The 144,179-nt window shown below is 44.2% G+C and overlaps 1 protein-coding gene across 1 annotated transcript; it reads right to left on the bottom strand.

Annotated features, from left to right (window-relative positions):
- Positions 1–27,668: 27,668 nt before the first annotated feature.
- On the bottom strand, positions 27,669–133,725 carry MTNR1B (melatonin receptor 1B). Its single transcript, XM_072134110.1, has 2 exons — positions 133,338–133,725; positions 27,669–34,782 (listed from the first exon to the last, which is right to left on the bottom strand). Exons 1-2 carry the CDS (start codon positions 133,498–133,500, stop codon positions 33,914–33,916), a joined length of 1,032 nt encoding a protein of 343 aa, XP_071990211.1. The 5' UTR covers positions 133,501–133,725; the 3' UTR covers positions 27,669–33,913.
- Between the last annotated feature and the right edge of the window lie 10,454 nt (positions 133,726–144,179).

The raw sequence follows: 144,179 nt of genomic DNA, 5'->3' as shown, positions 1-144,179 counted from the left end.
GCCACCTACCTGCTCCTCTGGTTTGAAAACTTTTTTGGACTGCCACATACAGGCACTCAATCTATTTCATTTTTCTGGAGGGCCACCTACCTGCTCCTCTGGTTTGAAAACTTTTTTGGACTGCCACATACAGGCACTCAATCTATTCCATTTTTCTGGAGGGCCACCTACCTGCTCCTCTGGTTTGAAAACTTTTTTGGACTGCCACATACAGGCACTCAATCTATTTCATTTTTCTGGAGGGCCACCTACCTGCTCCTCTGGTTTGAAAACTTTTTTGGACTGCCACATACAGGCACTCAATCTATTTCATTTTTCTGGAGGGCCACCTACCTGCTCCTCTGGTTTGAAAACTTTTTTGGACTGCCACATACAGGCACTATCCAAATTAAATTGTCTCCATAGCAGCCTCCACACGTTGTCTCCATTGCTACCTCCAAAAGTCGTCCATATAGCTGCCTCCATACATCGTCCCCTTATCAAACGAGGTGTGTCAGGCAGAAATTTGGGTTGTTTTCATGGATTCCACATCAAAGTTGTTAACTTTGTCGCCACCCTGCTGTGTTAGCCACAAAATATACTGGCAAACTTTTACCATTTAGGGATATTATTTCAGCGCTTCTTGCGCATCTGTTTACATTCCCCTCACCCGCCATATCCTAAACTTATAAGAACGCTACTACACTTGATCTTATACAAAAGGTTCTTAGAAGTGCTGTTTGGGGAGTAGCCTAGAGACAGGGGCTTGGATTGGCGAAAGCTCGCCTGGCAGCGGAGCGCCAGCTCCATGCGCATCATGCGCTTCTTGCGCATCTGTTTACATTCCCCTCACCCGCCATATCCCAAACTTATAAGAACGCTACTACACTTAACTTGGTGCAGGCTGGGACCGAGTCTGACCCTGGGGCTGGTCATATACTGCCGACGCAGAGGATTGCGGGGCCTACCTCGGTCCAGGTCTCAAAGGCCTACTATACCTCCTCCTCCTCCCACCCCTCCTCCACCTCCTCCTCCTCCGAATTACCATCCGTGGGCATGGTGCCATCAGTCGGTAGCTCTAGGCACAGCAGCAGTGCCGTCGCTAAGCGACAGCAGGCGGTGCTCAAACTGCTGAGCCTAGGCGATAAAAGGCACACCGCCCAAGAGCTATTACAGGGCATTCCACATCAAACTTGTTAACTTTCTCGCCACCCTGCTGTGTAATCCACAAAATATACTGGCAAACTTTTATCATTTACCGATATTATTTCTGCGCTTCTTGCGCATCTGTTTACATTCCCCTCACCCGCCATATCCCAAACTTATAAGAACGCTACTACACTTGATCTTATACAAAAGGTTCTTAGAAGTGCTGTTTGGGGAGTAGCCTAGAGACAGGGGCTTGGATTGGTGAAAGCTCGCCTGGCAGCGGAGCGCCAGCTCCATGCCAAGGTCCAACTAACATAGTTTTAACTGCAGCACCTTTAATCTACTACTAGTTCACTGCCTCCATAATAATAATAATAATCTTTATTTATATAGCGCCATCTTATTCCGTAGCGCTTTACAAATCATAGGAAACAAATACAAATGTAATGTAACAGAGCACAACATTTGTATGGAACAACAGGAGTGAGGTCCCTGCTCGCCAGAGCTTACGGTTTATGAAGATGATGGGGTAACACGAGGTAAAAGAATATTTAATGGTCAAGCCATTCTTCTTAGGGAATAGAACAAAATATAATAAATGGAATTGCTGTCGCTTGAACCACTCAGCCGTCATCTTATATACCAGGTCCAGGGTGAATGGGACTGCAGAGAAGTCTGGTGCCTGTTGGTTGCTGGATAACAGATGGGAGGACGACACAGGACGGGTTAGTAGAAGAGTTAAAACTTCATGCAGTTAATGAGTGTTATAGGCTTGCCTAAAGAAATGGGTTTTAAGAGCACGTTTGAAACTTTGGAGGTTAGGTATTAGTCTGATAGTCCGGGGCAGAGCATTCCATAGAATTGGTGCAGCTCTAGAGAAGTCTTGGAGACGCGAGTGGGAGGTCCGCACTAGGGTACAGGTTAATCTAAGATCACTGGCGGATCTAAGAGCACGGGTTGGGCGATAGACTGAGATAAGAGAGGAGAGGTAGGGGGGTGCAGCATTATACAGAGCTTTATGGATGAGGGTTATTATTTTAAACTGTATTCGAAAGGAGACTGGCAGCCAGTGCAGCGACTGGCATGAACTGTAGGCATACATGGTCCCCTTATCAAACGAGCTGTGTCAGGCAGAATTTTGGGTTGTTTTCATGGCTTCCACAACAAACTTGTTAACTTTGTCGCCACCCTGCTGTGTAATCCACAAAATATACTGGCAAACTTTTATCATTTACCAATATTATTTCAGCGCTTCTTGCGCATCTGTTTACATTCCCCTCACCCGCCATATCCTAAACTTATAAGAACGCTACTACACTTGATCTTATACAAAAGGTTCTTAGAAGTGCTGTTTGGGGAGTAGCCTAGAGACAGGGGCTTGGATTGGCGAAAGCTCGCCTGGCAGCGGAGCGCCAGCTCCATCCCAAGATCCAACTAACATAGTTTTAACTGCAGCACCTTTAATCTACTACTAGTTCACTGCCTCCATACATGGTCCCCTTATCAAACGAGCTGTGTCAGGCAGAATTTTGGGTTGTTTTCATGGCTTCCATGTTAACTTTGTCGCCACCCTGCTGTGTAATCTACAAAATATACTGGCAAACTTTTATCATGTACCGATATTATTTGAGCGCTTCTTGCTCACCTCCTTTGGTTCCTCTCTGCCACCCATTGGTTTGAAGCCTGAGTCCATTTAGGGTATGTCGCCATGCCACTCTCTAGCCTGCCGCTGCTGCCGCTGCCTCTGCATGCCGTCCCCTATAGTGTCAGGGTCAATTATTGGATGTTTTAGATGCTATCTAGCCTCATTCGGTCACTCTGTCATGGCCATGCTGTTGCCCATAATTTTGGCATAATGGTGCGATTATGCAGCCTCAGAGGCATCCATGCATGCTGCCCCTGCTGTTTCCTGTCCATTTCCGTGGTGTTTCCATCCTTTTCTGAGGTTTCCAGGTGTTTGGCCAAGCTTCCCTGTGCAGAGCCTTGGTCCCCTTGAAAAATGCTCGAGTCTCCCATTGACTTCAATGGGGCTCGTTATTCGAGACGAGCACTCGAGCATCGGGAAAAGTTCGTCTCGAATAACGAGTACCCGAGCATTTTAGTGCTCGCTCATCTCTATTGATCACCTATGCTGAGCAACTCAACATTTCTACATCAAAGATTCTATTACATGTTTTATTGTAAATATTTGTAAATAAATGAATACATCTATTTCTTCAAATCACAAGTTGTACTCTTTTTGACCATCCAAGTGAGCCAGACCCTCAATAATCCACAAAACAATAAGTGTCTGATAGCTGGGAATATTTTATGCAACATATTCTTAACTTGTAAACCTACTTGCTGACAGTCTTTGTCGGGCTTCAGGGGTAGTGGACCCACAGGACCACCGTGGACGATGACACAAGCCGACACCTGGGACCAGAGTCTAAGTGGCACCCGGTCTTCACCAGAGCCCGCCGCAAAGTGGGTTGGACTTGCTGCGGCGTGGTACCACCAGGTCGTCCCACGGGTGCAACTTGGTTCCGATGGCAGCCAAGGCGAGGTACAGAGTCGGAAGGCTAGTTTGTCGTCGGGGACAGCCAGGAGGTCAAGACAGTGGGCAGAAGTTCAGGGTCAGAGGCAGAGCAAAAGGCTGCCAGCGGAGGAGCGTAAACGGGAACAGGTCCCGGGTCACAACGGGAAATCAAATCACAGACACAAGGCAAAGGTAAAAGCTTTTTCTACGGAATAGAACACGAAGATCAGTTAGGGAATGCTGGGAGACTTCGGCTTTTAACTGTTTCCTGAAATGGGCCCGCGCCAATCAGCGGTGCGCTGGCCCTTTAAATCTTCTGAAGCCGGCACGCGCGCCCTAGGAGATGGGAACACAGCCACATGGCCGCCAGACGGGAGTCAGGAATGGGGACAGTTGAGTGAGTGTACCTGGGCGTTTGGGCACACAGAGGATTATGGGTGAGCACCCATTACAGTCTCCAGTCTTTGCACAGAGTAATTGCGGACAAAATATCAAAAAGTTATATCACAAAGATGCTATAGCTTGTATTTGTGGAATATAAAAGACACATGAGAGGCCCGGTTACAGAGTTTGGGCATGTGGAGCTGCAGGTTACATCTCTACATATGCTAATGAATATGTGTATGATAGTATAAAGGATCACAAAATGTAAAACAGAATAATTGATTGTTATAACTGTTAGATATGACATATTGCGGTTGCGGTCTTTCCTCTGGATGACTATGAGTCACGTAATCTTCTACCAGTCTCTGTCGGAGGGTCGATTATATACTCATAGAGAAGAGGGAGTCTCGCAGCCGTTTCTGATGTTTCTAGTGTCCCCACATCAAAGAAAAGCCAGTTTCTGGTTCCTTATGTGTGGAAAATCACAGAAGAAAAGTGCATCTCCGCTGCAGTTATTTTACAGAGGACATTTCCCTCTGATCAGCTATTTACATGGAGCTCGTAATCCTGTAGCCGAAACAGCAGATGAATCACATTTTATCTGTAAGACGGGGGCTTCAGAATACACAGAGGAAAGATAAGTTAAATGGATGATACCAAGGAAAATAAGTCATCTGTAAGGACTGCGGACCTCTTGATATTTCCCAAGAACACTTAAAAGGGCTTGGATGTAGTAATGAGCAGATCCGAACACCACTACGCGGGTCTGTACAGAGTAACATAAGTTCAGGACCCATAACGTGGACCTGGACTTCAGAAATAAGTTTGGGTCCGGATTTAGGTTAACTGCATGAAGATCCGACCACCCATGCACAGGGTTAGGAATAAGCTGAATGACGTCACTGAGAGAGGTGCCGCGGGGGCTTGTATCAGAAGAGCATTGGTGACTTTACGTGACCAGATGGTCCCATCATATCTACAACATATAGACCATGGATCTTCAGAAATACTACCTGTGTCCTCAAGAGAGGAGAAGAAGGAGTCCAATGCAGTGGCCTAACTAGAAGCTGATGGGCCCCAGTGCAAAGTCTGTGCCAGGCCCCTGACTATAATGTATGGTTTATAGTAATAGTCTTCTCATATGGGAAAGTGACACCATAAGGGCCCCCTAAGCCTCTTGGGCCCTGGTGCGACCGCAACCTCTGCACCCCCTCAAGTTACGCCCCTGGTCGAATGGATATGTGTTCATTATATACACCAGGATCTATGATGCCCATACTTGTTTGTTAAGGTTTTTAAACTCCTCAAATATAGAATAAATTCCCCTAAAATTTAAATTACCTAATTCTTTTCAAGGATCACTAACATGAAATCGGTCATTAAAGAGAATAGCAGGCACCGGATTAGAGATACATGAATTATAATTTATTCATTGAACCCGTCCTATATATCCGTCAGGTAATTTACCGTAATCATGTAGCATGTTGCGTGTTCTTCATATGACCCATCGACGTTCAATATCCAAGTGACCCCCAGCAGAATTTCCGCTGAGCATCCAATCATCTCGCTGAAATGAAATTCAGAACCCTGCCATGCCTTGGAGGAGAAATGAAGGTTTAATTACCCAGAGTCCCTCACAGATCCTAAATCTGCAATTACTGTGGCATCTTCTACATCATTTATGGTGTTTATTAGCTTTGTAAACAGCCGCTTGGCGTCTCATTATCAAGTGCAAAATAGGAAAAACATAGGGATTTGAGCTGGTAACTAGTCGCAGTGAGGAACATACAAATGAGGGAGCCTTCAGGTCTATGTGCTGAAAATATAATATATACAAAATGAAGCTTACCAGGAAGCCTACCAGGGGTGTACGGGGCAGGGATGGATTAAGACTGCTATGGGCTCTGGGCTGTATGACTATTATAGCCCCTACAACTCAGGAATCACTTCCTACATCTGGTACTAGATTCAGCTTCTTGGGGAATGGAGGATGTGTCCCTGCTGCCTGCTTTCTCTACGGTTTCAGGAACTTTGGACTACTCTTGGCTCTTGTGCACATGTTTATTAAGAGCAGAAACAGATGTACGAAGATTACATTGGTGAAAGTCCCTTTGAGTATAAAATTTGGTAGGTGGTTTGGATGACCATGGGCCCCCTAGAAGGCTTGGGCCTCGGGAAAATGCCAATACACAAACGAGCATCACTCATCTAAGCATCACTCATCTGTGTGTCTACGTATAATATATCAATAAATATATCGGTATATAATACAAACCCCGCTGACATAGGCTATCAAGGCTCTAGAATAATGAGGGCAGTATTATTACCTAGGGGCACTGTTCTAGTTTAGGAAAACTGTAGGGGCCTCATAAAAAAAAGGGAGATGACATGTCATACTAATGTAGGGTTTACCCAGAAAGCAAGCTAAGCAATTGCTTGGAGACTTAGAGATCCAAGGAGCCCCCACAGTGGTCAATTGTCCAAGTCCAGGTAGGATTCTGATACTCCATGTGCTGATCCCCCCTGACAGGTCCTTTTCTATCCATCGTGGCTCCGGCATCGGCTCTATGGCCCAGCTCTGTATATCGCAGGGATCGTGACGTCAGCCGCCCACTGACATCATAGTGTGTGCTGGTGCACATAGTGGAACATAAGCAAGCGACGTCACGATCCCTGCGATGGACAGCGCGGAGACACGGAGCCGATGCCGGAGCATCGCTGTATGCAAGAGGACCTGCTGGGGGGCGATGGAAGGTGAGTACACTGTTTGTTTGTTTTTCTTGCCTCGAGTATAAGCTTAGGTGAGGTTTTTCAGCACATTCTTTGTGCTGAAAAACTCGGCTCATACTCAAGTATATACGGTAATTAAGACTTCAAAATAATGGAAGCGTAAAAGGCTGGAAGGTTTGCCAGAGGTGCAACGATAAATTTAAAAAATTCGATATAATTTGATTTTCAATAATTTGGTATTTGAATGTTTTAGAAATTAAAAATTGTTCTCCACATTAAATGTTAAACCAGGTCAGTCCAAGCAGTGGGACACATTTTATTTACATAAGTGAAGTATAGAATTCATATATTAACCTGTATAAATAATGGTAAACATAAACATTTTGTGAGCACAGAAAATTGTATATGGGTAAGAGCTAATAATCAAAGCTAGATATTCTGTATTAATCTATGACCTAAATATTCAGGTATTTGTCATTAGTCCTGTGCCTAGGGTGTCCATCTTCAGAGGGGCGTCATCGGGCGCAATAATATATTTATTTTAAATTTTTAAAATTACATAATCTTTTCCCAGGGACTGCCACAGACAGAAAATGTTTCTTAAAAAATTGGTACAGGAAGTCATTGTATATAAGGGCAAAGTTATGGGGTTTGTAGTGTAAAAATAGTTTAATAAATGTTCACAACAAGACAATTCACAATTTTTCCAGTGGTCCCAGCAAATTACCCCAAGATAATTCCAAGCAACTCAGAAATCCGTACTCGACAACCTCTTAAAACCTACAAATCTTATTTTGTGTGTTAAATATTCAAGTTCATGGCAGTAAAATGGTTTTAAAAAAATCCAACAATTGGACAAATGGGGGATATCTATCAGGGATTCTGTGCCATGTCAGCTTATAGCACTTGCGATTATCTGCCACCTTCATGCTGCCACGGCTGCTCCTGCGACCCTTGTCCCGAGTCGCAGACGCAGCCGTGCCCATCTCCACGGCACCACCGTTGTCACTCACCTCTCCACGCTTCTGCTCCCGTTCCCAGCACGCCCGTCCCATAGGGTGCATGCGCAACGGCACTCGTAAATTTAAAGGGCCAGGGCACCACTAATTGGCGCTGGCCACTTCAGGTTATTGCTTAAGAGCCGACTTCTCCCATCATCCCCCGCCAAACCTTTGCGCTCAATGCCTAAGAGAAAGCTGTTTCCTGTCACCTTTTCCCATGTATTAACCTCCTGTTGTGACCCCGGACCTGTTCCCGATATCACTCTTCCCCTGCCAGCCCTGGCCTCCTGCTCTGTCTCAGACCCTGAACCTTTGCCGTCTGTCTTGACAATGCCTGTCTTCGACCACGAGATTGTCTGCTGACTTTGTACCTCGACTTTGGCTGCCACCGTGGACAAGTCGCACCTGTGGCACGACCTGGTGGTACCACGCAGCAGCAAGTCCAACCCGCTTTGCGGCGGGCTTTTGTGAAAACCAGGTGCCACTTAGATTCTGGTCCCAGGTGTCGGCTTGTGTCATCATCCGCGATGGTCCAGGGGGGTTCACTACCCCAGAAGCCTGACACACGCCAGGAGGGCATGAAGGGGGGCGCGCCCAGGCAGGGGTGAGTGTGGCCGGCAGGGAGTGAGCCGGCACCATCCTGTCCATGTAGCCTGCGTACTCGTTACAAACGGCAAATTTTAATATGTGAAAATTTGCTGGCTGTGTTGATTTCTACGCCAGGCAGGCTATGATACTAAAAAAAACATTGCATCATAATTTAAATTTGCATCTAAACAAAAGACTTCTGGTGGAAGGTCCAAGGCCAAAACTAAAATGTTGGTCCTTAATACACAGAGCAGCATCTGGTGAGGACAAACACTTCACGGCACCGGTCAAGCAAGAAGTTGAAGTGTGAATGATAAGGAAGGACATATCTGTATTTTATGACTATTTTTATGTATTTTTGCTGACATACATAGTCTCCATGCATTAGATGCACATTAAGTTTCCATAAAACTGCATATCTTCGATTTGCAGGTTCCAGCTATTCGCATACATTAACATTGGAAGTAATCTCATTTTCCACTAGTGTATCGCGAAGCCAGTGAACGGGAGCAAGTTGACTTCAAAGCAAATATACATTTTACATTAGTTACATGTACGTACTGTACCGCTTCTTAAATTCCGATGTATAACCACTTTCCATGGACATGAACCATTTCCCAGTTGCACATCAAACATTGATTGTATTGATCCCATGGAAAGACGTGAAGATTTTTAAGAAATAATTCCTTCTAGTCATCAGATTATTGCATCTCTCTGCACATCTTGCTTCTCAAAGATTCCACCGACAACAATGAACTAACTTGGCTGTTTCATTATTAATGGTTACATAAAACACGTAGGTTTGTTAAACTTACAGATTTTTAAAAAATTTTTATAATTGCAGTTTAATACTTTAACATAAAAATAATCAGAAAACATGAATGAGTAAATTTTTGCCTCGGAATTAATTACTTTTAAGTGTAATTTTCTTCAAGTTCAAAGGATTCTCTCTTTGATGACAACCGAGTCATTTAAATCCTAGTTAATGAATTTGTCTCTAAGCTGCCCCGAGGCTAAATCAGATTATTGACTCTTATAGGTAATTGGTTACTCAGAGACTTGCAGGACTCCCATTCGTTTCAGTCTAGAGTGGCCATACGTGAGCTCATTCATGTCTCTACCAGGGGTCTGAACTACGTCGTTCTTCGTCTCTGCCCCCACCAACAAGGGTATGAACATTTCTCCTTGACATAAACTGGCCTAAATATCTGATAGATATATTAGGCTATATACAGTACACATGGGGCAAAGGGGTTCCACAGGACAAAAAGTTGCCCAGAAAATTTCTGTATTGAGTACTATAACAGGCCAACAACCACCTTATGCCATAGTGTCTTCATATATGACCGAGGGCTTGATGCATATATGTGTTGGATGTTGGGTTTGCACCAGCAAGCCACTTTTATGTCTTCAGATGCAGAGAAGGGCCCGTGTACTGACCTTTTGCAGTGGTCAAAATGGAGTCAGAACTGCAAAACCTACAAGAACAGGACAATGCAGATATTTGTGTCCATATATTCCATTGAGCAGGGGCAGCAGATTTTAAAATGTTGAGTTGAGCTGGTTGCATGTGGGGACCAGTGTTTAAACCTGCTGGTTGTGTGTCGGACCCAGTACTGCTCCCTGCTGGTTGTCTACAGGGCCGAGTGCTGCTCCCTGCTGGTTGTATACACGCCCGATGCTGCTACCTGTTGGTTGTATACAAGCCCGGTGCTGCTACCTGCTGGTTGTGTGTGGTGCCCGGTGCTACTCTTTGCTGTTTGTGTGTAGGGATTGGTGTTGGTCCTGTTGGTTGTGTGTTGGGCCCGGTATTGCTTCTGCTGGTTGTATGATGGCCTCAGTGCTTCCTGGTGGTTGTGTAAGGGGGCCAGTGCTGCTACCTGCTGGTTATCTATGGGGCTACTGCCGGTTATTGGTATGGCCCAATGCTACTTCCTGCTGTTTGTGAGCAGGGCCTACTACTGCTCCCTGCTTGTTGTGTGCAGGACCTGGTGCTGCTACTTGTGTGCTGGGCTCGGTGCTGCTACCTGTTGGTTATGTATGGGGCTATTGCCGGTTACTGGTAGGGACCGATGCTACTTCCTGTTGGTTGTGAGCGGGCCCATCACTGCTGACTGCTTGTTGTGTGCAGGACCTGGTGCTGCTACTTGTGTGCTGGGCTCGGTGCTGCTACCTGTTGGTTATGTATGTGGCTATTGCCGGTTACTGGTAGGGACCGATGCTACTTCCTGTTGGTTGTGAGTGGGCCCATCACTGCTGACTGCTTGTTGTGTGCAGGACCTGGTGCCACTATTTGTGTGTGGGGCACTATGCTGCTCCCTGCTGATTGAGAGCGGGGCCTATCACTGCTCCCTGTTGGTTGAGCATGAGGTCTGGTGCTGCAACTTGCTGGGTGTGTGTGGAGCATGGTGCTACTACCTTCTGTGTACACCTTGTGTACAGGCCCGGGTGCTGCTACCCTCTGGTTGTGTACAGGACTGGGTGCTGCTACCTGCTGGTTGTGTACACCAGTGATTATCAACCTTTTTGGAGCCGTGGCACACTTTTTATACTTAGAAAATCCTGGGGCACACCACCAACTAAAATAGCACAAAATGACACTAAAACCGTCATATTATACATATAGTTAATAATATAGATTTAAGTTTATTTTACTCAGTGTGAAACCTGGGACTGTTTCGATAAACACAAAAGGGATATCCTGGCCGGAATGGTGGAAAGACACACACGAAGATCTTCCTCAACAGTTCTCAGTTTCTCCCAGGTTTTAGTATATGGTGCTGATTATTATGTGGCTCATATACTGCAAAATAAAGGGGTACAATGAGAAGTGCTATGGCCATGAGGCTCATATACTCAGCATATGAGCTGGTACTTGTAGTACTCCAGCCTCATGACTATAGTATTTCTCATTGTTATATGCCGTATACTGCTGGAGTACTAAAAGTACCAGCTCATATGCTGAATATTCTGCCAACAGTTCATATACTCAGGCAAAAGCTCATATAGTCAGCATTATTGGTGGGCATTACCTTGGCGGTGGGCAAATGCGGGAGTCTCTCCGCTCTCAGGATGATGCGCCGGCCTCGGTGACGTCATTGTGTCGTGCGAGGTTCAAAGCTTGCGCATGTGTTATTATACACAAGTCCTACATTGTAAGAAGCCGTGACTGCGCATCGTGAAACAAAACACAGGGGGCACCATAGTTTGGGGAACTTTCCCTGCGGCACAACAGACCATGTGTCGCGGCACACTAGTGTGCCACGGCACACTGGTTGAAAATCACTGGTGTACACGACCGGGTGCTGCTACCTGCTGGGTGTGTACAGGACTGGGTGCTGCTACCTGCCGGTTGTGTGTAGGGTGCTGTGCTGGTTGTGTTTGGTGCCCGGTGCTGCTATCTATTGGTTGTGTGTGAGGCTTCTACCTGCTGGGATCTTGATTTTCTTATGATACTACTGTTCACAAGTTCTCGGACAACAGAATCAGTACGTTGGGTGCAATCATATTAAGTCACCTGTGACTAGATCCCGCACCGGCCTCATGTCTGACCAGAACATTTTCCCATAAATTCAAGACCAATCCTCGTCCATGTGCAATATATATGGCTGAGGAGATGAGGAAACACTCCATGCTGCTTCTCAGTAAACATATATTGAACTTCTGGCAAGACATTACAGAAAACAGAGAGAAACATTTACCTCAGACTATATGTGTTTCCGCGGTGATACAAGCGCACGCAGCTCATTACCGGAAAACACCATATGGAGCTACTGATACGCGTCAGACTGAGACTGTCTATGCACATGTGCCGTATATTGTCCTACTTATAGGATGTGTCCACATAACAAATGTCTCATTACCGTATAAATATCGCTCTGTGACCGCACTCCCTTCTATCACACGTGTCCGGCAGCGCGGGGACCCTGCAATGTTAATGATACATGGCGGAGCAGTATTTGTATTGTCTTGCCAAGCTGTTATTCATAGACAGATGCTCCGAATGGAATCAATTTGCCGGAGACCTCTTTAGCGTTTAGGCGGGGAGCTCCTGCTAACAAGGGGCTGACATATGTTCCACATAATTCTGGAGTAGATGGGAAGACCGCAGCAGACTGGTTTATCTTACCGCATCTTCCTTTTGGCATCTTGGACCAACTGTGATGTGTGTTTGATACCCGTGTAAAACAATGAATATATTAAGATTGGTAACTAGTGATTTGTTCCAAGCCTTGAAGGCGGTAATTGAAAGAAATACCAGGGTATTACACAGGTTTTCCTTGCTCCAGGTGTTCATTGCAACGTCGAGCTCAGGGGACCTCATTATCCACCACAAAATCTGGGCCTTCAACTCTTGTAGGCACTTTACATATGGAGATGCGGTGATTGTGCATCTGTGGCCTCCTCTCTGATAATTGTTTTTTTGTTTGTTTCTTTTGTGTAGAAAGTTGTTTTTTTTCGCTGTTATCTGGTGAATCTCCAACTCGCTTCACTCGCTATGGGAGGACTCCGACATCTGATTACTTCCCGACTCTCGTCTTATCCGTCCTTTGTTTCCTTTTGCATTTGAGTTTTGTTTGCATTTATTATGCTGTGGCTTTGAATGAAGGCTAAGACAACAGATTTTCATTTTTGCTTAGTTAATTTCTTTTTTTGGCATGCTTAAAGGGGGAGCTGTCATCACTCTGGACTAGTGAATTACTTGTATTCATTTTCTTTCATCATATGTGCGAAAGTAATGGAAATAGCTAATACAAGGGCTACAACATCATGTTAAAGGAACACTCCGGTTAATTCATTGAGTAATACAAGGTGCAGGTCCTGCAGGGAGGAGCAGGACTCATTTTCATTGTATTCCTAGAACTTTGTTAGAACCTGGAAAGGTGATATAGGACAATTTGTGACTTTCAATCATAGGGGCAGATTTACTTACCCGGTCCATTCGCGATCCAGCGGCGCGTTCTCTGCGCTGGATTCGAGTCCGGACGGGATTTAATAAGGTAGTTCCTCCGCCGTCCACCAGGTGGCGCTGCTGCGCTGAAAAGCATCTGAATGCACTCGAGTTCACCGGGTCGGACCAAGTGAAGGTAAGCGCGACACATTTTCCGTTCTTAAATGCGGCGGTTTTTCCGAATCCGTCGGGTTTTTGTTCGGCCACGGCCCCCGATTTCCGTCGCATGCATGCCAGCACCGATGCGCCACAATCCGATCACGTGCGCCAAAATCCCGGGGCAATTCAGGTACAATCGGCGCAAATCTGAAATATTCGGGTAACACGTCGGGAAAACGCGAATCGGGCCCTTAGTAAATGACCCCCATAGTGTCCCAAATCAGCTTGAAAGGTCCCCTTTAAGGCTAATGGGAAGATGGCTGAGATGTAATGTTCTCAGCATCCCTGCTTAGGTGCTTGCACAGAGTTTGGCTTATCCACTGATCACACCTCTGCCTGTCCCCTTGGTGATATGACCCATTTGCATCAGCTGCCATTCAACTTTTGGGGTTCTGGTATTTCCCTGTTTTTAAAGGGGTTTTAAAAAGTTTTCATGTTATCCCAAGATGATCAATGAGGGAAATCTGGAGAACTAGGGTCCTGTTCTCCGTAATTAATGGTGCAGCCGGTTAACCATACATCCTACTGCAACATTTAATAGTAAGGGAGTGTTGGAAATTGCTGAGCACAGCTCTCCCATTTCCTGTCTGAAAAGCCAGAGATACCTGAGTGCTGTGTTCTGCAATTTCCGACACTCCCATGCAAATGAAACAAGCAGCGGGATTTTGCGTGAAAATGTGTACCCCATCATCTAGCTCGATAGGTGTCCATTATTGTGATGATTGAGTGTCCAACTGAGGGGGCCCCTTATCAATCAGATTCTGTGATTAGGGCATTACATGCAAACTTTTTACAAACCCTCAGGAGTAGCCCAAAGCCATATAAGTTCTGTGGGTTCCCACCTTTATTGTGCTTGTTCAGATGCAAACTCGACCACCTAGGGGAAGTTAGAGAAGTTGTAGCAGAAAATGTCCTCTCATTAATAAATAATATCAATACATCAGCATTGCCTAATAATTACCGAGTCCTGAGCCTAGATGGAGAACCCCCTGGAGGCCGCTATATAATCTGCATGGATGATTAATAGCTTATTATGCATTTCCGCCACGCCGAGGATTGCAGATCTCTCAAACACAAATATTCATTGACTGTCGGCTGCTAAGTGTTTCCCGAAGATCCCCAACAAACCAGCCGAGTCAATCAGAATACATATATTCTGCAGCGTAAGACCTAATGATCCGGCAAAATGAATAAAATGAGATCAGATGAAATGCTGTACATTCTTTGATGTTTGAGGTTGGCCTTTAAATAATTGTATCCTGAGGGGATTCCCAGCAAAAGAATCAATTTATCTCTTGATTTTCTTTCGGGTTCGAGAGTCTCTGGATTCTTATTAATTTAAGCTCCGACGTTACATTATCTCTTAAGTGTCCTCTGTGAGACATATATTATATAATGTGTTATGTAAGGCGATGCTGGGAGTCGGAAGAGGGGATCATAAGAGCCGGCCACTGCTGAGAAGTGTGACAGCTAGGAGGGATCCAATACATTCACACAGTGGTTGGGCCTACAGTCTAGTAGAAAAACATGCAATAAAAATGTATCACTAAGTCATATATTGCAAAATGGTACGGTTGGGAGCTACAACACATCTCAAATACAGCTCCAACACAAAAAATAATACATCTACACTAACTGTAAAGAAGATTAACAAAAGTTACAGCTGTGAATGTGCTATAAGAGTTTGCTGGCACGTAATCACAAGCAGCAAAAAAAAAACACATGGAAAACAGAATTTATATTATATTTTTTCACAAAAAAATGGTAAAAATACAAGATGCCCAGAAAAAAACAAGCCCTCAAACACAGTGGGGGTCATTTACTAAGGGCCCAATTCGCGGTTTCCCGACGTGTTACCCGAATATTTCCGATTTGTGCCGATTTCCCCTGAATTGGCCCGGGATTTTGGCGCATGCAATCGGATTGTGGCGCATCGGCGCTGGCATGCACGTGACGGAAATTGGGGGGCGTGGCCGAACGAAAATCCGACGGATTCGGAAAAACCGCCGCATTTAAAAAAAAATTAAAAAGTGTCGCGGGACTAGCTCTTACCTTCACTCGGTCCGGCTTGGTGAAGATCAGTGCATTCCGGGGAACTTCAGCGCAGCAGCGACACCTGGTGGACGTCGGAGGAACTACCTTAGTGAATCCCGGCCGGACCGGAATCCACCGCAGAGAACGCGCTGCTGGATCGCGAATGGACCAGGTAAGTAAATCTGCCCCACTAACTACAGAAACGGGAAACAAATTTGGTGACAAAAGCAAAAAAAAAACTTTTGTGCATCTTTGTCTTTTGTCTGATCACTAGTGTAGGTTGTCTACCCTGTGATGTAGAAGTGTCATGTACCAGTACATCTAGTAATGTGCCCTATGGTTTTGCCCTACATCGCGCTTCTTATTGGCTTGTGGCTCCTGATCCATGATGTTCAATGATTTGATGCTACTGGTCACCGATCTCCAGTGTTGTGCTCTCAGGTTGGTGACCATGTTGGTGCTACGCCTTTCCTCTAGGAGTAGAGTTTGTCCTTACTCATGGTTGCAAGCCCAGGTATAAAAAGAGCATTAGATAGATCTTTGTAATATCCGTCCATATATTTGTACATTGTATTTCGTTTACCCCTCCGCTAAACGAATAGGTGTATAAAGATCTAAATGGAAAACCCAAGGGGCTGAAGCCCACAATGGAACCTCGTATGAACAGTATGTCATGGAGCCTGCTGATCAGTGGCCACTGAAACCAATGTTCAAGCCTGGAGTTTCATCAATAAAGAAAAACACACTTCTGAGAACCGGGATGTTCATGACCTTGTTCCATTTAGACTGGACAAGTCCTTTCCCACCTCCAGTCACTTTAAACGATTTCACGACTATGTTCTAACGAGAACCGTGAAAGTTTAGACAGGGCCGGCGTCAGCACTGGGCATACCTGGGCAAGTGCTGGGCGGGGGGCAGGGCCGGCGCTATGGGTAGGCAAAGGTGGCAATTGCCCAGGGCCCCTGTGAGAAAGGGGGGAATCTCTTCTTTCAAATGAATCTTGAATTGTGTTTCTAGGTGCCATGGATCCAGAGATATTCAGGTTTAAATTGAGAATATCAGGTGCCATTTTTATATATAAAAATCACTTCCAACGGCAGTTTAACAGTTATTATCTCCGTTTTCCTAAATTTTAGAAACACACATTTAGATTCATATAAAAGATGAGACTCTCTTCTTTCATAGGAAAAAAGAAGTAAAGTTCTATGTGTCACAGAGCCAGAGATACAGCCCCCTGAAATTAACAACCCCCCCCCCCAATCCAGATTCTTAGCCATCAGCCTGCAGGGAGCATTTGCTGCACACAGGAGCTGCTGTACCTCACAGATAATGGAAATATTCACTTTATATGTTACTACATTTTGAGAAGAGATAATATCACCTAATATTCATGGTTTTAACCCTTCTCTATGCAGAAATATCTAAGAACACACTTTGGGCCACATGTATCAATCGTTTTTTTTCTGTTGTTTTTGCGCCTTTTCATTCAGGCGCACCGTTTTTTGCGGCTAAACGCCAAACTAGCTGCGCAGCAAAAATAACCAGCTTTCCCTCATTTATCCTAGCAATCCAGATGTTTTGCTGCGCCTAATGATATTCATCACTTGCGACTTTTCATTTAGGTGCAAAAACACTCCAGCCCGAAGGTGGCGTTAACTGAGAAGAAAGCACTGAGCCCCTGTGCAAAACAGCTAATTTCTATCAGCAAAGCTCAGCGGGAAACTCTGCAGACACTAGAACAGATCATACAGACATGAGATACTCTGCAGACAGGAGCTACAGACTCTATTTACAGTTCATCACCTTCTATTTACAAAACATTCTGCAGAATCCTGAGCTCAGAGCAAGAGAGAAGAGAACGTTACAGAATGTTGCACATAGTACTGACAAGTGTCCCCCATGTAATTCTGCACAGTGTCTGAGGAGGATACTGTGCAGAATTACAGGGGTGCAGCAGGAGACCAGCACTGGGGGATCCCCTCCAGAAGCCCCTGCTGAGGAGGTCACTGGGTGCAGGGTGTCACACACCTGGGTGCTGCTGTGAGTGTTATCTTCATTCTGGGCTGTGGGAGAAGCAGAGAGGAGCTTGTAGCAGGATCACATGTAAGTGCCAGGATCTAACATTGCGCCTAAACTGTGTTAAAGTAAAGTGATTAATAAGAGGCAGAAAATATACTTATCACAGATGGTTGTAGCTTGTGATAATTCTGGCAAAACAGTGCGCCAGAATTTAGGCGCAACTACTACACTTAGGCGCACAAAGTGATAAATGTGGCCCTTTCTCTCTTATTCCCTTTTATTTTGTGATAGTTTTTTTTGTTGGGAAAATTGACTGATACGATGAACATTCGATCCTCTTCGCCTAATGTGACTACACCATGACCAGAACATGTCCATAAAGTTATATGGAACACCAAAAACACACATGTCCTGGAATAAAGTTTTTATTTCCCATCATCCTCCATTATTTACACCCATGTTATGATGTTCTCACTCTCATTCTTATGAAGCGCAGAGGGTTCTGTTATTGTGCGGATAATACAATGGCGACATCTAAATGTGACTTATTATCTCATTAGCTTGGTTAATGGATATATAGTTATTTATTTGGGTTACCATTGTCTAAGGAACATACAATGATACATCTGTGTGAATTTTCTGCAGTTCCCTTTGCTGCATATTTTGGTGAATACACATGTGGGGTCTGTATGCTCTCCTCGCATCTTACTGTTTTAGGAAAGTAGATTTTCTTTATATAAGTATCTGGATTTGTACATATTTTAGAGGAAATTTTGAATGTTAATTGCCAAATGCATCGCCTGGTTGTCTGCTTTTAAAATTCTATAGGTTTTATGGCGCCTTTACTTTTTATTCTGTTTTATTGATATATTTTGCAGGTTGTGACTGTCTAAAAATGTCTAGCTGAAAAACAGATATCTAGTTATTACAGTTTTAGTGATATTATGTGGATTTATTTATGTGAACATATCAATAGGGCACATTTGTGAACTCTACAAATGTCCATGTATTACATTTAGGAGATGTGAAGGTAAACATTTTCTGTTTGGATCAAATTTTTTGCCATCAAAGTCAAATTTTAAGTATTTTTAATAAAATGTTTCAATTTGAATCAAAATAGCATGAAGGCGCCTATGTCTATAAAATCTTTGATGCAATTTTGAAAATGGGGCAAGTGTCTGCTTTCAGAAAATATTGGTCCCCCTCCCCAATGGGCCTCACAGTCTATTCAACCTACCAGTAATTTTTTGGAGTGTGGGAGGAAACCGGAGGACCCGGAGGAAACCCACGCAGACACAGAGAGAACATACAAAATCTGTTGACCAGCGCTGCAAGGCTGTAGTGTTAATCACGGAGCCACCATGCTGCCCATAAATCTCCCTATCATTTATCTATCTCCTATAAAATTCTCCCATATTACAGTTTGTTTTACCATACTAAAGGAGCCTCTTGCTGACTGTAACTGCTCATAAAATAGTTTTATTTTGGGGCCCCACCTTTAGTTTTGCCCAGGGCCCCACTTTGTCTAGAACCGGCCCTGGCGGGGGGGGGGGGGGGGCTACATAAGGCTGTACATAAGAAATCCATGGGGGTGAGGTGGACTGTATCAAATGAATCCATAGGGGGTGAGGGGGACTTTATATAAAATAACTATAAGGGGGCTGTATGGGATGATAAACTAGGGAATATTTTAGGGAACAGGAGACTGTTTTAGTTTCTGAATTTTTAATAAAGTGGCCTACTGAGGCTCTGTCGCCCAGGGGCCTACTGAAACCTGGAGTATAGACCATGCTCTTTTTCACACATATCAGGACATGGACCCATTTTCATGGTCCCCTGCAAATGAATGGGTTCGTACACAAAACATTTAGTAATTTCCATTCCTTAAATTACATCTTGTAGAACAGATCTCATCATTGTGTCTCAGGCAGAGGATAAACAACTAAAGACCCACCACGACTTTGTGATAGTCACCTGTCCATGGAATGTGATCAATCTAAGCCGTGATCCATCATCCTCGACGTCCCCCGCGCTCCTCTGCCTCATACAGCTGCCACTGTTTGATGTATTAAATTAGAAAGAAATTCATTTTCTTTGGAGGCTCACAATGTTTAGAGAGTAAATCAGCAGTTAACTAACCGTGCAGCTCGCTGAAGATCCGCTTTTTCTTTTTCAACATGTGCAACTAGAAAGGAAAACGTCTTTGCAGTCGCCTCGGAAAAAATTCTGTTTTATCATCGTAGGGCGAAAACACGACTGTCAGGAAACGGGGACGTGATGCTCAATGGTGAGGATTGTAAAGCGCGACGAGACCTGAAGGTAGCACTGCTATTATAGACATATATAGAGGTTTCTAGAAGTTTTAGGAACTGGAGAAATCTGGGATAACTTTGTGATTCTGTGAACTGGGATTTGGCAGTCATTAAATTAAAATTCTCTTCAGTACACATACTGGGGCACATTTACTTACCCGGTCCTGTTGCGATCCCCGGTCTGGACGGTCCGACGAAGATGAAGTCTGGCCTGATTCACGTAGCTCTTACGCCCGAGTTCCTGCATCTGTCGCTTCCCCGCCGAGGTCCGCCGGAATTCACCTGCTTCTTCCCGGTGCTTGTAAGTGTGTGTCTTGCGTCACAATTTGAAATGTTAAATCCTGCGGGTAGTCCAAATTCGTCGGGTCTGACGGCCACGCCCCTGATTTCTGTCACGTGCAAGCCGGCGTCGATGCACCAAAATCTGATCGCATGCACCAAGATCCCGTTAGATGCGGCGCAACTCGGAAATCGTCAATGAAAATGCGCTCCGCGGACCCTTAGTAAATGAGCCCCATTGACTGCTTAAGCAATTCTGTTCTCAGTACTTTGCATTGTCCGATTTCCCACTGTCAGTACTTACAGGACAGATACAGATGCAATTATGTTACAAAGCGACATCTACCATCAGATTTATTGCCCTGACGTACACGCTCGTCATCTGTTCAAGGGGATGGTACAGGAAAGGTACAAATCTTCTTAATACAACTTTATAAAATTTCAAAAATGAGACTAAGGTGCTCCGGCCTACGTCACCGGAGTGACTCTGCCGGCTTTTAATCTATGCACGCCCCCACTCCTCATCCTAGGATGGTCTCAGCTGTCAATCTTGCAGACAACCTGTGACATCACCGGCTTTCCGTGAGGTCAATGTTCCCATTGAGCGAACCATCAACCATCTTTTCACACCCACAGCTCACACCCGCGATCAGGGCTCACTAATTTTTACGTTATTATAATATCTGGTTAGTGTTTAAAAGGAAGATATTTGTCAAGTGTAATCACATACTTTAGTTAACTCCGCATTCCCTAAGGCTATTTCCACTTCTACCTCCATTCCTATAGACATTGACCCCTTTGTGCAAATTCATTAAGCCCCTGTGCCCCCACTCCTCTAGACTTCTCTATTTCACTTCTATAAACTATGACTAGTCTAGGCCCCCACTCCTACAGTTGAATCAAGAAGATTCTAAGATGTTTTTAGATCTTTTTATTCTTTTCTACAGATTATCGAATCAAGCAGTGCAGTTCCTAGGTACAGGCCGTCCCCTACTTACAGACGACCCCTAGTTACAAAGAGACCTCTGGTAATTGGTAATTTACTGTTCTTTAGCTTTAGGCTACAATAATCAGCTGTAACAGTTATCACAGGTGTCTGTAATGAAGCTTTATAGTTAATCCTGATTCTTATGACAATCCGACATTTTTAAAATCCAATTGTCACATAGACCATAAAAAATTGTCTGCAGTTACAATTATAAAATATATAGTTCCGACTTACATACAAATTCAACTTAAGAACAAACCTACAGAACCAATCTTGTACATAATCCGGGGACTGCCTTTACTTTGTTGTACAAGGCAAATCAAACAAAAATTCCCCCCCCCTCTTCTATGCAAGGTCATGAAAATTTGGACTTGCATCTATTTCCAGCCTTATATACTATGATACTGTGAAAATATATACAATGTGCCATGATTCGAGCATAAACAGCCCCCCACCAAAATGAAAAATATTAGAATATAAAAAACACAGTCTTAAGTGTGTTAGCCTAGACATTGCTCCCCCTGCCCCGAATTAAGTCCAACATATACAGTGTCTCCCTCTAAAAATTTACAGTGTCATTCAAATTCTAATATTGTGCCTGTCATGAATTATAATAGCGATTTACATATTTACTTTACTGTAATAAAGCTTAGTGTACAAATACAGCACCAGTATGAAGTTCATCACATAAGTACAGGCCTAGAACCAAGCTTTGTACTAAAACACAGCACCAGGACCTATTCCCGGTCCCTAAATACATATATACAGTATCCCAGATGATTTTACATATGTACAAAGCCCTTTAATTTACATGCTAGCAAACTGACCCCAGTACATAGGTAGCCCAGCACACTGCCACCCCATTTTTCAGACCCCTTTAAATTTTGCACTATTTGTTTCATTGCAGCAAATTGGTAAGATCTAAGAAATCTCAAAACCCATGAGAATCATGAGGTCTAAGGAACTGCCCAAGGAGCTCAGAGACAGAATTGGGGCAAGGCACAGATCTGGCTAAGGTTACATAATAATTTTTTCAGCATTCAAGATTCCTAAGAGCACAATGGCCTCCATAATCCTTAAATGGAAGATGTTAAGATGACCACAACTCTAACTTGACCTAGCCTTCTAGCCAAACTAAGCAATTGTGGGATTAGAGTCTTGGTGAAAGAGTTAAAGAAGAGCCCAAGATCACTGTGGCTGAGCTGCAGTAGGGAGATGGGAGAAAGTTCCACAAAATCAACTATCACTGTATCTTCTACAGTTGGGATCTTATGGCAGAGTCTGCCAACAGAAGCCTCTCCCCAGTGGAAGACAAGTGAAAACCTGCATATAGTTTGCAAAAAAACCCATGAAGGACTCCCAGAAGATTGAACTTTTTGGTCTTAATTCTAAGCAGTGGAGAAAACCAGGCGCTGCAATTACAATCCCAGCAGACAGGAACAGGACGATGCAATTGAAAGAAAGATGATTGCAGCCAAGAACAGAGATATCCTGAATGAAAACCTCTTCCGGAGTGCTCTGGACAAGAGGGCATGCAGCGTATACATTAATGACCAAAAAAAGAACTTTTTTGATCTTAACAATTTGCTGCAATGAAACAAAGAGTAAAACATTTAAAGAGGTCTGAATACTCTCTGTACTGTAGATAGCCATCACACAGCCCCCCCCATTATATAGGTATCCCAGCACACTGTCCCTCAGTATATAAGGAACCAGCACACTGCCCCCCAGTATATAGGTAGCCAGCACATTGCCCCCCAGTATAAAGGGAACCAGCACACTGTCCCTCAGTATATAGGGAAATAGCACAATGCCCCCCCCCCAGTATATAGGTAGCCAGCACATTGCCTCCAGTATGTAGGTAGCTCACCAGCACACTGCCCCACATTATATAGGTATCTAGCACACTGCCCCCCAATATAAGGGTAGCCGGCACACTACCCCCAGTATATAAGTAGCCAGCACACTACGTCATAGTATATAGGTAACCAGCACACTACCCCTCATTATATAGGTAGCCAGCACACTATGTTCTAGTATATAGGTAACCAGCACAATACCCCTCATTATATAGGTAGCCAGCACACCGCCCCCCAGTATATAGGTAGCCAGCACACTGCCCCCCAGTATATAGGTAGCCAGCACACTGCCCCCCAGTATATAGGTAGCCAGCACACTGCCCCCGAGTATAAAGGTAGCCAGCACACTGCCCCCCAGTATATAGGTAGCCAGCACACTACGTCCTATTACATAAGTAGCCAGCACACTGTGCCCAGTATATAGGTAGCCAGAACACTGGCCCACAATATATAGGTAGTATGGGTAGAGTGGCTAGCCCGCACTACTGCTGAGGAATCCCGGGGAGAAGAGGAGCTATGGGGAGCGCCAAAAGGTAAGTTCTGAGCACTTAACGTCCAAGCCAAAAAAAATGGCCTTCATTCAAGATCTGATTTGAAAAGTATTTGCTGAATTTTTGAAAAAAATTGGTTAGAGTGCGAATCTAAACTGATGTTGTCCTGGAAATTGTTAGTAATCCCATCTAGTCCTTTAAAACACTGATCTTCCGTAAACATCTTGTTTCGTTAATTTTCCCTTGCCCATACCTTCCTCCAAGTTCTGGGATGAAGGACAGTAGCTTTCTCTCTCTAAATGTTGTTTTTTACCAAATGTGGGTATAATTGAATTCTGTCCCTTCATTCATTTAGTTTTTTCTTGGCACCAGTACTTCGCCCCATTTGGCCCAATTAGCAGGAGGCGTCGTATAGAAGCCGCCCATCTGCTCTCAGCCAGTTTCTCAGACCACATGGAAAGGTGAGCATTCAAGACCTGTTCACATGGTGCAGTATTGCATGGAATCCACTCTGTGGAGCAGTGCTGGGGGGGATAGATTTGCATATCTCTAATTTTGTCTTTACATATGAAACCATAGAATTTTGAGTGGAGCGACTATTGTTTTTCACATTGCTCTAATTACTTGGGTAAAATGTTCTGGCTTCAGATTATTTTTAAATCGTTTTTGTCAGAAACCAGGAATAAGGATCCACCAGGTGCTAATATTATCCGGGAGGTTTCTGTCCTGTTCTGTATTGTGGGGGGAGACGCGGCCTCTGTGCAGTCTCGGCAGCCGGCGGCTTGGTTGGTACAGATGGTTCTTGTTCTGTTCAATGGATTTATAAAGGATTCTTTATCTGGAAATGTCTGTATTGTTCATAGATTTCAGAATCGCTTTAAACGAGTGAAACTGCTTGTTCCAGAAAAAAACTCTTTGCAAATGAAAATTTTACTATTTTCAAACTTTTCTATACCAGGTTGCAATGGTGCTAAAGGGGGGTTAATGAACTTTTTTTTAACATGAAAACTGCAGTGTTCTGTATTGTTCATGGAGAGATGTGTGATCAGACCTTTGTCTATGTTGTAAGTAGCAGCAGGACTGTGAAATATGGATTTATACACCAGGATTGTAGCTTCTCCAAGGCCACTGGGGGCCTTTCCTCACACTGCTGTGCTCTCAGCTCTACTGTTCCCCTTAGCTGCGAATAAAAGGTGTTTAAAGCTTCTGATTAAATGGAACCTGTCACCAGGAACCTCATTTTCACTAAAGACAGGTTACAGAAGCCCATTACAGCTGCCGTGCAAATATTTCTTTCTGCTTTCTCTAAGCATTTGCATTACAATATAATTGTGTGTTATAACTTACCTTGCGCCCTGACAGAATCCTCTGTGTAGTCCCAGGAGTTGGGCTTTGGTTTGGATGCATTTCAAAAAACAACATGTGACTTGTCTGTGCTGCAGACTCCTCCGCTCTCAGCCCCCAGCTTTGTGCTCCTATACAGCTAATCCCTCCTGCTCCTTCACAGAGCTCACAGCCTGGTGTGTTGACATCAGTGGGAGAGGGAGGAGCTGTACAGGAGCACAAAGGTGGGGGCTGAGAGGTGAGGAGTGGGCAGTTGTTGAAACTACACCATGTAGGATCTTCAATATTCACTTTGATTCCAATTTTGTCTATTTTGCTCTATAAAGGGGCTGTGGGACTCATTTACACCTTAATAATCCACCAACTCTGGATCATTATGCTTAATTGATGCAATGTTTGTATAATTGTCAGGTTTTTTTTGGTGGCAATGAGCCAGGTTTCTCTAGATATTTATCGTGAAAGACATACAGCAATTAGAATAATGAGTTGTTAGTGTTCAGGGAGACACGATGTAGATGAGCAGCGCTCCTCAGAGCTTTGTCCTTCTAGGTTAGAGGTCCCATATGGCTATAAATCCTTGTCGTGTCTGAGATGATGGTGGTGGAGGACATCATTGTCGAAAGCTAAATGAGTGAACCCAAGAGGGCGAGGATGGAAGCAGTGGAGTTGCTCCTGCTTATGAAAATGGGTAGTGTATCCATTCGTTAAATGTGTTAAGTTAAGCTTTTTTTGTCGAGTAGATTTAAAGTGATCCCCCACTCAAACAGAAAGACTTCACAACATTTTTACAAAAAAAAATTGCATAGTGGTGCACTCCATTCAGCTTTGGCTGCTTCCATTGCTATGTTATGGTTCCTCATTGGGTTTCTTCTTCTTGCAGTAAGTCATGGGCACAAGCTTTCGTCTGTGTTGGTACTACTGTCGGGTCAGCCATCACTTTAAAGGAACCCAATTGCAGAGGTGAATAAAGTAATGGAGACTCCCAGAGCTAAAAAGAGGGCACTGGGTGAAAGGTAATTTTGATGAACATCAAGATCCCATGTGGTCTAGCATAGTGTCAGTACAATGTTCTCTGTCGGCCAAGAACAATTTGTTCACAGAGCCTGCTGGTCTATTCTAGTGATAAATATCAGGTTTGTTGGTGGTCTGGTCTACTCTAGTGATAAATACTTGGGTCTCTGGTGGTCTAGTTTAGTGAGGAACATTTGGGTATCTGGTGGTCTAGTCTAGTAATGAATACCATGGTCCCTGGTGATCTAGTCAAGTGATGAGTACCATAGTACCTGTTGCCTGCTGGTCTATTCTAGTGATAAATATAGGGGTCACTCGTGGTATGGTCAAGTGATTATTATCAGGTTCCCTTGTCGTCTGGTCTTGTGATGAATTCTTGGGTCTCTGGTGTTCTAGTTTAGTGACGAACACTTGGGTCTCTGGTGGTCTAGTCTAGGGATGAATTCTTGGGTCTCTGGTGGTCTAGTTTGGTGATGAATACTTGGGTCTCTGGTGTTCTAGTTTAGTGATGAACACTTGGGTCTCTGGTGGTCTAGTCTAGGGATGAATTCTTGGGTCTCTGGTGGTCTAGTTTGGTGATGAACACTTGGGTCTCTGGTGGTCTAGTCTAGGGATAAATTATTGGGTCTCTGGTGGTCTAGTCTAGGGATGAATTCTTGGGTCTCTGGTGGTCTAGTTTGGTGATGAACACTTGGGTCTCTGGTGGTCTAGTCTAGGGATAAATTATTGGGGTGGTCTAGTCTAGGGATGAATTCTTGGGTCTCTGGTGGTCTAGTTTGGTGATGAACACTTGGGTCTCTGGTGGTCTAGTCTAGGGATGAATTATTGGGTCTCTGGTGGTCTAGTCTAGGGATGAATTATTGGGTCTCTGGTGGTTTAGTTTGGTGATGAACACTTGGGTCTCTGGTGGTTTAGTTTGGTGATGAACACTTGGGTCTCTGGTGGACTAGTCTAGGGATGAATTCTTGGGTCTCTGGTGGTTTAGTTTAGTGACGAACAATTGGGTCTCTGGTGGTCTAGTCTAAAAATGAATATAATGGTCCCTGGTGATCTATTCAAGTGATGAATACCATAGTACCTGGTGCCTGCTGGTCTATTATAGTGATATCTAGAAATTGATATCAGGTTCCCTTATAAAAGGGGACTATCCTAGGGCGGTAAGAGATCTGGGGCATGTGTGAACGCAGCCTTATAGTGTTACAGAGAAAGTCCTCCTGAACATACTAGTGCAACAAAAATAATGCTTCCTAGAATAACATCTTGTAAAAGCCATAAAACCTGGTGGTCTAGTTTAGAGAGGAATTCTTGGGTTCCTTGTGGTCTTGTCTTCTGATGAAATCCAGGTAATCTAGCTTAGTGTTGAATATTGGAACATTTGTGGACTGGTCTAGTGATTTATTAGCATGGTTCTTGGTGGTTCAGCATGTCTCTAAACTTTCCTGCCGCATATTTATTATTAAGATGGGAGGAAGTAGAGGACTTTGACCAGTCAGTCAGCTGTCAATATTATCAGGTAGTCCAAAAGGGGGCGGGACTTGTTAAAGTCAGCCCTAAAGAGAGCAGCCCTACTCAGATTGAAGGAGGAACCAATGGTCTATGGGTGGAGCCATGTCCAGCCCATTGGGCGGGGCTTAATAATACTTACTGTAAAATATACAGATGAAAAAGTAACCATACCTCACATGATAGAGGTTAACTAAGTTGTAAGGGGTGTGTGTGAGACAAGTTTGCTAACAGTTTCCAAAAACAAACAACAGACTGTGACTTTCTTTCATAGTTTCCTCATATTTATAAAAATGTCAACCCAATAAAGTAAACCAAATAAAAAAACAGCAGGAACATTGCATTCTTTAATGGGAAATCATCCTGTAGATAACATCATGGCATACAAAAATAGTGATACAATCCTTCTCCCCGGAATTATAAAACATGTATATTGTACAGTATTGTCGTCTTGTTTTACATAGAGCACCAAATCAATTTTCTGAAATATTTGTAAATTTTTTGTAAAGTCTTACGAGGATCCCCGCCCCCCTCAACAATAAAAACAACAGCGTTTTGTGAAAACCACATGCGGTGTACCTCTATATGATGTCCATGTACAGAGGGGGAGTGGCCTTTGTAAGTTACTGTACACAAATAACGCAAACGTTATCTCGACATTTGTTCTTGATGCTTTTTTATCTGATTTAGCATTCCCGTTTCTTACTCCCCTCCCCCCAAATGCCATAACTTTTAGTATTTTTACATTCACAGAGATGTATGAAGTCTGGGGGACAGATTACACCTCCCAGTGGCATCATTCAATATTCCATTTAAAGTAGTGGGAACCAAAAAAAAAAAAAAAGTTCCAAATGCCTTTTTACGACTTTTATAGTGCGGTTCAAAAATCACACATCCTATTTATTCTTTTGGTCAGTATCATCATAGAGATACCAAATTTGTTAATCTCTTTTGATACCTTTAACATTTTTTTAGAAAAATAAATTTGTGTTTTGTCATATTCTAACACCCCTTCCATTTTTATACTTTTCAGTACAGCGCTGTGTGAGGTGTCAATTTTTGTGGGACAAGCTGACCTTTTTATTCATACCAGTTGAGGAAATGTACGACCTGTTCATAGTTTATACGGCTGAAAAAAAAGATGCATGTCCATCAAGTTCAACCAAGGAAGGGAAGGGATTGGATGAGGAAGGGATTTATGGGAAAAAATTCTATATAAAATAACCATTAATGTTATTTAGATGTAAAAAGGCATCTAGACCCTTCTTGAAGCTCTCTGCTGTCCCTGCTGTGACCAGCGCCTGAGCTCGGCTATTCCACAGATTGACAGTACTCACAGTAAAAAAGCCCTGTCGCCTCTGGTGATTAAACCTTGTTTTCTCCAGACGGAGACCGTGCCCCCTCGTCTTTTGATTTGATTTAATCTATTGATAATTTTATTTAAATTATTTTATGTGTCCCAAAATTGCGAAAATAGGTAATTCAGATATGTGGATTTTTCACCATGTGGAATTATCATTTTTATATTTTGTTAGATCAGGAGGGATTTCGGGACGCAGGGATACTTAACATGTCTATGATTATATTTTTGTAATTGTTTTTAATTTGTATTTTAGGAAAAAGTGGTGATTTAAACGTTAACGTTTTTTATCATTTTGATAGGGTCTAATGCAGATGGTGTATGACACTGAAGCCTTGGAGTGGCCTGACATAGAATAGATAGGTGCCCCCCAGTGGAGACATGGGGGAAGGGGAGCCATGATCTCCATCAGGATGGCGTTGACCAACCGGCATTGGTAACAAATGGTATCAGTGGGTGTCTGCAGTTTAATACCTTATTGGACACCATTAATCTGAAGTTGAAGATCTATCCACAGGAAACCCCTTCAATGCATTACAGACAGTCCCTTTAATATGAATGGCACATAATACGTTAAATGTCAAGTTAAGGAAGGGGACATGCATTTATCGTGGGTTTGGGTATATTCATATATACGCTGGCCATGAGATGTCCATATGACAAGTAATTTTCATATTTCGGATGTCATGAAATGGACCCAAATCCCCCATATACAAAAAGGTGCCAGAACCCATGCAGGGAGGTGACAGAACGCCTGTATTCACACCTTGCAGTGCATCTATCTGAGGCCTATATTCACAGGACCGAAATATGGCCCCCTGTACACTCTATGGAGGACACACTGACAGCTTAATCTATACAGAATACTATGGCTTACTCTGAAGAAGTAGCAGAGCTGAGTTTGTCATTTGTTACAGCTCATCGGTTTCGGTATTCCATAAAACGGAAATCATAGCCCCGCTTATTACCAGGGGCTGGTAAACCTCTATGGAGGATTCTGGGAAAAAAAAAATTGATTGTACCCTCGCTCAACCCCCATATCTATAATCACTACTATATTAAAAAATATAATGAGATAAGTTAGTAGAAAAACAGAATAGTTTAGCAATATAAACATAATGGATGCATAATGCTACACAGTATACAAAAAGAATGCCCTAAAGTGCCTGAAAATACTGGCTCACATAGCACCCAAATAATACTATCAAAAGTGCCTACTAGTAATCATGTCATAAAGTATCCAAAGTGCTGTAAAGTGCCTGATAAAAATACTGCCATAAAGCACCCCTATCACAGCCCATGCCCAATAGGAACGCCCATAACAGTGCCATAAAGTACTAATAGTACTGTAATATAGTACCCACATAATAATATGGCCATACTATGCCCAGTAATAATACTGTTGTGTAGTACCCATGTAATAATATGCCCATACTAAGCCTAGTAATAATATTGCCATGTGGTACCTACATAATAATATGACCATACTATGCCCAGTAATAATACTGTCATGTAGTATCCATGTAATAATATGGCCATACTATGCCCAGTAATAATACTGTCATGTAGTATCCATGTAATAATATGGCCATACTATGCCCAGTAATAATACTGTCATGTAGTACCGATGTAATAATATGACCATACTAAGCCTAAAAATAATACTGCCATGTAGTACACACATAATAATATGGCAATACTATACTGTCATGTAGTATCCGTATAATAATATGGCCATACTATGCCAAATAATAATACTGTCAGATAGTACCCACATAATAATATGTCCAAACTAATCCTAGTAATAATGCGGCCATGTAGTACCCACATAATAATATAGCCATACTATACTGTCATGTAGTACCCATGCAATAATATGGCCATACTATGCCTAGTAATAATACTGTCATGTAATACCCACATAATAATATGGCAACAATATGCTCAGTAATAATACTGTCATGTAGTACCCACACAATAATATGGCCATCATATGTCCAGTAATAATGCTGTCATATAGTACCCACATCATAATATGGCCGTAATGAGGCCAGGAATAATGCTGTCATATAGTACCCACATAATAATATGGCCATACTATGCCCAGTAATAATACTGTCATACAGTACCCACGTAATAATATGGCCATGATACACCCAGTAATACTGTTATACTGTACCCACCTAATAATATGGCCGTAAAGTGCCAACTAGTGTTATAAGTGCTGTAAAGTGCTTCATGAAAACTTTCTCAAGTGCCCAGTAATAATACTGCTATATAGTGACCAAATTCACAATTACTGTCCCTTAGCATCTGGCACATCACAGCATAAATGCTAAAAGGTCCTGTTATATTTCCGTTGTGTTGGATAAAAACTCTCTTAGGTCTCGAAGTTTTCGCATAGTAAGGTCCAGATTATGCTGAGCTATGGGTTCTGGTCTTATCAATCACATGCAAAAGGGGTTGGTTAAGTGACAAATTCAGCACTGCTACATCCAAAATAAAACTATGCTTCATAGGGAAAATATCAGTTCATCGTACTCTAACATTCACATTGCTGAACATAAAAATTCTTGTTTTTCCATCGTAGCTCTGATTATTGCTTTTACAATTCATTAATGAAATAAAAGTACAATTTCTGCCCCAGTACAATCAAATTAAATACAATACATTGTAAATAACCTTGATTTAAAATATTGTAATACTGTCTATTAAAAATCATGTGTCTCCATGGTAACAGACTACAAAACAAACTTGTGTGTTGTCTGACCATGTAGTCCTATTTGAAAAGGGCCTCCAAATAGTTCCAGTGTATTGCCCCTTTATAAACCATGTATATACAGGGTGTAACAAAAAGGTCAGGACAGTGGAATATCTCGCGAAATACAAATACACTGAAAATATATGTGACAAATAGTTGTTTTAAAAATCTAATGATACCATACCCATTCCCATCTTCAGAGGGGAGGAGACTTAATTGAATTAATCTCCCTGATGTGTGAGAGGCGGGGACTCACATTACACCATCCCCTGATGTGTGAGAGGCAGGGACTCGCACAACACCAGCCCCTGATTTGTGAGAGGGAAGGAGTCACATTACACCCGCCCCTGATGTGTGAGAGGCGGAGACTTGCATTACACCAGCTCCCGATGTGTGAGAGGGAAGGAGTCACATTACACCCGCCCCTGATGTGTGAGAGGCGGAGACTTGCATTACACCAGCTCCCGATGTGTGAGAGGGAAGGAGTCACATTACACCCGCCCCTGATGTGTGAGAGGCGGAGACTCGCATTAAACCATCCCCTGATGTGTGAGAGGCAGGGACTCACATTAAACCATCCCCTGATGTGTGAGAGGCAGGGACTCGCATTAAACCATCCCCTGATGTGTGAGAGGCAGGGACTCGCATTACACCAGGCCCATAAGAGCACAGAAAAATATTTATTCTACTGGGCTCCTCTGAATGCAGTTTAAACATAAAATATTATATTGCCCCTACCTCACCCTCAGGGGCGAAAATACAAGGTCAACGTTAGTATCATTGTAACAAATATGTCTATACATATTTTTTTGTTTTTTGATCCGATGTGAATTTCTACAGATATCTCCATTTTTTAACAATTTGTTACCCATTTTGATTTGGTGGCGATTACAGCGCCATCTGTCAATGAAAATGACTTAGATTAGAATCATAGATTGAATCAATAGAATTTAGAATCAGCAATACAAAAAATGGAGGTTTCAATGCAAGATTCTAAAGTTGTGTCCCGCCCCCTAGGGGGAGGAGGTAGGAGGCGGAGTTTGGTATCATTGGATAGATTTTTGAAAAATATTTCACATGTATATTTTTAGTTTCTTGCTACAATGTGTATTTTGTGAGACATTCCACCAACTTAACCGTTTTGTTACTTCTGTATATATATGTAATGCATAGAAATGTTATAAAGATCCAAAAATATTTGATTTTTTACTGTTCATAACACATATTTGTAACAGTTTTCGCTTCTTTTTTGCTGTACTGTGCTCCACACCCCCTTTTTGCCATAACATCTTAAAACAAGTAATCTGTAACCAGCGAGTCACATTATAGCAATTTGTCGCTTAGGTTAAAGGGGTTGTCCACTTTCAGCAAATAATTGAATGATTTGTGTAATGAAAAGTTATACAATTTTCCAATACACTTTCTGTATCAATTCCTGTTTTCTAGATCTCCGCTTGCTGTCCTGCTATAGGAAGTTTCTATGTTTACTTCCACTGGATAGAAATCTGTCTCTGGTCATGTGATGTTACACGGGTGCACAAACCTTTATTATCATCTGTGGGGCTCTGCTAGATTGAGAAAATGGGGGCAGTTCGGTATTGTGTCTTCCCACTCCAATCTATACTTGGAGCATCGGAAATTGCCAAACACAAAGCTTGGGTCTCTCTGGAACCCCCATTTACTGTCTATATTAGGCAAGGTCGTAACTTGGAGAGGCTGGGGCCCATAGCATACTTCAGAATGGGGCCCCCAATGGCCAGTCTTCTTATCCCAGGGGGTTTGAGAGCACATATATGTCCTAGTTACTGCAGACCACATGGGGGAAGTAGACAGCAGGAGACTGGAGATGAAATATTCAGTGTCCTGCCATCCCCTCCCACAACACATCTTATATGAGTGATATACATTTAATGATGTACAATGTACAACAATATGGATACAGTTTAGTGTGTCGGGTTGAGTGTTGTGGCCCCCTGACACTGCGGGCCCCATAGCAGCCACTATGGTAGTTACGCTCCTGGTCCTATGGATAGCTAGTGCTGTGCTCAGCAATTTCGGACACACCTCTAACATTGAATTGAGTGGCAGGACACATGCTCGACCTGATGCCCCCCATTTTTCTGAACGAGATCTTAGCAGTTAGACCCCCACCGATCAGATCATCTCCTATCCCATGGATAGGAAATAGCATTCAAACTTGGTTCAACACGTGTCAGAAGACAAGTTTTCTGAAGATGTTCTTTGGGGCTGGGTAGGGGCCATTTGTAGCATCTGAGACAATACATTACCCTCTCCATACAATACATGCACAATCCAATAATCTTATAAGTTCATAATAAACAATCTATACATTTATATGATGTAAAAATAGCATTTTGAGGTCTGTTTTCCTTACGGAGACTTAAAAAAATTTGCAGCCAAAAAAATTCCATGTAAAACAAAGTGTATGTGTATGTTCAATGGCTCCCGGGTTATCTGTCCTTCACAGTGCACTCAGACGGTATCAGTTCTCATCTGATCATTGTTATTCAGGGCAGGAGAGGGTTTGCTCTTTGGGCACTCGGTCCCTCCTCTGGAGACTTCCTGAAAGAACAACCTTGGCATCCACAGTGACATTAAAATCCTTTTGTATTCTTTCCGAAAGTTTTGGTTTAGAAGTCCATAAATCACAGCGTTAAGGCAACTGTTAAAGTAAGCCATGAAGTAACTTAAGACGAACAACCACTCGGGAATTTTAGGCGCAACTTCCTTAGGGTTGATGGCCACAGCTAAGCCGATGAGGTTTAAAGGCGCCCAACAAAAAGCAAAAATGACAAACACGACAAACATTGTGAGAAAGTTCCTGAAGTCACTCTGCTTCATCCTTGGCTTTGTCTCCGATTTGACCTTCCTTCTTACTTGAATGACCAAAATCCATATTCGGAGATAGCAAAATGTGACCACAGTGATCGGAACAATGAAATGGATGACCACCACCGTGATGGTGTACGAAGAACTTACAGTCTGAGCAAAAGTACAGGAATAAACTCGGGGGTCGTACTCCAAAGAGCCAACGAAAAAGTTTGGGACGGTGGCAAGAACGGTAAGGACCCAGATAAGACAAACGTAGAGCATTGTATTCCATGCGCTGAAGAGCTTGTCGTAGACAAAGCTATGGCAGATGTAGCAGTATCGGTTGATGGCAATCCCTGTGATGTTGAAGATGGATCCGATGACGCTCAGACCCATGACGAAACCGCTCACTTTGCAGTGCATGTCTCCGAAGGCCCAACCATTTTTAAAAATAGCCATCAAGACTAATGGGTAAGGGTACAACGCTACCACCAGGTCTGCGAAGGCCAGGCTGACTACAAAGGCATTGCCTGCAAGACAAGACATCAGATTAGATTTTAGGAGAACATTTTTGTTCTAAAGGTTCTTTGAATAACTTAGAAAGAGTTATGCTTCCAAACATAGATGTCTTATGGGCCATTCATTGAGTTTTTTCTTTGTGAACTGGGATTGAATTCATCAAGGACAACTTTTTGAAATGTCAGGTTCTCACTTTTTGTTGGTATAGCAGAAGAATATTATGAGACACAGATGTTTTGGAAGTTGTAGAGATAAAAACGTTGTATCTAACCTACATAAATCCATCTTTGGTGCCTCATGTAGATGACATTTTTCCATTTTTACCCCTGCAGCTCCCCCTAGTGCTTTTTAAATACTGAAGCTTTAGCTACATACCCCTCCTCCCCCCTTTCACTTATCTTCTCTCCAGGTCTTCGGATGAGTTCATTGCTGCACTCCACTTCCTAGTATCTAAAATAGACATGAAACACCTAAAGACACCGACTCAGCCAATCAGTGCCTGTCACTAATGAGGCAATTGATTGACTAAGTGGGCATATCCACTCAAGGTTTTTAAAAAAAGTAAACTGTGTAATATACTTTATTAAAGGAAAGCGACCATCAAAATCAAGCATGATACATGAGAAACACTTTCTCATAAATCTAGGCATTGTGACTGTGGTAACCTTCTTATATTTGCTATCCATGGCCTCCCTTCTTTTAAAATCAAAATTTATGCAAATGAGCCAAAAGGGCTCTTGAGGGTGTTACCAGAGCCCCTCCATGCTGTAGGTTCACAGGCTATTACACTGTGCAGGAGCACTTCTCTCCTCCCATTGTTTGCTGAGGGATAGGGAAGTCCTGAGGGACTGGGGTAATGGTAATTGTAGTGCCCTGGATCAGAGGAACATTGAATTCTGTATAGGGGAAATATTCAAATGCCCATAAATGTTCAAAGTCAGCACTTCTTACTTTATTTTACATCAAGAGTTAACTTGCATTAATCGATGGTGTTTTGTTGTATACATCTCATTTATTAGTACTTGATCTGTATAGCCTGTAGAAGGGGTCAGTGAACACTATCTCTAAATATAGAGAAAGCTAGAATTTTATTTATTTTCCACAGCTGTAATAGTAATTGTTTTGCAGGTGAAACGCGGACATGTTTACCAGAAAAGTAAACTAGCCGCACAATTAAAATGACAGCTGCTGTTTGGAAAGTTGTTTACCACTTCAGAACCTTTCTGCCATAGAATATTATGGAGCCTCAATTTAAGTCTAGGGAATGCTTTGTCATGGTTCTGCCATAGGCTCCAGCCTGTGACCAAGGTACTAGCCTTCTGAGAGAGAGGGGGATAGCTAGCCCAGGCCTTTCCTCAGCATTAACCCTTCTTCTGCCAGGCAGGAGATTGGATAAGTCAGCCCTATGATTTACTTCTATTGCTTTGTACCTAAATTTCTTCAGTAAAGAAGGAAACTGTTTCCGGCAGACCCTGGCTTTCTGGACTGATTTCCCATTGGGGTGCACCACACCGTACCATCCCTTCCGGAGAGCAGCAACATGTGATAACACCTCAAAGGCAAATGTACATATGTCAAAACATGTTGTAATCCACACTATTTACACAACTCAAAGAGATGCTGAATGCACATGGCTGTGTGACATTTCGGAGTATGTCCCTTTGTCCCCAGACATGCGTGGTCAAGGCAAGGCTACATATTTATACTAATTCAATTACCAACAATACAAAACATATTAAAAACACATCCTAACACTTAAAGGACATCTACCACCAGGATGAAGGACTGTAGGACAGTCTTTCATCCGGGCGGTAGTCCTTAAACTTAAACTATAACCATTTTACAACATTAGGCTACATTCACACGAACGTATGGGGGACGTGTATATATATATATATATATATATATATATATATATATATATATATATATCCCCCATACACTTCTAAGGCCTCACGGCGCCATACGGTAGCGCATAGAAAAATAGGAAAAATGTCCTATCTTTCTAAAGAATACGGCACAGTGCGCGGTATATTCCTATGGAGAGGGGCGGGGGTGAGCAGCGCTCATCCCCTGCTCCTCTCAGCAGCGCCGATGTATGCCCGACGTACTACGGTACGTCGGGTAAACATCGTGTGAATGTAGCCCTAGGCTGACAGTTTTTACAAATATACATTATAGTTACACTGTTCACTGAGTCCATGCGGCTACAATGTATCTAATTTAGTAATCCAAAAACTTCACGCTGAAGCAGTCTCATTTTACAAGAAGACAAATCATCACATTGCACATGTTCCAGCACCAGCCAGCAGTCATATACTGTATGTCCCAATTATGCCTTTCTTATACACAAATTTAGGATTATCTTCCAAAAAATAATCTACCATATTTGGGATCAAGGGTCAATATAAGCAAATTCTTTCAAATAATTTTCTTAATCATCGGAGCAGGTTTATCACATCTTGAAATAAAAGTAAACTGCTCCTTAGACTTACCATATATACTCGAGTATAAGCCTAGTTTTTCAGCACAAAAAAATGTGCTGAAACCCCAAACTCGGCTTATACTCGAGTAAAAAAATTCGGTTTTGCCAGGTTTTTGTGGTAAAATTAGGGGTCTCGGCTTATATTTGGGTCGGCTTGTAATCGAGTATATACGGTATTTAATCTTATCTTTTTTTTTTCTTCCTTACATCTTCAATAGGTTGTTCTAGAACCTGAAGTCCAACCCTTTATACTTCTCTCCTAGGATATCCTATATCCACAGACTTCTGAACCAATTTTACCATCTGGGACTCATATTCTGCATCATTGTTACACATTCTGTCCCTACGGGAATCCCCCTATAGGTCTTTGGAGCACTAGGGCTATCAGACTGGTGCAAATTATTCCAGAGTCAGCTTAGAATGAATTGTAGTAACAAACTCCTTTTTCTGTGCATTTTTCCTCACTTCCACATCCAAATATTGAAATATTAAGTTTTCTTTCGAGAAAAGTACAGAAATAAGAAAATATCAATAATTATCAACTCATTTGTGTATATACTTGGGCAGAAGAAAGGAGTCATCTAGATGATACACAGATCTTTATTTCTGGTCCAGATATCTCCTCTCTTCTAGCCAGACTTCCTAAAACATTTTCTAACATGGACAAAACAGAACTCATGATCTTTCCTCCACCTAACACATACGCCCACCAGACCTAACAGTCACAATCCATGGCTCCACACTCTCCCGACACCTAAAGTCCGCTGCCTCCGAGTCATATTTGACTCTGCCTTATCCTTTAAACCTCACATTCGAGTCCTCACTACAACCTGCCGCCTCCATCTCATGACCATCTCTCACATCCAACCCTTCCTCAATCCAGCGTCTACAAAATTACTAGTCCGTGCCCTCATCTCCTGCTTGGACAACTGCAACATTCTCCTTTGTGGTCTCCCAGCTAACTTTCTAATGCCGCTTCAATCTAAGTCTGCTACCCAACTAATACATCTGTGTCCTCACTTCTCCTCTGCCTCTCCTCTCTGCCAGTCTCTCCACCGGTTACCCATTGCACAGCAAATTCAGTTTAAAATACTAACCATGACTTACAAAGTCATCCACAACCTGTCCCCTCCATATAGTTCTGAACTCATCAGCCAATACCACACCATGCGTAATATCCGTTCCTCACAGGACCTTCAGCTTTACTCTATTACAGTGATGGCAAACCTTTTAGACACTGAGTGCCCAAACTACAACCAAAAAACACATATTTTTCGCAAAGTGCAAATGCGACAATTTAAGCAGTAACTTATTACTCCCTGCTCTGTCACATGTTTAAATTGTACAGGCACCTGAGGACACCAATACAGTAGAAAGTAGGAGAAGAAGTTTGGATTATCATTGTAGCTTCCTTCTAGGGTCCTGGGCTGCCTGGGACTGCAAGAGGCATTGAGTCCTGTCTGGCAAACTCTGCCATGGGGTGATGTCAAGAGTGCCCATATAGAGGGCTCCGAGTGCCACCTCCGGCACCCGTGCCATAGGTTCGCCACCACTTCTCTATTACCATCCGCTCTTCTCATAACCACATCCAGGACTTCTCCCGTGCTTCCCCCATACTCTGGAACTCGCTACCCAAATGTGTAAGACTGTCTCCCACTTTCCAAACATAACCTGAAAATCTACATGTCCAGGATCTACAATACATAATAACTGTTCTGCTCCATCACCTTGTGTCTCCGCCTACTATCCCATATAGATTGTCCTCATGGGCAGTCTTCCTTTCTACTTGTCTCCTGGTCACTGTGATTTGTACTTGCATTTGTTCTCGTATTAATGTAATGTATGTGAGCCCCTTACTGATTGTACAGCGCCATGGTATTAATGGTGCTCTATAAATGAATAATAAATACTAGAATAAGGAAGAAGAATGTATACTTGAGTCAAAATGAAAGTGAATACACTGATATTGAGTCAAGAGATACTAAACATGCTACAAAGTATAGAAAAGCACAAAGGAGGTGCCACCTTTTTACCCACAGAGAAAGCAGGGTCATCAAACAAAACCAAATCGAAATCGAGCTGCGATACCAACATTTTTTTTAAGAAAAAGGGGGATATTTATCATACGCTGGCGCTCGTGCGCCAGCGTATGATAGCCCCGCCGCTGCAAATTCGCAGCCCGATACATGAAGAGGCTTCTGCCTCTTCATGTATCGGGCTGCCAGTTGCGCAGCGTTTATCCTACGCCAGGCCCTGCCTGGTGTAGAAAAAAACGCAACCGGCGACTTTTCACGTACGAAAAGTCGCCGGCAGCAGCGAGTGCGCAGGCGCGGGGACAGTAACGCCCCGCACCGGCCCACTCCCGTCCGGCCGCACCCCCCGCTCGGCCGGCCGCGCCCCCCCTTCACGCCCCTTCACGCCCCACTGGCGTGAAGGTGGCGGATTGGGGAAAATAATCGCAAAAGCTAGCAATAAGCTAGCATTTGCGATTATTTCAGGGCCTCTGCGCCAGTGGCGGTGCGCAGAGGTCCTGATAAATATGCCCCAAAGAGTTTTTTGACCCCAATGTGTCATCCATGTTTTTGGAAACAATTCCAAAGATGGTCATTGATGAAGTATCGAAGGAATGGAATTCCTGCTGTAGTTTTGAAAGAGATGATATGACATATCAATAATACAGGATAACTCGATTACTGTGAAGAAAGCCGATAAAGGCGGCACCACTGTCATCATGAATGCAACTGATTATTATCAAGAAACCCTGAACCAACTGAATAATTGCGAATGTTTATCGCAAACTGCCTGGAGATCCTACAAATAATTTAAAAAAAGATATAGATATTTCTGAAAGTATTAAGCAAGCACTTATTGTCCACCATCTAAAAGTGGTGCCTTCACTAATTTTATTCCCTAAAATCCATCAAGGGCTTGATAGCCCCCCTGGAAGACCGATTGTGTGTAGTGTTAATTCTTTTCTACAACCATTGTCCATCAATGTAGATTCAGTCCTTCAGAAGATAGTGGCGAGACTTCCGAATTGCCTTAAAGGAAACCTACCATTTGATTTGATGCATTATGAAGCAAACATGCCTTGAGAATGCTGTAGCTACACTGATGCAGGATCATATCTCGGTTGATCCCTGAGCTGAGTGATTTTGCTGATAAAACAGATATAACATTATGATAATGAAGCTCTGTCGCTTCTATGGCTGCTCCAGCACTTGGTTCAGCGCTTCTTCTAGCAGGAGAGTTTCTCTCTGCAGAGGATGGTGATGCAATCAGTTTTCTTCCGGCCAGCCAGAATAATCAATCGCTGCACCATCCCGTGTGTAATGTGTTACATGCTGACGCAGCTTTCCCAAGGTCCTGAATGTTATAATTGTTTTTTCACCAAAACCACTCAGCTCAGGGATTAGCCAAGATATGATCCTGCATCAGTGTGGCTACAGCCGTCTCAAGGTATGTTTGCTTCATAATGCATCAAATCAAATGGTAGGTGTCCTTTAAAGGACATCTACCATCAGGTTCCTGAGGAACATTGTTTCGAATTACTTCTTTTATCATAATTCTATATACTGTATCCTAGCCTTGACCGCGCATGTCTAAGGAATAAGGGACATCCTCCGAAATTTCACACAGTCTTGTGCGTTCGGCGTCTTGGTGAGCAGTATAAATAGTGTGAATTACAAGTTTCTATATATGGACATTTGTAGAAGAGTTGTATCATCATCAGAATTGTTACATATGGAATCCCTATGTGTTCTGATACTGCTCTAAAGTTTTACAAACTTGTGTGTTGAAAATGGAGGGATCTTAGTTTTTACAGATCTACACTATGGGGCACATTTACTAAGAACAGTGTGGTGAAAAAAAAAGTTCCCTTTGTCAAAGCAGTGCAGGGAGCGACAGATTCATGAAAAACGGGCAGCAGAATCTGGTGCCCCCTGCAAACTACACAAGTAACTGTACATAGCAAACAGTCCAATTGTGGAGCAGCACAATGAGTGTAATGGATCAAGTCCAATGGTGGGTGCACGCCTCCAACAAACCTGATCCTCCGGTTTGTAAGGTCAGATATAAAAAAAATGCAGTGAGGCAGCACTCCAGTAAGTATTAGGCTACATTCACACTGCCGTATGGGGGACGTATATACGGCTGACGTATATACGGCCGATATACGTCCCCCACAGACGGCAATGGGCGCACGGCGCCCTATGGGAGCGGTACGGTGCAGCACATGTGCGGCACCATACCGCTCCGTACCCGGGAAAAAGATAGGACCTGTCCTATCTTTACCAGTAATACGGCGCCGTGCGCCATTACTTCCTGTGGAGAGGGGCGGAGGTGAGCTGCGCTCACCTCCTCCTCCTCTCCCCATACACTGGTACGGTACGGGCGGGCAACGGCAGTGTGAATGTAGCCTAAGGGTGATCTTTATTCACCCATGGCAATATAAGGTGCAACGTTTCAGCTCATCCATAGAGCCATTATCAAGCATACAAACATGTGTTACAAGGTGGATATTTATGTCCACAGGAAATTACATCATAAGTGACATCATTACATTGGATATACATTAAGGGGGACATTAATCATAGTCTGTTAGAGTGGTTTGAGCGTTTTTTAGCGCAAAAATTTGGCGCATCTCGTTAATTTGGCGCATTTATGCGCACTTAGTGGTTTTGAGTCCCTGTGCCTTATCTGACATAGTGAGTGCCTCCTATACAGATGTTTGCACGGGATCTATCACAAATTTGCGCCTAAAAAGGCGCAAAATAGGCGCAAAAATGCACCTGCTCTGAGCAGCTGCACTTCCAAAAAAAAAAATCACTTTACATTACTAAAAAAATAAATTTTAGGTTCCAAAATGAAGAATCACCTCTATGCAACATGGAAAATACTTCGGAGCAGTTTTAAAATGTAAAATTTCTCCAGTAACGACTTCATCATTGTCTATGGGATCATCTCTGGGAGTGATTATTGTCTTATTGTACAGATCTGAGAATATTATCAGACTCCATTTACTGTAAATTATAATAAAAAAGGAAAAGACTCATTTCAGCAAGAATTTTTTTTTTTTTTACATCTCTGTCACATTTAGTCCCTGCAGTTACATCACAATGATAGGTTTTTTGTGCAGAGATGAAGCCCTGAACGTTCTGTCACATTTTCTCAGTCTCCTTTCATTATTGCTCACAAATGAGATCTAACAATTTGAGACAAATTTGGCACAAATTTAGGCGCAAATGAATCGGACATGAGACAAATCCAAAGTGCATTTACTAAGGCAGAACTAGATCCATCATAGATCAGGAGCCAAAAAGAAGAGCCAAACCAGGCGCAAAAATTGGCGAACCTGAGACCCACTATGATTAATGTCCCCCCAAATCTTATAAATGACTCCCAGGGGCTGATAATGCTTATGGACATATATAAACTTTGTTCAAAACTGTCATAGAGGATTTGGTTAGTTAGCACATGCACTTGTTCACTTTTTTTAAATGTTTTATATAGATAATTATAAGATTTGATGTATATCCAATGTAATGATGTCACTTATGATGTAATTTCCTGTGGACATAAATATCCACCTTGTAACACATGTTTGTATGCTTGATAATGGCTCTATGGATGAGCTGAAACGTTGCACCTTATATTGCCATGGGTGAATAAAGATCACCTTTATACTTACCGGAGTGCTTCCTCATTGCATTTTTTTGGGTAACTGTGCATAGTACACACTGCACTGTTCTTAGTAAATGTGCCCCAATGTCCCTGGTTTATCATGCAGAAGACATAAACATAGAAATAGACTGATATGAGATATATTTCTAGCAAATGTTTTAGGCTAGATTCCCAATGTGTCATTACATTTGGCACAGATGTATACCACTGCATACTTATATACATCGCTCTGTGCCTTCTCCTCCCCCTCTGAATGTGGTGATTGGCTGCCGGTGTCAGGGTGTTTCCCGATTGATCTCGCTGTCCTTATATGGACATTAACCTCACTGTGGTCTTCCCTCCTGCTCTGCGGTTTCATGGGGGAAAGCCAATACTACTGCAACCGCCCCTAATAGACTTCAACGGCCTCCACTGAGCGTAAGCATCACTCATCAGGATCCTGACAGAGGCAAAAAAAACGGTGCCTCCATCTGCCAACAGAAGCCTGTGGATACGCCAGGAGCTCTCATGGCCTTTAGGCTGAGCATATGGAAAAAAGACAGTGTGAATCTAGCCATAGGCAGGTGTGGAATAAATGCTGCAGCGGAAGAGCACCTGCCAAATGCTACGAGAGATAATAGTTTCTTTTTTTATCAATTAGCAAAATGCAAAGTGAATGAACTAATCAGAAACCCAAATCTCAGTAATAGTGGGTGTGACCAACCTTCTCTTTTAGAGCCGCCTCAATTCTTCCATAATATTCTGACAAAATCGAAGCAGAGGTTGTTCTAAACTTCTCGGAGAACTAAGCACAGATTTTGTGGGGATGTAGACTTCCTGAAGACAAGTGTCTTACATCTGCTACACTAAGTTCCTTTGGTCTTGTGTCTACAGACCGCAACATTACCCATTAATTTGTGCTTCTTCAAAAGAACTTCAGAACATATTGAAACAATGGGATGCTGTGAAATCCTGACCTGGGAGAGACCTCATGTCTTGCATTTGACCTGTGACATGAAACTGTATTCCTTGATTCTGCATATAAAAATGATGATTACTAAAAAATGATTATTAATCCTCCGAAAAGTGCACGTAAAGTGCACCCAATTTTGATTTATGATTTCTAATTACTAAATTCACTTTCCATTTTGTTAAAAGGAACCTGTCATCAGCAATTGGCCTAAAAAACCACTACCAGTATATTGTCAGGCACCGTGACACCTTCTAGTGTATGTTTCTTTCATGGTCCAGTGTGGTGGCATCATCCAGAAAATCAACTTTGAAGTGAGCCGTAAATTGGTTGTATAGAGTCAGGGAGGCGGAGAGTTTAACTCTGAAGTCAGGTTGAGCTCTGAATGCCTCCTCCTCTGTGATTGACAGCATGAGTCGGACTTTAGGAGATCTTTTTTGTGATGTCTCTGGATGCAGGACCATCAATGACACTGAAGGGGCTTTCTGAGGAAGAGAGAGCTTGACTTCAGTGTTAATATCTCCACCTCCTTGACTTTATACAACTAATTTACAGCTCACTTCAAAGTTGATTTTCTGGATGATGCCACCACACTGGGCCATGAAAGAAACATCATCTGGAAGCTGCTCAGCTGCTTGACAACATACTGCAAGTGGTTTATTAGGTCAATTCTGCTGACAGGTTCCCTTTAACTTATAAAATCAATTTTTAATGCTTCTATATTGAGAAGAATTCTTTTTTTTTCACACCTACCTAAAACTTTTGGTCAGCACTGTATACAAATAGATGGATATGACATATGATCTACACATAAAGCCCTGCATTATTAGTAATCATTGCTGCATTTATAATACCTATGAGGCTAGGGGAGCACTGGGCAGTGTATTGATCTCATATAGCTAGGAATTAGTCTATTAATCATTTGCTAATAATGAAATTGGTTTTTACTTTGGTTTTCACATATTCCAATATTTAATATTTTTCTCTTCTGTTTATTATATCATCAATCCCTGAATGTATATTACTGATTGCTGTGCATAGAGACTCCATGATGTACATTTATGTAAAGCCCATGGGCTTTAATCGACAACTGGATCTAGGGTTGTACCTAAACTCTCAGCTGTAAATTGACCTCTTTACATACAATATGCAACTATTCAGATAAGGGGGTGACAGTAAAACCTTCATTTAGTCTAAGTGGACATAAACTCTTGAGGCAGTAAATCTACCTCGCTTCTAGTCGCATTAATTGGTGCTCCATATTCTCTTTTCTGGGGCCCATTTCCAAGATATCAATACCCCAAAATCTTAAATGTTCCCTATCCTCATTATGTTTCAAGTGCACATGTTTCGCCAGGGATGATTCTTTCCCAGTTCTAACTCAACTGAAGTATAAAGAGATCCTTCTCCTGAATTCTTGGATTGTCTTACCTACATACAATTCGGGGCAACTACATTTGGCAACATAAACTCCATTCAAAGTTTTACAATTAATAAACTTTCTTATCTCATATCATTTGTTATCTGGAAGTTTTATGAAGTTTTTAGTTCTACAGATGTACTTGCAAAAAGAATATGTCCTACATGGGAAAGAGCCCTTAGGGGTACTACCTTTAGTCAAATGACCATGTACTAAAAGATCTTAAGAACGTAAGATTTTTCCCTCTCCAGTACTGGGAGCCTGAGGCAATGGGCTCATCTAGCCTCATAGCTGGTGTACCCCCATCTGGATCCCATTAAGTTATGATTCTGAATTTATAACTGCTTGGATGTCACATTCTAGATTGGTTGTGGCCTCGTGGAGCTTGATGGAGAATATATTTTTGTGAACCATAAATGATACAATAATGCATCACTCTGGTAATTCTAGTTTGGAGACATGTGCTCCATCAGAAACCCAGGGTGCTCACAAGACCCACTTCATACAATGAGTGACCACCGCTGGATACCATGGAAAGCTAAAGTGTTGCCCTGTGTCCAAGGAGGCCTCTCATTGTATGAAGCAGGTCCTGCGACCCCTGAGATCTTCTGGTGGACCACATGTCCCCATACTGGAAGTACCAGGGCAAAACAGGAATCAGGAGCAGGGTAAGTATGTGTACTTATTTTTCTTACTCTGCAGGTGGCCCATTGGGGTTTTTCCATATTTATGGATCCATTCTCAACAAATTTATAAAAAAATCTGAAATGGCAATATCAGATGTGACCTGAAGAAGGGGCTGTTGAGTATTGAGTGTTTTATATGCTATTTGGTGGTTGAGAATACAGAGACTGATTGACCTGTTTATTAGACTTTTGCTGCCAGGGCATGTAAAGTGATGTTTTCATCCTTTGAGACGTCAGTAAAGTAGCTCTTCCGCCTTTGTAAATCCTGTACTTATGTAAAATAGATAACTCCGTTCTGAAGTGGCCCCGGTCACTGATCATGGATTGCTCTACAAGCTCAACAGATCAATAATTCATACACAAACACTACACTATGTGCCGCGTAATGACACTGGAATATGGATAGATGGCGGCGTTACATAGTTACCGCACCGTGTCTCATCATCTCCAGGAGCGACTCAGTAACATCTGTGTAATTCATCATAGGAAAATCTCTTTACCCATATATTATACAGATGTAGCCATCTACAACTTTAATCCCTAGTGCAGTGTTATCATACAACAAAAGTCTTTGAGATCAATGGAAAAAGTTGGGTCTTTTTTACCACGGTTCACCTTCAACTTTTAGCCTTTGGCAAGGGGTCTTAGCGCCATCAAAAAAAGACACATGGTTCAAGTTCATCAAGGAAGGCAAAGGGAATGGTTGAGGGAACAAAGTTCTATCTTATAATGGAACCACTAATGTTTAAGAAGGCACCTTGACCCTTTTTGAAGCTCTCTGCTGTCCCTGCTTTGACCAGCACTTGAGCTTGGCTATTCCTCAGATTTACAGTTCTTACGGTAAAAAAACCTTGTCTCCTCTGGAGAGTCAACCTTTTAATTCATCCTGATGGAGACAGTGCCCCCTTATCCTCCTATGTACGGCCCATTTATATATTTACATAAATTATCTTAGTCGTCTCTCCTCCACACTTCCCTTCTTAATAAATCTAATTCTTTGAACCTTTCATGCCATTATTTAGTAGATGATCTACTAGTGCACCCAGGTTCTTCTCAACAAGGACTCTCCCCAAATTACTCCCTCAAGGACATATGTTGTGGGAAGATTTTTAGCCTCCAGGTACATAACTTTACATCTATCTACATTGAACCTCATTTTCCAAGTGGACGACCAAACACTCAGTTTGTCCAAGTCACCCTGCAGCCTAGAAACATCCTCCATAGCCCATACTATACTACACAGCTTGGTGTCATTCAAATCTCTGCAAATTACCCTTCAGCCAAGTTTTGATCCAATTGCAGACGAGACCTGCTAAACCAATAGACCTTATTTTACCCATCAGGCGTCTATGAGGGACAGTGTCAAATGCCTTTGCAGACCAAGGACACAATGGGGGTCATTTACTAAGGGTCCGATTCCCGTTTTCCCGACGTATTACCCAAATATTTCTGATTTGCGCCGATTTTCTCTGTATTGCCCCGGGATTTTGGCTCACACGATCTGATTGTGGCGCATCTGCGCCTGCATGCATGCGACGGAAATCGGGGGGTGTGGCCGAACGAAAACCTGATGGATTCGGAATAACCTGGTGGACGTCGGAGGAACTGCCTTAATGAATCCCCGGCCGGACCCGAATCCACCACTGAGAACGCGCCGCTGGATCATGAATGGACCGGGTACTTAAATCTGCCCCAATATCCACAGCAGCTCCTCTACCCAGGCATCTGCTCACCTCTTCATAATCATAGAACGGATTATTCTGACAACTTCCTTGAATTCCCACCCTGTATGTGAAAGAAATAAAAACATACCTGGCTCTTCACCTAGTGTCTATCTCTGGTAGTAGGACATCCTAACACCAGTCTTCTGGTGTCTCTTTATGGTCAGCTTTCTCATGGTTGTTACCGTTGGGTGAGCTGACAAATTTAAAGTGTTAACACTCGCGATCGGTTCAAGCAAGCACCCATCGCTGGTGTTCGGGTCCAGGGTCCACAAAAAGCCCTGGTCCTGACTATTGATGGGTCTGCTCATCACTAAAGGTGGAGTGCAGTTTTTTAGACTATTTTTAGACTGTAAAGAGAGGGAAATTTTACCACCGTATCCGAAGTTCCATATTTTGAATCCTCGCTTTGGCGAAAAACTTAATCCAGACAGCACATGTGAAGGCTCCCTCATGGCATCACTTAGTATACGTGATACAGCCTTGTTGCTTACTCTTTTCCCATGAGCTGCTAATAATAGAGCTGTCACCATCCATCAGGCAAATGTGATATTGTCCCTATATACATTGGGGAGAGGCGGCTGTCTGTGGACTTGTCTGTGATTAAAGTGTATCAGCAATCAATCTCCAGTCCCTGGATAGCAGCAGAGATAGGATCAGGCCGGGTTAACTCAAAACACATCACCCGCTGGGGTTAGGATTTCTCAGTTGGCCATCACGACCAGTGACTTTCAGCAATTACTGGACCTCAAAGGCTCCAAGGGAACCCAAGGTCTGCTTTCCCCTTACATGTAACCTTTCTGCTTTCACATCATTCCATTTTAAGACCACCAATAGTCCCCAACATACACTATAAAAGCTGGAGAGCTGGACCTTCAGTCAGTCTTGGGTTGCATGGCACATGATGGTGTCTCTTGCTGATTCCCATACATCAAAAGAAAAAAAGGATAGTCATTTTCCAAGGTTTAATCTATTGTAAATTCTATATGAGCTGCGTCAGGGGCCACAATTTTAACTAGAGTCTTACGGGTCTTGACTCTGGTGGTCTATGAGGCTCTAGGAGGCTCACAGAAGCTGGGGAAGTACAACATGTTTCACTGCATAGTTCAGAGGTCAGACACAAACACACTAACAGTAGTGGATTATAATATACGTGGTTGGGTGGTATTCCAGGGCCCAAACCTTCTATGGGGCCCATGGCCACTAAAACCACTCACCAAATTTTATCCAGAGAAGGACTTTCACCAATGGAATCCTCATATCTCTGTTCCAGCTTTCCATACACATGTACACAAGAGCCATTTCAGGACACTGTCCCTCATAGACGTCTGATGGGTAAAATAAGGTCTATTGGTTTGGGAGGAATCAATTGCAATTGGATTGAGAACTGGCTGAAGGATCGTATCCAGAGAGTTGTGGTCAATGATTCCTACTCGGAATGGTCACCAGTTATGAGTGGTGTACCCCAGGGTTCTGTGCTTGGCCCACTACTATTTACTACTATTTATTAATGATATAGAGGTAGGAATTAATAGCACTGTGTCTATTTTTGCAGATGACACCATACTGTGTAGTGTAATACAGTATATGGAGGGTGGGAGCAGTAGTACCAGCTGTGTAGTGTAATACAGTCTATGGAGGATGATGGGAGTAGTACAAGCCGTGTAGTGTAATACAGTCTATGGAGGGTGGGAGTAGTAGTACCAGCTGTGTAGTGTAATACAGTCTATGGAGGATGTGCATAGGCTGCAGGGTGACTTGGACAAACTGAATGTTTGGTCATCCACTTGGCAGATGAGGTTTAATATGGATAAATGTAAGGTTATGCACCTCGGGGCCAATAATCCAAAGGCAACATATGTCTTTGGGGGAGTAAATCTGGGAGAGTCCCTTGTTGAGAAGGACCTGGGGGTACTAGTAGATCATAAATTGAATAACAGCATGCAATGTCAATCAGCTGCCTCTAAAGCTAGTAGGATCATGTCATGTATCAAAAGTGGAATGGACTCTCGTGATAGGGATGTAATATTACCACTATACAAGGCACTGGTTCGGCCACACCTGGAATATGCTGTCCAGTTCTGGGCTCTGGTCCATAAAAAGGATGCCCTGGAGCTGGAGAGGGTTCAACGTAGAGCCACAAAAATGATAAGGGGTATGGAGGGTCTTAGTTATGAGAAAAGATTAAAACAACTAGATTTATTTAGTCTGGAAAAGAGACGACTACGAGGGGACATGATTAATTTATATAAATATATGAATGGTCCATACAAAAAATATGGTGGTAAATTGTTTCAGATTAAATCAAATCAATAGGCAAGGGGAGCACTGTCTCCGTCTGGAGAAAACAAGGTTTAATCACCGGAGGCGACACAGCTTTTTTACTATGAGAACTGTCAATCTGTGGAATAGCTGAGCTCAGGCGCTGGTCACAGCAGGGACAGCAGAGAGCTTCAAGAAGCTTGATGGTTATGTTATATAGAATTTTCATCATAAATCTCTTCCTCATCCAATCCCTTCCCTTCCTTCTAGTACCAGATGTAGTAAGTGACTTCCTGGCTTGTAGGGGCTATAATATTCATACAGCCCAGGCCCATGGCAGTTTTAATTCGTCCTTGCACACTATTGTTTGAGGGAAACCTCGAGTATAAGATGCACACAGATAGCAAATAATGGTGTGTCAGTAGTGTGTGACAGGAGAAAATACTGACCAAGATGCAAGATCAAGAATAGAACCTGCTCTTTTGCAGCTCAGGCAGTCAACTCATACATGGGGCTGTGTAAATGGCTAGCACACGTCCCCTAATGACGTAAATGGGCAGATGTGCTGTATTTTCACTGGAACAAATTTCAGGAAAATGCAATGCATCCATTTGGCTCAATAATATTTTTGGGGTTGACTCCTAGTAAATACAACAAGTAGTACTATGGCCTTATCATGGCATCTGTATCACAAAGAAGAAACCTAGAAAGGTTCCCCTACACCTAGTAGTGGGAAAGGCAACTACAGTCATCTGCTGCTGTGTCTTAAAGGTTATCTACCACCAGGATGAAGGATTGCAAACCAAGTACACTGACATACTAGTGCGTGCTCCCTATGGCATGATCCACTTTTATTTTAGGTTCTTATTTTATGGGGTTTTTTAAAATTTAAAATTATGGAAATGATTCTTAAAAACAAGGGCATAAGAAGCTTAAAGAAGAGCAGATCCTGCGAGTGGGGTCACACACCAGTACAATCCTTCATCCTGGTGGTAGAGGTCCTTTAAGCTCATGAAGCTTAAGGGGCAGTATGGTGACTCAGTGGTTAGCATTAGAGCCTTGCAGCACTGGGAACCTGGGTTCAAGTCCCACGGTCAACATCTGCAAAGAGTTTGTATGTTCTCTCCGTGTTTACATGGGTTTCCTCCCACACTCCGGAACAGCGCATTTGGTGCACATTTTTCCTGTCTTGTTGGACACTGTGCAGCCACACAGACAATTTATAAATACATGTGTAAGCAGATTGCACATTCTTTTTGGTGCAAAGTCAGACAGAAAACTAGTGCAAACACTTTAACCCCTTACCGACATGTGACGTACTACTACTACGTCACATGCCAGCTGCGGGTGCATGGAGAGGGGTCGTGGGCTGAGCCTTCCCCATACAAGGTGGGCGTTTGCTGCATATTGCAGCAAACACCCACCGGTAATACCCGCAGTCGGTGCCGCCACCGATCACGAGTGTTAACCTTTTAAATGTCTCCGGCAAAGATCTGGAGGCATTTAAATCTTGGTGTTGTGATGTCATCGGGAGTGGTAATCAGTTGCCATCACAGCCTCGAACGCTGAAGTCTACCTGACCACACCGGAGGAGTAACCTTATGGCTTCATTCCTAGGTAAGCATCTTAACTCATCTAAATACATACAGGTTATATACCAAATACAGGTCTGGACACACAACCAGTGTCGGCGTCAGCATTGGGCATACCTGGACAAGTGCTTGGGGGGCCCCACATAAGGCATAAGGAATCCATGGGGGTGAGGGGGCTGTATCTAATGAATCCATAGGGGGTCTGTATATAAAATAACCATGAGGGGGCTGTTTGGTATAATAAACTAGGGAATATTTTAGGGAACAGGAGACTGTTTTAGTTTCTGAATTTTTAATGCCACCATGTGAGTTCACTGCAAAAAGGGCCCACTGAGGCTCTGTCACCCAGGGGCCTACTGAAACCTGGAGCCGACCTGCACAGAACTAATTAATAATAGTAAATTACATCTTGCTTTCAATTTAAACCCTGTGGAACGCAAGCGTTTAGAGTGAAAATCCAGAAAACTTCTTTACTTAATTTCTATTAATGATTTTCTTTTACGCACATGGAGAAGACTGTAATTCACACTCTTTCATGGCTATAAAAACGTATGTGGGCTCTTACGATGAGGTGTTCATGGAAGCAAACAATAGAAAATGTGTTATTTTTTGATAAGCACTAAGCAATCTAAGGAGTGTTTAGTCCTGGGGAAAATTTTCAAGTCACTTTTTCTATCATTTTCCTCAAATTTATGAAACCAAATTTTGTTTTATATCTAAATTTTATATTAATTCTTTAATACTTTAGTCTTGAGTTGTTGCTTCCACTTCAACTCCCATCTCCTAACAGAGTAAAGAATTCCCAATAACCAAGATTCTCCTCCGAGATTAAATCCAAAGCAAAATTCTCTTGTGACCCATAAGGTCCAATCAATAAATCTCCTGCGATTCGTTGTATAACATTGCCCCATACTCTGAGCGTCATAGCCCCTTCCCTCTCACTACCATGAGTGATACTTAGCGAGTCTTTGTCGGTGTAATTCAGCTTCACTTTATTTTTAGATAATGAAAAAATTGTCCAAATAACAACTTCACAAATTAGAATAAAATTTAATTAAGTATCTTTTTTTTTACCATAAACAAGAGGCTTCAGCTGTGAAGCTCCGCAAAACAGGCAATCAGGGAATATTACAAAGTGAATACATTACTGAAACCCGAGAACTTCATCCGAAAATCAAAATATAAACCCAGTGATGTCATCACATAGACACATGACATTCAGGGTCCATGTCACTAAATGTGATACAACGTGGTACACTACAGTGGGGGGTATATAATACATGGCCGATTTGGCAAGTTTTCCTACCTACAGAGTATGGAGAGGTCCGTAAACTGTTAGAAACTGTCTCTTTCTCTGTCTCTCAGACCTGGTATTTCCTTTCCGACTGGTTACTGAAGAAAGAGTTCAGCGAGAGCAGTATGCAGTGATGTCTTTTCAGATCTATACTCCCTCTTGTCTTTTAGAGGTTATCAACAACAAACAGGAACGTCCCCGGTGATGCAGAACTATGTAATGCCTTGTCCATGGTGCTGAACACAGAGCTGAAGGCGCTGCATCTAATATTTATGACACAACATGAGAATCTATGAAGAATCTCTGGGTTGATAACTTTGAACCCCCGGCACCTATCTAACAGTTATTTTTCTCCCATGTGAAATACATGTGCTTAGATTTAGTTTATGCTGTACCTGAAACAGGAAGAAACTAATTTTAGACTTGCATCCTGTAATAATTTAGACATCACTTGTCACATATCTAACGCCATCAACGTAAATCCAGTCCAATAAAAAATTGATTCTGCCAGGAAAAACATTCAGAACGCTAGAACTCCAGATGCTGCTATATTATGGAGGTCTCACTTATTAAGTACAGAATGTAAGTGTTAAAAGAACTGAACATTGCTGTGATAAATACTATACCACGGGAAAAAGAAACTACACCCTCTTTGAATCCTTTGTATTGTCGGTTGTTTTAGTGTGGGGTCAATGGAGGCTTGGGGACTTGAGTCTACTGGGACCCCCATCACTTGTTCATGTATAATCATTGTATACTGTGTGATGCAGTTTCAGCCTGTCTCCTCTGCTTCCTCCTGGTTTTTTTTCACCATCATCTCTTCTAAGCAGGAGGCAGGGAGAATAGAGCCAAGCCGCAAATTGTAGAATACAATGGAGATTCTACAAGTAGCTTTAACAAATAGGAGAGTCAGGTAGTGTTTCTTTAGGTTTCATACGGACCAGAACAAATTTTTTAGAAAAATTCATCTGAGCTTCTACAAATCTGATCTTCAAAGAATTTTCGAGTAATACCCAACTTTCTGGGAGAAGCTACAAGGTTGCAGGAGGTTAAGGAACATGATGATCACATACCTTCCACAATAGATCTTTCAGGGGGTCTAATCAGAAAGGGTCATCCACATAATGAAAATGTGAATAACACAAATAAATATGTGCTGTGATGACAACCTGGAAATTCCTTGAAGATGCCAGACAGAAGGTAAATTGAGATAATAGAATACTGTATAATGGCCAAGAGTTGCCACTGAACATCGCTGTGATTGATGTGTTTTTCCTGATGGCACAGTAAAGATGTGTTGGTTAGAGGACAAGCGAGGACTGTAAGAATTTAGCATGATTATGTAGAGGGGCACCTTAAGATGTATATGATCTGAAGTCAAGACAACACGTTGGGATCATCCTTGTACTCCAAGGCACCTCTGTGAGCTACATTCTTTGCTACAAGAGTGTTATCAAAGCAGGTTAAGTAACTATGATAGTGGAGGACCATTTGGATTGACAGCCACATCTGACAAATGAGAGACGGAACATGCTGAGCAAATGCCACCAGATATGGAGTAGCACACCTACGACAGAGACACCTTCTACACTACTTCTTCTGAGAGGGCAGGAATGTCAATGTTTAGCCATCTGGTTGCAATGTACTGGAAAGCAAAAGCTTCTTACCATCTGCCACCTGTCATGAGTTAACAGACTGGAGCGTCACCAGGGAATGAGATTATTATTTTTTATTTTTTTAAACTTTTTTTAACATTTGTTGAATAGTAAGAAAGGATTGGCTGGTCAGAGAGCATTTAGAAGGCTTCCAGCTGTCATAGAAATGGGACGACCCTCCTGATCTCCTTACAGATGAACTGCTTTGATTTTTATATATTCAGTGAAAGTGGAAAAAATTCTTCAAATACCTTGGCCTTATCAGACCATGGCACTTGAGGGGTTATTGGTCTGTAATCAAGGTTGCACCCACTTGTTTTAGTGGGTGCCATTTGTAACGACACGTAATGAAAGAGTATGGAGAGGCGCAAGAGGGCCATTGACATCTAAATGGCGAGAATGCATTCACCCATCTTGATTTGGATTATCAACGCCATAGGGGGACATCGGGGTGCGGAAATGTGTTACTATGACAGCTGGGAATTTCTATAAGAAGCAGTTGTTAATAGAATGAACTGAATTAGAACCTAGTGGAAGGGGGATAAAATGTTATTGTACAAAAAAATTTCAATTACATACAGATGAGTGGACCTGACGTTGGCGTACTGGTTTAAGTTTGGCCGCATGGCCACAACATATTGCCCCTTTGGAGACCAAACAGCGAATCTGGCAAATTGACACCCCTAGAAACTAGCCAAGCCTATGACTGGTCATAATAAAATCTATATGCATTCACCCATCTTGATTTAGATTGGCGTATGGGTTTGAGTTTGGCCTTGTCACTACAACATTTTCCCCCATTTGAGACCAAACAGCCAATCGAGTTAATTGACACCCCTAGAAACTGGCCATGGCTATGACTTGTTACAATAAAATCTATAAAAACTTGGTATCTTCTTAAAAACACACCCAACAAGTTTTTTCATCAATTTCACAGCATTTCAGCTTCCCAGTACACGGCATGGAATAATAAATACTGAAACTAGGAAGTACAATTTACTATGCTGTAAACAAGCCCTTATACATAGCTGGTAACGGAGAAAAAGTTACAGATTTCGAAAGAAGGAGAGCAAGAACGTGAAACGCAAATAACAGCACTGACAGCAAGAGGTTAAAGGGAATCTCTCATCAGATTTTACCCCATTAAACTTTTAGGTAGGGTGTAAAATGTCCTTTCTAGAATTCCATGTGAAATCTCATGCGTTCACTTATAAAAAAAAATCTTGTCCACAGTCATGTGAAAATGAGCAGAGAAGAGTAAGATTTGAGATAAAAGATTGAGTTCTAGAAAGGACATTTCTTACCCTACCTGAGGGGGCTGCTAGTTTAATGGGATAAAATCTGGTGATAGAGTCCCTTTAAAAACTGTTCATCTACTGGGGTATTTAAATGAACCATGACTAGAGGCCACATGTAAAGGCCTGAAATGCGTAGCTTTGCCTACTTTTTACACCATTAGTGGATTTTAACTTTGTATCAGTATGGATTAAATAAAGGAACCAAAGATTTTTTTTACTATATTTTTTGGGTGCTGCAGGATAGATATTCTTTTCTTTTGGATTATATTTACACCGTTGGCCGATGCCGTTTCTTCCCTCCCTCTTCCTTCCTTCGTGCCCCAGTTGGGCTCAGGTGGCTCTCAGTGTATTACAAGGTGAGCTGAAATAATGGGGCACATTTACTTACCTGTCCAATGATGTCCGATGATAATGCACATCTGCCAAGATTCACTAAGATTGTGCGTCCGATATCCTGCATGTGTTGCTTCCCAGCTCAGGTCCGCCGGAATTCACCTTCTTCTTCCTGGTGCATGTAAGTGCATTGTTTTGCGACACAATTTGAAAGTTAAATTTGGCGCTCAGTCCGAATCAGTCGGATCATCCGACGGCACGCTCCCAATTTCCGAGCCATGCAAAACCCGAAAACGTTGGAAAGTCTGACGAAAGTGCGATCCGCGACCCTTAGTAAAAAAAGCCCCTATGGCTTCCACGTGAATACAATTATTTAGTTGTTTGTACATTTGTACTCTATCATCTATGAGGGGTTAAAGGATTCAAGAACATGAAGTTGTAAGAGGGGGATAAAACATTTTTTTTTTTCTCTTCATTTTTTAAATAAGTCTTTAGCATACAGCTGCAGAAACAAACTAACCCGGCTTGTAAAAATTAAATTGTGTTGGCTCCACGGGAATGAACTCATTCAGAAACAAGCATGTTTGTATCTATGTCCTATGTCTTAGTCCTTGAAGAGACAAAAGATAAGTGAAGCTGTTGCCAGCGATAGCTTCATACTGCTCTGGAAACAAGATAACGGTATTAAACTACAGCAATCACAATTTTGAAAATTAAAAAAAATAACAGGGTTTTCCCCCCCGCTTCAGCCTTGCACAAAGTCTACTCACTTTCTCCTCTTTGAAATGCAATACAGCAATTTCCCATCCATTCATGTATAAAACAATCACAATAGCTACTAATTCTCTATTCTGCCATTAAGAAGTCTATATAATCAGCCTGAAGTGAGACACCCAAGTCTGTGGAAAGAATAGTAATCACGGATGAAAGGCGGCCACGGTAAGCGCCGCTCCAGGTTCTCGAAGGAAGATAAAACCTGTGTTGAATACATTTCCCAAGACTTATCACCAATTCTAATCTAGACAACAAATCTGGAAACTTCAGAAGCCTAGGGAGTTAATTAAGAGAGTAAAAATACCAATGCAGTATAAAGACATTACAAACGAAAGAAAGAAATAAAGAAATTACAAAAAAAAAAAAAAATATTTGGAAATATTTTATTAAAATTTTGGATTATTTGGGTGTCTGGTTAAGTACAGGCGGTCCCCTACTTAAGAACACCCGTCTTACAGACGACCCCTAGTTACAAACGGATATTGGTAATTTACTGTACTTTAGCCTGAGGCTACAATAATTAGCTTTAACAGTTATCACAGGTGTTAATCCTGGTTCTTATGACAACCCAACATTTTTAAAATCCAATTGTGACAGAGACCCAAAAAAATTCTGGCTGGGGTTACAATAATAAAATATTCAGTTCTGACTTACATACAAATTCAACTTAAGAACAAACCTACAGAACCTATCTTTTACGTAACCCGGGCGACTGCCTGTAATGATATCATTTAATAACAAAAAATAATAATACCATTAATAATAAATTAATAAAGAAAATTGTTGGATTGGAATGCCACTAGGATCCACTGGTAAAATCTGTTCTTTGGGCCCACCAGCAAAATTCGCTCTTTGGTCCCGCCAGTAAAATCTACTCTCGGGGCCCAATAGTAAAATCTATTTTTGGGCCCCAATTTTTTATTTTTTCTCCCCGCCAATTCCTTATGTAGCTTTTAAAAAATGTACAACCTGTGGAAAGAGAGGAATTGAAAACAGAAACACAAAAAAATTAAGCGGATTGGTCTTGAAGAGGTTAATGAGAAAAGGGAGCAAACTTTTAGTAGTTACCAAAAAGTAGGCATAAGATATGGGGGGGGGGGGTTACAGAAAAGAAGGTACAAGGTGGAGGGAGAGATACAAATAGGGAGACTTGAGGAGGGGGCTACATAAAGGGGGCATTTTAAGTGAGGGGCAACAGAGAAGGGGCTTTATGTTTGTATGTGGGGGCATTATTTAACTTTCTGCTTACACTAGGGGGTGGGGCATTAAGTGCATGTTAATAAAGGGGTAACTGTAAGATGTAGTAGCCGATATAGGGTGAATTTGGACACATTTGGTGGATGTTCTGCCTTTACCATGACAGGTAAGTGCTCACATTTTGCTTTGCATAAACATGTATAAGATGCCAATGTAATATTGTGACAGATTTGCGCGATGCATTAGCAGATTCGCATGGATGGAATAAATCACATTGTACATGAATAATTCAGCACATTGTAAAGTGACTTTGTATTAAGATGTGAAAATTATTATATCACAGTTAATGTTCCTCACATCGTGTTCATCATACATTACACATATAGCTGGTTTTCTATTTTCAGAGACCTCCGGCGATCATAGGTCGTAGACATTCAACTCTATGGGGGTCATTTACTAAGGGCCCGTTTCGCGTTTTCCTGACGTGTTACCCGAATATTTCCGATTTGCGCCGATTTTCCCTGTATTGCCCCGGGATTTTGGCGCACGCGATCAGATTGTGGCGCATCGGCGCTGGCATGCACGCGACTGAAATCGGGGGTGTGACCAAACGAAAACCCGACGGATTCGGAAAAAACGCAGCATTTAAAAAAAAAAAAAAGTGTCGCGGGACTCGTGCTTACCTTCACCAAGTATAGGCCGGTGAACTTCTGTGCATTCCAGCGGGCCTCGGCGGACTTCAGCGCAGCAGCGACACCTGGTGGACGTCGGAGGAACTACCCGGCCGGACCCGAATCCACCGCAGAGAACGCGCCGCTGGATTGCGAAGGGACCGGGTAAGTAAATCTGCCCCTATAAGTTAACTGTAGTCAGCTATGTTCTCCTACAGCGGCCACTACAGGGGAAATGTTGTATTACATGATGGCTATTGATTGGGTCTATAAAGGAAGAGCTGCACATTGCCATTGGATCACCGTTAGGGCTATTGGAGTCCAAGTGCTTCAAGCTGTGCCAAGCCACCACACCACAAGGTAAACTGAGCACAGGTTGAGCCTCGGGAACTACTTTCACTGATGACAGAGCTCATTAGTGCAGGAGGACTATAGGTCTGCTCAATATGGGATCTCAAGTATTATACCTCTGCTCTGGGTGGTCTCCATTATTACACGTCTGCCCCAGTAGTGGTCCTCAGTATTATTATCGTCTTTGTGCACTGTATTTGTAGTCTGCCCTGGGGTCTGTATTGGTTACTGTACAAGTGCACTATTTTGTTTTTGGGGTGGCATTTGTGTTGTACTGTGGTTTTCGGCACATGTAGGGTGCTGGTTACTATTGTGGCCCCTTGAAGTTGAGCAGTACGACAATGCGGCCCGTGGACCGATATAGGTTATGCACCCCTGCTCTATGGCAAAGTTCTCAATTAACAAGCAGCAACACATCAATATTGTAGCTGGGTTACGTATTCGTAGCATAAATCTTTCAGTACTACAGAAAATTGAAATATTTTCCATTTTCACCTATGGTTACATTTCCCCCGATGGAGCTCTGCCTCCCAAAATTGCCTGTGTCTGGCAGAGGACTGGGAACGCTTGTTAATGTCAAACTGCTCTCCGAGAACACAATGCAGCCTGACGGTGACACAAATCCAAGACTGTAGCTATTATTACAATTTACAGGTGTAGACCCCGGGCCTATTACTACTAACATTTCTCCGGCACAGGAAAGCGCCTACTGATATCGCCAGCAATTTACCATTTTTTTGGACTAAAATTGGCTCATTGCAGCTCGTCCCACTGCAAGTTCCTCTTGAGATCATCTCATGTGTCTTGGGTTATCTAGGAGAAAGTGTTACATTTCTTCACAGCAACAACACAGGAGAAATTATATAGAACACTCTGCGTATTAAAATAATAGACATGCTTCATATCATAAACTTTCTCCATGACACTTTCATCTCCATGTGGCCCAGACCTCTGTAGTAACTTCTCCTTCTATTCCTGAACCTTTATCTGCTATGACATCAGTATGTGTGCCCTGCTATTTAGTATCAGTCTGCCTTGGTTAGCTAAGGCACCTATCCACATGGGAATGTGCCTGAGCTATAAGGGTCCTACTTCTTAGTGACTTCTGCCTTCTTAACTGTATGACCTGCCCTGACCTCTGTCATTTATAGTTGTACATTACTAAACTGTGTCCTGACCTTGACTTGTCATTTGACTACATCCCGGTTTTTCCCTTTTGGTGACACATGTTCAGCCATGGCCAGCCGTTACTGACCCCGGTCATTAAAATTAAGATGAACTTTTGTTATTGACCAAATACGGATTTTCACCATAATTTGCAAATAAATTCTTTAAGAATTAGACAAATGTGATTTGTTTTCTCATATTTAGGCACATTTACTAAGGGTCCGTCAGACGCATTACCGTGGGGTTTTCGCGATGTTTTTCAGATTTGCCCTGAATTGCCCTGGGTTTTTGGCGCACATGATCCGATTGTGGCGCATCAGCGCTGGCTTGCATGCAACACAAATCGGGGGGGGGGGGGGGGCATGGACGTCGGACAACCCAACTGATTCGGAAAAACCGCAGAATTTAAAAACCAAAATGTGTCGCAAGATCAGCACTCACATACACCGGGAAGAAGACGGTGAACTCTGGTGGACGCGACACATGCAGGAAATTGGACGCACGATCTTAGTGAATCGCGGCAGCTCCGAATCCTCGTCGGACATTCCGGCTTGGTGGCATCAACGGGACGGGTAAGTAAATGTGCCCCATTTTCTCTTATAGTTGAGGTTCTACCTATGATGTCAATTACATGCCTTTCATCTTTTTAAGTGGGAGAACCTGCACAATTTGTGGCTGACTGAATACTTTTTCCCCGGGGCTGAAGGTTCACCTACCAACAAGACAATGGCCATAAGCACACAGCTAAAATACCAAAGCAGAAGCTTCAGAACATCTCTGTGACCAAAACTTGTTTCAGAATTCCCAAGAAGATTCATGGCTGTACTGATAATTAAAATAACATATTTAGAGTAAAATTTAGTATGACATATGGTGGAACAATAAAAACAAAAGAAATAAATATGGCTCTCCCGAAAAGCGAGTCTGCCCCTAAATAATAAATAGCCACGAGATATGAAAATATGATATAAACTAAAATAATAATACACTTTTCGTGGGGGGATGGGTGTCAGAGAACCAACCTTAACCCTATAGTGCAAATACTACCACAAAACAATAACATAAGGTTTCACACCAAGACCCATAGACAAAGCCAACCATATATTATTATATAATATGTATTTTATATGTACTCTATTTTTCAGACTATAAGGTGCACAAAAAATCCTTTGATTTTCTCAGAAATCAAAGGTGCGCTTTTAGTCCAGTGCGCCTTATATATGAACCGTACTTACAGACAACAGTTGACTTGAACTGTGCACAGGTCTGCCACCTGCTGGTCACTCATCCTTATAATCAGGTGCGCCTTATAATCCGGTGCGCCTTACATATTAACCTAGACGTCTGTTCCTTTTGTTTTTAAAGAAAATCTACCATCAAAAGCGTGATAATCCAGGATGATTATTGATGGGTTTGGGTACTGAATCCGAACCATAATTCCAGTAACATTGGTCATTAACTATTTATGTCAGCAGCAAACTTGTTGGCGGCATTTGAGTTTATCAGGACCTTGCATGGCGGCTTTTTGGGGAGGATTGTTGCTTTCCATGACATAATTGGAGAGAGATGATTCTCACCAAAATGGCAACAGGCAGCGTCCCCGTCATGTATGTATTTGCATCCAAGCATGCAATGGCAACGGCTTGCTCAGACAGCGATTACAGCATGATCGCCATCATACACCAGTTTATGAGTTTAAAGGGAACCTGTCACCAGAGACTTCATTTTCACTAAAGACAGGATACAGAAGCCCATGACACCTGCAGTGCAAAAATGCATTTCTGCTTTCTCTAAGCATTTGCATTACAATATAATTGTGTGTTATAACTTACCTTGCACCCTGACAGAATCCTCTGTGTAGCCCCAGGGGTTGGGCTTTGGTTTGGATGCATTTCAAAAAACATCACATGTCTTGTCTTTGCTGTAGACTCCTCAGCTCTTGGCCCCCACCTTTGTGCTCCTGTACAGCTCCTCCCTCCTGCTTCTTTACTCACAGGAAGGGAGCTTATCAGCATGGGGGAGGGTGGAGCAGTACAGGAGCACAAAGGTTGAAGCTGAGAGCTGAAGAGTAAGCAGAACAGACAAGTCACATGGGTCAATAACTTTCATTTTTTTAAATGCATGCAAAGCCAACCCCTGGGACTTAGCAGAGGATTCGGTCACGGTGCAAGGCAAAGAAAAACAAACAGTTATATTGTAATGCAATTGCTTAGAGAAAGCAGAAAGATATACATGGTAACCAGTCTTTAGTGAAAATGAGGTCCCCGATGACTGGTTCCCTTTAAATAATTTCACACATAGATTATTATGTGCATGGAACACAAGGTTTTGTGAAATGATTAGAAAAGGGCATTTTCAGTAACTTATCTACGCAGCCCAGCGCTCTACACATGAGATAAGTGATTCAGTACTTTCCTTTCAGCATCTGATGAGACACCGTGCCCCTACAGCAAATGAAGACTTTCCGAGCTAATAATTCCCACAGCTCTCAGCGGGTGTCCTCACACGTCCCAGGCGAGGAAATCACCGCTCTTCCCAACATTTAATAACACCGAAAAAACGGATTCAATCTCCAAGACATGTAAATTTGTAGGAACCTTAAAAAGCAATATAATAACCACATGATACGGGGAGTGATTATACTCATATACGGGATTTATCAGTACAAGGTGGATGATATCTATAACACAGGAATGAAAAACACTGAAATGGATGGAAATCTCACCCTAGGTGGCGCCAGGTACTGCAATAATAAGGCGAGAGATCGGAGACAGTGACAATCATCTAGGGTTCCAGGAGAGAGGGTAATACCTTAGGCTTTGTGGAAGAAAGTTGGAAAAAGTAAGATGATATGAAGGGGATGGTGGCGTCTGGGATCTCAGAGAACTTGGAATAATGAAAATAATGGATGTTTCCTTTTGCCATGTCATCCGGCTGTACAAGATTTCATTTCACAGCCCAGGTTCAGGAACTTTAGGCTGGAGAAGATAGGAGCTGCTTTGGCAGCAATCTAGGGGCAGATTCTGAATAGGTGCAGCATGGAGGGAGGTTATGCTCAGGTAGGCTTCTGTCTGCAGGCCTTCTGGAGGAACACTAAGAAAGATCTGGAAAAACTTCAGACAAAGCTAGATTCACACTGCCGTTGCCCGCCGTACCGTAGCATGGCGGGCACACGCAACGTGCGGGGAGAGCAGGTGAGCGCCCCCGCCCCTCTCCATAAGGATTATTGGCGCACAGCGCCGTAATATGGGAAAAGATAGGACATATGTGAGGCACCATACTGCTCCCGTAGGGCGCCGTGTGCCCATTGCCGTCTATGGGGGAAGTATATTGGCCGTATATGCGTAGGCCGTATATACGTCCCCCATGCGGCAGTGTGAATGTAGCCAAAGGGAGTATAAGTATAACTTCCCTACTGGGAGGAGCTCCAGACACTCACCAATTAGGAACCTTGGGCGAGAACAGGATTGACAGGTGAAACAACAGTTACAATTTGTGATCGTCTCAAACAACTATTATTTAGCTGCATTACCAGTTATAGACAGTAGATGGCAAACAAAGGTGATCAGGCTCTATGGACAGATACCAATCTAATGGGAGCACAATATTTTGTAATGACTGCATTGGCAGAGCCATTACACTAGAACCCCCACCGTTCACAAGCAAAGGACCTAAGTAGTGAAAGTGTGATTCCTGTTCACCAGATTTGTGGGGTCCCAATCATTAGGGGGGGTCCCAGTAATTCGTTCCTCAGCATTGTTATCCCCAATTCTATGGATAAAGGGAAAACTTTAGTAAATCTTGTTTAACACTTTGTGATGCATAGTTTAGGCCAACTTATTAGGTCTAAAGTAGAACTTGTCTTAGGGTGGTCTCACATTGGCAGTGATTTTTTCACTGAAGCTAAAAAACGTCTCATTTGCTTCTATAGGCTCCTGCAGATGGCCCTGGATCTCACCGCCCTGTGCATAAGCCAAATGCCTGAAACGCATGAGATAGAGCAGGTCATACTCATGCTTGTTTCTGCATCCCGGGAAGAAATCTTCAATAGTCATCGACATGTGAACTCGCCCATGGATGACTCTCGGGATACAGACTAAAGTCCACAGGACCATTGTTTGCGTCCCGTATACCTTCAAATGTCGTGTGTAGGTAGCCTCAAGGACACTTAGATTGTTTTTTTCTTCATGGTTTTAGTGATTTTTAACTGGCGCCTGACTGAACCATTTTTTTCAAGGGGCTTTTTCACACCATTTTGACAGTGGTCAATGAATACAATAATTCGAACCCTGTCCCTTTTTGTTCACTGACTGTCATTGGATCAGTGGAAAACACTTCTCACTAAAACTCATTGAAAAGAACGGTTCAGTAAGGCATCAGGGACAAATTACTGAAACCAGGAAGAGAAAACCAATCTGTATGTGTCCATTAGCCAAAATGGGTTCTGTGCCAGAATCTAGCAACACAGTAATAAATTTAGGGCAGCAAAAGACTTGTTTTGTCAAGCGTACCCTGCGACACATTGATAAATTCCTACCAATATCACATGCATACATTTAAATAAATTCTGCTTAGTAAGAGAAAGAGCAGTAGGCAGGTATTCTGTCAAGTAAAGGAGGCTAAGGAGAAATATGCAGCTGTGATGGTCACACTGTTCTCCTTGCACATGTCTGTATAGAAGAGACTGTATACAGGAAACTTTACAAAGAACTTTCTCATAGATATATAGAGCATCTGTCTTTGGATTTGCTGAATAGTGTGGCATATGACAAATAGTTGAGAGAGAATGGATGCTATTTATTATATGCCGACGCTCGTGCAACGGCGTAGGATAGCCCCACCAATCCTCTGAGCGCAGCTGGATACATCAATACTTGGCAAAGAAATAAGTCCAGCCTGCAACTTTTCACATACGCCCCGCACTGACCCACTCCCCCACTAGCCACACCAACTCCCCAGTCACCCACGCATTTCTAAGCCAGTGTCCTGGAGCAGTAGCCCTGATAAATTCCCCCCAATGTGTTTTTTCAGAAGTTACTTTAGCTCATATAATATGCCATTTCTATTTATGTACTGAATTGCAAAGTGAGGTGACATATATCAGAGGTTCAGCCATATGGCTTTCACCAGGGTTGGCTCTAGGTTTCAGTAGGCCCCTGGGCAACAGAGCCTCAGTGGGCCCCTTTGCTGTGAACTCACATGATGGCATTAAAAATTCTGAAACTAAAACAGTCTCCTGTTCCCTAAAATATTCCTTAGTTTATCATACCAAACAGCCCCCTCATGGTTATTTTATATAAATCCCCCTCACCCACATGGATTCCTTATGTACAGCCACATGTGGGCCCCCCCATTAGCTCTGGGCCCCGGCACTTGCCCAGGTATGCCCAGTGCTGGATCCGGCCCTAGCTATCACACCAACGTGCATATTCTTGTGCCATCTAATTGTTGTCTAATTCTTGTGCACATGTATAGTTATTGTAGGCACCATACCAATGGGAAAGTGACTGAGCACTAAGGTTCTTAGTTCCTTAATGTTCCTGCCAAAATAAACAGACAAACTGCCAGGATTGCCTGCCCTGACCTCTGCTAAATATACGTTTAGGACTAGAACCTGTTTTCTAGTTAACTGTTTATCCATGCCCATCTCTAAACTAGGACACCTCCTGCCATAGTTTGCTGGTTGTTCCCTACAGTGAAGACCCGATCCTGACAAGGGGGTGTAAGGAACGCTCTTCGAGAGAAGGCCAAAGTCACATCAAGTCAGTGGGTGCACATCTGCTCCATTATACTGAAAGAGGTAAAAATATTCAGTGTCCCAGAGGACAAAATTAGTTCAATGTTGGCCATAATTCGACATGTAGGATGCATTATAGTGATATGGATTTTTCTTCACCACTTCCTATTTAGCATAGATATTTGTGTAGAGAGACATCTGGATGGATGGGAGCCGGGCCAGCAGCGCTAACACCTGGCTGTGACTTCTCTAAAGAGCAATTTGTTCACAGACACAGCGGCGGCACAGACCTGGAAGAACACTTGGCAGGCGGCCATAATACGATAAGAAGAGCATCGCGGGGCTCGGGAACACAAGTTAACTTGATTGCTACCGAGAAGCTGACAAGTTAAAATGTTGTCTTGGGATGAAAACCTTCGCACTGCCAAAAGCTTCATCCTGAAAAGTGTAACCCTCAGCAGTCATGTACACATGAGCAGGAAAAAATGGAGTTAATTTATATCTTGACTATATTCACTTATGTAGTTTATCCCCCATGTGCATCAGTGCTTGGTACTGCCACTTGCAGTCAGGGTCAGCTCCAGGTTTCAGTAGGCCCCTGGGCGACAGTGCCTCGGTGGGCCCCTTTGCAGTGAACTCACATGAAGGCATTAAAAATTCTGAAACTAAAACAGTCTCCTAAAAAATTCCCTCATTTATCATCCCAAATAGCTCCCTCATGATTATTTTATATAAGCCCCTCACCCCCTATGGATTCATTAGATACAGCCCGGAGTGGACAGGTGGGGCTGCTCTTTGGGCAGGCGGATGTGGAGGCCAGCAGATAAAAGGATGTGGCGGCTGGTGGGAAAGACGGCATGCAGGGGGTGTGTGAGCCGGCAGGCAGGGGGATTTGCCGCCCCGGGCGGCGGCATGGGCGGCAGCATGGGCGGTCAGGCCAATGGTAGCATGGGCGGACAGCAGCACGGGCGGGCGGGCGTTCCAGCGGCAGCATAGGAGGACTGGAGGGTGGCAGCATGGGCGGGCGCACAACGCCACCCCCTCATCCAGCAGGTGGTGCACCACCTGAGGCGAGAATCTCAACTCGCCTCATGGCAGGTGCGCCCCTGTCTACGCTCCTTATATACACTACATAAAAGTGCTCACAGTACTCCATGTGTGGTCTGATTAGCAATTTTCTTCTTTCCGAGAGTTACACCTTACCTTAATCTTCTGGAGCACTAGCGATTACAAAGACTTCCACTGGTGGACAAAACCAAGCTCCATGCAAGCCCTACATATTGTATGGTGATAGTTTAGCTGTATCACACAGATTGAAGAGGGGAGCAACATGCAACAAGGTGATCACTCAAGAGGCCGTTAGTGTCCCACCACCACATGCAAAAATGTAATATCCACCAACAACATACTCTAATTCCTTACATATTACCTCTTGGATCTACAGTGGGTACAGAAAGTACTCAGACCCCTTTAAATTTTTCACTCTTTGTTGCATTGCAGCCAATTGGTAAGATCAAAAAAGCTCTATTTTTTTGCTTATTAGTTTACACTCTGCCCCCATCTTGACAGAAAAAACAGAAATGTAGTTATTTTTGTTAAACTAAAAATATCACATGGTCCTATGTATTCAGCTGAGGAGCTAGTACAGCCTGGAATCTCCTTGGGAATGATATAAGTTTCTTACACCTGGATTTGGGGATCCTCTGCCTCTTCCTTGCAGATCCTCTCCAGTTTCCGCAGGTTGGATGGTGAACATTGGTGGAAGCCATTTTAAAGATGCTCAATTGGGTTTAAGTCCAGGCTCTGGCTGGGCCAATCAGGAATGATCACAGAGATGCTCTGAAGCCTCTGCTTTGTTATTTTAGCTGTGGGCTTAGGGTTATTGTTAGAGTCTTGTTGGAAGGTTTGGCACAGTCTGTGGTCAAGAGAACTCTGGAAGAGGTTCACATCCAGGATATCTCTGTAATGCACTCATCTTTCCTTACATTACACCCAGGGGTCCTGCCCCCTCCCCCCCATAGCATGAAGCTGCCACCACCATGTGTCACTGCTGGGATTGTATTTGGCAGGTGATGAGCAGTGCTTGGTTTTCTCCACCGCTTAGAAGTAACATCAAAAAGTTCAAACTTAGTCTTATCAGACCAGAGAATCTTATTTCTCACAGTCAAGGAGTCCTTCATGTATTTTTTGTACACTGTATGTGGCTTTCATATGTTTTTCACTGAGGAGAGGCTTCCGTCGGCAGACTCTGCCATAAAGCCCCGACTGGTGGAGGCTACAGTGAACTTTTTGGAACTTTCTCCCACCTCCCTACTGCATCTCTAGAACTCAGCCACAGGGATCTTGGGGTGGTTCTTTACCTCCATCACCAAGACTCTTCTCCCACAATGGCTTAGTTTGGCTGGATGGCAAGGTCGAGGAAATGTTGTTGTTGTTCCAAACTTCTTCCATTTAATGATTATGGAAGCCACTGTGCTCTCAGGAACCTTATGTGCTGCAGAAACTCTTTCAAAATCTCAGTTCTGTGAATTGCCACAATTGTCTCTGAGCTCCTTGGGCAGTTCCTTAGACCTCATGATTCCCATGTTCTCTGACATGCACTGTGAACTTATATAGACAGGTGTGAGCCTTTCCTAATAAAGTCCAGTCAGTTTAAATAAAACACAGCTGAACTCCAATGAAGGAGTAGAACCATCTGGAAATGGACAGCATTGGAGTTAAATATGAGTGTCATAGGAAAGGGCCCAAATACTTATAACCATGTGATATTTTATTTTTTCTTGTTTTATAAATTAGCAAAAATATCTACATTTCAGGGTTTTTTCAAGATGGGGAGCTGAGTGTACATTAATGAGCAGTAAAAAGAACTTTTTAATCTTACCAATTGAGGGTAATGAAAAATGGAATGGAAAAATGGAAAGGGGTCAGAATACCTTCTCTAACCACTGTACATGTTTTATAATGTGCGGCAAAGGACGTGGAACCAAAATTTATCTTAAAAAACTAAAACCTTGGGGTTATATCCTATTTGTTAGATTTAACTGAATTTTGACCTTACATATTACGTATTGTGACTCCCAATTAATTTTTAATTAAGTTTTCGCGCAGCAATGTGATCTTTATCCTGCACTAATGGACCAGAGAATTAGCAATGAACCTTCATGTTCTTATTGGCGATTTTCTGGGGAGAAAATAAAAAATAAGATCTATCAGCCCCCATCCTGTAACTATCGCAGAATAATGGATTATTAAAAATCCACTTTATTGTGTATTAACCTGTCAGTACCTTATGTGTATTGTTCCATCTCCTTGTCCTTCATGGACTAGTTTAACATAATTTTTCATTATTTTTATAGTGTAGATTTGTTTTGCTTTACTGGATCTAAAATAAACCGACATCAGTCTGCTTCCCAATGGATTCATAGTATTGGCATTAGCCAGGGTCGGCTCCAGGTCTCAGTAGGCCCCTGGGCGACAGAGCCCCAGTGGGCCCCTTTGCAGTGAACTTACGTGGCAGCATTCAAAATTCATAGAAACTAAAAAAGTCTCCTGTCCTAAAATATTCCCTAGTTTATCATCCCAAACAGTCCCCTCATAGTTATTTTAAATAAACCCCCCCCCCCTCCACACACCCAATGGCTTCATTAGACCCCTCATCCCCATAGATACTGCCTTATGTGGGCCCCCTCAGCAGCGGTGAGCCCCGGCACTTGTGCAGCTATGCCCAGTACCAGCCCTGGCCCTGGCATAAGCCATGGTTTTAGGGTGATTGACCCCTTTTATCAAAATTAGAGCCAAGTTAGCTTGTACACATTTTTGGGGAGAGAACATAAGCACTTGGGTTGTTCCCCTGATTAAATGAGACCTCAGTAGTGTCATGACCCAAAGTAAAGTATATGCAAATACATTTTACAAGGTGAGAGTTTCAAAATTAATCAGAACAACAAAAAGCAAGTCTTCCAACTTCTCATCTCCTTCATGAATGTGGTTCATGACGTCCATTTGTTCACCTTATAAAGGCCACCCAGTACCACAATACAGAGCGAAATACCACAGAATTCGGGCACCAAAAATAATGATTGCCCCCTATATCTAGATTGGTACCTTGGAATAGGCAGTTTTCTTTACATCAATGTCTGACTTTCAAGAAGCCTAGTGGCAAGACATGATAATCAACCCAGCAAGGAATACACTGTAGTCTATTGCATCTCATCACTACAGTATAAGGTACTGGTTTGGTTAGGTGAGAGGCCATCAACGTAGGTCAGGAAGGAATTAATTTTCCCTATGGAGATCACCTTTTCAGTCATACAGAGTCTTATAAGCTATTTGCATATTCCCTACCCAGAAGCAGCCATCACATGGGCAGGGCAATGGCTGTAATGTACAACTGTACTCTCACTGGAACCAACATAGGTCGAGAGAAGACGCTAATCCCGGTACTATTTTACGCTATACCAGAAGTCTATGCAAGTCTGTATCTACAGGTGCAATACACAGTAATGGCAGATATATATTTTCATTTCCAGAAAGACCATCCCCTTCCCAAAAATTGTGGAGGTCTCAGAAAACTAATATAAAAGTTGTTGGAGATCTTAACTATTGTTGGAATTCCCACCAGTTATGGCTGTATAGGACGGTCCTACCATACTACTGGGGCTCTTCGAGGTGCTACCTTTTACTCAAGGGAAGATTAAGACCATCATACTCCCTACACGGTTTGAAAATTGTGAGACCCCAAAAGTCAATGCTTTGACATTTACTGCCTACATACGATACCAGAACCAAGATTCTTGGGAAAGTAGATGGTCCCTTCTCAGGGCTTTCAGTTCTGCAATTTGAGAACCTGCAGAAGACCTACAAAGGTCCTGGAAGGAACCTAGTAGATGTGCTTTGAAAGATGCTATACATGTCTGAGGATTTTAAGGTTTGAGGTCCCTTTTCTTCATCATCTCTACAGGGCAGTATCAAACTTGGTGGGCGGATTAGGAGGACACAGGCCTCCTTGGGTCTAGGGCTGCCCCCAAACCACCTTTACCACAACCTGCAGGTCTAGGAACTAGAGTGGCAGTTAATGTAAGTATTAGCATTCTGGACATGCGTGGTTCCTTGTGGTGGTCTACACTATTACGTTGTGTGGGCTGCACGACAGCTAGTGACTCATTTAATGATTTTGGCGTGACCCATTTGCGGTAGTATGTTAAACCCAATGTAAAAAAAACAGAAAAACAAGATAAAAGGGGAAAACAAAATCAGATATAACACAATATGCCACAAACCCCATTATGATTTTTACTCTAAGGAACCCACCTGGGGTCCTCTACCCCATTAACTTGTCTATTTTTCCAGCAGGGACTCTCAGTAGTCACGGCTACTTCCATTACATCCTTCACATTTGACACCAGAAAATGAATTCGATTGAAGTCAAGTCGATCTTGTTTTTTTGTTCCTCCTTGGCCTGACATCTTGTCTTATTCTCTCAGTTCTGAACTATAATCTTAACTTTGTTCATTCTCATTTCCAACACTCCAGAGAGTCTGGCAGGAAACAATAAAACCGGGGATTCGAAGATTTCTCCTACTACATCAAATAAGATCTATTAATATTTCAGATCGGATTTCAGTGCAGTGACTCGCGAAGCTCTGGTGATATGACTTGACTGCTGGAGACATCCCGTAGCTCTTGGCTTTATTACAGAGATTAAATAAGCTTTAATTCAAGTAATTAATGTTCATAAATGAGACTAATAATGCCGTAATGTAGGTCTAGCCATAGAAGGAGGTTGGATTTTCGCTTTATTGTCGTAAATATACACCATTGGCCAAGCAAGGATGGAATTTGCTTCCACTGGACGCAGCACTGGACATGAGCTATCCCGAAAGAAGGTCATGTGACCAGAACAATGTGATTCAGTAATGGCCACTGATGCTCCAGTCACATGACCCTGTACAGCGGCTGGGAGGTTTGGCAGGGAGGAGGCCACACAAATGTTTTCTCCAACACGGTTTATAATACAATTGGAATGATTTTCTAATAATACATTTAGTTTAAGTTATATAATAGAAACAAGAACATAGAAAACATAGAACAATCTTTAAAAGATCTCTCCCCTTTAACAGAGAATCCCTAATAACTCAGCACTCATTTTGCTCCCACATTAGCTGGGTATGGTTCATCGCTTTAAAGAAAACCTGTCACCGCCTTTTTCACAAAAAACAAGTAGTGACAGATTCCCATCGAGCCCTATTACCACAATGACACATTAGCTAAAAAAATCCTTGCCTCACAACCCCATGAAATTAACTTTGTTGACTTACCTGGCATCTAGCCAGAGCCTGCAGCGAGTCAGAGGTGGCAAGGTCCACAGTCTTCACTCCGCAACAATCCACCCCTTGTGATATGTCACTTGACTGGCAGAGTTCCTGCACCTAAGCAGTCCTCTTCAGTCTCCAGCGGAGGTACTCTTCAGTGACCGGCAGTGGCACAGAAATTTGGCCAGTCAATGAGGTGACACATCTCAAGGGAATTGAGTCTTAGAGAGTGAGGGTCGGGGGGATGGGACGCTGGACTCGGACGGGGGGGCCATGTTCCTCCCCCCTCACCCTCCCGACTCACTGCAGGATCGGGCTGGATGCTAGGTAAGTTAACAAAGTTAATTTTATGGGGTTGTGAGGCAAGGATTTTTTTAGCTTAAAGAAGGGAGTCATTATAGTAATAGGGCTCTATGGGAACCCGTCACGATGGATTGGAAAATCTTCTTCACATGCTGACTATTAAATCTCTTTATACTTAGGAAAAGGTTTCAGTATTTTGTATTGCAAAGGATTTCTGTGGCCATTGGGTAAAGAAATTATTTGCCGAATGTAGGTTAATTTTGTTTGCCTCCGTCTCACTGCTACAATACTTAAGTCCAAAAGTCTTAGGTATGAAAAAAGAAAGAATGCTCCAAAAACTAAAAGTTTTAAAAATTATGTCTACAGCGGGAAAATGATCCCAAACATCCAGCCACGGAGAGAGATCTATCAAGACCTGGTATACAATTGTGCACCAGACCCCTACTGGATATATAAGGGCCCCGACATGAGGGGCGGAGTTTAATCATACGCTGGTGCATAATGGACACCCTACTTATTCTAATATTGAGGATATGGGTCTGTGGTGTCCATATAATCAATATATGCCAGGATGCATGGACTGTGGACTCGGCTGAGGAGGATACATCCCCTCCAACTGGCTGCAGGATCTGGCTGGATGCCAGGTAAGTCAACAAAGTTAATTTTATGGGGTTGTGAGGTAAGGATTTTTTAGCTTAAAGAAAGGACTCATTATGGTAATAGGGCCGTATTGGAACCTGTCATTTTGTCAGTACTGCTAAAACAAAGACAAACATTTAAAGTACAGAATATCTGGAGTTGTCAGGCTGATGTCTATATTAATAACTTCAGCTAAAGAATTCAATTACAATCCCAGTAATGAGGACGTCTCCAGCGCAGAATTTCATAAAGTCAATATTTTAATCCGAAGGAGCAACTTTTGGTAATTGTTCCACGAGTAAGCGCCGATCAGAGGTAGAAGTTTCTGTTTTGTCAGCTTAACAAGCCTGATGCATGATGGGATGCGGCGGGTCAGCGGTGCCGTGGCTCCGTTTTGTGTATTTTATCTTTTGCGGTCTGACCCTGCGCTGACTTGATCCGCCGTATGCTTGCCGCCATGCCTTGTCAATTACTTCCCTTTAATCTTTTTTTTCTCGTGGTGGATATAAAATCGCTTACATTCTTCTTCCTTCCCCCTGAAGCAGTTCACAGGCTGCATTATTACATATCTCCCAGGACTTGCTAATATCTTTGCTATGCTTAGCCTAGCCTCAATCTTCCTTCTAGTTACAGTCACTCACACATGGAAGGACATTTACGGCCAGTGAATCGGTCAGGATGGATTGGAAAACTCTTCTCCGGGTGCTGGGTATTCAATCGCTTTATATTTAGAAAAAGGTTTTAGTTTTTTTTGTATTGGAAAGCTTTTCCGTGGGCGAATGGGCAAAGAAATGATTTGCTGAATGGAGGTTAATCGTTTGCCTCAGTCCCAATGCAAGTGCTACGATAATCCTAAAACTTTAGGCAGGTATGGAAAAAAGTAAGAATGCTCCAAAGACCGAAAGTGTTAAATATATTGCGGCTCATTTACTAAGGGCTCCGCGGCCGCACGTTCGTCGGGTTTCCTGACTTTTTCCGTTTTGCGCCGAATTCCGCCGGGTTTTTGGCGCACGCGATCGGATTGCGCCGGCTTTCACTCTACAGAAATTGGGGGGAGTGGCCGACGGAAAACCCGATGGATTCAGAAAAACTGCGGAATATAAAAAAGAAAAATATGTTGCTTTACACGCGCTTACATGCACCGGGAATAGGTTGGCGAACTCCGGCGGACCTCGGCGCAGCAGCAATACCTGGTGGACATCGGGCACACGACCTTAGTGAAACGCCGGGAGACCCAATTTCTCGACGGAGAACACGCCGCTGGATCACGACAGGAGGGAGTAGAGTGTTAACGAGTGAGAACAAGGGCGGGGGGATGGGATACCGGACTCGGTTGGTGAGCCACGCCCCACCCCCTGACTCACTGCAGGATCGGACTAGATGCCAGGTTAGTCAACAAAGTTAATTTTATGGGGTTGTGAGGCGAGGATTTTTTCACTTAAAGAAGGGAGTCATTATAGTAATAGGAACCTGTCACTGTCAGGAGGCATTGGAGAATCTTCTTTGCGTGCCATTCCATCTCTTCATATTTAACAAGCTTAGGTTTTATTTTTTATTTTTTTGTATTTTTCTGTGAGCATTGGGCAAAGAAAAGATTTGCTGAATGTAGATTAATCGTTGGTCTCCGTCCCACTGCTACAATTCTAAAGTTTTAGGAAGGTATGAAAAAAAAATGCTCCAAAAACTGAAAGTTTTAAAAATTATATCTACAGCGGGAAAACGATCCCAAACATCCAGCTATGAAGGGAGATTTACGTATAAAGGCCTGGCATAGAATTGTGCACCAGCAAAGAGCCCCACCGGATACATCAGGCCCCTGATGTAAGGGGCGGAGTTTAATCATACACAATGGACACCCTACTTATTCTTATATTGATGATTGGGGTCCATGACATCAGTATAAGTGGGGAGGTCCATTGCGCACCAGTCAGTATATCATTTATTATTTCTCGTAAAGGATCTGAACAAGCTGAAATCTATAGAAAATCTGTTTCTAGACATTTGGTACAACCTCCCTGCCAAGAACCTTCATAATCTGTGTACCCTAAAAGAATTCATCTGTAATGTAAGATTTCCTTTTATTATGGGAATTATGGGAAGGGAGAGAAGCTGCTCTGGCCTCAGTGTCCTTAGCTGATATCACATCCAGGAAGTGCCCACCTATTTCAGGAGAGTCTGAAGATTATTTTATTAGAAGGGCTGATAGATATATCAGGCTGGAACTCAGGCTAGGACTAAGCCAGCAGCATGATATTGGTATGGTTGGGATTGTGATCAAAGTCTCTCTAGCTGTGTTAACTTCAGAGTTAACAAACAAACAAAAAAATTAATTTATTGTAAAATGTTTTGCCAAATAAAAGTAAATGTAAAAAATTCTTCTGCATTTGAAACACCGGGGGCATGTTTTGTTCTTTGATCTCTCCTTTTAAACTGCTTTATAGCGCCCCCTAGTGATGGGAAGTTCGGCTCTTTTTGGCGAGTTGGCTCAATAGACTCCGCTTACTGAAAAGAGCTGGTTCTTCCGGCTCCTTAACGGCTCGCTATTGAATATTATGCATGGAGACTCGGTTCTGGAGTGGTGTCAGCCGCGAAGTGGTGGGTTTTACTGAACTCTCACTCATAGCTCAGGAGAATTTATTAGAAATATAGGGAGGGACGGGTCAGTGGGAGAAGCAGGAGAGACCCCAATAGATGTCACATGTCCTGTCCTCCTATCTGGCCCGAACCTCTTTAATACAATTTGAAAGAAGCAGCTCACTGGATCAGCTCTCGTGCAGGAGTCGGCTCTGAAAAGAGCCGGAAAAGAGATTGGTCGTGAATGACCCATCACTAGCTCCTCCTCTCTGCTGTAGTATCTAACCAGATACTAGTTAGATACTGCTGTAGTATCTAACCAGGCTGTGCTTTGTACAGTAAAGAGATCTCCTTTAGTGCTCCAAGTCCAGCCACAATACTGGAACTAAATTCCTTTTTCACAGTCCTGCTGCTACTAACATGGTTATGGACACTTGTTAACAGGGAAAAAAGTTAAAAGTGCATGTTACTGATGTCAAAGAGCAAATCAAATCCACAAGAACACCCAGAGAAGATACAAGTCCATGCAGATTCTGCCCTTGGTCACACATTACCTCATGACCTAATTTTCACAGTGCAGATTTTTTCTTGCTTCAGATCTTCTTTACCATGGCTGGTATTGACTAATGGCTTCCTCTGAGCCACCTTTCAGACAGGCCGGTGCTATATAGGCCAGCGTTTGATGCTTAAGTGCCTTCAAAGTGACTGCAAAGTCTCTGAAGCTTCGCTCCTACGTAAGTTTTTTTGATGTTTTCGAGAGCATTTTGACTCTTTTTATGCAGTATAGGGATTGACTGATGGAACATCCACTTCATGTTAAGTGTTTCATTAGTTCTACAGTATTTTACATCTGACACTTGCAGATAATTTATTTGCCTTCACACAACTGTACATATGGGGCACATACAGATTTGGTTTATTCTGCCCTTAAAGGGACACCGACACCAGAATTTTTTGGGGCATTGCTTGTGTGTGATCCTCCTCCTGGTATAGTATTACAGCCATTGGTTTACAGATTTGCGTTATACACTTCTAGTTTACTTACTTTTGGGCATTGTCCCATCTTACCTCTCACTTATTCTTCATTTATATGTGATATGCTTTGTACTGGCTAGTTACCACCGTTATTTGGTATACACACAATTTTATTTCATTTGTGTCCGTCCATGTATGCTGTATTATGTCCTGTTTTTAACTTCTATTTTGATTGAAATAAAGTATATTTATGGTTATTACTTGTTATTGTGTTCTTTTGAACCCCTTTTTTTTGGTATTAACTGTACATATGGGGCACATACAGATTTGGTTTATTCTGCCCTTAAAGGGACACCGACACCAGAATTTTTACCAGGAACTACAAGCCTCTTCAGGTAACGTATGATATATCTTTTCTAGCATTCCCTCTTTTTTATGAAATATTTTGCCTCCAAAGTCATATGTAAATGAGCAAAAATGAGTCACTTTTCACCTGAAATGAGTAACGCTGAGAAACTGAAGAGGGGTCACTTCTGTCCTCTCTGGCACATAGCACCCATGGCACATGCCCTTTCACCTCTCTCCCCGTCCTGCTGTGTCCCTAACTCTGTTTCTTTAGCTTCCTTTACTTGGTACTAGGGACGATCAGAAATCCCGGAAAACTCCTTGGGGTCGGGCAGCTCACAGCTCCAGCGTTGCTCTTACACTATTGGTTCTCAAGATTGATTCTCAACAAGGGTACTGTGATGAAAGCTTTTTCAGTTTTTTGGATTTACCTTCTTAAAGGGGTTGTCCAACCAATGTAACCTATTCCGTATTGCTGGGTGTCTGACCAGACAAAAGAGAGACCGAACTTCCCTCTGAGAGTAGGGTTGCTGGGGACATGCAATACATGGTCCCAGCAGGACAATAGAAGTGAATGTAGATGGGGTCGCACATGCACAGTGGCGATCCATCGATCTCCCTCCATTGATCTGATAGGGGGATACGTTAGTGGGACAGCTCTAAACATATACGTATCTTAATATTATATACCAGCAGGAAGTGCCCTGATAACAACATGAGATTTGGGGAGGTGGCTGTGTATTTGTATGGGGGCGTAGAAGAGTACTGTATGGGGGAGGTAGAAATGTTAGGAGTTAGATAAGTTTTCTAATGTTCTCCTGTATATTGCTTTATTATATTTGTATATACATTTGTATTATTGCAGTGTAGGCGAAAAGTAAACCCTATTCATCTCCTGAAAGTAACACAATGATATCACTACAACAGTTCCGCGTATTACTGAATACCTGCAGCTGTAATAATATTAACACCGTTCAAGGTGCGAGAATGTACAGAGTGTATATAGTCTGAAGGAATTTACATGTGAATGTAATGAGGAGGACAATGGATTCTCATTACACGGAATGACTATTCTATAGGAAGACCTTGAGATGTTCAGTTATTGACGTTCCAATAAAAGACGCGCAGCAAACACTGTAGTTCCGGAAGCTTCCACAATGTGGATGTAGCAGAGCTGCATTACCAGTCACAGCCTATGGACAGGGGTGGCGCTATATAAATTACTAACTGTTAGTAGTAATGATTTCTGTCCTGCCTACAGCCGACCCATAAACCTGCTCTACCCCTCTTCAGGATGGACTGCCCATTATGGAACTAGATTTTTTTTTGGACCTGGACCACCTCGAATTTGATTAGACTTTCTGGAATTTGTCTTGGATGTTCCCATTGGCAGCCTCAACACTGATGGACTTTCCATTTCGGGACAGGATTTTGCAAGCAGAACAGGAAATTTTTTCATAAAACTTTCAAAAAAATTTTGTACTAGACAATAAAAGTTAAGATCTGTCCGATCAGGATAAGGGGGGAAATTTCTTTTTCACTGTGGCTCGTGGTAGGAACACCAAAAGAAGAAAAAAGACCACCAGTGTAATATACATTGCCCATTAGAAAACATCATGCATTGAATTTACCAACCTAGAGCAGGCTGGGCAGTACAGCACAGAAATGGTGCATGTGCTGGGAGAACATCTCTCTGTAACTATAGTGAGTCTCATGGGTCAGGGAGTCTATGGTCCTCAGAGATTTACTGCAGCAAGGGTAGTACTCATTACACCTGAGCTGAAGGTCTGGCGCATGCGCACTGTAGCAGGGAGTACTGCTCTACACATCATGGACACTGAAGCTGGTGCTTACTACCCCGGTGCATGCACAGTGAAATTGGGATGTACTACTCCAGTGCACACATGGAAGCTAGAGCACTAGCACACAGAGGCTGGGGAGTGCTACAATGGTACACCGACACTGCATCTGTCAGGTATTATTCTGGTGCATGCAAAATAAACCCCGAGGAGTATTACATGGTGCATAAACACTGAACACTACCCTGGATACAAGTTCTCTAAGCAGAGATGGACTACCCCATATACATGCCCCCTGAACAGAGGTGGACTACCCCAGGATACATGCAGCCTGAACAGAGGTGGACTACCCCGGAAACATGCTCCCTGAACAGAGGTGGACTACCCCATATACATGCCCTCAGAACAGAGGTGGACTACCCCGGATACATGCTCCCTAAACAGTGGTGGACTACCACAAATACATGCACCCTGAACAGAGGTGGACTACCCCAAGATACATGTACCCTGAACAGAGGTTGACTACCACAAATACATGCTCCCTGAACAGAGGTGGACTACCCCGGATACATTCTCCCTGAACAGAGGTGGACTACCCCGGATACATGTACCCTGAACAGAGTTGGACTACCGCAGGATACATGCTCCCTGAACAGAGGTGGACTACCCTGGATACATGCACCCTGAACAGAGGTGGCCTACCCCGGAAACATGCTCCCTAAACAGTGGTGGACTACCTCAGGATACATGCTCCCTGAACAGAGGTGGACTACCCAGGATACATGCTCCCTGAACAGAGGTGGACTACCCCGGAAACATGCTCCCTAAACAGTGGTGGACTACCCCAGATACATGTACCCTGAACAGAGGTTGACTACCACAAATACATGCACCCTGAACAGAGGTGGACTACCCCGGATACATGTACCCTGAACAGAGGTGGACTACCCCTGATACATGTACTCTGAACAGAGGTGGACTACCCCGGATACATGTACCCTGAACAGAGTTGGACTACCGCAGGATACATGCTCCCTGAGCAGAGGTGGACTACCCAGGATACATGCTCCCTGAACAGAGGTGGACTACCCCAGGATACATGCTCCCTGAACAGATGTGGACTACCCCATTATACATGCTCCCTGAACAGAGGTGGACTACCCCAGGATACATGCACCCTGAACAGAGGTGGACTACCCCAGGATACATGCTCCTTGAACAGATGTGGACTACCCCAGGATACATGCACCCTGAACAGAGGTGGAATACCCCGGATATATGCTCCCTGAACAGAGGTGGACTACCCCGGAAACATGCTCCCTAAACAGTGGTGGACTACCACAAATACATGCACCCTGAACAGAGGTGGACTACCCCAAGATACATGCTCCCTGAGCAGAGGTGGACTACCCCAGATACATTCTCCCTGAACAGAGGTGGATTACCCCAAGATACATGCTCCCTGAACAGAGTTGGACTACCCTGGATACATGCTTCCTGAACAGAGGTGGACTACCCCAGGATACATGCTCCCTGAACAGAGTTGGACTACCCCGGAAACATGCTCCCTGAACAGAGGTGGACTACCCCAGGATACATGCTCCCTGAACAGAGGTGGACTACCTTGGATACATGCTCCCTGAGCAGAGGTGGACTACCCCCAATAAATGCACCATGAACAGAGTTGGACTACCCTGGATACATGCTCCCTGAGCAGAGGTGGACTACCCCAGGATACATGCTCCCTGAACAGAGTTGGACTACCCTGGATACATGCTCGCTGAGCAGAGGTGGACTACCCCGGATACATGTACCCTGAACAGAGGTGAACTACTTTGGATACATGCAGCCTGAATAGAATTGGACTAACCAGCCTGTATCCGGGGAAGTATATACTTTTTTTCATTGGGGACCAGATCCTAGTTCATGGAAAGCTATTTGAGATGTGAAGCCTCCACTCCGTAAAGACATGTGGCTAGATTAGTGTCCTAAAGCCCCCGACAGGTTCCATTTACATTTCATTACATACAACAGAAGGCTTTTTTATACCCACAATATCAGATTACAACTATTCATGATTTGATATATTTGTTATCATTGAATCTTGAGAGTTAAAGCTGTAAAAAAAAAACAAATCTATAAAACAAAAAAGTCTAAACCAGACACAGCACAAAACCTGTGCTAAGATTTAGAAGGATTCTTAATAGTATCTGGTTTGTTTGACAAAAGATCATGATAAGTCCCGGGAGGTGACACTGACTGTAATGAGTTTTTTTTTTTCAAACAAAAAATTACAATGCAGTGACATGTCCCGCAATGTTCTTCTGTGAATCCTGAAGTCAGTGGTGGCTCCAGGCAGAGAAACTTTTCGAATATCAACTTATAGTAATGTAAAGGGAATTGGAGCTCTGCACCAAAAAAAAAATAAAAGGAATAGAACTTCCAAAATTATAGAGCTAGAGATGCAACGCAGCAAAAAAATAAAAAAGGACTGTGAAAAAATAATTCATATTGATTCTGGACTGCAGTTTCTTCAAGATCACTGGAGGCATATCCTCACACTGCTGTGCTCTTAGCTCTTGGCACTGAACCTTTTACAACCTCTCCCTAAAAGGCATCTACCACCAGGATGAAGGACTGTATGCAAATGAGCATGAGGTGCTCCAGGCGCTATAAGTGCTAATGGAGCCCCTCAGGCTCATTTGCATACAACATCCTGGTTGTAGATACCCTTTGATTATAAAAAAAAAAAAAACGAAAGGCACAGGAGTGTGAGGAATACTGCTTGGAACTATCTGGCCCAAAAAAGGATATGTTTTGTCCAAACCACTCTTAAAGTGGGTGTTTCCACTATGGAGGAGGATTTGTGTGTGGGGTGGGGGCGCTTAAAGAGGGTTTGCCTGTTAAGGCTCGGGGTTAGTGAACACCCTGGACCACCGCGGAGAATGACACCAACCCACACCTGGGACCGGAATCTAAGTGGCACCTGGTTGTCAGGTGGATGGAAAGCGGGTTTGACTTGCTGAGGCGTGGTGCCACCAGGTCGTTCCACATGTGCGACTAACCTGTGGTGGCATCCAACGCAAGGTACAGAATCAGCAGGCAATCTCATAGTTGGGGACAGGCACATGGTCAAGGCAGGGGGCAATGATGTGAGGTCAGGGACGGAGCAAGAGGTCAGGGCTGGCAGCTGAGAAGCAAAGTCAAGAACAGGTCCGGAGTCACAACAGGAAATCGAAACACAAGCACGAGGCTCAGGGAACAGCTTTCTCATTGGCAATAGCACAAAGATCCAGCAGGGGCTGCTGGCTTAAATGGAATCCCAGGAAGTGGCCAGGCCCAATCAGCGGTGCGCTGGCCCTTTGAATCTGCGAGTGCCGGGCGCGCCCTAAGGAGCATGGACGCAGAGAGGTAAGTGAGATCCTCTGGCACCATCCGAGATGGGGATCGCAGGGGCACCCGTGACATTGCCCTTTATTACAACTTATCCTCTATTCATGGGAGAGGAAACAAGCTACAGATCATGAGGTTCCAACACTGAATTGAGCAAGAGCCCAGGACACCCCCAAGGGGCAAGGATAGATTTTTAAAGGACATCGACCCCCAGGATGAAGGATTGTACACCAAGAACACTGACATACTGGTGTGTGCCCCCTCTGGCAGGATCTGCTCTTCTTTGAGCTTCGTATGCACTGGTAATTGCATAAAAAGGCTTTTAAAATTATGCAAATGAGCCCACAGGGCTATTTGCTCCATAGGTGTTTCTGGAGCCTGGAGCCCCTCAGGCTCATTTGCATAAATTTAAAGACGTTTTTCTTACAATCAGGGATATAGAAACCTTAAAGAAGAGCAGAGGGGGCTCACACCAGTATGTCCGTGTGCTTGGTTTACAATCCTTCATCCTGATTCAGATGTCCTTTAACCCCTTCCCGACGCGCGCCGACGCGGCCGAGCCCTCTCCATAGCCGGTAAGTCTTTGCTGCATATTTCAGCAAAGGCTTACCGGTAACACCTGCGATCGGTGCTAGCATGGGCGCCGCCATCTTGTCGCGGATCGTCGCTCCCCCGATGACGTCACGGGGAGCGGCTATCTGTCGCCATAGTAGCCTCGGGTGTTCCGAATACCCGAGGCTTCTTCGTTTTAACCCATGCAGTACAATGTGCTAATGGCACATTGTAATGAATGGGGAGTAAAATCCACATATACTGCCATACAGTAGTATGGCAGTATATGATAGGATGAATCAGACTACCTAGGGTTAGAGTACCCTAGGGAGTCTGAAAAATAGTAAAAGTAAAAATAAAAAAAAAGTAAAAAAAAAAAAAATTATGATAAAAAAACCTAAAAATTCAAATCACCCCCCTTTCCCTAGAACTGATATAAATATAAATAAACAGTAAAAATCATAAACACATTAGGTATCGCCGCATCCGAAAATGTCCGATCTATCAAAATGGTTTAACCCCGTATGGGAAAATAGAGTCTAAAGTCGAAAATGGCATTTTTTTGCCATTTTGAAAAATATAAAAAAATTAATAAAAAGTGATCAAAAGGTTATTGATCAGAAGATGGCAAAATAAAAAAAAAATATTTTGTACAGGAGGTTTTAATTTTTTTAAATGTATGAAAACATTATAAAACCAATACAAATTTGGTATTCGTACCGACCCAAAGAATAAAGTAGACATGTCATTTGGGACGCAGAGTGAAAGCTGTAAAATCCAAGCCCACAAGAAAAACGTCGCAAATGTGGTTTTTCACCATTTTCACTGCATTTGGAATTTTTTTCCCGCATCCCAGTAAACGCCATGGAACATTAAATACCTTCACTATGAAGCGCAATTTGTTATGCGGAAAATAAGCCCTCACACAGCTCTTTATGTGGAAAAATAAAAAAAAGTTATAGATTTTTGAAGTTGGTGAGTGAAAAATGGAAGTGAAAAAACTAAAAAAGGCCAAGTCGTTTAGGGGTTAAGCCTTTTATTTATCAATTCATTAATGTGGCTTCAAAAACTATTCTCCTTATGCTTCTTATACTGGAATGGCGGAGGTGAAGCTTTGAAATTGTGAAATCCGCTGCCTGAGGGACTGGCTGTCCTTAAACTTATGCGATTACTGTACTCTACAATGAGGCCACATGGGAAATGCCGCGCTCCTGCCGTGTAACCTTATCTAACACCAAGAGCAACATTTGCATTAGTATTTCTAATAGAAGCAGCAGGAGCCCGGCAGGATTTACCCGACTCTACTATTCATAGGGTTTCAAAAATGTCATTTTTTAAATAATATTGCAGGTTTGTTTTTTTTTACAAATTAAGTTCCTGAACTTAATATGAGCTGAACTCACTATTCTGTTGGTACAGTCATGGGGGGATAAATTATCATTAGGCGGCTCCTTGGTACAGTTCTATGTTTGTCTTTGGATCTCGAAGTAAGAGTTCTCCTTACGGAGACTGCCAATTAAGGCCACCATGTAGGCGTGTGGAGACTTATAGCCATGGAGGCTCCACTAGGGGGATTCTGGGAAAATATGCAAAGTTTTCCAGGATGGGATAAGGAAAACCACGCCTCTTTTAGCTACCTTGTAAGGCAGCTCTCTCGACATCAAGCACGACCAACAAGAGGCCTTATGACATGATGATGACATGACATTACTTACCTACTTACCTATACTGATCCTGGGTTACATCCTATATTATACTCCAGAGCTGCACTCACTATTCTGCTGGTGCAGTCACTGTGTACATACATGACATTACTTATCCTGTACTGATCCTGAGTTACATCTTGTATTATATTCCAGGGCTGCACTCACTATTCTGCTGGTGCAGTCACTGTGTACATACATGACATTACTTATCCTGTACTGATCCTGAGTTACATCCTGTATTATACTCCAGAGCTGCACTCACTATTCTTCTGCTGGTGCACTCACTGTGTATATACATGACATTACTTACCTATACTGATCCTGGGTTACATCCTATATTATACTCCAGAGCTGCACTCACTATTCTGCTGGTGCAGTCACTGTGTACATACATGACATTACTTATCCTGTACTGATCCTGAGTTACATCCTGTATTATACCCCAGAGCTGCACTCACTATTCTGCTGCTGGTGCAGTCACTGTGTACATACATGACATTACTTATCCTGTACTGATCCTGAGTTACATCCTGTATTATACTCCAGAGCTGCACTCACTATTCTGCTGCTGGTGCAGTCACTGTGTACATACATGACATTACTTATCCTGTACTGATCCTGAGTTACATCCTGTACTATACTCCAGAGCTGCACTCACTATTCTGCTGCTGGTGCAGTCACTGTGTACATACATGACATTACTTATCCTGTACTGATCCTGAGTTACATCCTGTATTATACTCCAGAGCTGCACTCACTATTCTGCTGTTGCAGTCACTGTGTACATACATGACATTACTTATCCTGTACTGATCCTGAGTTACATCCTGTATTATACTCCAGAGCTGCACTCACTATTCTGCTGCTGGTGCAGTCACTGTGTACATACATGACATTACTTATCCTGTACTGATCCTGAGTTACATCCTGTATTATACTGCAGCTTTTCATGTCATATAATGTATGATGCCACTGGGGTATCCTCACATTAGACAACTACCTGTAATTGACTCCCTGTAGGTACCTGTAAGAGGTAGTTAGAGGTGAGGGGCATCCTTGTGTCTAATACCTACACTCGATCCAGTTCTACTACCCACCATGCCTTTCACCAAAACAATAGCTTCTTGCTTTACTGTAGTGCTGTGCATTAAACATGGGCTTGAATTTGTACTTTTACCACACAGACCTTATCTTATCAAACTGCCTCATTATATTAAAGGAAAATGTGTCTTTAGTTAAAAGATAGAGAGATCCTACATATCTGTAAACGTGGATATCAATCACGTGAAAACGATCGCCTCGAGCAAAGAAATTTCATATGTGTAGCGGCTCGGCTTGTACCATCCTTTGTAAGCACAGACGTCGTCCTATGAAGACTTTGTATCTGATTTATTCTGTACAATTATAGAGTTGAGTGACGCACAGTTATAAGGAGCCACGGAGAGTCGCTGGTACTTGGCCAAAGACGATAAGAGAGAGTCTCAATATAATATTTGTGATCAAGAGGATGAAATTACATAGCATGGAAATGGGTGAAACCATTGTCAGGAAATAATCAGAAATTTCTCATTAATAAGCTCAATAGGGGATGTGTCTACCATTTCACATATATGCATTTTACTTTGATTGAAACTGTATTTTAAATGGAATATGATCCAAAATTAACAAATATTGAGAGATTTTTAACAGCGTAAATGCTAGAAATAAAGGGGTTTTCCAGGGGTTTTCCTCATTGGGAAAGAGGGTTGGACAAAAATAGAACTGCAGCTACTTCCGTTACTTCTAGTTTTTATCTTCCCAAAGTTCCGGTATATCATGTGACTTGCTTTAGCTAATGAGTGGCCTCCTTGGAACACGGAACGTCACTCCCTTTTTCCGGGGGACTTAACTTCCTCTGTTGTCCCCTGGTCCAAGGAGGCCACTCATTGGCTGAAACAGGTCCTGTGATCCAATCGAATTTAAGCCATACACAAACCCAAAAAACTAAAGTACCAGAGTCACAGGGGATCAGAGCCTGGAAATTATGAGCTCTATAATGTCAATTTACAGACATATATTGTAAGTCACTGCCAGTACATTACATTCAGTGGTGACAGGGATTCTGGTAATAGGAACAAATTTACATTGCATATATAATTTCCGTCACACAGTGCTATAATGGAAGAGTGTAACTGAAACCCAGATGCAAAAAGAACTGGGCTTGAAAGGGGTTAGCCACTCTGAATAGGAGGAGCTGTAGCAGGAGATCATCCTGATCCCGCCTCCCCTCTTCCTGTCTCTGTCAGTGAGGATTGACTGTAAGAGAGAGATACAGCAGAATACGCCACGAGGACCGCCTAGAGCAGTCCTAGAGAGAGGTAGCTGTGTATATATGCAGAGAGCAGCGTGCTGACAACAGGAAAAGGCTGAAGTTATCAAAGACACGGGTACATATACATGCAGAAACACGTCTAATGGGAGGGATTTAACCGTAGGTTATAAGATGTCAATCTGTAACATTCAGAAGATAAAAAGAACCGGTTAATCGCCTAGGGATTTGCTCTAGCTTCTGTTGCTCGGGGGTGGTCCTTCACCAGGAAGTGGGATTTTTGCCCAGCAGGGGTTTTCCCATATAATATATATATATATATATATATATATATAATGTTTTCTTACTGTAGAGGTGAAGCTCCTGTTACAGCCAGTTGTCTTGTACGCAGACTCATTACAATAGGAAGGGAAACATGGAAAGCCCTGGGCAAAAGGAATGAGGAGATTCCCAAAAAAATTAAGTTACTTTCCTGGCTATAGCTATGCCATCCCCCATTCCTGACGGAAGAGTGGGTAGGGGGCGCCTGTTGCAGCCAGTTACCTTGCAGTCAGACATAGAACATCATCAATAACCAGGAAAGTAAAGTCTTTGGCTATGGCTATGGTTAAATGGCTAAATTTTGTTTTAAATTTTTTTTGGGAGATAGAGGTCATGTGATAAAATTGTGATGTTATTGCTGCAGTGTCACAAACAAAGACTGAGGTAGGAGATTTAACCAGTAAGTGGTGGATCTTTTGTTACCAGATGAGTAACAGGGAGATTAGAAATCCAAAATTCTCAATATTTACTAAAAATATGATTTAACACGGACAGCGGACTGTTGAGTCTCTGATCTTCTTTCCAGTCTCTGATCTTCAGAACTTTGATGGTCTTTGAGTGTATATTCCTAATCATGGAAAACATCATCTCTGGGTCAAAAGATTCTTCAATAAGACTCCAAGAACTTCATACTTCCAGGATCGGCATCTTCCAGGTTCGATTGTTGGGAAAAAAGTGATTGCATCTCAGGGTGTATAGTGTCTTCTGTTTAACCGGCAGAGACTCTGCTCTGTGATGACATTGAACAGAGTGGTAGCCGATTACACAGCAAACACAGCATGTAAACCGCATAGCAGCAGAAGAAGCTCAGTGTGAATTAAGGTCTATCATAAGACACATGTAGAGAGAGGACATTCAACATTGAATCGCTCATCAAATAGATGACTTTCATCATAAATCTTGAAGCTGTGTTTGAAGAGGTTTCAAAAAATTCACAAAAATTGAAAAACAAAATAACTTGTCTATTTATTTTAATAGTTTCAGCAAAGAATCTGGAAATGAAGTATCATCTAAATGCAATGAAAATGATAGAGATAGGGGCACATGTATCATAGTTTTTCGGCTGCCCCTGTTTCAGGTTTCCTGAAGTTGGCCTACTTAGTCATTGCAATGTATCTTAAAGAGGACCTGTCACCCCAAATTAGTGCCCCCATCCAAACATACCTAATGAATCTACTCCCCGGCCCCTTTCTAATGCTGCCCATTTCAAAGCCCTGGCATTAATCAAACTTTAGTAATCGGCACTATAGCATATGACACATAACATACATGATGTCCGATCGACGGACGAGCTTATTCAATAGGGGGCCATCCAGGCACTCCTCTTCTCCACAGGCCGCCAGTCCCCCGGGCACCAGTTCTTTTCCTATGCACTAGATGCCGGCAATCGTGGCATCCAGTGCGCAAGCGCTGCAGTCTTCATGCTCTCGGCACTTACTGAGCATGCGCAGCGTGACGATTAGAGCATGGGGGAGTGGCGGCCTGCGGAGAAGAGGAGTGCCTGGACGGCCCCCTAATGAATCAGCCGGACTGCTTGTCTGTCGATCGGACATCAAGTATGTTATGTGTCATATGCTATAGTGCTGATTACTAAAGTTTGATTAATGCCAGGGCTTTGAAATGGGCATCATTAGAAAGGGGCCCAGGAGTAGATTCAGTTGGTATGTTTGAATGGGGGCACTAATTTGGGGTGACAGGTCCTCTTTAAGTTTTCCTCTTTGTGATACATGTGATGAGTTGTTTAGTCACACGTTTGCGACTTTTTGTCATGTGCGACTTTTTTGTCCCAAATAGTAGCTCCCTAAAGTAAGTCTGGGTCTAGCATGCTCCGTTTTGGGACTTATTAGGTGCAAGAATGGGACTATTTCAGACTATTTCAAATTGTGTTGCAGGACAATGCACGTACATGCACCGGGAAGAAGAAGGTGAACTCCGGCGGACCTGAGCGGGGAAGCGACACATGCAGGATATCGGACGCACGCTCTTAGTGAATCACGGCACAGTGCATGATCGTCAGACAATACACTTTCGTGAACTCTGCAGGAGCGGGTAAGTAAATATGCCCCAATACATCAAGTCCTTGAGGCAGATAACTTTGGTGCACTGCTTGATTCTGCACCTAAAAAGTCTCAAACTGTGAAAAGTCTCACAAAAAGTTGCACATACAAAAGAAAAAGAAAGCAATAGGAGCGATACATGTCCCCCATAGACTGCCAACTAGTAAACTCTGTTTTATCAAGTATTAATTTGTTCTTTGTTTAAGAACAGGGAACTACACTGGTTGTGTATTACAGATGTAAAGGGGTACAGTTGTTGTATGTTATAAATACAAGGACTGCAGAGGTTGTGTGTTATAAATTAAAGGGGGTGCATGGGTCATATGTTATAATTTATAACGAGTACAGAGGTTTTATGTTATAATTTATATGAAGTACAGAGGCTATAAATTACAGGGAGTGTATAGATTGTGTGTCCTGTAACAGTCCAGAATAAGTAATTCATTTAAAAAGAGTTGTGGCTGATGTATCATTCCTGGCATTTTTGCAAATATTAAACTATGAAAGCCCAGAGCCTTTTTACAGGACAGTATAACCCCTGTACATTATAGCAGCAGAGCAGAGGCTTAAAGGACATCTATCACCAGATCAAGGATTGTAAAGCACACACCGACATACTGGTGTGTGCCCCTTCTGGCAGGATATGCTCTTCTTTTAGCTTCTTATGCTGTTTTTAAGAAAAAAAAGAGCTTGAATTATATAAAGGAGCCTGAGGGGCTCCAGACTCCTTTAACTCCTATGGAGCCTGGAGCCCCTCAGACTCATTTGCATAATTTTAAAAGCCTGTTTTTTTTTTGTAAAAAAACAGGGTATAAGAAGCTTAAAGAAGAGCAGATACTGCCAGTAGGGGCACACACCAGTATGTCAGTGTGCTTGGTTTACAATCCTTGATCTGGTGATAGATGTCCTTGAACACAATAAGGTCAGAGGAGGAATTCTGCCCAGAATTACAGGAGGGCAGTCAGAAGATATGCACTGGAAGACCTGACAGAGGCAGGAGCCTCCTGCAGAAATGGAGTCTCCTCTGTTCTGCACAAGGTGTAGTCTGGAGGCAGAAGTCCTGCTCTACAGGTGGATGTCCAGGAGAAGATAGAAGACACTGCTGAAGAGGTTCACTGGGTGCAGCTTTCCAGACCCCTGGTGTCAGCTATAGTGGGTGAGAAGCATAGGAGACCTGGCAGGAGGCTTACATGTCAGCACCACAACCAGGAATTGTGACAAATTTGTCCCTACATTACAGCTCTGTTGCAATATCCGGGCAAATGACTGAAGTAATCATAGATAACTCCTGCACTCTTCAGCTATAATACACCAGCGATCAGAGGCAAAACAGAGACAAAACCAGATGCAGGTACTGACCAAAAATATACATCAATGTCACTATATTGAAATTGGATGACATGTATGTGCCGATACCTTAATATCATGTTAATTCCTGGCTGAGGGGGTGGGGTGTGGGGTTGTCCACAATGACACAATGGGGGTCATTTACTAAGGGCCCGATTCGCGTTTTCCCGACGTGTTACCCGAATATTTCCGATTTGCGCCGATTGTACCTGAATCGGCCCGGGATTTTGGCACACGCGATCGGATTGTGGCGCATCGGCGCCGGCATGCACGCGACGGAAATCGGGGGGCGTGGCCGAACGAAAACCTGACGGATTCGGAAAAACCGCCGCATTTAAAAACCGAAAATGTGTCGCTTGGGAAGCGCTTACCTTCACCTGGTCCAGCTTGGTGCATTCCGGCGCGTTCAGATGATTTTCAGCGCAGCAGCGCCACCTGGTGGATGGCGGAGGAACTTCATAAATCCCGTCCGGACCCGAATCCTGTGCAGAGAACGCGCCGTTGGATCGCGAATGGGCCGGGTAAGTAAATCTGCCCCAATGTCACCCTAACATGATGGTGAAAAATCTCTAGCTACACTTCTTCAATCCATTTCTATGATCATGTCTGGCGGCAAAGTCTCCGTAAAGAGTCTTCTTACTTCCTGACCTTAGTCGCAAGCCTCTCACTCAGCTAAACCAGTTCCCTACACTGTAATGAAGAGATGCAACCAAGTCGAAACAGCGCTGTCTTCAGTTGGGAGTCAATTCCTTCCGGAATAGATATACTGGTTTGGCTTTAATCCCACATCATGTTATTAGGCTTCCTGAAAGTCATGCTTGATGTTAAGGAGGCTGCCTTACAAGGTAGCTAAAAGAGGCGTGGTTTTCCTAATCCGATCATTGATTGTGTATTTCCCAGAATCCCCAAGTGGAGCATGAATTGCTCAAAGTCTCTGTAAGGAGAACTCTTACTTCTCGATCCCATGTGATGTGATGCCATTTTAAACTTCATGCTATTGCAGTTGCTATATAAAGTTTCATACAGTGGGTCATATGGGTGACCTCCATTGGGCCTATACATTGCTAATGTATATATCAGATGGCAAACCTGACCGCAGGGTAGTATATAGAGATTGTCAAGGTAGGATTGTTAACTAATAACTATGTAGAGGTGCCAGTAGCGGTATTGTTATCCTAGTGTCCTGTTGGCTTGGCAGCGCTGCCATTAACGTGACATTTGGCGCAGTCAGATATCTCGTTACGCTTGAGTCAATATTGTGATCATCTCAAAGGTCTGAGAGATAACCTTTAACTCTGCATGTATTACACCACGCTGGGTCCTACCGCCATGTTACACGTCCTACCGTGTTGTTCATTAGCTCCAACGTCTTGGACAAATAAGATGAAATACGGAGATCTCGCCACCACATGCTGTCATGGAAATAAACAAGTGTGTAGCCTGCAGACACATTGCTCAGACAAGCATGGTGTTTCCCGCGCTATAGTCACACGGGGCCTTACTTTTTATTACTCTCTGACTTTCTCCTCAATTTTTTTTTTTTTAAGACAATGCACTTTCCTTACGATCCGAGCGGAAGATTCAACAAATCCCTGAAGAGTCAATTATTGAGGTCAAGAAGGAAGGAAAACAAGGCATCTTTTTTCTATCTAGGAGTAAGACGGAGTTGCCCAAAACTAACAAAATGGGCAAAAGTTTAAATTATTAAAATAACATTGTAAAAGAAATGGTAAAATGTATTAGAAATAGTAACAACACAATAGAAAAAAATGCTTACTAGTAAAATAATGATAATAACAGTAAATAATAATAATTCTTTATTTATATAGCGCACACAGATTACGCAGCGCTGCACAGAACTTGTCAGATCAGTCCCTGTCCCCAATGGGGCTCACAATCTAATCAACCTACCAGTTTCTTTTGGAGTGTAGGAGTAAACCGGAGGACCCAGAGGAAACCCAAGCAAACATGGAGAGAACATACAAACTCTTTGCAGATGTAGACCTGAACTCAGGACCCCAGCGCTGCAAGGCTGTAGTGCTAACCACTGAGCCACCGAGGCCCTATTTCTATCCTGGGGTGGGGGGTGAGGCCCCATTTCTATCCTGGGGTGGGGGATGAGGCCCTATTTCTATCCTGAGGTGGGGGTGAGGCCCTATTTCTATCCTGGGGTAGGGGATGAGGCCCAATTTCTATCCTGGGTTGGGAGTGGGGGATGAGGCCCTATTTCTATCCTGGGGTGGGGGTGGGGGATGAGGCCCTATTTCTATCCTGGGGCGGGGGATGAGGCCCTATTTCTATCCTGGGGCGGGGGATGAGGCCCTATTTCTATCCTGGGGTGGGAGGGGAGGCCCTATTTCTATACTGGGGTGGGGGGTGAGGCCCCATTTCTATCCTGGGGTGGGGGTGAGGCCCCATTTCTATCCTGGGGTGGGGGGTGAGGCCCCATTTCTATCCTGGGGTGGGGGGTGAGGCCCCATTTCTATCCTGGGGTGGGGGGTGAGGCCCTATTTCTATTCTGGGGTGGGGGGGTGAGGCCCTATTTCTATCCTGGGGTAGGGGATGAGGCCCTATTTCTATCCTGGGGTGGGAGGGGAGGCCCTTTTTCCAACCTGGGGTGGGGGGGGGGGGGAGGCCTATTTCTATCCTGGGGTGGAGGGGGAAGGCCCTGTCTCTATCCTGGGGTGGGGGAGGCCCTGTCTCTATAGTGGGGTGGGGGGGGGGGGGGAAGCCCTGTCTTTATACAGCCACAGTATACAGCCATACATGGAGCTACAGCCGCAGTACACAGCCATACATGGAGCCACAGTACACAGCCATACATGGAGCTACAGCCGCAGTACACAGCCATACATGGAGCTACAGCCGCAGTACACAGCCATACATGGAGCTACAGCCGCAGTACACAGCCATACATGGAGCTACAGCCGCAGTACACAGCCATACATGGAGCTACAGCCGCAGTACACAGCCATACATAGCGTTACAGCCGCAGTACACAACCATACATGGAGCTACAGCCGCAGTACACAGCCATACATGGAGCTACAGCCGTAGTACACAACCATACATGCAGCTACAGTACCAGCCATACATGGAGCTACAGCCGCAGTACACACTTTGCATGGAGCTACAGCCGCAGTACACAGCCATACATGGAACTACAGCCGCAGTACACAGCCATACATGGAGCCACAGTACCAGCCATACATGGAGCTACAGCCGCAGTACACAGCCATACATGGAGCCACAGTACCAGCCATACATGGAGCTACAGCCGCAGTACACAGCCATACATGGAACTACAGCCGCAGTACACAGCCATACATGGAGCCACAGTACCAGCCATACATGGAGCTACAGCCGCAGTACACAGCCATACATGGAGCTACAGCCGCAGTACACAGCCATACATGGAGCTACAGCCGCAGTACATAGCCATACATGGAGCTACAGCCGCAGTACACAGCCATACATGGAGCTATAGCCGCAGTACACAGCCATACATGGATCTACAGCCGCAGTACACAGCCATACACTGAGCTACAGCCACAGTACACAGCCATACATGGAGCTACAGCCACAGTACACTGCCATACATGGAGCTACAGCCGCAGTACACAGCCATACATGGAGCTACAGGCACAGTACACAGCCATACATGGAGCTACAGCCACAGTACACTGCCATACACGGAGCTACAGCCGCAGTACACAGCCATACATGGAGCTACAGCCGCAGTACACAGCCATACATGGAGCTACAGCCACAGTACACTGCCATACATGGAGCTACAGCCGCAGTACACAGCCATACATGGAGCTACAGGCACAGTACACAGCCATACATGGAGCTACAGCCACAGTACACTGCCATACACGGAACTACAGCCGCAGTACACAGCCATACATGGAGCTACAGCCGCAGTACACAGCCATACATGGAGCTACAGCCACAGTACACAGCCATACATGGAGCTACAGCCACAGTACACAGCCATACATGGAGCTACAGCCACAGTACACAGCCATACATGGAGCTACAGCCGCAGTACACAGCGAGACATGAAGCTACAGTCGCAGTTCACTGTAATATAATAAGATGTTTTGTTTTCCCAACGATGATTGGACACAGTGAGGGTGCATTCACACTGCCATTGTGGGGAAGCATATTTGACTGCAACCTTCGCTGAATGCTACAGTTATGTATGGACCTCGATTCTGGCTCTGTATCTAATGTTTGATAGAACGTGATTTACACTTCAATTAGGAGTAGTCGCACCCCCCCCCCCTTCCCAAGGTACACCGGTCCGACACTGTCCGTGGGCCGAAAGAAGCTGAATGGTTCTGTGGCAAATTTCTGGTCACCTAGATTGTTCTGACCCCAGATAACTCATTTGAAGTGCTATACCGGGCCCCTAAATATCCACAAATACAGACAAAGCAAAATATATTCAACTGACTTTCCCATTTTGACCGAATATTTTTTTGATGACTCCTAAATGTATGTACCTTAGAGAAGAGCAAATCATCCAAGATTCGCTTTGCTGAAGCTTCAGCAAATTTTACGTAAGATTAGGTTGCAGTCCAAATACAGTATGTTTTTCATACCAATGTTTTTCATTACAACCTCTGGAATCAATTACAACAGTAGGCAGACGCCATTTTAAAAATTAATCAAATCGAAACAGAAAATATTTGGATTTTATATGGCGTCGGAAAATAGGCACATTCATGCCCAATTTGTGAAGCAATGATATGATTTGCTCATCTGTAGACTTTCCAAGAAAATCTACCATCACGATTAGGCATGGATAAACTGTGGTAATCTTCTTATATTTGTTACCCATGGCCTACTTCCTTCTTAAATCAATTTTTACAATTATGCTAATGTGAAGGGCTCTGAGGGGGCGTTACCAGAGTCCCTTCTTCTGTAGCTTCACAGGCTGTTACTCTATGCACGTCTCACCCTACCCACAACACACTGAGCGACATTTCATAGGCTCCACCTCCTTTCTTCCCCAAGGAACGAGGTGGAGCCTCTGAAACCTCGCTGAGTATGTCCGAGTCTTGGTAAGTTGATACATGTGTCCAGTAAGGTGCAACTCCAAAGGAGTTGGTGAAATCTCTCCATGCGATTTTCCAAATTCTCATTGATGTGGAAGGAAGTCATTGACAAAGATAAATGTTTTTGCTAAAGTTATTGGTGTTGGTTGCGATATATTTACACGGTGCGTTTAATTCAGAACGTGGGGGAAACTCCTTTTTGCACAGTGAAGAATTGTTCCACATTGATGAACAAAGCCAATAAACAAATTATAATATCGCCCCATAAGGAATGGATAATAACACTGTTCTGTAGTGACTGTATAATACCACCATATAGTGACTAGATAACACCAAATAACAATGTAAATAATAACACCATCATATACACTCACGGGCCACTTTATTAGGTACACCATGCTAGTAACGGGTTGGACCCCCTTTTGCCTTCAGAACTGCCTCAATTCTTCGTGGCATAGATACAACAAGGTGCTGGAAGCTCCTCAGAGATTTTGCTCCATATTGACATGATGGCATCACACAGTTGCCGCAGATTTGTCGGCTGCACATCCATGATGCGAATCTCCCGTTCCACCACATCCCAAAGATGCTCTATTGGATTGAGATCTGGTGACTGTGGAGGCCATTTGTGTCCAGTGACCTCATTGTCATGTTCAAGAAACCAGTCTGAGATGATTCCAGCTTTATGACATGGCGCATTATCCTGCTGAAAGTAGCCATCAGATGTTACAGGGTACATTGTGCTCATAAAGGGATGGACATGGTCAGCAACAATACTCAGGTAGGCTGTGGCGTTGCAACGATGCTCAATTGGTACCAAGGGGCCCAAAGAGTGCCAAGAAAATATTCCCCACACCATGACACCCCCACCACCAGCCTGAACCGTTGATACAAGGCAGGATGGATCCATGCTTTCATGTTGTTGACGCCAAATTCTGACCCTACCATCCGAATGTCGCAGCAGAAATCGAGACTCATCACAGCAGGCAACGTTTTTCCAATCTTCTACTGTCCAATTTCGATGAGCTTGTGCAAATTGTAGCCTCAGTTTCCTGTTCTTAGCTGAAAGGAGTGGCACCCGGTGTGGTCTTCTGCTGCTGTAGCCCATCTGCCTCAAAGTTCGACGTACTGTGCGTTCAGAGATGCTCTTCTGCCTACCTTGGTTGTAACGGGTGGTGATTTGAGTCACTGTTGCCTTTCTATCACCTCGAAACAGTCTGCCCATTCTCCTCTGACCTCTGGCATCAACAAGGCATTTCCGACCACAGAACTGCCGCTCACTGGATATTTTTTCTTTTTCGGACCATTCCCTGTAAACCCTAGAGATGGTTGTGCGTGAAAATCCCAGTAGATCAGCAGTTTCTGAAATACTCAGAGCAGCCCTTCTGGCACCAACAACCATGCCACGTTCAAAGGCCTCAAATCACCTTTCTTCCCCATACTGATGCTCGGTTTGAACTGCAGGAGATTGTCTTGACCATGTCTACATGCCTAAATGCACTGAGTTGCCGCCATGTGATTGGCTGATTAGAAATTAAGTGTTAACGAGCAGTTGGACAGGTGTACCTAATAAAGTGGCCGGTGAGTGTAGTCACTAAATAATAATACTGCCCTTTAGTAATTGGATAATAACACCACCATATAGTGACTGGATAATAATACCCTGTAGTAACAGAATAGTAATACTGCCCTGTAGTGCCTGAGTAATAACACCATCATATAGTCACTAAATTACAATACTGCCCTGTAGTAACTGGATAATAACACCACCATATAGGGACTGGATAATACCACCATGTAGTGACTGGATAATACCACCATGTAGTGACTGGATAGTACTGCTCTGTAGTACTGGATAATAAAAGTGCTATATAACTGCTGAAAATTAACAATGCCATGTAGTGCCTGGATAATAATACCACCATACTGGCATTGGATAAACACACTGCTGTGTAGTTACTGGATAACAACACTGCCATATAGTGAGTGGCTAAAAGTACTGCCATACTGTTTATCAATGGATATGCTGAAATGATAGTGTTAATAAATGTTATCACCCTACTAGGGGTATGATGTATGTCCACACCTACTGGTATTACCGGTATACTCTCCAGCAGTATATGGCGGCATGTTCCTTTAAGGACAGCGCCTGGGTCCCTGCTGATGCAGCATGTGTCCTCAGTGTGTATCTCATCTGCTGTACCACGTGCTGTGTACAAGGCACACGGCTTGTTCTGCACATGTAGTCACGTCTCGCATCCCCGGCAGACAGAGCCCCTGCAGGAATTCTCAGTAAGCTTCCCTTCACACTGTGTCGGATCCATCCGAGTGTGAAATTGAGATATTAAGGTGTAACTGTACTCAGATTCACATTGTTGTTTGCAGAAAATTCTACATTCAGAGGGTTTAATGGGAATATTTCTGCAGTCGCTTCCTCGTTACATCACTGAATAAAATCCAAAATTAGACTCTGGGCGCACCGTGACTTTTGGCAGGGGGGCAAGTCAGGAAGATTTCCTATTATACTGTAACCTCTGATGGAGGGTGGAGTGATGACGTGGAGAGCCATGGCACAGGACAGTCACCTTTAGTAGTAGTGATAGGAGGACACACTGCCCCCTGCTGGTGTGATGATGTAGGGAGCCATGGCATAAGATAGTGATAGGAGGACACACCTCCCCCTGCTGGTGTGATTATGTGGGGAGCCATGGCACAGGACAGTCACCTTTAGTAGTAGGAGGACACACTGCCCCCCGCTGGTGTGATTATGTGGGGAGCCGTGGCATAGAACAGTCAGTCACCACTAGTAGTGATAGGAGGACACACTGCCCCCTGCTGGTGTCATGATGTGGGGAGCCATGGCATAGAACAGTCAGTCACCCCTAGTAGTGACAGGAGGACACACTGCCCCCTGCTGGTGTGATGATGTGGGGAGCCATGGCAAAGGACAGTCAGTAACCCCTAGTAATGATAGGAGGACACACTGCCCCCTGCTGGTGTGATGATGTGGGGAGCCATGGCAAAGGACAGTCAGTAACCCCTAGTAATGATAGGAGGACACACTGCCCCCTGCTGGTGAGATGATGTGGGGAGCCATGGCAAAGGACAGTCAGTAACCCCTAGTAGTGATAGGAGCATACACTACCCCCTGCTGGTGTGATGAAGTAGGGAGCTGTGGAATAGGACAGTCAGTCACCCTTAGTAGTGATAGGAGGACACACTGCCCCCTGCTGGTGTGATGACGTGGGGAGCCATGGCAAAGGACAGCTAATCGCTCTTAGCAGTGATAGGAGGACACTAATAGCCATATGGATCTTCTCTCATAGTCACTGCTTCTAGCTGACGAATGATTTGCCTTGCACTCCGCTAGGGTTTCAAAGAAGTGTCTCCCTATAATACTTTACTTCCCAGGCGTCTGACGTAACATGTGACATAAGAAGAAGTGACAGCTCATGGTCTAAGGAGGCAGGTGACAAAGACCTCAAAGTTACACGGTAGACAGAGCAGGGTAAATACACTGTTTCCTTTCGTCATCCCTACCCTGTCCTCAAAGGGTTTTCCAGAATTACTGGAAAACCCCTTTTAACGATTTCCAAATGGAGTGAGAAAAATTCTTTGTATGGATCCTGAGTCCCTCTGCACAAGTGCTCACCATGGTTAGGGACATTTCGGTTGAGAAACTCAACAAAAGTTTTGCCATTGCAGTATGTTTGATATTGGGAAGGTATTGATCCCTACAGATACCATTGCTGGCATCCTCAGACTTGTCTGGCAGTTTATACTATAGTCTAAATCTGACGCTATGTATTAGATCATTGATGACTAAAAGTACACACTGGGCAGAGTGGGACATGCTTGTGTCGTAGTCTGAGAGGAGGGAGTATTCTGTCAGACTGCTCTAGACTCCGTTCTCTCATAAAGGGAACCTGTCATTAGCAATTGACCTAATACACCACAGCCAGAATATTGTCAAGCCGTGTAACACCTTCTAGTTTTTGTTTCTTTCATGACCCAGTGTGGTGACATCATCCAGAAAATCAACTTTGAAGTGAGCTGTAAATTGGTTGCATAAAGTCAAGGAGGTGGAGAGTTTAACACTGAAGTCAAGATGGGGAGCTGTGAACACCTCCTCCTCTATGATTGATATCATGCATCGCACTTCAGGAGATCTGGCTAGTTATGTCTCTGGATGCCGGACCATCAATGAAGGGGCTTTCTGAGGAAGACAGAGCTTGACTTCATTTTTACAATCTCCACCTCCTTGACTTTATACAACCAATTTACATCTCATTTCAAAGTTGATTTTCTCGATGACGCCACCACACTAGGTCAAGAAAGAAATATGATGTGGAAGCTGTTTGGCTGCTTGATAACATTCTGGTTTATTAGGTCAATTTCTGCTGGCAGGTTCCCTTTAAATCAAGGGGATTGGGCATGTAGAGATCCATCCTTCCTATCATTATCTTCACTAACAACTAGAGATGAGTGGACCGGAAGCTCAAAGTTTAGATCTGTTCTTAACATAGCTAAATTGGGTCCCCTAACCCAAACTTTAGTCAGAAGTTTGGGTTTGGGGTTCAGGCTCAGGTTCAGACAGCTGTCAGCACCCATTGTGAGTGTTAGCAGTTGGTTCCAATTCTGTTTGGGTTTGGGAATCCCAAACCGATTGCTTCCATTCATCCCTACCGACAATATTGCAGAATATTGAGTTGGATTATGAAAAATTTTCCCTTTTATTGCTGGGGAGAGAAGTCACCATAGAGAAGTCTGGGAGAATGGGGGTCATTTACTAAGGGCCCGATTCGCGTTTTCCCGACGTGTTACCCGAATATTTCCGTTTTGCGCCGATTTTCCCTGTATTGCCCCGGGTTTTTGGTGCACGCGATCGGATTTTGGCGCATCGGCGCTGGCATGCACGCGACGGAAATCGGGGGGCGTGGCCGAACGAAAACCCGACGGATTCGGAAAAACCGCCGCATTTAAAAAAGAAAAACTGTCGCGGAGCTTGCACTTACCTTCACCAGGAATAGGCCGGTGTACTTGAGTGCGTTCCGATGCTCTTCAGCGCAGGAGCGCCACCTGGTGGACGTCGGAGGAACTACCTTAGTGAATCCCGGCCGGACCCGAATCCACCGCAGAGAACGCGCCGCTGGATCGCGAACGGACCGGGTAAGTAAATCTGCCCCAATGAGAGTAGTTGTAGTTGAGAGTAGTTGTCAGGAGTCCACCATACACACACACACAAAGATTAGGAAACATATAAACCATACTTCAATGTCCCAGACATTTTTCAAAAAGAGGTGTACGGCTCCATATGGCCTCATTATTCCTGGAATACATAGTAATATATTTACGGCAGCAAATGTCCTTTATTTGCCCTTGAGCCTTCTATAAAACAATGTAATTAGACAATACAAATTCCTCTATAGTGCGCCATACTCTAAGAACGCGCCTGGAGAAAAAAAAAAACCCTGACATTGTATGAAGAAGAGATGAAAGCGCAGGTTTTATTCTATACATTTGCATTAAGATAAAGTACATTACAACCAACGGGAATAATTAGATTATAACTCAAAGCATTACAGACGCTAAAATGTATATCTACCTCCACATCTCCAAGGAATAGAAAGCTGGGAGAGAAAAAAAAAAAAAAGACGGAGCTTTATCCTTTTCATGAATCTTGAACATTCCAAGGTGAATTATTGTATTATCGAGCGGCAAATTGCAGCCATTCACATCGTCTGTAACACATGGAGTGATCTGGATGGTATACAGCGTGTTATTCCCATACACAAGACCGAGATGTAGGAGACAATTATATAATAGTGGTACCAGGAGAGATTCATAGAAGCTTATACTAGAAAGGTATTCATATTTTCAGGGATCGAAGTCATAATAATGCAGAATACATGGATATATACACCAGACTTTACCCCCATTAAACTACTAGTCCCGGGTATAAAATGTATATACAGGCAGTCCCCGGGTTAAGTAAAAGATAGGGTCCGGAGGTTTGTTCTTAAGTTGAATTTGTATGTAAGTCAAAACTGTATATTTTATAATTGTAGATCTAGACAAAAAAATTTGGCCCCAGAGACAATTGGAGTTTAAACATTTTTTGCTGTAATGGGACCAAGGATTATCAATAAAGCTTCATTACAGACACCTTACAGCTGATTATTGCAATCTAGGATTATAGTAAAGCATTGAGAAAGCTTCACCAGAGGTCAGAGGGGTCTGTCTGTAACTATGGATTGTCTGTAAGTCGGGTGTCCTTAAGTAGGGGACCGCCTGTATCCATGTATATCGGAGGAGTCATTGAACTTTGGTCATTTGAAGATTTCCCCTATAGTAACTCAGCACTTCTTACTTTATTTTACATCACTTACATAATCTATAGTGTTTTGTTATATACTTTCAGTTTTAATAGTACTGTATATGTATAGACTTGTAAAAAAAGGGTTAATGAACACAGACACTTCTGACTGATTGGGGCTCATTTACTAAGAGTCCGAATCGCGCATTTTCGTTCGGGTTTCCCAAGTATTTCTAATTTGCGCCGAATTCCCCCGGGATTTTGCCGCACGCGATCGGATTCTGTCGCATCGACGCCGGCTTTCACGCAACAGAAATCGGGGGTGTGGCCGTCGGACAACCCGTCGGATTCGGAAAAAAACGCAGAATTAAAAAAAAAAAAAAAGTGTCTCAAGAATAGCACTCACATACACCGGAACGAAGAAGGTGAACTCCGTCGGACTTCAGCGCAGCAGCGACACCAAGTGGATATCGAGCGCACGGCCTTAGTGAATCCCGCCAAGCTCTGAATCAACGACGGACAACGCGCCGTGGGATCGCGAATGGACGGGGTAAGTAAATGAGCCCCTGTATCTCTAACTAAAGACAAGCAAGGCGTTTTTCCAAAGATAGAGCAGAAATGGTTTTGCACAAGAAACACCAGACTTGTTTAGCAGAAAAGCAGACAGCCTGACCTTTAGAATGACAGGTGCTGTCTGGAAAGTTGTTTACCACTTTAGAAACTTTCTGCCTTAGAATATTATGGGGACTCCATGTAAGTCTATGGGAGAATGCCTTGTGGACCCAGCATAGCTAACCCCTTACTCTTGAACTGCACATACATTCTAGAATCCCCCCTTATGGGAAATCTTACCTAATTGCCTAGAAAAAAAAAACTCCTTGTGAAAAAAAGCAGAGAAGAGTCATATTTTGCCTGAGATGAGTCAAGTTCAGATGCTCCAGGGGTGCGACTGGACCCAGGGATGGAGGGGGCCCAAATTTGCCATAAAGCAGACTGCACATCCATGAGAGGAGAAGAGAATCCATTGTATGTGAGTAAGACAGGCAAAGACACTCCATGATGTCATCACGTGGTGCCACCGCCACCGCATCATGGTGTGCACCAGAGGGGAGTGCTGAATTTAATGAATTTTTGTTTTTTAATATGAGAGGCGTCCCTGTGTCTGTTGCAGGATAATCCATTAGTAATTTTAAGTAAGCTTGAAACCTGTTTGTATTATGATGGACCAGGGGTTTGGTTGAAATAAAATTCGATTGAATTGGGATGTTCAGACTGATTTGGGAAATGAATCTTAACTTGATAGACTTTTTGTAACTTTTAGGTCCCTAGGTGGAGGAGGGAGGAGCGAGGATGGGCGAGTGCTCCTCACTCCTCTCCGTAGAAAGCCAATCAGCCAGGTTACGGTGCGGACATGTCTCATATCCCATAACGGTTGTTTGCATGAGGTCCTAGAAATCAAATTCTTTATAAAATTTAATTACAGAATAAAATATAACAATTCATCACACACTGACTCACCTATAACACTAGCAAAATAGACTCCTATAGCTATACTGGGCTGTATTCCAGCTATATCTCAATCCTACAACAGGGGGCGCTTATCACATACTCATGTGGACCTGACAATTGACCCCTGTTTCAGGCCTGGGAATAAAGTCTTGCCCTTTGCCGGTGTTGGAACGTATGTGTCACGCTGATAATAACCGCAAGCGTAATAAACAATGCACACATATTATATCCTGATGAGTCAGTGCTGAGTAACACTAACAATAGGAACACAAATGGAAATGAGAGGAAGCAATTAGAAAAGTATCTTCATCTCCACATATATAAAAGCGGAGGTCAACAAAGAAATGACACCAGACATACAAGACATGTGATAACCATATAATAACACCCCACGATGCAGCTTCTATCCCCCGCTCCACTGACACGTGGTGAGTTATCAATGTATTATTACATTATTGTACTTTCCATTAGATGTTGTGAACTTTTCTGACTCACAGGAGTCCAGAAACTAAAATATAATGGGGCTCATTTACTAAGGGTCGTGGATCGCACTTTTTTTTCGGACTTTGTGGCATTTTCGGGGATTGCACGACATGGAATCGTTTTTTGGTGCACACGCTGCCTTCCATGTGACACAAATTGGGTGTGCCGTCGGACGATCGGACCGATTCAGACTGAGCGTGGGATTTAACAATTAGAAATGTGTAGCAAGACAATGCACTTACAAGCACCGGGAAGAAAAAGGTGAACTCCGGCGGACCTCGGCGCAGGAGCGGAAGTGACGGATGCAGGAACTCGGATGCACAAGCTTAGTGAATCCGCCGGACCCGAATCCTCGTCAGACAACGCACTGCGGGATCGCGATAGGGCCGGGTAAGTAAATCTGCGATCGCATGCGTACATCCGACCACGTGCGCCAAAATCCCGGTCCAATTCGGCGCAAAACGGAAATTGTCGGGAAACCCGGCGAAAATGCGCTCCGCGGACCCTTAGTAAATGAGCCCCATTGTGTCACACTTTAGTGAGTTCATGTGAAAAATGAGTGATCTCCTCGTCGGAGTCTGAGAACAGACATAACTTCTCACATTGACTGGAGAACGTTGTTGCCGGATAAACTGAGCGGAAACTCCACAATCCTTTTATTGAATAACAACTAAAAAGTCCCTAATGTGGGAGAAAGGGGAGAGTTTTGTGTTAATACAAATAAAAAACAAAAAAAAACTGTTTAATAAAAATGTATTTGATTAAAAATAAAAAGTCCCTATTGTGGTTTCCACCAATCACAGTGGACAGCGCACCAGTAACGTGACCAATTGGAAGAAACACGTTCCCGTCCTGTATAAGGATTAGAACTAGAGATGAGCGAACACTAAAATGCTCGGGTACTCGTTATTCGAGACGAACTTTTCCCGATGCTCGAGTGCTCGTCTCGAATAACGAACCCCATTGAAGTCAATGGGAGACTCGAGCATTTTTCAAGGGGACCAAGGCTCTGCACAGGGAAGCTTGGCCAAACACCTGGGAACCTCAGAAATGGATGGAAACACCACGGAAATGGACAGGAAACAGCAGGGGCAGCATGCATGGATGCCTCTGAGGCTGCTTAATCGCACCATTATGCCAAAATTATGGGCAACAGCATGGCCATGACAGAGTGACAGAATGAAGCTAGATAGCATCTAAAACATCCAATAATTGACCCTGACACTATAGGGGACGGCATGCAGAGGCAGCGGCAGCAGGCTAGAGAGTGGCATGGCGACATACCCTAAATGGACTCAGGCTTCAAACCAATGGGTGGCAGAGAGGAACCAAAGGAGGTGAGCAAGAAGCGCTCAAATAATATCGGTACATGATAAAAGTTTGCCAGTATATTTTGTGGATTACACAGCAGGGTGGCGACAAAGTTAACATGGAAGCCATGAAAACAACCCAAAATTCTGCCTGACACAGCTCGTTTGATAAGGGGACCATGTATGGAGGCAGTGAACTAGTAGTAGATTAAAGGTGCTGCAGTTAAAACTATGTTAGTTGGATCTTGGCATGGAGCTGGCGCTCCGCTGCCAGGCGAGCTTTCGCCAATCCAAGCCCCTGTCTCTAGGCTACTCCCCAAACAGCACTTCTAAGAACCTTTTGTATAAGATCAAGTGTAGTAGCGTTCTTATAAGTTTAGGATATGGCGGGTGAGGGGAATGTAAACAGATGCGCAAGAAGCGCTGAAATAATATCCCTAAATGGTAAAAGTTTGCAAGTATATTTTGTGGATTACACAGCAGGGTGGCGACAAAGTTAACAACTTTGATGTGGAATGCCCTGTAATAGCTCTTGGGCGGTGTGCCTTTTATCGCCTAGGCTCAGCAGTTTGAGCACCGCCTGCTGTCGCTTAGCGACGGCACTGCTGCTGTGCCTAGAGCTACCGACTGATGGCGCCATGCCCACGGATGGTAATTCGGAGGAGGAGGAGGTGGAGGAGGGGTGGGAGGAGGTATAGTAGGCCTTTGAGACCTGGACCGAGGTAGGCCCCGCAATTCTCTGCGTCGGCAGTATATGACCAGCCCCAGGGTCAGACTCGGTCCCAGCCTGCACCAAGTTAAGTGTAGTAGCGTTCTTATAAGTTTGGGATATGGCGGGTGAGGGGAATGTAAGAAGCGCATGATGCGCATGGAGCTGGCGTTCCGCTGCCAGGCGAGCTTTCGCCAATCCAAGCCCCTGTCTCTAGGCTACTCCCCAAACAGCACTTCTAAGAACCTTTTGTATAAGATCAAGTGTAGTAGCGTTCTTATAAGTTTAGGATATGCCGGGTGAGGGGAATGTAAACAGATGCGCAAGAAGCGCTGAAATAATATCCCTAAATGGTAAAAGTTTGCCAGTATATTTTGTGGATAACACAGCAGGGTGGCGACAAAGTTAACAACTTTGATGTGGAATCCATGAAAACAACCCAAATTTCTGCCTGACACACCTCGTTTGATAAAGGGACGATGTATGGAGGCAGCTATATGGACGACTTTTGGAGGTAGCAATGGAGACAACGTGTGGAGGCTGCTATGGAGACAATTTAATTTGGATAGTGCCTGTATGTGGCAGTCCCAAACATTTTTCAAACCAGAGGAGCAGGTAGGTGGCCCTCCAGTAAAATGGGATAGATTGAGTGCCTGTATGTGGCAGTCCCAAAAATGTTTCAAACCAGAGGAGCAGGTAGGTGGCCCTCCAGTAAAATGGAATAGATTGAGTGCCTGTATGTGGCAGTCCCAAAAATTCTTCAAACCAGAGGAGCAGGTAGGTGGCCCTCCAGTAAAATGGAATAGATTGAGTGCCTGTATGTGGCAGTCCCAAAAATGTTTCAAACCAGAGGAGCAGGTAGGTGGCCCTCCAGTAAAATGGAATAGATTGAGTGCCTGTATGTGGCAGTCCCAAAAATTGTTCAAACCAGAGGAGCAGGTAGGTGGCCCTGCAGTAAAATGGAATAGATTGAGTGCCTGTATGTGGCAGTCCCAAAAATGTTTCAAACCAGAGGAGCAGGTAGGTGGCCCTCCAGTAAAATGGAATAGATTGAGTGCCTGTATGTGGCAGTCCCAAAAATTCTTCAAACCAGAGGAGCAGGTAGGTGGCCCTCCAGTAAAATGGAATAGATTGAGTGCCTGTATGTGGCAGTCCCAAAAATTGTTCAAACCAGAGGAGCAGGTAGGTGGCCCTGCAGTAAAATGGAATAGATTGAGTGCCTGTATGTGGCAGTCCCAAAAATGTTTCAAACCAGAGGAGCAGGTAGGTGGCCCTCCAGTAAAATGGGATAGATTGAGTGCCTGTATGTGGCAGTCCCAAAAATGTTTCAAACCAGAGGAGCAGGTAGGTGGCCCTCCAGTAAAATGGAATAGATTGAGTGCCTGTATGTGGCAGTCCCAAAAATGTTTCAAACCAGAGGAGCAGGTAGGTGGCCCTCCAGTAAAATGGAATAGATTGAGTGCCTGTATGTGGCAGTCCCAAAAATTCTTCAAACCAGAGGAGCAGGTAGGTGGCCCTCCAGTAAAATGGAATAGATTGAGTGCCTGTATGTGGCAGTCCCAAAAATTGTTCAAACCAGAGGAGCAGGTAGGTGGCCCTGCAGTAAAATGGAATAGATTGAGTGCCTGTATGTGGCAGTCCCAAAAATTTTTTAAAACAGAGGACCGGGTAGGTGGCCCTCCAGAAAAATGGAATAGATTGAGTGCCTGTATGTGGCACTCACAAAAATTGTTTCAAACAGAGGACCGGGTAGGTGGCCCTCCAGAAAAATTAAATGCATGAAGTACTATAGCAAGAGCCAGTGGGCCCTGTCAAAAAATAGCCATTTTCCTCTGCTTTACTGTACAAAGAGGAGGAGAAGGAGGAAAATGAGGAGGAGGAGGAGGAGTGGATCAATTATTCAGGTTGAGCTTCCTTCACCTGGTGGAGATTGGAAATTCTGAGAAATCCAGCCTTTATTCATTTTAATAAGCGTCAGCCTGTCAGCGCTGTCAGTCGACAGGCGTGTACGCTTATCGGTGATGATGCCACCAGCTGCACTGAAAACCCGCTCGGACAAGACGCTAGCGGCAGGGCAGGCAAGAACCTCCAAGGCGTACAGCGCCAGTTCGTGCCACATGTCCAGCTTTGAAACCCAGTAGTTGTAGGGAGCTGTGTGATCATTTAGGACGATGGTATGGTCAGCTACGTACTCCCTCACCATCTTTCTGTAAAGATCAGCCCTACTCTGCCGAGACTGGGGACAGGTGACAGTGTCTTGCTGGGGTGACATAAAGCTGGCAAAAGCCTTGTAAAGCGTACCCTTGCCAGTGCTGGACAAGCTGCCTGCTCGCCTACTCTCCCTCGCTACTTGTCCCGCAGAACTACGCACTCTGCCGCTAGCGCTGTCAGAAGGGAAATACTGTTTCAGCTTGTGCACCAGGGCCTGCTGGTATTCATGCATTCTCACACTCCTTTCCTCTCCAGGGATGAGAGTGGGAAGATTTTGCTTGTACCGTGGGTCCAGGAGAGTGAACACCCAGTAATCGGTGCTGGAATAAATTCTTTGAACGCGAGGGTCTCGGGATAGGCAGCCTAGCATGAAATCTGCCATATGCGCCAGAGTACCAACGCGTAAGAATTCACTCCCCTCACTGGCCTGACTGTCCATTTCCTCCTCCTCCAACTCCTCCAACTCCTCTTCTTCTGCCCATACACGCTGAACAGTGAAGGACTCAACAATGGTCCCCTCTTGTGTCTCGCCAACATTCTCCTCCTCTTCCTCCTCATCCTCCTCCACCTCCACCTCCTCCGATATGCGCTGAGAAACAGACCTCAGGGTGCTTTGGCTATCAACAAGGGAATATTCTTCCCCCGTCTCTTGTGACGAGCGCAAAGCTTCCGACTTCATGCTGACCAGAGAGTTTTTCAACAGGCCAAGCAGCGGGATGGTGAGGCTGATGATGGCGGCATCGCCACTGACCATCTGTGTTGACTCCTCAAAGTTACTCAGCACCTGACAGATATCAGACATCCACGTCCACTCCTCATTGTAGACTTGAGGAAGCTGACTGACCTGACTACCAGTTCTGGTGGAAGTTGACATCTGGCAGTCTACAATCGCTCTGCGCTGCTGGTAAACTCTGGATAACATGGTCAGTGTTGAATTCCACCTCGTGGGCACGTCGCACAACAGTCGGTGAGCGGGCAGTTGGAGGCGGCGCTGCGCTGCCCTGAGAGTGGCAGCATCTGGGCTGGACTTCCTGAAATGCGCACAGATGCGGCGCACCTTCGTGAGCAAATCAGACAGATTGGGGTATGTCTTGAGGAAACGCTGCACTATCAGATTTAACACATGGGCCAGGCATGGCACATGTGTCAGTCTGCCGAGTTGCAGAGCCGCCACCAGGTTACGGCCGTTGTCACACACAACCATTCCCGGCTTGAGGTTCAGCGGTGCCAGCCACAGATCAGTCTGCGCCGTGATGCCCTGTAATAGCTCTTGGGCGGTGTGCCTTTTGTCGCCTAGGCTCAGCAGTTTGAGCACCGCCTGCTGTCGCTTAGCGACGGCACTGCTGCTGTGCCTAGAGCTACCGACTGATGGCGCCGTGCCCACGGATGGTAGTTCGGAGGAGGAGGTGGAGGAGGGGTGGGAGGAGGAGGAGGCATAGTAGGCCTGAAACACCTGGACCGAGGTAGGCCCCGCAATCCTCGGCGTCGGCAGTATATGAGCAGCCCCAGGGTCAGACTCGGTCCCAGCCTCCACCAAGTTAACCCAATGTGCCGTCAGCGATATATAGTGGCCCTGCCCGGCAGCACTCGTCCACGTGTCCGTGGTCAGGTGGACCTTGTCAGAAACGGCGTTGGTCAGGGCACGGATGATGTTGTCTGACACGTGCTGGTGCAGGGCTGGGACGGCACATCGGGAAAAGTAGTGGCGGCTGGGGACCGAATACCGAGGGGCGGCCGCCGCCATGAGGTTGCGAAAGGCCTCGGTCTCTACTAGCCTATAGGGCAGCATCTCCAGGCTAAGCAATCTGGAGATGTGCACATTAAGGGCTTGGGCGTGCGGGTGGGTTGCACTATATTTGCGTTTCCGCTCCAGCGTCTGGGGTATGGAGAGCTGAACGCTGGTGGATGCTGTGGAGGATCGTGGAGGCGACGATGGGGTTTTTGTGCCAGGGTCCTGGGCAGGGGGCTGACTAGCAGCTGACACAGGGGAAGGAGCAGTGGTGTGCACGGCCGGAGGTGAACGGGCTTGTTGCCACTGAGTGGGGTGCTTAGCATTCATATGCCTGCGCATACTGGTGGTAGTTAAGCTAGTAGTGGTGGAACCCCTGCTGAGCCTGGTTTGGCAAATGTTGCACACCACAGTCCGTCGGTCATCCGGTGTTTCCTTAAAGAACCTCCACACTTCTGAAGATCTAGCCCTCGCCGCAAGAGCCCTCACCACGGGAGCTTCACTAGTTGACAGTGGCGCTGATGCACCAGCTCTGGCCCTGCCTCTCCGTCTGGCCCCACCACTGCCTCTTCCAACCTGTTCAGGTCGAGGACTCTCCTCCGTCTCAGAAGCACTGTGTTCACCCGGCCTCTCAACCCAGCTTGGGTCTGTCACCTCATCATCCTCCGATCCCTCAGTCTGCTCCCCCCTCGGACTTCCTGCCCTGACAACAACTTCCCCACTGTCTGACAACCGTGTCTCCTCATCGTCGGACACCTCTTTACACACTTCCACTACGTCAAGAAGGTCATCATCACCCACAGACTGTGACTGGTGGAAAACCTGGGCATCGGAAAATTGCTCAGCAGCAACCGGACAAGTGGTTTGTGACTGTGGGAAGGGTCCAGAAAACAGTTCCTCAGAGTATGCCGGTTCAAATGCCAAATTTTCCTGGGAGGGGGCAGACTGGGGGGGAGGAGGCTGAGGTGCAGGAGCTGGAGGAGTGGCGATTTCGGTGACATGGGTGGACTGCGTGGAAGACTGACTGGTGGTGGACAAATTGCTCGAAGCATTGTCAGCAATCCACGACATCACCTGTTCGCACTGTTCTGGCCTCAACAGTGCTCTACCACGAGTCCCAGTAACTTCAGACATGAACCTAGGGAGTGTAGCTCTGCGGCGTTCCCCTGCTCCCTCATCAGCAGGTGGTGTCTCACCCCGCCCAGGACCACGGCCTCTGACCCCTGCAGTAGTTGGACGCCCACGTCCCCGCCCTCGTCCTCTACCCCTAGCCCTCGGGTTAAACATTTTTAAAATGAGAGTTATAACTTTTTTTTTTTTTTTACTTCTTTTTGTTTTTTTTTGTGTTTTTTTGTGTTTTTTGTTTTTTTTTGAGTTTTTAAAACCAAACAATCCTATCCTATTGCTATGGCTATTTTCTAGCCAAGTATCAAAGGAAGCACACTACTATGCCAGATGAGATGACACTGAGTTATTGCCTAATAGAAATCCAACCCCTACTGAATTTTGCCACTTCGGCCTTTGCTATGGATATGTGCGCCACTAAGCGCAGAACACAGCGGTCGCAAGTCTCACTACAAATTGCTCAGAATTGGCTAGTACATGCACTGCAGAAACTACAGCCACCAGCAGATCAACCAGAAATCAAATATATAGAACGCTACTGTAGGCTTCAAGAAGCTGTTTGTATTCTCCTATGGCTATTTTCTAGCCAAGTATCAAAGGAAGCACACTACTATGCCAGATGAGATGACACCGAGTTATTGCCTAATAGAAATCCAACCCCTACTGAATTTTCCCACTTCGGCCTTTGCTATGGATATGTGCGCCACTAAGCGCAGAACACAGCGGTCGCAAGTCTCACTACAAATTGCTCAGAATTGGCAAGTACATGCACTGCAGAAACTACAGCCACCAGCAGATCAACCAGAAATCAAATATATAGAACGCTACTGTAGGCTTCAAGAAGCTGTTTGTATTCTCCTATGGCTATTTTCTAGCCAAGTATCAAAGGAAGCACACTACTATGCCAGATGAGATGACACTGAGTTATTGCCTAATAGAAATCCAACCCCTACTGAATTTTGCCACTTCGGCCTTTGCTATGGATATGTGCGCCACTAAGCGCAGAACACAGCGGTCGCAAGTCTCACTACAAATTGCTCAGAATTGGCAAGTACATGCACTGCAGAAACTACAGCCACCAGCAGATCAACCAGAAATCAAATATATAGAACGCTACTGTAGGCTTCAAGAAGCTGTTTGTATTCTCCTATGGCTATTTTCTAGCCAAGTATCAAAGGAAGCACACTACTATGCCAGATGAGATGACACCGAGTTATTGCCTAATAGAAATCCAACCCCTACTGAATTTTGCCACTTCGGTCTTTGCTATGGATATGTGTGCCACTAAGAGCTAAACACAACGGTAGCAAGTCCCCCTGCTAATTCCTCACAAAATGGTAAAAGATGCAAATTAAAATAAAAAAAGTAGAACGTTATTGTAGCCCTAAGAAGGGCTGTTGGGTTCTTTGAGAATCACTCCTGCCTAACAGTAAGCTAATAGAACACCCTAACGCTTTCCCTGACCAGCAGCAGCTCTCTCCCTAGCGGCATCCAGACACAGAATGATCCGAGCAGCGCGGGCAGCGGCTAGTCTATTCCAGGGTCACCTGATCTGGCCAGCCAACCACTGCTATCGACGTGTAAGGGTACCACGTCATGCTGGGTGGAGTGCAGAGTCTCCTGGCTTGTGATTGGCTCTGTTTCTGGCCGCCAAAAAGCAAAACGGCGGGAGCTGCCATTTTCTCGAGCGGGCGAAGTATTCGTCCGAGTAACGAGCAGTTTCGAGTACCCTAATGCTCGACCGAGCATCAAGCTCGGACGAGCATGTTCGCTCATCTCTAATTAGAACCCATTGGATTTATGTCGCTGTTGAAATACATTTTTACCCAGACATCCGTTTCAGTACATAAACCCCCGTCTAGAAGTAACACTTTCCATGCCAGACACGTCCGCCGCTTTTACGACTTGCGTTTTCATATGTAAACTTCAAAGCTGGAGAAATTAGTTTCATTCACCGTTATTGCTGTTTTCCGATTTTACCGTTTTTAATTTTTCATTGAAATGAGCCGAATGTTGCTAAATAAAATGATATATTATTTAGCACATAACTAATTAACAGGCAAAGCAATTCAGGTTCGTCAGAGGAAACGCTTTGGCTCATTACAAAAGGATGGATTTCATTATGTTGATTGGATTTGGAGGCGCGGAGTCACATCTCTCTGCGCACTGAGGCACCACAACATTTGCCTCTTGAGAATATGGACTCTTTAAACTCAGCAGAATTGTCTTATTTTTTATATTGTTTCTTACACACACCAACCAATCACAGCGCAGCTTTCATTTTGCCTCAGCACAAAACAAAATGATAGCTGTGCTCTGATTGGTTGACTGGGGCAACATAGACAGCTTTTCTGTGATATAGTCTACTCAATTTCCCACAGCTTTATTTTTAAACCAAAACATTAGTTTTTTTTAATATTCTACTGAAATAACTATAACCCCCATGGGGTAGGTCCTCATAGGACATATACTGAAGACTCAAACCAAATTTCCCTGCGAACCTCGTAGGCTACTGCATTCGAGTTCTCAAGGTACTACCGGTAGTTTCATCCCAAAATCGTCTTCTAGAGTATTCTGATCACAAAATGTGAAGTGTGTTATCAAGCTACAAAACTGGTGCGCAGGGTGCGCTCTGAGGTTTTTTTATGTGAATTTCCAAGATTGAGTAAAAAAGGTGTTGTCCGCTAATATGAAAGTTTGACAGGATAAGTACAAGACCCTTATGGGGTTACCTATATCATACTTATTATGTCAAGTTTCTCCACTGTCCTCGTAAGCCAAAGGCCACCTGGCCCACAGCCATGTGGACTTTCTATGACGTCCCGTGTATTGCTGGCTTCTGGTCGATGGAGGAGGCCGTGCAGTCATTGCTGTATGCGCAATCCCTTCCATGATGACCACTTCCATGTCAGTGGTTGAAGGGGTGTGTGGATAGCCTTGGCATACCTTTCCAATCATTGGAGTGATTATGACAGAGGGAGCATCCGTACAGTAACAATTGCACGGCCTCCTCCATAACCAGGACATTAGACATCACAGGAATCTCTGGGTCCTGATGCTGACAGGCCTCATGTCTCAGAACCTTACAGATTAAATATGATGGGAGACCCTATTATGGTCTTGTACTCATCCTGGTGATGTATCTCATTAGTGGCCATCCCCGTTAAGGACATATGACACTTTGTGGACACAAAAGAGAGTTGGGTAGAGGTGAGGTAAGAGTGTGTGGATCAAGGCATGTCATTTCTGCTATTTTCATGCCACCTTTCTCAAAGGAAAGGGAGGCATTTACACCCGAGACTCTTTAGGGCTTCCAGATCTCAATTCTTCTCATTTCTGGGGGTTCCAGCAAATGAATCCCCAGAGACGAACGAGGATCCACCTTGAAGTTTGCACGGAATTTGTAAAAGTAGAACAAAGGATCCCACCACAACTTGAAGATGAATCATAGCTTAAAAACACTTGTCTTTATTAGGTTCTCCTTAAAAATGTAAAAAACTTTATCAACAGTACAACAACCAACGCGTTTCGACTATTCTAGTCTTATTCATGGCTCTGGATGTTACTGGAGTATCAGAGATGATCTTATTCTTCTACAACAATGTTGGCTAAGGATCGGAATATTATATTTCTTATAATAAGAATGTCCTTCCTTGCCTATAGCAACCAATCAGAGCTCATATTAATGATCTGTAGCAAAATAGAACCAGAGCTGTGATTGGCTGGTATCGAGGTTTACAGCTAGTGGTTCCTGTAGTTTGCCATTAGGTTACAAGAGCTGATACATATCCCCCAACTTGTGTTTGCCCCTACAGTTCCATCATCTATCGAGTTCTTGTAAGTTCTTTTGTTGGTTTCCTACAAAGAGGCACAAAAGTTCAGCCCAATTATGAGCAGCTGACGAAGCGATCTGCCGTATAAAAGGACACAGCAATTTCACCGCCGCTTCCACCTCCAGAAGAATTAGTTTAACCTACAGAGTCCGAGGCTATGAATAATCTCAATGCTGCAAACGATCAACCTCCGACATTTTACTTTTCTTTTAATCAATTTAGGACCTTTTGTGGTTATTTTTCTTTGCTGTAGAGAACCATAAAAACACTGGGACTGTAAAAACACAAAGTCGTAGTGAAAGTTCAAGCAGAAAATGAAGGCAGGTTGTCTTTGTGGAGCGCTAATAATACAATGGTCATGGTCCTGGCGGGAGAGTCGTATAGGCTACACATGAATAGAATAATAAACGTATCAACATCTATCAGGAAATTACAGATCCCGTTCCTGAAGCCTAAAACTACAAGTTTCCACATGAAGTTTAAGAAGTTTTTCTTTATTTCAGTTATATTAACTATGCAGAATTATGTCTCTATTTATTTAAGATCCCCCTAGAAAAATCATTTCCAAAATAATACTTATTGAGAACTGGGTGACAGGCTAGGTTGGAGAAGATTGGTGGAGTCTGCTTCATATAGGGTACACACGGAGTGTTCACCTATTAGCAAAGAAGAATCAGTCTTTATGCAGTAATTTGGTCCCCATGAGCCGATCCCAGGGAGCTGTGGATAATACAAGACCTTATTAGGAGACGTCAATCACTTTACACTCAATTGCTTGATGTTGAGTAGTTGGGATGTCTTAAGTGTTTAAAATCAATGAGGTACAGTTGGAAGGTCAAATGTAAGAAAGGAGGGACACATGTAAGGAAGGAAAAGAAGGGGAAAGGACAGAAAATTAGAAAAGCAAGCAGAAAAGAAGGATGGAAAGAATGCCAAGTGTAACTGGAGATAGAAAGACGTGTATGGAAGGAGGAAAAGAGAACTAGAAGATGAATGGTGTAAGGAAGATAAATTTAGTAGTAGCAGAGGAAGGAAAGAAAGGAGAGAAAGAAAAGAAAGAAAAGAAAGGAAAGATTAAGGATGACCAAGAGGAAGGACAGGTGTAAGGAAGGAAGAAAGGGAAAAGGGGCAGGTTAAAGGAGGGAAGGAAAGACAGGTGAAAAGAACAACAGGTGGAAGGATGGTTTAAAGAACAAAGGAAACAAGGAGATGTTTTTGAAAGAAAAGAAGCATGGACAGGTGTAAGGAAGAAATGGAGGAAGGCCAGATGGAAGAAAAAAAAAGAGTTAGGACAGGTGTAAGGAGGGAGGGAAGAAAAGAAGGCAGGACAGGTGTAGGGAGGGAAGGAAGAAAAGAAGTCAGGACAGGTGTAAGGAGGGAAGGAAGAAAAGAAGGTAGGACAGGTATAGGGAGGGAAGGAAGAAAAGAAGGCAGGACAGATGTAGGGAGGAAAGGAAGAAAAGAAGGCAGGACAGGTGTAAGGAGGGAAGGAAGAAAAGAAGGCAGGACAGGTGTAAGGAGGGAAGGAAGAAAAGAAGGCAGGACAGGTGTAAGGAGGGAAGGAAGAAAAGAAGGCAGGACAGGTGTAAGGAGGGAAGGAAGAAAAGAAGGCAGGACAGGTGTAGGGAGGGAAGGAAGAAAAGAAGTCAGGACAGGTGTAAGGAGGGAAGGAAGAAAAGAAGGCAGGACAGGTGTAAGGAGGGAAGGAAGAAAAGAAGGCAGGGCAGGTGTAGGGAGGGAAGGAAGAAAAGAAGGCAGGACAGGTGTAGGGAGGGAAGGAAGAAAAGAAGGCAGGACAGATGTAGGGAGGAAAGGAAGAAAAGAAGGCAGGACAGATGTAGGGAGGAAAGGAAGAAAAGAAGGCAGGACAGGTGTAAGGAGGGAAGGAAGAAAAGAAGGCAGGCCAGGTGTAAGGAGGGAAGGAAGAAAAGAAGGCAGGCCAGGTGTAGGGAGGGAAGGAAGAAAAGAAGGCAGGACAGATGTAGGGAGGAAAGGACGAAAAGAAGGAAGGACAGGTGTAAGGAGGGAAGGAAGAAAAGAAGGCAGGACAGATGTAGGGAGGAAAGGAAGAAAAGAAGGAAGGACAGGTGTAAGGAGGGAAGGAAGAAAAGAAGGCAAGACAGGTGTAAGGAGGGAAGGAAGAAAAGAAGGCAGGCCAGGTGTAAGGAGGAAAGGAAGAAAAGAAGGCAGGCCAGGTGTAGGGAGGGAAGGAAGAAAAGAAGGCAGGACAGATGTAGGGAGGAAAGGAAGAAAAGAAGGAAGGACAGGTGTAAGGAGGGAAGGAAGAAAAGAAGGCAGGACAGGTGTAAGGAGGGAAGGAAGAAAAGAAGGCAGGACAGGTGTAAGGAGGGAAGGAAGAAAAGAAGGCAGGACAGGTGTAGGGAGGGAAGGAGGAAAAGAAGGCATGACAGGTGTAGGGAGGGAAGGAAGGAAGAAAAGAAGTCAGGACAGGTGTAGGGATGGAAGGAAGAAAAGAAGGCAGGACAGGTGTAAGGAGGGAAGGAAGAAAAGAAGGCAGGCCAGGTGTAGGGAGGGAAGGAAGAAAGAAAAGAAGGCAGGACAGGTGTAGGGAGGGAAGGAAGAAAAGAAGGCAGGACAGATGTAGGGAGGAAAGGAAGAAAAGAAGGAAGGACAGGTGTAAGGAGGGAAGGAAGAAAAGAAGGCAGGACAGGTGTAAGGAGGGAAGGAAGAAAAGAAGGCAGGACAGGTGTAGGGAGGGAAGGAGGAAAAGAAGGCAGGGCAGGTGTAGGGAGGGAAGGAGGAAAAGAAGGCAGGACAGGTGTAGGGAGGGAAGGAGGAAAAGAAGGCAGGACAGGTGTAAGGAGGGAAAGAAGAAAAGAAGGTAGGACAGGTATAGGGAGGGAAGGAAGAAAAGAAGGAAGGACAGGTGTAAGGAGGGAAGGAAGAAAAGAAGGCAGGACAGGTGTAGGGAGGGAAGGAGGAAAAGAAGGTAGGACAGGTGTAAGGAGGGAAAGAAGAAAAGAAGGTAGGACAGGTATAGGGAGGGAAGGAAGAAATGAAGGCAGGACAGGTGTAAGGAGGGAAGGAAGAAAAGAAGGCAGAACAGGTGTAGGGAGGGAAGGAAGAAAAGAAGGCAGGACAGGTGTAAGGAGGGAAGGAAGAAAAGAAGGCAGGACAGGTGTAAGGAGGGAAGGAAGAAAAGAAGGCAGGACAGGTGTAGGGAGGGAAGGAAGAAAAGAAGGCAGGACAGGTGTAGGGAGGGAAGGAGGAAAAGAGAGCAGGGCAGGTGTAAGAAGGGAAGGAAGAAAAGAAGGCAGGACAGGTGTAAGGAGGGAAGGAAGAAAAGAAGGCAGGACAGGTGTAGGGAGGGAAGGAAGAAAAGAAGGCAGGACAGATGTAGGGAGGAAAGGAAGAAAAGAAGGCAGGACAGGTGTAAGGAGGGAAGGAAGAAAAGAAGGCAGGACAGGTGTAAGGAGGGAAGGAAGAAAAGAAGGCAGGACAGGTGTAAGGAGGGAAGGAAGAAAAGAAGGCAGGACAGGTGTAGGGAGGGAAGGAGGAAAAGAAGGCAGGACAGGTGTAGGGAGGGAAGGAGGAAAAGAAGGCAGGACAGGTGTAGGGAGGGAAGGAGGAAAAGAAGGCAGGACAGGTGTAAGGAGGGAAAGAAGAAAAGAAGGTAGGACAGGTATAGGGAGGGAAGGAAGGAAGAAAAGAAGGCAGGACAGGTGTAGGGAGGGAAGGAGGAAAAGAGAGCAGGGCAGGTGTAAGGAGGGAAGGAAGAAAAGAAGGCAGGACAGGTATAGGGAGGGAAGGAAGAAAAGAAGGCAGGACAGGTGTAAGGAGGGAAGGAAGAAAAGAAGGCAGGACAGGTGTAAGGAGGGAAGGAAGAAAAGAAGGCAGGACAGGTGTAAGGAGGGAAGGAAGAAAAGAAGGCAGGACAGGTGTAGGGAGGGAAGGAGGAAAAGAAGGCAGGGCAGGTGTAGGGAGGGAAGGAGGAAAAGAAGGCAGGACAGGTGTAGGGAGGGAAGGAGGAAAAGAAGGCAGGACAGGTGTAGGGAGGGAAGGAGGAAAAGAAGGCAGGACAGGTGTAAGGAGGGAAAGAAGAAAAGAAGGCAGGACAGGTGTAGGGTGGGAAGGAAGAAAAGAAGGCAGGACAGGTGTAGGGAGGGAAGGAGGAAAAGAAGGCAGGACAGGTGTAGGGAGGGAAGGAGGAAAAGAAGGCAGGACAGGTGTAAGGAGGGAAAGAAGAAAAGAAGGTAGGACAGGTATAGGGAGGGAAGGAAGGAAGAAAGAAAAGAAGGCAGGACAGGTGTAGGGAGGGAAGGAGGAAAAGAGAGCAGGGCAGGTGTAAGGAGGGAAGGAAGAAAAGAAGGCAGGACAGGTATAGGGAGGGAAGGAAGAAAAGAAGGCAGGACAGGTGTAAGGAGGGAAGGAAGAAAAGAAGGCAGGACAGGTGTAAGGAGGGAAGGAAGAAAAGAGAGCAGGGCAGGTGTAAGGAGGGAAGGAAGAAAAGAAGGCAGGACAGGTATAGGGAGGGAAGGAAGGAAGAAAAGAAGGCAGGACAGGCACAAAAGGAAGAAGGACTGAAAAACAATATGAAAGAAGGGAAGAAATGATGAGTCTAACAAAGAAAGGACAAGTGTGAGGAAAGAAGAATTTGGTAAAGAAGAAAGTGCAAGGAAAAAGATGAAGGTGTGACAAAGGATGGATGGACAGGCAAAAATATGGAATAAAAAGAGGAAGATGGAAAGCAAGTCAAGCAAGGAAGAAAGGAGGAAAGGAAAGAATGACAAATGTTAAGAAGGACGGGTAAAGAATGAAATAGAAAAGGTCACTAGTAAAAAAACATTGAAGAAGGGAAAGGCGAATAAAGGACAAAGCATAAGAAAGAAATGTAGATGGAGGAAAAGACATGTCAAGGATCAGGTTTAGTACAGCTCCTTGGGCTAATATGTAAATAGTCACCCACTCTAGTCGCAGAGTCATGTCATATCTAAATGTGTAAAGTAGATAGATTTCGACAATTTCTACAAGGCCGCCCCACAATTGCTGCAGAGTGCATGAGTAGTATCTGGTGGTGGCTAACTTCTATATATTCCACTACCACAGCCATCAGCCAATGTATGGCACAAATTATAGGACCAATCACAACACATTTATTGGTCACTGGTCTGACTGTCTGGGGCACTTGGATGACTCTGCCATCTAGTGTGCAAATATGAAACTGCAAGACACCAGAGAACCAGCTACAGGTATCACATCCATGAACATACCCGAAGCTCTATTATTCATCATCTCCCCAGAAGAAAGTCTCCTGCGATTTGCCTTGAATCACAATAGCTCTAAGGTTTTTTTTTAAGACTCTTTCAGAAGTTAATATAATTTTCGGAGATTTCTGTTGACGCTCCACAGCTGGAGGTCACTATTAGCTTTCATCATGGCGATGAGCGGCAGGCGGAATGTAGAATTTCCTAAAAGCAGGTATTTTTATTTACCCCCAGAACGTCCCTGTTTTCTGCGGTATCGTAAACATATGGGATTCCTTAAGAAGTGAAGTCCAACAGGCAAAAATACATAATTTACAGACCCGAGCAGTAAGTCAGTATTTCCAGATGGAATAGAATAAAATTGGAAAAAACAAAAAAAAAAACACAGATGTTTGGCAGAGCTGGGTTTCTGCTACAATTTAGGGTAACGAGGTAACAACATGTTATCGGGGGTTTTACGGGCTGCAGGTTATTGCGATTCACAATGTAACCTCAGATTATTGCCTTCATGGTGGCCTGCAGTGTTAGAGAATGTCCCCGGAGCGATGTGTGATCATTCCTTTGTGTGTTTTGATAGTAGCAGCAGGACTGTGAAATATGGATTTATATTCCAGGATTTTAGCTTCTCCAAGTGCACTGGGGTCGTGCCCTCACCCTGCTGTGCTCTTTGCTCTGCAGACAGTGGTCAGGTACTGTATTTGCAGGTCTGTATAATAATACCTGTAAGCGTGTTGTTAGTAGCAGCAGGACTGTGATATATATGGTTTTATATTTCAGGATTGTAGTTTCTCCAAATTCACTGGGGAAGTGCCCTAACTCCGTTGCATTCTGTGCAGACGATTTAAGAAACCATCCTTACAGATCTGTGTAATCAGACCTGTATGGGTGTTGTTAGTAGCAGCAGGACTGTGATATATGGTTTTATATCCCAGGATTGTATTTTCTTCAAATGCACTGGGGGGGAATGGGGGGGGGGGTGTCCTCACACTGCTGCGCTCTCTGCACACAGTGTCAGCTAGTGCATGTTGTTACTAGCCGCAGGACTGCAATATAAGGTTTTATATTTCAGTATTGAAGCTTCTCCAAGTACACTGGGGAGGGCCCTCACCCTGCTGTGCTCTTTGCTCTGCAGACAGTGTAATGTACTGTCCTTGCATGTCTATGTAATAATACCTATAAGAGTGTTAGTAGCAGCAGGATTGTGATATGTGGTTTTATAGTCCAGGAGTACATCTTCTTCAAATGCACCGGGGGAGTGCACTCACACTGCTGCGCTCTCTGCGGACAGTGTCAGGTACTCTCGTTGTAGATCCATGTAATCCATCTGTATGCATGTTGTTAGTAGCAGCAGGACTATGATATATGGATTTACATTTCAGGATTGTAGCTTTTCCAAGTGCACTGGGGCAGTGCCCTCACATTGCGGTGCTCTCCGCAGCCAGTGTTAGGCATTGTCCCTGGTGAGATGTGTAATCATACCTGTATGTGAGTTGTCACATCAGAATAACAAGATCAGATCAATACAGAGCTATGAGCCAGCAGTGGGGACACAAGCCCATAATCTTGGAATACAGTCCATTTTTCACAGTCCTGCTGCTACTATCTGTTACTGATACCACTGTTACTCCTTACCCCAAAGATCTCATGTTGTATTTTTGTCAGGGTGGTATCATTTTAAAGGTCAGCTGTGATACTTGGTCTGATTATTTGGATAGGCTCCACCCCTTGTGCACTTAGAATTTAATTTGCATATGTTTCTTAAATGACAAATCGCTGTGAAACAGTTAAGATAAATCTGGAAATCTTATAAAGTGCCCGACACAACACTGGGGTTATTGGGGAGCTGCTAGACCCCCTCTAATTTAAAGGTCACTCCTTCTACAAGTCTCTGTTCATGAATTAGGCTCTCATTACCCTATAATCCTGCGGGGAGGTGTCACTTACATGAGATGGTAGGTCTCCTGATTACCATATAGGAGCACTGTGCCTCGCTGAGCTCCGCTGTGTGGGGTTAATCATCTTATACATAGAGCGCTACTTTCTTCCAGCCTCATCTGTTCCAAATTGGGAGTGACGTCCGCTTGTTGAGCTAATCATCACAGTTACTGTAAGATCTCTTCTAGAGCTCTTGACTCGCTATAAATAGAGTTCATGTCGCTAGTTAAATGCCACCCGGGGTAATCCATAATACACAGAAATATTCACAACGGAGACACTTCCAGCGCTGAGAAACCTTCCATCATTAGTGTCTATAGACTTACCACAATTATGTGCGGAGACTGGCAGCGGGTGAGGAGGGCATCTCAGTGCAACATAACCTAGAACAGAGGGGGCCCCATAACACACTGCACAGTACTACTACTCCTATCCTGTATATATGAGCACAGCACAGTACTACTACTCCTATCCTGTATATATGGGCACAGCACAGTAATACTACTTGTATCCTGTATATATGGGCACAGCACAGTACTACTACTCGTATCCTGTATATATGGGCACAGCACAGTACTACTACTCCTATCCTGTATATATGAGCACAGCACAGTACTACTACTCCTATCCTGTATATATGGGCACAGCACAGTAATACTACTCCTATCCTGTATATATGAGCACAACACAGTACTACTACTCCTATCCTGTATATATGGGCACAGCACAGTAATACTACTTGTATCCTGTATATATGGGCACAGCACAGTAATACTACTTGTATCCTGTATATATGGGCACAGCACAGTACTACTACTCCTATCCTGTATATATGGATACAGCACAGTACTACTACTCCAATCCTGTATATATGAGCACAGCACAGTACTACTACTCCTATCCTGTATATATGAGCACAGCACAGTACTACTACTCCTATCCTGTATATATGGGCACAGCACAGTAATACTACTCCTATCCTGTATATATGAGCACAGCACAGTACTACTACTCCTATCCTGTATATATGGGCACAGCACAGTAATATTACTCCTATCCTGTATATATGGACACAGTACTGCACTACTACTCCTATCCTGTATATATGAGCACAGCACAGTACTACTACTCCTATCCTGTATATATGGGCACAGCACAGTACTACTACTCCAATCCTGTATATATGGGCACAGCACAGTACTACTACTCCTATCCTGCAAATATGAGCACAGCACAGTACTGCTACTCCTATCCTGTATATATGGGCACAACACAGTACTACTACTCCTATTCTGTATATATGGGCACACACAGCACAGTACTAGTACTCCTATCCTGTATATATGGGCAAAGCACAGTACTACTACTCCTATCCTGTATATATGAGAACAACATAGTACTACTACTCCTATCCTGTATATAAGGGCACAACACAGTAATACTATTCCTATCCTGTATATATGGACACACACAGCACAGTACTACTACTCCTATCCTGTATATATGGGCACAGTACAGTACTACTACTCCTATCTGTATATATTGGCACCGCACAGTACTAGTTCTCCTATCCTGCATATATGGGCACAGCACAGTACTACTACTCCTATCCTGTATATATGGGTACAACACAATACTACTACCCCTATCTTGTATATATGGACACAGCACAGTACTACTACTCCTATCCTGTATATATGGGTACAACACAGTACTACTACCCCTATCCTGTGAATATGGACACAGCACAGTACTACTACTCCTATCCTGTATATATGGGTACAACACAGTACTACTACCCCTATCCTGTGAATATGGACACAGCACAGTACTACTACTCCTATCCTGTATATATTGACACTGCACAGTACTACTACTCCCATCCTGTATATATTGACACAGCACAGTACTACTACTCCCATCCTGTATATATTGACACAGCACAGTACTACTACTCCCATCCTGTATATATTGACACAGCACAGTACTACTACTCCCATCCTGTATATATGGGCACAGCACAGTACTATTACCCCTATCCTGTATATATGGGCACCGCACAGTACTATTACCCCTATCCTGTATATATGGGCACAGCACAGTACTATTACCCCTATCCTGTATATATGGGCACAGCACAGTACTACTACTCCTATCCTGTATATATGGGCACAGCACAGTACTACTACTCCTATCCTGTATATATGGGTACAGCACAGTACTACTACTCCTATCCTATATATATGGGTACAGCATGGTACTACTACTCCTATCCTGTATATATGAGCACAGCACAGTACTACTACTCCTATCCTATATATATGGGTACAGCACAGTACTACTACCCCTATCCTGTGAATATGGACACAGCACAGTACTACTACTGCCATCCTGTATATATGGGCACAGCAGATTACTATTACCCCTATCCTGTATATATGGGCACATCACAGTACTACTACTCCTATCCTGTATATATTGATACTGCACAGTACTACTACTCCTATGCTTGCTTGCAGGGCAATAGGAGTGTCATTTTTGTGTCTATGGATGTGATACAGTCTGCGCCCCTATAAGTAAGCCACGTGCAGCCGCACATGAGCTCAGTATATATGTATCTACGTGTGGGCGGGAAACCAGCAGACACTCCGAGCTGCAGAAATTGCAGAAGCCACTTAGGGACTTGTGACAAGACGGAGATTAGACGGAGGATGCTCATAGTAACGCGGGGATGTTAGGGGATAGGAGTATAATTACTAATAGGAAGTTTATAATGTGATAGGTAGAGATACAGTAGTGCTGGGCGTGTGCAGAGTAGCAGAGCTCAGTTTGTTCTGTGGCACCTGACTTACAATCCTGTAGTGTTACATGTTGTATGGTATAGGCAGGGGTGTAGCTGTAGGGATTACAGAGGTAGGTGTCATATCCAGGATTTTGTATACCTAATTCATTACATTATCAATACACTCTGTAAATAGATGTAGCAGAGCTGAATCTATTAAAAGGGAACCTGTCACCAGGAATGTCATTTTTAGCTGATGACAGGCTCCAATAGCCTATCCTATGTAGATTTTAAAATGCCGTTGTCAGCATTCTGAATCATTTCAGTACTTTATAAAACCTTATTTCACATTACCTCTGCCAGCAGCATGTGGGGAGTCCTCAGAGAGGGGCAGCTGCAGCGTGTGTGTGCCTGTATCAGTCTCTTCTCCTCCACACTTCATGCAGATCTCTCCACCCTCCCCGCTTCCTAGCATGGGCATTGAGAAGGCAGGGGAGGGAGCTGGATAAGTCAGGAGTAGAGGAAGATTGCATGAAAAGACTGAGACACAGGTTGATGCAGATTCCCCCACCCCCAGGACACACGACACACTACTGGCAGGGATCTAGGTAATGTGAAATAAAGTCTTATAAAGTACTGAAATGATTCAGAATGCTGACAAGGGCATATATAAAATCAGCATAGCACAGGCTATTGGAACCTGTCACCAGCTAAAAATGACATTCCGGGTGACAGGTTCACTTTAAGTTTACCTGCAGCCCTATGTAAATGACAGCAGCCCTATGCATGACAATACAGACTACAGGGAGACATTACACCTGTGTGGGAGCGGCAGCACAGGAATGGGGTCTTATACACCACTGGAAGGAGGCATGATACAAAGTGGGGAGTCACAGGATGGGGCGTCATAATATTTGGGTGTCAGTAATGAAGGAGGACACTAAGGGGTGGGATTTAGGGTGGTACTTGAGTACTCAAATTATCCATAGAATCTTAAGTCTCTCGTTCAAACATCCGAAAGTCACATTAGAAGCGTCACATTGTGCAGATGCAGTAAGAAGTAAGTGACCCCTTGGGAATTTTCTGGATTTTTAAAAAAAAAAATTGATTTCTGATAGAAATCCTAATGTAACAGACCCAGTAGTGCGGAGACTGTTCAGGTCTTTAATGGAGAAAACGTCCACAATCCGGGGAGAGAAGGGAATCTCCGTGTTAGAGACTTCCCCAAGAGCTAATTAGGAATATAAGTTCTAATTAGGTGAAGCATATATTTTTTAAGGGTTTTTTGTCAATCATGAAAAGCAGTGATTTAACAAGGAGAGGAAGGGCCCCATAGTGAACTTCTGAATGGGGCCCCACTTACCCCTTAAAAAAATATACATACAGTGTGTACACAAACATCACATATGTATATACATTTAGGGCATATACACATCATAAATACACACATACAGCATATTCACATGAAATATCCCAGAAATCGGGGCCCCCTGACACTGTGGGCCCCATAACAGCTGCTTTCCCTGTAGTTATGCCCCTCATGAAAAGATAACTTGGTCTAAACCTAGAACATCAGTCAAGGTTATTAACAAGAAAGAGAATAGAAAGTCAGAGACTGAGTCGGGTCAAGACCACAGCCACAACAAGCTGCCTCGCCACAACTCCTCTTATATTGTGTTTTTTCTTAAAAGAAATCTACCATCAAAATCCATCATCAGGGGAACTTACTCATAGATCCAGGCACTGTGACTTCTTATATTTGTTATTCATGGTCTCAACTTTTATAGTTATTCTAGAAAGTCAGAAAGGCTACGGGTGTGTTACCAGAGCCCCTCTGTGCTCAAGCTTCACATGCTGTTAGACTGCCTTCCCCTCCCTCCCAGCACTTCCTCCTTCTCTCTGCCCACTGTAATCTCACACAGTGGGAGGGATGGGAGTACCCCTGCACAGTATAACAGCCTGTAAAGCTACAGCACAGAGGGGCTCTGGTAACACAAAATACTCATTAGCATAATTTTCTAAGCTGATTTTTAGAAGGAAGGAGGACATGGATGACAAATATAAGACGTTTACCAAAGGTGCCTGGATCTATGAGTAAGTGTCCCTGGTTATCATGAAGGATTTTGATGGTAGATTTCCTGTAACAGCTCTGACTTGATCTGAACTGCAAAACTTTGCAATTGTTAAATTACAAAAAAAATATAAATTTACAATTCTGTTACTTTCTCCTAAATCCCTATAATAGTTCAGTCCTTAAAGGAGTTAAAGGCTTTTTCCAGAGTTTGATAAACTTAGTTGCATCCTTGTAGCAATAGCGCCACCCCTGTGCTACAGCTGTGCCTGGTATTGCAAATCAGCACAACTAGGGGGCAGTGCGGTAGGGGCTCATCTGTTGACCAAAGTGGAGAGTGTCTTACGTGTTGGAGGACATGGTGTAATACTTAATTTCTCCTGTGGTGGCGCTGCAGCGAAATTGAACACTTACTGTCAGCTTTCCCCACAGATTACAGCTGACCACTGGGGCCCCTAGCTTGATAATTTATGATTAGTTTATTGTGAGGGGTCAAAATTGAGGAGGGAATTTGGGGGGAAACTTATACAAACCTATGACTGATAAGAAATACTGAAATCAGGCTACTAGTTATGTCACTCACACTGCTGTGCTCTTAGCTCTCTGCTTTAAACTACTCCACAGCTCCTCACTGCAGCCCAATGCAGACAGCTAAGAGCACAGCAGTGTGAGGACACCCCCCCCCCCTCAATAAACTTGATGTCCATTCATTTTGGTACATTTACTTACCAGTCCCTGGCGCGTTCCGGAATGTTTGACTATAATGCCCTGTGCCGTGATTCACTAAGATCGTGCGCCCGATATCCTGTATGTGTCACTTCCCCGCTCAGGTCCACAGGAGTTCACCATCTTCTTCCTAGTACATGTAAGTGCATTGTCTTGCAACACAATTTTTAAAGTTAAATCCCGCGCTCAGTCCGAATCTGTCGGATCGTCTGACGGATTCGGACGGATTCGGATTCACCCCCGGTTTTTTGTCGCATGAAAGCCGGCGCTGTTGCGTCAAAATCAGATCAAGTGCGACACAATCCCCTTCTAAATAGCTGTCACAGCAGCGCATATCCCGAAAATTTCCAAAATCCGACGAAAGTGCATTCCTTAGTATATAAGCCCCATTATATACAAATCCTATTGATTTGAATGAGAATCGTGTTGTGTAATGACCTGTATCACCAGTGGTGGCGCTGTTGTATACACTTTTCAGGTAAGATGATCGCTGAGACTTAAGTGATCGGTACCAAATTATATAGTCAACCACTTGTCACCATGTCCAGCTTAAAGGCAGGGTGCCCCCCCCCCCCCCATTCCTATGACTTCCCCTTTAATTCTTCAATTTATTTGTATTAGTGTGCGCTCTTTCGGGGGTCTCCCCTCTATAGAAATATACATTGTCTGATGTTTATGGAGGACATTTTTTACATCTGTAGTTTTTTAATTACCATCCCGCCCTCTGCGCCCGCTGCGCTCCGCTGGAATATCAAGCCTTTAATAAAACATAGATTCTTATCGGAGGTAACAACTCCAGGGAAGCGGAACACCTGTAACCCCTTCATGCCCATCCAACACCAGGATGAGCTATTCAGATATATAGCTGTAGCAGAGCCGGGTTTGTCATCAGGTTACCGTACTTTAGGTGGACAGTGATCACCTATAGTCCCATTGCAATGCAGAGCCCAGTGTGATATCACTATGCCATAGACAATCTAACTGCTGCTCAGTTTACAATCTCAGCTCTGCTACATCGTCCTTTCCGAGCCTTCATCCAACTTTGCCGACAAATAATTTGTACCGCCCTTAGGCATCAATATGGAATGAAACCAACGAGTGTAAAACTACTAAAACCAGCAAAAAAAAAAAAAAATTATAAATTTTGAAACTCTGACTACACACAGGGTTTGTTTGTAGTCTGTTACCATGGAGACACATACATCATTAATGGGGCTGTATACACAAAACCGGAATGGAAACGATTTACAAAGTAAAGTAATTTTACATTGTGGATAAACATGACATCCCTGTAGTATCAGTTTACTACTCGCAAGCACACAAGCTACACTCTAATACATGCAAGTCCCTACTTTAATAGGTAAAACATGCCATTCACGACATGTCCTAACAGTCCCTATTATTATATAAAGGACATGCCAGTACACATAGTCCCTAAAGTATATCATAGTCCCTACATCATCACGTCAGTCCCTACTTTTGTACAAAGGACATGCAAAAACACATAAATCCTTGTACCATCACTAGTCCCTACTTGAGGACATTTACATTGTCCCAGTTTATTACTAAATCCTTACTTTAATAGTCCCTACAGTTTCACGTAATCCCTGCTATAAAATTTACAGTCCCTACAGTATCTGAACACATAATCCCTACAAGAACACATGGTCCCTACAGAATCTGAGCTAATAATCCCTACCATAACACATTGTTGATACAGAATCTGAGCTAATAATCCCTACTGTAAATCATGGTCCCTAAAGATTCTGATCAGATAATCTCTACTATGACACATGGTCCATACAGTAACTGAGCTCATAATCCCTACTATAATGTTCAGTCCATGAGCATATAATACATACTATAATTTACAGTCCCTACTGTATATGAACATGTAATCCCAACTATAACACTTGGTCCCTACAGAATTTGAACACATAATCCCTACTATAAAACATGGTCCCTAAAGATTCTGATCAGATAATCCCTACTATGAAACACGGTCCCTACATAATCTGAGTTCATAATCTCTACTATAACACATGGTCCCTACAGTAACTGTGCTCATAATCCCTACTATAATTTTCAGTCCATACAGTATGTGAGCACATAATCCATACTATAATGTACAGTGCCCGTAGTATCTGAACACATAATCCCTACAAAAGCACATGGTTCCTACAGCATCTAAACACATAATCCCTACTATAACACATGGTCTCAACAATTTATGAGCACATAATCCCTACTATAACACATTGTCCCTACCGAATCTGAGCTAATAATCCCTACTATAAAACATGGTCCCTAAAGAGTCTGATCAGATAATCCATACTATGACACATGGTGCCTACAGTAACTGAGCTCATAATCCCTACTATAATTTACAGTCCCTACTGTATCAGAACACATAATCCCTACTGTAACACATGGTCCCAACAGTATCTAAACACATAATCCCTACTGTAACACATGGTCTCAACAGTTTATGAGCACATAATCCCTATTATAAAACATGGTCATTATAGAATCTGAGCAGATAATCCCTACTATGACACATAGTCCCTACAGAATCTGAGTTCATGATCCCTATAATAACACATGGCCCCTACAGTATCAGAGCATGGTCCCTACAGCAGCTCAAGCACAACAGGTAGTAGTGTTATACACAGGGATATTACAGACTAGTGTACAGGTAGTAGTGTTATACACAGAGGATATTACAGACTAGTGTACAGGTAGTAGTGTTATACACAGAGGATATTACAGACTAGTGTACAGGTAGTAGTGTTATACACAGGGATATTACAGACTAGTGTACAGGTAGTAGTGTTATACACAGAGATATTACAGACTAGTGCACAGGTAGTAGTGTTATACACAGAGGATATTACAGACTAGTGTACAGGTAGTAGTGTTATACACAGAGGATATTACAGACTAGTGTACAGGTAGTAGTGTTATACACAGAGGATATTACAGACTAGTGTACAGGTAGTAGTGTTATACACAGAGGATATTACAGACTAGTGTACAGGTAGTAGTGTTATACACAGAGATATTACAGACTAGTGTACAGGTAGTAGTGTTATACACAGAGATATTACAGACTAGTGTACAGGTAGTAGTGTTATACACAGAGATATTACAGACTAGTGTACAGGTAGTAGTGTTATACACAGAGGATATTACAGACTAGTGTACAGGTAGTAGTGTTATACACAGAGGATATTACAGACTAGTGTACAGGTAGTAGTGTTATACACAGAGGATATTACAGACTAGTGTACAGGTAGTAGTGTTATACACAGAGGATATTACAGACTCGTGTACAGGTAGTAGTGTTATACACAGGGATATTACAGACTAGTGTACAGGTAGTAGTGTTATACACAGAGGATCTTACAGACTAGTGTACAGGTAGTAGTGTTATACACAGAGATATTACAGACTAGTGTACAGGTAGTAGTGTTATACACAGGGATATTACAGACTAGTGTACAGGTAGTAGTGTTATACACAGAGATATTACAGACTAGTGTACAGGTAGTAGTGTTATACACAGAGGATATTACAGACTAGTGTACAGGTAGTAGTGTTATACACAGAGATATTACAGACTAGTGTACAGGTAGTAGTGTTATACACAGAGATATTACAGACTAGTGTACAGGTAGTAGTGTTATACACAGAGGATATTACAGACTAGTGTACAGGTAGTAGTGTTATACACAGAGGATATTACAGACTAGTGTACAGGTAGTAGTGTTATACACAGAGGATATTACAGACTAGTGTACAGGTAGTAGTGTTATACACAGAGGATATTACAGACTCGTGTACAGGTAGTAGTGTTATACACAGGGATATTACAGACTAGTGTACAGGTAGTAGTGTTATACACAGAGGATCTTACAGACTAGTGTACAGGTAGTAGTGTTATACACAGAGATATTACAGACTAGTGTACAGGTAGTAGTGTTATACACAGGGATATTACAGACTAGTGTACAGGTAGTAGTGTTATACACAGAGGATATTACAGACTAGTGTACAGGTAGTAGTGTTATACACAGAGGATATTACAGACTAGTGTACAGGTAGTAGTGTTATACACAGAGGATATTACAGACTAGTGTACAGGTAGTAGTGTTATACACAGAGGATATTACAGACTAGTGCACAGGTAGTAGTGTTATACACAGGGATATTACAGACTAGTGTACAGGTAGTAGTGTTATACACAGAGGATATTACAGACTAGCGTACAGGTAGTAGTGTTATACACAGGGATATTACAGACTAGTGTACAGGTAGTAGTGTTATACACAGAGGATATTACAGACTAGTGTACAGGTAGTAGTGTTATACACAGAGGATATTACAGACTAGTGTACAGGTAGTAGTGTTATACACAGGGATATTACAGACTAGTGTACAGGTAGTAGTGTTATACACAGGGATATTACAGACTAGTGTGCAGGTAGTAGTGTTATACACAGAGATATTACAGACTAGTGTACAGGTAGTAGTGTTATACACAGGGATATTACAGACTAGTGTACAGGTAGTAGTGTTATACACAGGGATATTACAGACTAGTGTACAGGTAGTAGTGTTATACACAGGGATATTACAGACTAGTGTACAGGTAGTAGTGTTATACACAGGGATATTACAGACTAGTGTACAGGTAGTAGTGTTATACACAGAGGATATTACAGACTAATAATATAGATAAGTGATGTGTACAGTTGTTATACTCAGATGAAACTATAGACAAGTATAATATAGAGGTGTGGTGTTATACACATGTTATACACAGGGATATTATTGCTTAGTGTTCCCATACAGATATGATATAACAGATAGTGTTATACACAGGTCTGCACCTGTTAAATACTCAAGAGACTATAAAAGTGTTAAATACAGATAGTAGTGGTGTCTTATATACAGTTAGTAGTGTTGTATACAGGCAGTATTGCTGTATACAGCTAGTAGTGGTATACACAAGTTGCAGTGCAATACACAGCTGGTAGGGTTATACACAGTAAGTAGTGCTTTATACAAGTTGCAGTGTAATAGACATACACAGGTAGTAGTGGTATACACAAGTTGCAGTACACAGCAGGTAGTGGTATACACAGGTAGTAGTGGTATACACAAGTTGCAGTACACAGCTGGTAGTGGTATACACAGGTAGTAGTGCTATATACAAGTTGCAGTGTAATAGACATACACAGGTAGTAGTGGTATACACAAGTTGCAGTACACAGCAGGTAGTGGTATACACAGGTAGTAGTGGTATACACAAGTTGCAGTACACAGCTGGTAGTGGTATACACAGGTAGTAGTGCTATATACAAGTTGCAGTGTAATAGATTTACACAGGTAGTAGTGGTATACACAAGTTGCAGTACACAGCTGGTAGGGTTATACACAGGAAGTAGTGCTATATACAAGTTGCAGTGTAATAGACATACACAGGTAGTAGTGGTATACACAAGTTGCAGTACACAGCAGGTAGTGGTATACACAGGTAGTAGTGGTATACACAAGTTGCAGTACACAGCAGGTAGTGGTATACACAGGTAGTAGTGCTATATACAAGTTGCAGCCGGTCCCTCACCTGCGTTCCTGAGCTTCCTATTCCTGAGCACGGAGATGATGACGAGGAGGCTGCCCAGTATATCCACCGCCGTGGTGAGGATGAGCGTCCCGGCCAGCGCCGCCACCATCCCGGCCGCCCGGGGCTCCGCCGCCCGCACCAGCAGCGACACATTGTGCGCCATCTCCAGCGCCTTCCCGCTCACATCCCGGAGCAACTTCTGCCCAGTGTGAACAGGTACCGAGTCCTCCGCCGCGGCGGCTGCACGGGGGGAGGCGGAGGGGCACAGGTCTAATCATCAGCTGACAGGAGGCTGGGGAGGGGGTGGCGGCTCCTGAGGAGGGGAACAGCGGCACCCACCAAAAGTCACAGAGACGAGTGTGTCACCACCCAGCACTGCTACATCCCTGACTGCATATATACAGGAGAATACCCAGCTCTGTGCATCCCTGCTCCTAATACAGAGGTATATGTCACCACCCAGCACTGCTGCATTCCTGCTCCTAATACACAGGTGTATGACACCACCCAGCTCTGTGCATCCCTGCTTCTAATACAGAGGTATATGTCACCACCCAGCACTGCTACATCCCTGACTGCTAATACAGAGGGGTATGTCACCACCCAGCACTGCTACATCCCTGACTGCAAATATACAGGAGAATACCCAGCTCTGTGCATCCCTGCTCCTAATACAGAGGAATATGTCACCACCCAGCTCTGCTGCATTCCTGCTCCTAATACACAGGTGTATGACACCACCCAGCTCTGTGCATCCCTGCTTCTAATACAGAGGTATATGTCACCACCCAGCACTGCTACATCCCCTGACTGCTAATATACAGGACTATGTCACCCCTCAGCCCTGCACACACCCAGCTCTGCTACATCTCTACCCCATAATATACAGGAGTATGTCAGCCCTGCACACACCCAGCTCTGCTACATCTCTACCTCATAATATACAGGAGTATGTCACTCCTCAGCCCCGCACACACCCAGCTCTGCTACATCTCTACCCCATAATATACAGGACTATGTCACCCCTCAGCCCCGCACACACCCAGCTCTGCTACATCTCTACCCCATAATATACAGGAGTATGTCACCCCTCAGTCCTGCACACACCCAGCTCTGCTACATCTCTACCCCATAATATACAGGAGTATGTCACCCCTCAGCCCCGCACACACCCAGCTCTGCTACATCTGTACCCCATAATATACAGGAGTATGTCAGCCCTGCACACACCCAGCTCTGCTACATCTCTACCCCATAATATACAGGAGTATGTCACCCCTCAGCCCCGCACACACCCAGCACTGCTACATCTCTACCCCATAATATACAGGAGTATGTCACCCCTCAGCCCCGCACACACCCAGCACTGCTACATCTCTACCCCATAATATACAGGAGTATGTCACCCCTCAGCCCCGCACACACCCAGCACTGCTACATCTCTACCCCATAATATACAGGAGTATGTCACCCCTCAGCCCCGCACACACCCAGCTCTGCTACATCTCTACCTCATAATATACAGGAGTATGTCACCCCTCAGCCCCGCACACACCCAGCTCTGCTACATCTGTACCCCATAATATACAGGAGTATGTCACCCCTCAGCCCCACACACACCCAGCTCTGCTACATCTCTACCCCATAATATACAGGAGTATGTCACCCCTCAGCCCCGCACACACCCAGCTCTGCTACATCTCTACCTCATAATATACAGGAGTATGTCACCCCTCAGCCCTGCACACAACCAGCTCTGCTACATCTCTACCCCATAATATACAGGAGTATGTCACCCCTCAGCCCCGCACACACCCAGCTCTGCTACATCTGTACCCCATAATATACAGGAGTATGTCACCCCTCAGCCCTGCACACACCCAGCTCTGCTACATCTCTACCCCATAATATACAGGAGTATGTCACACCCAGCTCTGCTACATCTCTACCTCATAATATACAGGAGTATGTCACCCCTCAGCCCCGCACACACCCAGCTCTGCTACATCTCTACCTCATAATATACAGGAGTATGTCACCCCTCAGCCCCGCACACACCCAGCTCTGCTACATCTCTACCCCATAATATATAGGAGTATGTCACCCCTCAGCCCCGCACACACCCAGCTCTGCTACATCTCTACCCCATAATATACAGGAGTATGTCACCCCTCAGCCCCGCACACACCCAGCTCTGCTACATCTCTACCTCATAATATACAGGAGTATGTCACCCCTCAGCCCCGCACACACCCAGCACTGCTACATCTCTACCCCATAATATACAGGAGTATGTCACCCCTCAGCTCCGCACACACCCAGCTCTGCTACATCTCTACCCCATAATATACAGGAGTATGTCATCCCTCAGCCCCGCACACACCCAGCTCTGCTACATCTCTACCCCATAATATACAGGAGTATGTCACCCCTCAGCCCCGCACACACCCAGCTCTGCTACATCTCTACCCCATAATATACAGGAGTATGTCACCCCTCAGCCCCGCACACACCCAGCTCTGCTACATCTCTACCCCATAATATACAGGAGTATGTCACCCCTCAGCCCCGCACACACCCAGCTCTGCTACATCTCTACCTCATAATATACAGGAGTATGTCACCCCTCAGCCCCGCACACACCCAGCTCTGCTACATCTCTACCCCATAATATACAGGAGTATGTCACCCCTCAGCCCTGCACACACCCAGCTCTGCTACATCTCTACCTCATAATATACAGGAGTATGTCACCCCTCAGCCCCGCACACACCCAGCTCTGCTACATCTATACCTCATAATATACAGGAGTATGTCACCCCTCAGCCCTGCACACACCCAGCTCTGCTACATCTCTACCCCATAATATACAGGAGTATGTCACCCCTCAGCCCCGCACACACCCAGCTCTGCTACATCTGTACCCCATAATATACAGGAGTATGTCACCCCTCAGCCCCGCACACACCCAGCTCTGCTACATCTCTACCCCATAATATACAGGAGTATGTCACCCCTCAGCCCCGCACACACCCAGCTCTGCTACATCTCTACCCCATAATATACAGGAGTATGTCACCCCTCAGCCCCGCACACACCCAGCTCTGCTACATCTGTACCCCATAATATACAGGAGTATGTCACCCCTCAGCCCCGCACACACCCAGCTCTGCTACATCTCTACCTCATAATATACAGGAGTATGTCACCCCTCAGCCCCGCACACACCCAGCTCTGCTACATCTCTACCCCATAATATACAGGAGTATGTCACCCCTCAGCCCCGCACACACCCAGCACTGCTACATCTCTACCCCATAATATACAGGAGTATGTCACCCCTCAGCCCCGCACACACCCAGCTCTGCTACATCTCTACCCCATAATATACAGGAGTATGTCACCCCTCAGCCCTGCACACACCCAGCACTGCTACATCTCTACCTCATAATATACAGGAGTATGTCAGCCCCGCACACACCCAGCTCTGCTACATCTCTACCCCATAATATACAGGAGTATGTCACACCCAGCTCTGCTACATCTCTACCTCATAATATACAGGAGTATGTCACCCCTCAGCCCCGCACACACCCAGCTCTGCTACATCTCTACCCCATAATATACAGGAGTATGTCACCCCTCAGCCCCGCACACACCCAGCTCTGCTACATCTCTACCTCATAATATACAGGAGTATGTCACCCCTCAGCCCCTCACACACCCAGCACTGCTACATCTCTACCTCATAATATACAGGAGTATGTCACCCCTCAGCCCTGCACACACCCAGCACTGCTACATCTCTACCCCATAATATACAGGAGTATGTCACCCCTCAGCCCCGCACACACCCAGCTCTGCTACATCTCTACCCCATAATATACAGGAGTATGTCACCCCTCAGCCCTGCACACACCCAGCTCTGCTACATCTCTACCCCATAATATACAGGAGTATGTCACCCCTCAGCCCTGCACACACCCAGCTCTGCTACATCTCTACCCCATAATATACAGGAGTATGTCACCCCTCAGCCCCGCACACACCCAGCTCTGCTACATCTCTACCCCATAATATACAGGAGTATGTCACCCCTCAGCCCCGCACACACCCAGCTCTGCTACATCTCTACCCCATAATATACAGGAGTATGTCACCCCTCAGCCCCGCACACACCCAGCTCTGCTACATCTCTACCCCATAATATACAGGAGTATGTCACCCCTCAGCTCTGCACACACCCAGCTCTGCTACATCTCTACCCCATAATATACAGGAGTATGTCACCCCTCAGCCCCGCACACACCCAGCTCTGCTACATCTCTACCCCATAATATACAGGAGTATGTCACCCCTCAGCCCCGCACACACCCAGCTCTACTACATCTCTACCTCATAATATACAGGAGTATGTCACCCCTCAGCCCCGCACACACCCAGCACTGCTACATCTCTACCCCATAATATACAGGAGTATGTCACCCCTCAGCCCTGCACACACCCAGCACTGCTACATCTCTACCCCATAATATACAGGAGTATGTCACCCCTCAGCCCTGCACACACCCAGCACTGCTACATCTCTACCCCATAATATACAGGAGTATGTCACCCCTCAGCCCCGCACACACCCAGCACTGCTACATCTCTACCCCATAATATACAGGAGTATGTCACCCCTCAGCCCTGCACACACCCAGCTCTGCTACATCTCTACCCCATAATATACAGGAGTATGTCACCCCTCAGCCCCGCACACACCCAGCTCTACTACATCTTTACCTCATAATATACAGGAGTATGTCACCCCTCAGCCCCGCACACACCCAGCTCTGCTACATCTCTACCTCATAATATACAGGAGTATGTCACCCCTCAGCCCCGCACACACCCAGCTCTGCTACATCTCTACCTCATAATATACAGGAGTATGTCACCCCTCAGCCCCGCACACACCCAGCTCTGCTACATCTCTACCTCATAATATACAGGAGTATGTCACCCCTCAGCCCCGCACACACCCAGCTCTGCTACATCTCTACCTCATAATATACAGGAGTATGTCACCCCTCAGCCCCGCACACACCCAGCTCTGCTACATCTCTACCTCATAATATACAGGGGTATGTCACCCCTCAGCCCTGCACACACCCAGCTCTGCTACATCTCTACCTCATAATATACAGGAGTATGTCACCCCTCAGCCCCGCACACACCCAGCTCTGCTACATCTCTACCCCATAATATACAGGAGTATGTCACCCCTCAGCCCCGCACACAACCAGCTCTGCTACATCTCTACCCCATAATATACAGGAGTATGTCACCCCTCAGCCCCGCACACACCCAGCTCTGCTACATCTCTACCCCATAATATACAGGAGTATGTCACCCCTCAGCCCCGCACACAACCAGCTCTGCTACATCTCTACCCCATAATATACAGGAGTATGTCACCCCTCAGCCCCGCACACACCCAGCTCTGCTACATCTGTACCCCATAATATACAGGAGTATGTCACCCCTCAGCCCCACACACACCCAGCTCTGCTACATCTCTACCTCATAATATACAGGAGTATGTCACCCCTCAGCCCCGCACACACCCAGCTCTGCTACATCTCTACCTCATAATATACAGGAGTATGTCACCCCTCAGCCCCGCACACACCCAGCTCTGCTACATCTCTACCTCATAATATACAGGAGTATGTCACCCCTCAGCCCCGCACACACCCAGCACTGCTACATCTCTACCTCATAATATACAGGAGTATGTCACCCCTCAGCCCCGCACACACCCAGCTCTGCTACATCTCTACCTCATAATATACAGGAGTATGTCACCCCTCAGCCCCTCACACACCCAGCTCTGCTACATCTCTACCTCATAATATACAGGAGTATGTCACCCCTCAGCCCTGCACACACCCAGCTCTGCTACATCTCTACCCCATAATATACAGGAGTATGTCACCCCTCAGCCCCGCACACTCCCAGCACTGCTACATCTCTACCCCATAATATACAGGAGTATGTCACCCCTCAGCCCCGCACACACCCAGCTCTGCTACATCTCTACCCCATAATATACAGGAGTATGTCACCCCTCAGCCCTGCACACACCCAGCACTGATACATCTCTACCCCATAATATACAGGAGTATGTCACCCCTCAGCCCTGCACACACCCAGCTCTGCTACATCTCTACCCCATAATATACAGGAGTATGTCACCCCTCAGCCCTGCACACACCCAGCTCTGCTACATCTCTACCCCATAATATACAGGAGTATGTCACCCCTCAGCCCCGCACACACCCAGCTCTGCTACATCTCTACCCCATAATATACAGGAGTATGTCACCCCTCAGCCCCGCACACAACCAGCTCTGCTACATCTCTACCCCATAATATACAGGAGTATGTCACCCCTCAGCCCCGCACACACCCAGCACTGCTACATCTCTACCCCATAATATACAGGAGTATGTCACCCCTCAGCCCTGCACACACCCAGCTCTGCTACATCTCTACCCCATAATATACAGGAGTATGTCAGCCCTGCACACACCCAGCTCTGCTACATCTCTACCCCATAATATACAGGAGTATGTCAGCCCTGCACACACCCAGCTCTGCTACATCTCTACCCCATAATATACAGGAGTATGTCACCCCTCAGCCCTGCACACACCCAGCTCTGCTACATCTCTACCCCATAATATACAGGAGTATGTCACCCCTCAGCCCCGCACACACCCAGCACTGCTACATCTCTACCCCATAATATACAGGAGTATGTCACCCCTCAGCCCTGCACACACCCAGCTCTGCTACATCTCTACCCCATAATATACAGGAGTATGTCAGCCCCTCAGCCCCGCACACACCCAGCACTGCTACATCTCTACCCCATAATATACAGGAGTATGTCACCCCTCAGCCCTGCACACACCCAGCTCTGCTACATCTCTACCTCATAATATACAGGAGTATGTCACCCCTCAGCCCCGCACACACCCAGCACTGCTACATCTCTACCCCATAATATACAGGAGTATGTCACCCCTCAGCCCTGCACACACCCAGCACTGCTACATCTCTACCCCATAATATACAGGAGTATGTCACCCCTCAGCCCTGCACACACCCAGCTCTGCTACATCTCTACCCCATAATATACAGGAGTATGTCAGCCCTGCACACACCCAGCTCTGCTACATCTCTACCCCATAATATACAGGAGTATGTCAGCCCTGCACACACCCAGCTCTGCTACATCTCTACCCCATAATATACAGGAGTATGTCACCCCTCAGCCCTGCACACACCCAGCTCTGCTACATCTCTACCCCATAATATACAGGAGTATGTCACCCCTCAGCCCCGCACACACCCAGCACTGCTACATCTCTACCCCATAATATACAGGAGTATGTCACCCCTCAGCCCCGCACACACCCAGCTCTGCTACATCTCTACCCCATAATATACAGGAGTATGTCACCCCTCAGCCCCGCACACACCCAGCACTGCTACATCTCTACCCCATAATATACAGGAGTATGTCAATCCTCAGCTCTGCACACACCCAGCTCTGCTACATCTGTACCCCATAATATACAGGAGTATGTCACCCCTCAGCCCCACACACACCCAGCTCTGCTACATCTCTACCCCATAATATACAGGAGTATGTCACCCCTCAGCCCTGCACACACCCAGCTCTGCTACATCTCTACCCCATAATATACAGGAGTATGTCACCCCTCAGCTCTGCACACACCCAGCTCTGCTACATCTTTACCCCATAATATACAGGAGTATGTCACCCCTCAGCCCTGCACACACCCAGCTCTGCTACATCTCTACCCCATAATATACAGGAGTATGTCACCCCTCAGCCCCGCACACAACCAGCTCTGCTACATCTCTACCCCATAATATACAGGAGTATGTCACCCCTCAGCCCCTCACACACCCAGCTCTGCTACATCTCTACCCCATAATATACAGGAGTATGTCACCCCTCAGCCCCGCACACAACCAGCTCTGCTACATCTCTACCCCATAATATACAGGAGTATGTCACCCCTCAGCCCCGCACACACCCAGCACTGCTACATCTCTACCCCATAATATACAGGAGTATGTCACCCCTCAGCCCTGCACACACCCAGCACTGCTACATCTCTACCCCATAATATACAGGAGTATGTCACCCCTCAGCCCCGCACACACCCAGCTCTGCTACATCTCTACCCCATAATATACAGGAGTATGTCACCCCTCAGCCCCGCACACACCCAGCTCTGCTACATCTCTACCCCATAATATACAGGAGTATGTCACCCCTCAGCCCCGCACACACCCAGCTCTGCTACATCTCTACCCCATAATATACAGAAGTATGTCACCCCTCAGCCCCGCACACACCCAGCTCTACTACATCTCTACCTCATAATATACAGGAGTATGTCAGCCCTCAGCCCCGCACACACCCAGCTCTGCTACATCTCTACCTCATAATATACAGGAGTATGTCACCCCTCAGCCCCGCACACACCCAGCTCTGCTACATCTCTACCCCATAATATACAGGAGTACGTCACCCCTCAGCCCTGCACACACCCAGCACTGCTACATCTCTACCCCATAATATACAGGAGTATGTCACCCCTCAGCCCCGCACACACCCAGCACTGCTACATCTCTACCCCATAATATACAGGAGTATGTCATCCCTCAGCCCCGCACACACCCAGCTCTGCTACATCTATACCCCATAATATACAGGAGTATGTCACCCCTCAGCCCCGCACACACCCAGCTCTGCTACATCTCTACCTCATAATATACAGGAGTATGTCACCCCTCAGCCCCGCACACACCCAGCTCTGCTACATCTCTACCTCATAATATACAGGAGTATGTCACCCCTCAGCCCCGCACACACCCAGCTCTGCTACATCTCTACCCCATAATATACAGGAGTATGTCACCCCTCAGCCCTGCACACACCCAGCTCTGCTACATCTCTACCTCATAATATACAGGAGTATGTCACCCCTCAGCCCCGCACACACCCAGCTCTGCTACATCTCTACCCCATAATATACAGGAGTATGTCACCCCTCATGAGGAATATGATATAAAGCTTCCTGACAAAATCAGCACTACTGCATCTCTACATAAAAAATGAGTATTTTTCTTGAAATGATAGAAATGCAGATGTAGCAGAGCTGATTCTGTGTAGCAGAGCTGTGTTTTCCAGCTATGTGCCTGCCTTGAGACGGCTTACAAAGCAACACAAGATCAGAAACCGTGCATTGACAAATTCAGCTCTGCTCTATATTGCGGTGGGTGATGACAAATGAATAGATGGTAGTAGAGCTGAGTTTGTCATTTTGCATGATTTGCAGTGAACTAGTTATAATTGGAGCAGCACAGCTCTGAATATAGATAAGTCAATGCACCAAACACATCAAAGATCCAAAAGAGGAAGTGAAATATGGCAAAACACATAAGAAACAACTTTATTAGGAGCACAAAAAAAACAATTATAAAAGCGTCTCAAAAGTATCAAAGTACATAAACTAACCTGATAATGCCGGACCCCACAGTCTCCCCCCACACCACAAATATAGGATACAGGCAAAAATACTACAACCCACCACAGATGAAATACCAGCACGAGGTGATGGCCCTGGGGAAAACAGCACAAAAATATAACTAAAAACTACTCACATGGAATCAATATAATTATATAAAAAGCCAATGAAGTGGAGAACAAAGGTAATAATACAAAGTAAACAAAATAAATGACCAAAAATCAGGTCACAGGGGAAGGGGTGATCTGCAAGTGTCCCCAAATGATAGGAGTAGTAGTACTTTGCTGTGCCCATATATACAGGATAGGAGTAGTAGTACTGTGCTGTGCCCATATAGACAGGATAGGAGTAGTAGTACTTTTCTGTGCCCATATATACAGGATAGGAGTAGTAGTACTGTGCTGTGCCCATATAGACAGGATAGGAGTAGTAGTACTTTTCTGTGCCCATATATACAGGATAGGAGTAGTAGTACTGTGCTGTGCCCATATATACAGGATAGGAGTAGTAGTACTGTGCTGCGCCCATATATACAGGATAGGAGTAGTAGTGATGTTCCCATATATACATGATAGGAGTAGTAGTACTTTGCTGTGCCCATATATACAGGATAGGAGTAGTAGTACTGTGCCCATATAGACAGGATAGGAGTAGTAGTACTTTTCTGTGCCCATATATACAGGATAGGAGTAGTAGTACTGTGCAGTGCCCATATAGACAGGGTAGGAGTAGTAGTACTTTTCTGTGCCCATATATACAGGATAGGAGTAGTAGTACTGTGCTGTGCCCATATATACAGGATAGGAGTAGTAGTACTGTGCTGTGCCCATGTATACAGGATAGGAGTAGTAGTGATGTTCCCATATATACATGATAGGAGGAGTAGTAGTACTTTGCTGTGCCCATATATACAGGATAGGAGTAGTAGTACTGTGCCCATATAGACAGGATAGGAGTAGTAGTACTTTTCTGTGCCTATATATACAGGATAGGAGTAGTAGTACTGTGCTGTGCCCATATATACAGGATAGGAGTAGTAGTACTGTGCTGTACCCATATATACAGGATAGGAGTAGTCGTGATGTTCCCATATATACATGATAGGAGTAGTAGTGCTTTGCTGTGCCCATATATACAGGATAGGAGTAGTAGTACTGTTCCCATATAGACAGGATAGGAGTAGTAGTACTTTTCTGTGCCTATATATACAGGATAGGAGTAGTAG

The sequence above is a fragment of the Engystomops pustulosus genome, chromosome 2 (assembly GCF_040894005.1).
Source record: "Engystomops pustulosus chromosome 2, aEngPut4.maternal, whole genome shotgun sequence".
In the NCBI taxonomy this organism is placed as follows: domain Eukaryota; kingdom Metazoa; phylum Chordata; class Amphibia; order Anura; family Leptodactylidae; genus Engystomops; species Engystomops pustulosus.
Note: the sequence above shows the minus strand (reverse complement) of the source record. Positions and strands in the feature narration are given on the sequence as shown.

Bases quoted from the DNA above. Each gene is read 5' to 3' on its own strand.
- MTNR1B (XM_072134110.1), bottom strand. From the start codon at position 133,500: ATGGCGCACAATGTGTCGCTGCTGGTGCGGGCGGCGGAGCCCCGGGCG. The intron at 34,783-133,337 runs GTGAGGGACCGG...CTTGTCTTGCAG, and splicing joins TAGGAAGCTCAGGAACGCAG to GCAATGCCTTTGTAGTCAGC.